The following is a 121,896-nucleotide window of genomic DNA, read 5'->3' as shown; positions in this document are numbered from 1 at the left end:
GTTTTCATGCAGCGTTTCCTCCATCCCAAAAGCTTGAAGGGCCTCTCGTAAAGCTTAGCTACTGGCAGTGAGAGCTTGAAGCTAAAACGCGCTGGCCTTTTTGGTCTTTTGGGCCCCGCCCTTGTGCACTGGTTGAACACCCCCCTGGCCTAAGGTGTAATTAAGCTATGGATCTCTCTGCAGCAAGATGGAGGAGCAGTTGGTCAAAGGCTGCTAGTCAAGAAAGCTATATGCAATTCCAGGTTCGGAGACAAGATCTCACTTAAGATAAGCGGCTGGGAAGCAAAAATAGGGGAGGGCCATTGGGGCTGCCCAGAGGTATCTGGTTGCCTACCCATGGGGGTGGGGGGACCCAGACTGCCCGTCGAGATGGATCTTTGGTCTGATCTAGCAGGGCTGTGCTCAAGTACATAAGAAGAGCCCTGCTGGATCAGTTCAAGGGTCCATCTAGTCCAGCGTTCTGTTCACATAGTGGCCAACCAGCTGTCGATGGGAACAGCACAAGCAGGACATGAGTGCAACAGCACCCTCCTGCCCATGTTCCCCAGCCACTGGTGTACTTAGGCTTACTGCCTCTGATACTAGAGGTTACACACAGTCATCAGGACTAGTAGCTGTTGATAGCCTTCTCCTCCAAGAATTTGTTTAATCCTCCTTAAAGCCATCCACATGGGTGGCCATCACTACATCTTGTGGCAGCGAATTCCATAGTATCACTATGCGCTGTGTGAAGAAGGGCTTCCTTTTGTCTGTCCTGAATCTCCCACCAACCAGCTCCATGGGATGACCCCATTGGGTTCTAGTATTATGGGAGAGGGAGAAAAATGTCTCCACGCCATGTACTCCTCTATCATGCCTCCCTTCGCTCCCCTTTTCTCCAAGCTAAACAATCCCAGCTGTTGTAACCTTCCCTCATAGGGGAGTTGCTCCTTTCTACACCTGTTCCAGCTCTACAATACCTGTTTTTAGATGCGGTGACCAGAGCTGTACCCAGCCTTCCAACAGCGCTTTCATGATGTCGACATTTTATATCAAAATATTTGGGGGATCGGGTTCAGCACCTTGGATAGCTCCTTTAGAGTTCTGGCTAGGTCTGACTGAAGCCCAGAATGGATTCACAGCCTCCACCCAGAAATCAGAGCCACTAGCCTCCACTGCCCTCAGCAGTGAAGAAAATACACTCTCTGCAGGCTCAGAGGCACTCTCCCTCCTCCCAGGACTCAGCCCAGGACACAATCCAGACCTGAGGCCCAATGAGCACTTTTTTGTTTATATCGGTCAGATGTTGGGCAAAACACAGGGACTTAGCTGAGCATCCTTGACCTTGGGACTTCTGTGGTGCCGTCCATGTTGCGCTTCCCCTTGCTGTTTTTATGCCAGGCTGAGGAGGGCTTACCCGATGAGCAAGGGAGGAACATGGCTGCAACGCATGAGCTGCACATGAGAGGAGCCACGTTAATTGCTCTGCCTGAGGTATGGCGGGAATGTTGGTGAGGGAGCCCGTTCGTAAGTAAGAGGCCCATGATCAGTCAAAGGGCGCCCTGGGCGAAGGGCAGATGCGGTCCTGTCTAATGAGCCCCAATTAGTCAGCAAGATTCATTAGGGAGCCTCCGGTCGGTGCATGCAAGAGGCAACGAGCCCTGAGATCCAATCGCTAAGCTACACACGGCTATTTCCCAAACCCCGTGGCGCTGCTTCCATCGTTTACACGCTCCTGCCTGCATTTCCATAACCTGAGCATGGGCAACAGATGATACACGCACCATTTGCTCCACCTGTCTCTGTCTCCTTGTGAACACTCCCCGAAGGTGTCCCTGTTTATCTCTTTGGGAAAGGTGGCTCTGAAATGGTTTGAGAGTTGGCATGTGTACCTGTGCTGCAGTACACTTATGACCCTCTTCCCCAACTTGCTGCCTTCCAAATGTACTGGACTATGACTCCCAGCATCCCCAGCCAGACATGCTGGGAGTTGTCATCCAAAACATCCGGAGGGCACTAGGCTGCAGAAGCCTGACTCGTGATGAAATAGGGAAGGGACAGGGGGTGCGTAGCCTGGAGAAGAGAAGAATGAGGGGTGATGTGATCGCACTCTCTGAATACCTGAAGGGTTGTCATGTAGAAGGAGGCAAAGATGGGTTCTCTCTCTGCTCCTCCAAAGGGCAGGATTAGATCTAATGGGCTTATGGGGGTAGACTGCGGTTGAACATTAGGGAAAACTTCATGGGGATAAGAGCAGTTCAGTCAATGGAAGCAGTTACCTAGAGGTGGCAGGATTTCCCAGGTAGTGGGTTTTCCTGGTGGGCTTTTCCAGGCGGGATATCTTCAAGCCGAGGCTGAACGGCCATCCCATCCCAAGGCTGATTGGTGGGAGCTGCAGGTTCCGTACCGCATGGTGCATTAGTGTTGACATGCACGTGCAATAAAGACAAGATGCATCCACCCCCAGCACCGCCATCTCTCATGCGCTCGGACAGTTAACTTCTAGAGATCCTGGAAAGGGGGCAGAGAGCTGGAGAAAGACAACGCTAGCAAATTGCAGGGGTTCAAGTGTTTAATGTGGCATCCCCTCTCAAAAGGAAGGGGCCGTGGCTCAGTGGCAGAGCCCCTGCTTCGCATGCACAAGGTCCCAGGTTCAATCCCCGGCATCTCCAGGCTGGGCTGGGAAAATGTCTGCCTGATACCCTGAAGCAGTGGTGGCCGGTAGCTCTGATTTGGTGGGGCTGTGCATCCCTTCTGGGTTTCAGTCAGAACCAGCCAGAACTCTAATGGAGCTACCCAAGGCACTGACTTTATTTGGGTTAATATGATGGATTGGGGCTTAGGAGACCCAGGTTCTAGTCCCCACTCGGCCATGAAGCTCACCGAATGACTTTGGGCCACTCAGCCTAACTAACCTCACAGGGTTGTGGTTGAGCAAGATCCCCTGCTGGTCTGTGTCGCATTTTCAGGAGGCTGGAGGGGTGCTGTGAGTTGAAGAGGGCGAGGAAGTCTCCCTCTGGCATCAGCCTAGTTTGTTGTTGTTGTTGTTGTTCAGTCGTTCAGTCGTGTCCGACTCTTCGTGACCCCATGGACCATAGCACGCCAGGCCTTCCTGTCCTGCGCTGTCTCCCGGAGCGTGCTCAAGTTCATATTCATTGCATCCGTGATGCTATCTAGCCATCTCATCCTCTGCCGTCCCCTTCTCCTTTTGCCTTCAGTCTTTCCCAGCATCAGGGTCTTTTCCAGGGAGTTTTCTCTTCGCATTAGGTGGCCAAAATATTGGAGCTTCAGCTTCATTATCTGTCCTTCCAATGAGCACTCAGGGTTGATTTCCTTTAGGATGGACTGATTTGACCTCCTTGAAGTCCAGGGGACTCGTAAGAGTCTTCTCCAGCACCACAGTTCGAAAGCATCAATTCTTCGGCGCTCAGCCTTCCTTATAGTCCAGCTCTCACAGCCATACATTACTACTGGGAAAACCATAGCTTTGATTAGACGGACCTTTGTCGGCAAGGTGATGTCTCTGCTTCTTACTATGCTGTCTAGGTTTGCCATAGCTTTCCTCCCAAGGAGCAAGCGTCTTTTAATTTCATGGCTACAGTCACCGTCTGCGGTGATCTTGGAGCCCAAGAAAGTAAAATCTGTCACTGCTTCCATTTCTTCCCCTTCTATATGCCAGGAAGTGATAGGGCCAGATGACATGATCTTAGTTTTTTTAATGTTGAGTTTCAAACCAGCTATTGCACTCTCCTCTTTCACCCTCAACAAGAGGCTCTTGAGATCCTCTTCGCTTTCTGCCATTAGGGTGGTATCGTCTGCATATCGGAGGTTGTTGATAATTCTCCCGGCAATCTTAATTCCGACCTGTGATTCATCCAACCCGGCATTTCTCATGATGTACTCTGCATATAAGTTAAATAAGCAGGGTGACAATATGCAGCCTTGTCGTACTCCTTTCCCAATTTTGAACCACTCGGTTGTTCCATGTCTGGTTCTTACTGTTGCTTCTTGACCCTCGTACAGGTTTCTCAGGAGACGGGTAAGGTGGTCTGGTATTCCCATCACTTTCAGAATTTGCCACAGTTTGTTGTGATCCACACAATCAAAGGCTTTAGCGTAGTCAATGAAGCAGAAATAGACGTTTTTCTGGAATTCTCTTGCTTTCTCCATGATGCAGCGAATGTTGGCGATTTGATCTCTAGTTCCTCTGCCTCTTCTAAACCCAGCTTGTACTTCCGGTAGTTCTCGGTTCGCATACTGCTGAAGCCTAGCTTGTAGGATTTTGAGCATCACCTTGCTGGCATGTGAAATGAGCGCAATTGTGCGGTAGTTTGAACACTCTTTGGCGTTGCCCTTCTTTGGAATTGGAATGTAAACTGACCTTTTCCAGTCTTGTGGCCACTGTTGAGTGTTCCAGATTTGTTGGCATATTGAATGCAGCACTTTAACAGCATCATCTTTTAGGATTTTAAATAGCTCAGCTGGAATACTGTCATCTCCGCTAGCTTTGTTGTTACTAATGCTTCCTAAGGCCCACTTGACTTCACTCTCTAGGATGTCCGGCTCAAGTTCAGTGACCGCACTATCATGGCTATCAGGGACATTCAGATCTTTCCTGTATAGTTCTTCTGTGTATTCTTGCCACCTCTTCTTAATCTCATCTGCTTCTGTTAGGTCCCTGCCTTCTTTGTCCTTTATCATGCCCGTCTTTGCACAAAACGTTCCCTTGAGATCTCCAATTTTCTTGAAGAGATCTCTAGTCTTCCCCATTCTGTTGTTTTCCTCGATTTCTTTGCATTGTTCATTGAAGAAGGCCTTCTTGTCTCTCCTTGCTATTCTCTGGAACTCTGCATTCAGTTGGGTATATCTTCCCCTTTCTCCCTTGCTTTTCGCTTCCCTTCTTTTGTGAGCTACTTGTAAAGCCTCATCAGACAGCCACTTGGCTTTCTTGCATTTCTTTTTCTTTGGGACGGATTTCGTTGCTGCCTCCTGAACAATGTTACGGACCTCCGTCCATAGTTCCTCAGGCACTCTGTCTATCAGGTCTAATCCCTGAAATCTATTCCTCACCTCCACTGTATATTCAGAAGGGATATGACTGAGGTCATACCTGAACGGTTTAGTGGTTTTCCCGACGTTCTTCAATTTAAGCCGAAATTTTGCAAGAAGCAGCTCATGATCTGAGCCACAGTCAGCTCCAGGTCTTGTTTTTACTGACTGTATGGAGCTTCTCCATCTTTGGCTGCAAAGGACATAATCAATCTGATTTCGATATTGACCATCTGGTGACGTCCATGTGTAGAGTCGCCTCTTGTGCTGTTGGAAAAGAGTGTTTGCTATGATCAGCATGTTCTCTTGGCAAAACTCTATTAGCTTTTGTCCTGCTTCATTTTGTACACCAAGGCCATGCCTGCCTGTTATCCCGGTGATTTCTTGCCTTCCTACTTTAGCATTCCAATCCCCTATGATGAAGAGGACATCTTTTTTTGGTGTTAGTTCTAGAAGGTGTTGTAGGTCTTCATAGAACCGATCAACCTCAGCTTCTTCGGCCTCAGTGGTTGGGGCATAGACTTGAATTACTGTGATGTTGAATGGTTTGCCTTGGATTCGTACTGAGATCATTCTATCATTTTTCAGATTGTACCCCAGTACTGCTTTTCCCACCCTTTTGTTGACTATGAGTGCTACTCCATTTCTTCTAAGGGATTCTTGCCCACAATAGTAGATATGATGGTCACCTGAATTAAATTCGCCCATGCCTGTCCATTTTAGTTCGCTGATTCCCAAGATGTCGATGTTCAATCTTGCCATCTCATGTTTGACCACCTCCAGCTTACCTTGATTCATTGATCTGACATTCCAGGTTCCTAAACAATATTGTTCTTTACAGCATCGGATTTTCTTTTCACCGCCAGACACATCCACAGCTGAGTGTCCTTTCGGGTTTGGCCCAGCCGCTTCACTCTTTCTGGCGCTACTTGGAAATACCCTCTGCTCTTCCCCAGTAGCATATTGGACACCTTCCGACCTGAGGGGCTCATCTTCCGGCGTCATATCTTTTAGCCTTGTGATACGTTCCATGGGGTTTTCTTGGCAAGAATACTGGAGTGGGTTGCCATTTCCTTCTCCAGTGGACCACATTTTGTCAGAACCCTCTGCCATGACCTGTCCGTCTTGGGTGGCCCTGCACGGCATAGCTTATGGCTTCACTGAGTTACGCAAGCCCCTTCGCCACAACAAGGCAGTGATCCATGAAGGGGATCAGCCTAGTTCCACGTGCCTAAATCTGGACCCAGCCCTTGTTGGTTGGTTGTGTATTTTATTTACAAAATGTATAAGCAGCGTTATCTCTAAAAAGGTTCTTGAGCAGTGAACAATATAGGGGAAAAGAATAAATAAAGATATTTATAGACGACGCATGCCAATAAAAACATGGCTGGCTGTTCAGGAAAAGCTTGCTTAAATAAACCTGTTATTTCTTTATCTCACACCTTTCTTTGAAGGAGCTCAAGGGAGCACATATGGTGTGTGTGTGTGTGTATGTGTGACAACCAGCCCAGTGAAGTAGGTTAGGCTAAGAACTGACAACTAGTCCAAGGTTGCCCAGTGAGTGCCATCAGTGAAGCAGGATTTGAACCCAGGTCTTCTTGGCCCTAGTCTAACAATCTAAGCCAGCTTTCCCCAACCGGCCGCCTGGCAGGTGTGTTGGACTGCAACTCCCATCATCCCCAGCTGGCTGGGGATGATGGGGGTTGCAGTCCAACACACCTGCCAGGCGGCCGGTTGGGGAAGCTGATCAAACCAGTGCGCCATACTGTCTTTCTCAGAAATTGTAAACAGCAGAATTTCCCGCTCTCACACTTATATCCATTTTGTAGCCTTTGGACCCAACTTTTTACATGTGTTTCCTTAATACTATGTGTTTGTGTGTGATATAATCTGTCAATTGAAGATAACACTTCATAAGCTCCTTTCGACAATAACTGAAACCATATTTCTCGAGGCAAAGCTTTTTAATGTGCGATTGATTCACTTTGCTAGGCCTCCGTGTTTTTCTTCGCCGCTTATTACATTGTTATGGATCTCCGATCAGATTTCTGTCAGTAGTTTTCTGAATGGGCTAGGAAACAGCCGAAAGAGAGGCAGCCTCCCCACAGCTAAGCACATTGTAATCTAGGAGTTTCTGGGTGGAGAGAGTGAAATTGGAGAGAAATGCTATGTGCACTTTCGGATGAGGCTTTTATTGTGCCCTGCCTCGTTCATGAAATTTTACGTTGTTGTCTTCCACGTTTAACCTCCTCGTGCTTTCCCACTGCTTCTTCCGTTGTTTCTCTTGCCATGAAAAGATCTGCCAGGAAGATAAAGGCAGAATACGTGCACAATGCCTTTTGACGGGTAGCGCTACCAGCACCCTCATAGAGTTGTCTTTGGGCTCTGTAAGCGCCTTAGGGCGCTGGCTGAAATCTGATGTAGAAGCAATGGACTTTGGCTGCCTTTTGGAGCGTATTGATTTAGGGATTCCTTATTACATTTATATCCTGCCTTTTTTCCTCTTGCAAGGAACCTAAGGTGGCGTACCTGGTCCTCCTCATCCTCTCCATTTCATCCTCACAACAACCCTGTGAGGTAGGTTAGGCTTGTTGGGAATATTGCAACCTTGTCTGCAAGTTACTGGAGGGGGGCAGTGTTGCAGCTAGTTAATTCATGGGAATTTTGCCCACAGCTAGCCTTAGGATCTCTATAGCCTACAGCGTGGTTTCCTGTGATTTCTTCCTTGTGCTCCTCCCCTTCCTCCCCCCCCCCGACCTCCTCCATTGCTGGCATAACAGAACACAAAATGGACCGAACAAACTTCTTCTGAACACTCTATGCTGTACCTGCATTGTATATGCAAGACTATTTGTGAGGAAAACTATTTTACCTTTTCTTCACTAAGGAAAGGTGTGGTCTCTTATTATCCTAAGATAGCCCTGTGTGCATGTGGGACTGGTAAACACTCATTCTGTTTTGCCTTTTTGTTTTTTCTGTCTAATTGCCTTTCTAATAGGAGGCATCATTACTAAATAATCCTGTCAAGTTTCCCCTTATGACCTGGACCCCTTGAGCAACTCCTTAAGGATCTCTAGCCTCCTTAAGAGTCCCACCTTCCTTCTTTTGAACTTCCCCTTCCCAGAAACATGGGGTTTAGGCTGCAAGCATGGGGAGACTGACACTCTAGACACAGGTTTAACCACAACAGTTTACTAGTAGATTTAAAGCTAACAAATTTCAACTAAAGGTATTTATACAATAGAGCTAAGTGATACAAAAGGTTTAAAAAGAAAAGAAAATTTGCAAAATGCAGTTCCTTTACCACAGGCTGTTTCTTCTTGCTCCCTCTTCAGACTCTGCTCTCACTTCAGGCTCTGGCTGTCTCTGCTCTTACTGGCTCTCTCACTCTCTTCATATACCCTCCTCCTTCAAAACCAAAAGTACTGCTTCAAACCTGAAGAAATTAAACTTAAGTGGAGAAATGAAACTAACACTTAAGCAGAGAAATGAAACTACGCTTCTCAGGGTTACCTCCTCCCAACAGAAAACTCCAGGCCTCTAAACCTGACCCTTTTTCCTTTGCCCCTGCAGGCCTCAAACCTTCACAAATCCAAGCAAAGCTGAGAGTTGGTGGCCGGCCCAAAGTCACCAGTGAGCTTCGATGACCAAGTGGGGACGTGAACCCTGGCCTCCCGAGTCCCAGTCCAACACTCTAACCACTGCACCACAGTGGTGTATAACCTATGGATGAGAAATTTGTTTCAGTTTGTTTTGGACCAGAATTCACTAGTTTGCACACCTCCTGGAACCAAATGAGAAACTGAATGCAGTGTGTGTTCAAAGCCCATCCATTTCCAAGCTTGCAATGCAATTCGAGGAACGAGCAAAAATGTGTTCAAAACATGCACACATTTGAGAGATGCTCATGAAATGTTTCCTTTTGAAAAATGCCCATGGGGAAAAATATGTAGTTTTGAAAAATCCAGAAAAATATGCCTTCCAGCTTTGGACTACACCTCCCATCATTCCCCAGTTAACCAGTTTGCTGAAAGCCATTTGAATCAATGGGAGAAAAATGTGTACATTTCAAAAATGTACACGACCGATACATATATTTGGGGAAACACACACAAAAATACGTGTGCATATTCATGTAAAAAGAAAAAAAGTTTGCAAGCTGACATGGACACGGGTCAGAATGAGCTTCGGGGTGGAATTCAGAGAACTTCGGCATGAGTGAGTTTTGCTGATTCCTGGTTTTAAGCCAGCTTTCCCCATCTGGTTGCCCTCCAGATGTGTTGGACTCAGGACCAGCATCATGGGTAGGCATGGTCAGGCACCTGCCATGGCCCACATGAGGTTGGGCACTGCATTCCAAAACGTCCTGAAGATTTCCGATTCTTCCCTAAATCTGTTTAGTGAGATTTTCCTGTATTATGTCTGAGTAATTTTATTCATAACTGCAAGGCCAGTGTCAAGGGTAGGCATGGTTGGGCATTTGCTGAGGGCCCACATCCCAGCAGGGGCCACTGACAAGAGCCCCCTGGAATTGTTCCTTCTCTTCACCACTGTAACCTGCTTGTCCCCCTGCCTCTCGCTCTGGACCAGACAATGGCGGTGGTGAGAAGGAGGAGATGCCACGGCCTACTTTCTCCCTGGCTCTCTGCCCATCAAGCAAGCGAGTGGAAGCCATGATGGGAAAGAGGAGGAGGAGCCAGAGCGGCTGATGACCATGGCGATGAGAAGGGAGACTCAATGAGGGAGGGGACTAGTGAAGGTGTCTTGTTCAAGGGCCATCAATAACCTGGAGTCAACATCTGGAGGACACCAGGGTGCAAACAGCTGGTATAAGCTAATGCTGTGCTGAAACTTTCTCCCACATGTTTTTTGACCATTCTCATTCAATTTGATAGAAGATAAATTGCTTTTTAAAAGAAATTCAGTGGTGAAGAAATTTTGGAGAAATTCTCATGGGTTGGGTTTCTTGGGCTTAGCTTACTTAGGGGATGGCCAAGGAGTGAGCACAAGTATCTTGTTTTTCACTGTACAATCATCTCTCCAGCCACCTAGCCTCCCCAGCTTCCTACGCTTCAATTAAAGCCCAGTTTAAGGCACCGTGGGTAATTCCTCCCACAGGGCTTTTTCAGATCAGGATGTGCAGGCAGCCTGGGAGGCTGGCTGGGATTAGGTAAGCTCAAAAACACCACAAAAACACATTATAAAACATCCGGAATGAGGCAGGACAATGGAAGCCTCTTTCATGGGGGGAGAAAACTTTCAGGAAATTGGAGGACAGATTTTGGCAGAGCACTAACTCCAACTCATCCCTGGAGCTGGACACCACACCGCCCCCACCTGCACCACAGTGGACGCAAACTGGGGGCCGGCCTGCCAAGACAGTTGATGCTGTTGCAGCATGAAACCCCGCAGAATCCTTACTTCCAAAGAAAGCAGCTGTGCTACAAGCCCTGCCAATGGGGAGCCCTACCGGGGAGAAACTGTGGAGAATTTCTCCACCTCTTGAAGAAATTCAGGGAAATAGTCTCCCCAGTTTCTCTGCCCACAAGTAAGGTGGAGAATTTCAAGAGGCCGTTTGCACACAGCTATAGTATAAGCTTGTTTGCCTCCACCTGTATATTTATAAATAAATGCAAATATTCTTTGACACCCATAAACCTCCAGAGCCCCCCAAAGAGAACCAACCTGGGCATGCATCGCAGCCCTGGAACCTCTCCTCTCGTCGTTCCAATAAGTGGGGTGAGCCAGGTTCTTTTCTTCCTTGCCCTCTGCTCCGTGCTTTGCTTTGCATCCCACCTGTTCTAGTGATCTGAAAGGTGTGCTCAGTATTTTGTGATGTGTGATCATAACAAGGTCTTCATGAATGTGGATTTTTTTCTTTGTCTTATGGACCAACATGGCTCCATAAAGGAGGGCTGTAGCTCAGTGGTAGAGCTACTTGCTTGCAGAAGGTCCCAGGTTTGATTCCTGACATCTCCAGGTAGGCTAGGAAAGAATCTTGCCTGAAACCCTGGAGAGCTGTTGCTGCCAGTCAGTGTTAGCCAGGAGTTTGAAGCTCTTTCAGGGCAAGGGACCAGAGAAGCTCTCATGGGCCGCATTCCAAAGGTGGATGGAGTCAAAGACAAAGGGGGCAGGGCCAAAGGCAAAAGGGGTGGAGCCAAAAAATGCCAGCATATTTTTACCAGTAACTGAAAGCTGTTACTACCAGGAACTAAACAGTAGGACAAAGATTTCAACTTTTTAACATCGGGAAAAAAACTGCACAAAAGCCAGGAAGCCACCAAATTATTGGCTGTTGGGGGAAACGGGGGGGGGGGGCTATGGACAGGGGTGGGGCCCTCTTGGGAAATCTGGGTGGCTGGATTGTGACCCCAAGAGGGCCAGAACTGGTCTCCAGGCCTGAGGTTCACCATTCCTGATGTTGACGATACTGTTGCTAGATGAACGAATGGTCTGACTCAGTAGAAGGCAGCTTCCTAACAATTCCTATGTTTCTATGGCTTCCTTTCCTTTTTGCACACATGGGATTCTTCTTAAAGGTTTCGCTGGGATCCTGACCTTGGTTGCCTTATGCACCTTTAACCTACTTTCCTCTCTCTGCACTTAAGGACTCCTGGTTCCAGATGGAACATGATCAAACCACACTAGTCTGCGGGGTTTTCTGGTATGGTTTTGTTTGTTTCTTCACTGGAAATGGCTGGATTTTAAAATATATATATCCAGTCTAAACTTAACCAGGGCCCATTACGTAAAGGAGGCCCTTATCTCTCTTCAGCCAAGCCCTCTGGCACAAGAACTCACTCTTGCCCCAAAGTAGACCGTATATCTCTCCCTTATACAAATACAACTACTATCTCTGACAGCTCAATTCCTGGAGGCACAGCTATAAACCTGTTTGCGAGGAGGAGGAGGAAGAGGAGGAGGAAAGAAAACACACACACACACACACACACACAAAAGCTTGAGAAAATTGATCTGTGGGGAGCAGTCACGGCTCTGCACAAACGAGGCTGAATTGTCTCCATGATTAGAAACGTCTATTTGTCACCAAGCGCACCTCTTAGCATGAATGCCCAAGGTGCATTTCCCTTGCCAGAAGAGTTGGATTCAATTAAACTTGGCTAAATGGTTGAGAATGCCAGCTGCCATATTAGTATCTCTTTCCCAACACCTCACTGCCACTTCATATTTACGCATTTTTTCTTTGACACCTGGGGCCGGCCCTACCATTAGTTAGGGTGAAGCAGTCGCTTCAGGCGGCAGATGCTCCGAGGTGGCAGTGAGGTGTTGGGGGAGGCACCTGTGTACCTCATGGCCTGCCCCCTGCTCCATAAGTCAGCCTGCTGCCTTCAGAGTCAAGGGAGGTTGCTGTTCCATCAACAGTGTTGGAGAAAGCATCTGGTCAGCTTTTGTACATGAAATGGGAGAGGATGCCATCTTGTTCTTCACCTCAGGCAGCTAAAAGTCTCGGGCCAGAACTGCTGACGCCCCCAGTGTGCACGGTGCTTTAGAGAGTACAAGACATCAGTACTCTGCCCCAATCAGCTTACAATTTAGAATTTGGTATGGGGTGGGGACAAGAAAGAGAGAAGAGGCAAGAGTAAATAGGGAAAATGTACACGGTTGTTTCAGCTGCATTTGCATAGGCCTAGTTATAGTATGGCAGAAGTGAGAAACCTTCAGCCCGTGGGCCAAATCTGGCCCTCCCGACTTTCCACAGGCCCCACCCCTGCTCTCCAGGCCATGCCCCTTCACTGGCCTCACTCTGGGTTATTGATATCCCCTTTTAATTAAGATTGGATATCAGGAGCTCCCTTCCACCATACAGAATAAAATGTACTGATCCAAAAGTGCCGGAGTAATTGCTTTAGCAAGGTAAAATAATTTCCCCTCTGCAGTTACGTCAGGACAGTTCAGAGGGACTCCTATGCAGAACTTTGTGTCTTTGTGGACAACCTGGAGCGGAAACCGAGGGAGAGAATAATGTTGCTGTGCAGTTTATATAGTTCCCCTAGAGAGAAAAATATAGAGAAGTGGGGGTGGGGGAAGGGATTGAGTAGGATGTATTGCTTTTCTTGCTGAGAGATCAGGCTGCTAGGATTATATTTGATCTAGCGAGTTTTTTAATTGCAATTCTACCTATTAAAAAAGGAATGGGTGGAATCGTATATGATTGGCTGCCAGTACGATTCAGAACAATAACAGAGGAATCATGGGTAGAGTTTTGTGCTTCGTTTTTCTGCTAATGTTTTTGATATCAGAGCTATTTTTGTTAATGTAGATTGATTGAAATTAGGGATGTCCATTGCTGGGAATTCAGGCCCTTCTGGGCTCGCTGGAGTTCCACGGCGCGCCTGAATTGGCTTGCATTTGCGAGCCCAGCTGCGGGTTTTTCCGAAATCTGGAAACTTTTCCTGTATTTTTTTTATGTGTGGAAATAGACATTCGCACAAATTGCGGCCAACGTCTGTGCAAATTACACAAATCGTGCCTGCAATTTGTGCAAATGTCTATTTCTGCGAATGAAAAAAAAATACGGAAAATCTGCTAGCTGGCCTGATTCACGGCAGGATGAGTTGGGCCAGCTAGCAGAAGATGTGCCAAAGTTTGGGAGGCTGAACCAATGAAAGCTTGTCAGGTTCCATGCCCCAACTGGATTCCTCCAACGTCCCTAACTGAAATATTAGTGGCGTAGTGGAGGCAGGGCGCACAGGGAGGCAACACTGGAACTTTTTTATTAGCAGGGATGCTGATGTCATTTGCTGCCTGCCTCACGCTTCCCTGTCCCCTCTGGGATTAGCTGCGATCCTCAGAGCAGCTGCAGAAGAATGGATTTTCGCAACAATATATTGTTCCCTGTCGTCATGCAAAGTATTTTGGGTTAGTGTGGAATGGGCAGTCAAGGCCTGTTTGCTTCACAAAAGACTTGCTCCTGGTGGAGATGAGAACTGCTAGAACTGGTTTGTTGATACAGATTAACAAAGCAGCCTGAATTTTTGGCCTCCCATTGGGGCCGTGGCTATGGGGGCTCCCATGATGAGCACCTGCTCATCAAGCTTTACCGCTACACCAGCGCTCCCAATGGTGGGATGCAGAGGACAGTCCCCTTGGTGGATCTGTGTTTCCCACAGGGGCCAAACAGATGCCCAGATGCACGACCTGAGGGTTACACACAAGGGTAGTGTCAAGAGTAGGCATGGTTGGGCACCTGCCCACAACCCAGCAGGGGCCCACTGACACCATTGCAGCCTGCTTGTTCCCCTGCCTCTTGCTCTGGCCCAGACAATGGAGGTCCAGCAAGCAAGAGGTAGCAATGAAGAGGAAGAGGAGAGGAGCAAGAGCGGCTGGTGAGAATGGCGGTGAGAAGGTCGACCCACTGAGGAGGGGGCCCATGGAGGGTCTCTTGCCCAAGGGCCCTCCAAAACCTGGAGCCGCCACTGGTAACTCACCTCTTCCTTTGTTGTCCCTTGGTGTAAAAATAGTGTTCCAAATAAAAAGAGTGCAATTTTAATGAACAATAATATTATTACAAGCCAAATGGATTTTTTTTTAAAAAAGTCATTAAAAGTTTAACCATCAAAATGAAAGCGCGCCAGCCATCTTATGGGAATTAAAATACAGCCTGTAATAAGATCTCTTAATATGTTAATCAATCGGGGGGAATGATAAAACATTAATAAGACAATAAATATGATGAATATATCAGAGTGCAATGAGTATCATGAATAAATAACATTATTAAAGAAGGCGGTGTGAGAGGAGTCTGAGAGGCAATAACTGATGGAGTACGTTGGGTAATGAAGTACCAAAGCGGGAAAGAAGATTGTAAACAGCTCAGCGTGTTGCCTACAGATAACGCTGGGCTTTGCGTTCCAAAAGTTCCTTAAGATTTCCCATTCTTTCCAAAATCTGTTTAGCAAGATTTTCCTATTTCTGTAGGCGTAATTTTATTCATCGCTCTGGGGCTGGCATCAAGGTCAGGAATGGTTAGGCAGCCGCTGAGGGCCCACACCCCAGCAGGGGCTGACTGAGAAAAGCCCCCTGGAGTTGCTCCTGCTCTTCTCCATTGCAACCTGCTTGTTCCTCCGCCTCTCGCTCTGGCCAGACGACGGAGGTGGTGAGAAGGAGGAGCAGGAGATGCCACGGCCTGCTTGCTCCCTGGCTCTCTGCCTGCCAAGCCAGCAAGCGGGAGCCATGATGAGGAAGAGGAGAAGGAACAAGAGCAGCTGGTGACAAGGGTGGTGGTGAGAAGGTAGGCACACTGAGGGAGGGGGCCCACGGAGGGTGCTTTTCCCAAAGGCCCTCAAAAGCCTGGAGCTGGCACTGGGAGAAAGGCAGCTTCCTATGATCCCAAGTTCCCAGCCCATTCCCAATTAGGATAATTCAAATGGCTGGTTATGACATTTAAAGCTCTGAGTGGCTTGGGATCCATCTACGCAAAGGGCCTTCTTTTCCCACATGACCTCCCCGAGCGTGACGATCATCCTCAGAGGCCCTTACCCAAGCCACTCTGCCCTTGGTTGTGACGAAGGCCTCTTCTGTTGTGGCACCCTGGTTCTCTTCTATTTCTGATGCTCGGCGGTAAGTGCCGATGCTCATGTAGCCAAAACAGCACTACCCAAGTGGGAGGTATCAGCATTGTTGGGGGCATCCCAAGGTTTGCGGAAGTACAAAACAATCTTGGGGGGGGGGCTCTAAGGATGGGGAACCCGAAAACAAGTGCAATGAGGATTGAGTATGCTCAGTGCCCACAGAAAGCTGAGTGATGGTTGCAGGAGGAGGGGGAATAGAGTATTGTAGAGTTGGGCATGGCTGGCTGGCAGGCTGGCTGGCTGGCTGGCTGGGTAACTAAACAGAAAAACTCCTCACGGCAATTTGTTGTAGGTGCCGCTGATAGTCTAGAACAGTCTTCTCCAACCTAGTGCCCTCCAGATGTTTCAGAATACAACTCCCAGAATTCCTGGCCATTAGTTGTGCTGGCTGGAGCTGATGGGAGTTGAAGTCCAAAACAACGGAGGGCACCAGGCTGAGGAAGGCTGGTCTAGATTTTTCATTCTTCCATCATTTTTACTTTTTCTTCCCCCCCACCCCACCCCTTTGGTGCTGTCATTTTGAATAATTCTTACCTAATTTCCTCTTGGTGCTATGTTTTCATGTCTTAAGCCACTTTGAGAATCTTGCAAGCAATCAAGCAGGTTATGACTTTTTGTTGTTGTTGCTGCAATAAATAAACAAACAAACAGTGTGAATTCACGGCTAGATTCGAATGCGTCCCTTCCTCCCTCACCACAATCCACGCACCGCCGCTATGATGCGCCCGCTCCAGTAGCGCAGCTGCGACATTCCCTTCTTGCTGAGTTCTGAAGCCAGTATCAATAGCTCAATCCCCCTTTTTTCGTCAACCACTCTCTTGAACTCTGCCGCCGTGAGCCGCTTTTTCTTTTAGAGGGGAACATTCCCCCCACCCCCCCAGAGTGGCAATTTTTATACAGAACAGCGCTTATCTACCAAGCGGCCAGGCAAGCCGGCTTTCCCTTATCGCATCCCATACTTAGCAGCTCAGCCGCTCCTTGAGATGCTGAGGGGAAATTAATGTCGCCCGCACTAACTGCTGCTCCTCACAAGAGATGCCGCCTCAGCCTTCGTAAGGCGTCTGTTGAAAAAGCTCTGATACTGGGAGACACATGAACACTTCTCTTTCAAGGTGAAAGGTAGAGAAGAACAATGAAGCAGAAGAGAACTTAAGAACGGAAGGATTGCCTTTCCTGGGATAGGCCAAAGGCCTTCCCAGTCTCTTTCCAAGTGTGGACATCTAGGTAGGAAGCTCCAAAGAAGGTACAGTGACTAGGGTGGTGGCCGCTTATGTATCGCCCCAAAAGAGGAAACGTATGACCAAAAGCAAACAAAAAGGAGGACAGTGAATTGCATATACTTTGCATAAATTAGAAATACTTTTCATAATTTAAATACAGTCCATCTCACTATTGTGGGGAAGGCTGACCAGGAGATCTGTGTGACTGCCTGTTCAGTCTGCTTCCCAGGTGCTACCTGTTGATGATCAACAGTTCTCTTGGTCAGGGAAGGCCCGAGACATTCTTCTGCCTGAGGCAAAGATCGAGATGGCGTCCCTTTCTATCCCATGTACAAAAGCCGACCGGACTGGCAAGTTAATGTGTCTTCAGCACTGATGGGACAACATCCTCCACTACACCTGAAGGCAGCGGGCTAACTGAGGGAACACAGAGCAGGCCGCATGGTCCACTTCTCTCTCCCCCAAACCTTGCTGCCAGCTCCCAGCTTCTGCTGTCTGAGGGGACTGCTCTATTCTCCCTAACGGTAGGGCCGGCTCTGCTTATGGTTCTTTCTCTTGAAACCAGATTTGGACAAGGCAGCTCTTCAAATCGAGGACACCTTCAGAAACAGGACTGTCCTTTGTAAAAGAGGTCACATGGCCACTCTGTCATTGATGGCTATGTACCATACTTTGGTGAGGGCTCTCCTCTATTTGAACGGCTGTCGGAGGCTGTTTGAAGGCATCCTCTGTTTGAATTTCGAAGGGCTCCAGTTGCATAAGAACATCCATGAGAACGTATGAAGAGCCATCCTGGATCAGACCAAAGACCTGTGTAGTCCAGCATTCTGTTCCTGGAGCGGCCAACCAATGGGAAGGGAAGTCCACAAGGAGGGCATGAGTGCAACAGCACCCTCCCGCCCAAGTTCTCCAGCAACTGGTACTGAGAGGCAAACGGCTCCTGATACTATAGCCATCATGACTAGTAGCCACTGACAGCCTTCTCCTCCAAGGATTTGTCTAATCTCCTTTTAAAGCCATCCAAGCTGGTGGCCATCACCACATCCTGTGATAGCAAATTCCATATTTTAAGAGTGTGCTCTGTGCAGACGTCCTTCCTTTTGTCTGTCCTGCATCTCCCACCATCTATCTCAGGGGTGGGTGGCCCACAGGCCACGTTAATTAATGAATTAAATTTCTGTACCATCCAATAGCCGGAGCTCACATGTGTGACCTTTCCTCCTAAGGCAGTTGCTCCAGCCCCCTGATCATTCTGGCTGCTTTTTTCTGCACCAATTCCATGATGTTCTTTATTTCAGCGTCAAGAACCTGCAGAAAGGAGATCCAACTGAAGTTGCCCCATCTTCTGATAGCACCTGGACAGCAGACCCTCTCAGCTCTCCTGATCACAGTGACTATTTCTAAACTTGCATCTATTCTTATAAATTTGCAGGGAACATTTTTATATACATCTTCGTGCTCTGTGTCCTCTTCTTTGAGTGGTGCATAAATGGCTGCCCTAAAACCAGGGCAAGATGGAGCCCCTCTGCTCTGTGTCAACGCCATCTTATGATCAGGGTACACCGCCTCTGAAGATGGAGGCTCCATTTCTAGCTATTGCGACTAGTAATGTAACCATTGAGAGGTCTTTCCTCTGTGGACACATCTGGTGGAGGCTGGTGGCTCCAATTTCAGTGGGGCTGCGAATGCATTCTGGGTTTTAGTCAGACCCAGCCAGAATTCTAATGGAGCCATTCAAGGTGCTGAACCCATTTGGGGGATAGGGTTCAGCACTTTGGATAGCTTTTTTTAGACTTCTGGCTGGTTCTGACTAAAACCCAGAATGGATTTAGAGCCCCATCGAAATCGGATCCGCCAGCCTCCACTGGACACATCTAATCCTTTGACAATGTCACCACACACCTTGCAAAATGAAAAGAGAGACCCAGAGTGGCTAAACGCTGGGATCTTGCAGTCATGCAGTTCCAAGCTCCAAGGTTTTGAAGACCCTTGGGCAAGACACCCTCAGTGGGCCCCCGTCCTCACCACCATTGTCCCCAGCTGCTCTCCCTCCTCCCCCTCCTCCCCATCATGGCTCCCACTTGCTTGCTGGACAGGCAGAGAGCAAGGAGGCCGTGGCATCTGCTACTCTTCCTTCTCATCACCGCCCTTGTCTGGGCTGGAGCAAGAAGCAGGTGAACAAACAGGTTGCAACGGTGAACAGCGGGAGCGACTCCAGGGCGCTTCTGTCAGTGGGCCCCTGCTGGGGTGTGGGCCCTGGGCAAGTGCCTGACATGCCTACCCTTGCCACTAGCCCTGCTTTCTCCATTTAGCCCAACGTTGTCTACTCTAGCCAACTGTGGCTCTCCAGGATCTCAGGCAGAGAAAGGTCCCTCCCATCACGTGGTTTGCAGGCCTCTTCACTGTAGATGTCTGGGACTGAACCTGCAACCTTTGAGACGCAAAGCAGGTGATCTGCCGCTCAGCTGTTGTCCCTCTCTCGCTTCAAAATATTAGTCAGAGCTGAAAACAATGAAAACGTTGCAGGGCAAAACGGTGGTTGTGTTATGGCTAAAACTCATGAATCCTTCTGTTGCTCCAGCAACCAAAATGTTTCCAACTAGCTCTGGGCAATAAAGATGAGATGATGCAAGGGAGGGAGGCAGTGTGAGCAAGCTTGAATATTTCCAACCCTCAAACAATAACTGGTCCTTTTAGGATGCTATGTTTGGTTGATTTACAGGCTTTTACCATTCCGCCTTGGTTCAAGCCTCCTGGATGAAACCAAAGGTCCCTCTAGTCCAGCGTCTTGCTTCCAACAGGGGACAGCCCGATGATGGCAAACAGCAGACGAAGATGGTGTCCTGTCCCTGTTTGTCCATTTGCAGATGTGTGCTTCCAAGCAGATTTCATGATGTCCATTGCACAAACCACTAATGTATCTGGAAGGAGAGAGGCAGGCAGAGACCCCAAGTCCTGCCCCAGCTGTCTTCTGCACTCACCCCAAGAGGGCCATTTACCAGAGGAGTTGCTAGGTATTGAAAAAATTGGGGACCCAGGGACCATAGGACACAAATCTGCTTAAAATCTGCATATGCTAATTTATAGTTATATATGCACGTTTAGAAATAATTACTAGGATTTAAATTTCACAGGAGGCAAAGGCAGCCAATTAATTTCTGATCCAAATCGTCCCAAATAAAAGAAACACTTTAAGTAATTTGCACTGTGACTGAGATCATCTCAAACCAATGGAAAACGTGTCACACCGCCTCCCCTAAAGCTTAATTGCCCTCCTCCAGGGGAAGACTGAAGAGGGTGGCATTGCTGTATCTCCCAGCTGCAATCCCCCTCGAAAATGTTGGAAAGTCTGGTGTGATTTACAGCAGAGTTGCTTTATTTAAAGAAAGTATGGCAATACAGCATTTAGTATTGGAGGTAATAAACACAGGCTAGACCCAGTTTAGAAGAAGTTCCAATCAACTTTTTTTATTAGTGCTTTTATACACATCGTCAGAGAATGCTATCTAACCTGGTTTAACTAGAAGCTGAGTGTGTGGCTAGAAGCGAGCAAAAGCATGCAATATGGTTACTTGCTTCCTTCAGGGAGAGACCATGTGGTACTTCTGCAGAGTCAGAGGAAGGGGAGGGAGCAGGAAATAGAAACTGTCAGACAACAAGGCCATTCTCTATCGCCCCTTAGTGTCTGATAGCATGCAGAGTTGTTCCTATTATACAACAGAAAATTGCCCCCTGTGTAGCAATTCAGCTGAGGGGAAAAAAACCCCTTCCATTAGTACTAAAGGACACTCAGGACTCTGTGGAATAGATCTCCAGGGCCTTCTCAATCAATGGGACCTTCTCAAACTGGGGAGAGGTAACAAGTGGGGTACCGCAGGGCTCAGTCCTGAGCCCAGTGCTCTTCAACATTTTTATGAATGACTTGGAGAAGGAGGTGCAGGGAATGCTGATAAAATTCGCAGATGACACAAAATTGGGCGGGATAGCTAATACTTTGGAAGACAGAAACACAATTCAAAGTGATCTTGATAAGCTGGAGCGCTGGGCAGAAAACAGCAGAATGACATTTAATAGGGATAAATGCCAAGTTCTGCACCTAGGAAAAAGAAACCAAATGCACAGTTATAAGATGGGGGATAAGTGACTCAGCAACACTACAAGTGAGAAGGATCTTGGAATTGTGGTAGATCACAAGCTGAATATGAGCCAACAATGTGATGTGGCTGCAAAAAAGGCCAATGCCATTTTGGCCTGCATTAATCGAAGGATAGCTTCCAAATCCCAGAAAGTACTAGTTCCCCTCTACTCAGCACTGGTTAGGCCTCATCTGGAGTACGGTGTCCTGTTCTGGGCACCACATTTTAAGAAGGATGCAGACAAGCTGGAGAGGGTTCAGAGGAGGGCAATGAAGATGATCAGGGGACTGGAAACAAAGCCCTATGAGGAGAGACTGAAAGAACTGGGCATGTTTAGCCTTGAGAAGAGAAGACTGAGGGGAGGTAGGATAGCGCTCTTCAAGTACTTGAAAGGTTGGCACAGGGAGGAAGGCCAGGATCTCTTCTCGATCATCCTGGAGTGCAGGACACGGAATCATGGGCTCAAGTGACAGGAAACCAGATTCCAGCTTAACATCAGGAAAAACCTCCTGTTAGAGCAATACGACAATGGAACCAGTTACCTAGGGAGGTGGTGGGCTCTCCCACACTGGAGGCGTTCAAGACAAGGCTGGACAGCCATCTGTCAGGGCTGCTCTGACTTGGATTCCTGCATTGAGCAGGGGGTTGGACTTGATGGCCTTGTAGGCTCCTTCCAACCCTACTATTCTATGATTCTATGAGGGCCCTGGGAAATAAATTTGGGGCGCAGGCCCCAGGAGCCCAGGCCTAGCACCGCCCCTGCCATCTACCATTAACAGCTCCATGGGAAGGACTCCAGGAGAGAGAGGGAGGGAGATGAGGAAAACATCAGACCCCTGCTCCTGTTCCAGCTGGATTCTCCTCGCCTCCACCAATGCCCTGTGGGAAGGATCTGGATGTGTGTGTGTTAATTTGTTATTGTTTGTAATTTTATTATTTTTATGTTACTTGTAAGCCACCTTGCTAGGATATGTATCCTGAATGGCAGCATATAAATAATTGTAATAAATCAAAAACCTAAATAAATGCAGAGCAAACCCATGATGACCACCGTATAAGCTCTTAAATGTCATTGGAATTAGGGACAAGAGCCTAGGAGCAAGTGTGGGCACAACCACCCCAGGCCATAGCCCCAGAAGCATGACGCATGGAGCGTCTCAGCAAATCTGTGCTCAGAGGCCTCGAACAGACTTCCCCTCTGCTGTTCACTCCACATGCAAGTTCTCCGAAAGGTGGAGGCAGGTGACGTCAGTACAGGCGATAAAATGCCTTTATGGAGATGTATAAAACACATTACAAGGGGCAAAAGAGCCAGGGCAAAAGAGGTTTATAATGGGCACTTCCAACTCTTACGATTCTATGATTCTGAGGATTCCACAGCCTTTCCTGGGATCTTTAGAAGGATAACAATTGGATCAATGCCAGGGGAAGAGCTTGCCAGGGGAAGAGCTTGCCATGGGTGCCCAAGAAAGCAATCTCTCTCTCTCTCTCTCTCTCTCTCTCTCACACACACACACTCTTGCACACACTAACTCTCTTGCATGCGCGCGCACACACACACACACTAATTCTCACTCTCTCTCACACACACAATCTCTCGCACATGCACACACCTCTCTCTCACTCAAACTCTCCCCCCCCCCCCCAGTCAGGATCACTGGGGAAAGGCTAGGTTAAAGCCTTTCCCACCCTACAGTCCTGATCAGGATCATGGGGTGGGGACAGGGTTTAATCTGCCCCCGCATCCCGATTTCCTTGCTGCTAGGCATCAGCTAGATGGTGAGGAAGAGTTCACGAGCAGCAGTGAACATCAGTGGAGATTGGTGCGGTGGGGATGCTTTGATCGCAAACCCGCCCCCCAGTGATCCAAATCAGGATCACTGTTTCCCCACCGTTGGTAGCAGCAGCAAAACCTCAACCTGTTCCCAGCCAGCCAGCTGATGATGGGCGATTAGCCGGGCAGCGGGGGGAAGCAGGCAGCACACTCTGGGACTAGCAGCCTGCATGCGGCCCGCAGGTTGCCCCTATGCGCACTACCCCTTCAGGCATGCTGGCTCCCTGAACAGCAAATGCTAACGTCCAAAGGGAAAACTCCGCTATCTAGAACATCCCCTCCCTGCTCTCCCCCCACCCCCCAGCGCCAAAACGGCTTCAGACACAGAGGAGCTCACGGCCCATCAGTACCGTGGGAGGGAGCCCTTCACAGAGACATATTTAGAGTCATCTCTGCTGCGTCGCCTGTATAGCCCTTCAGCTGCACATCTGGCCCAACCTTTTTCTGAAAAGCCACACTGAATCATCACATCAGACAAGCTGTCGTGCAATTATCCTTCGCATGCTTATTAGGTAAGTCAGAGTAAAGCCTGGAGCACGTACAGAGAAATTGTCAGGGTTATTAAGCTTGATTTTATATGCAATCCTTTGTGAGGATTTCTTTCTAATGGAGGCATGTGGCTCTTTGCGTACCATTACTAGGAATGAGTGAGTTGTCATAACACCCCCACCCCCACCATCACCAAGCAGTCTCTTTTTTAAAAAAATCTTCTTTCTGGTTTGTTCTTCCCAAATTCCACTACTATTGATTTTGGATTGAACTGGGAAGCTGCTTTATATCAAGACAGACCATTGGTCCACCTTGTTCGGTATTGTCCTCCGCAGGAGTCTTGAACTTCAGGCCAGCATGGGGGCCACATCTGGCCCTCCAGGATTCCCCACAGGGTCAGGCCCCTCCTCTGTCTCCACCCCATTTCCCCAACCACTAATCATGTGGGGGTTTCCCAGCTTTTACATGGGGTTTCCCACCCCCCATTTGAAAAAGTTGTAATGCCTCTCCTAAAGTTAAATAATAATAATAATAATAATAATAATAATTTCTATACCACCCCATAATAACCAAAGTTCTCTGGGTGGTTTACAAAAGGGAAAACATTAAAATACAATATACAAAGTTTAGAAACCATTTACATATGGACAATATATACAACAACATATACTAAAAACAACTTTGAACTAAAAACTTTAAAAAAAATAATAATCCAACAATAAAAACACAGCTTAAAGCAACACTGCTTAAAACAGTATACAAAAGTCAGCAGAAGGAATAAGAGTTCTAAGCGGGGAAAGCCTGCCGGAATAATGGCGTCTTTAACGCCTGCTTAAAAACCTTCAATGAGGTCTGCGGGCACCTTTCAATCGGCATGTTGGTTGAATGGTATATGCAGCATTTTCGCCCCACCCATTTTGCCTTTAGCTCTGCCCACCACTGGAATGTGGCCCCGGAGAGCTTCTCCAAAATTGAATTTGGCCCCCAGGGTGGAAAGCAGAAGTTCAACAGCCTTGGTCTACACTGACTGGCAGGAACCCCCCAGCATTTCAGACAGGTGCCTTTCCCCAGCTCTAGTGAGAGATGCCAGCAATTGAAACTAGGAGCAAAGCAAGGGCTCTTCTATCTGTCTAAAATACTGGAGTTGAAGCACGTTCAGTTTACAATAGCTTTCAGTTCCTCTCTCCCTGATGTGCTAGCTTTCTACATGCAGTGATTAAAAATGGGAGAATTAATAAAAAAACAGGTGGGAGAACATGGAAATATACATAACAATTTCTTCTCTCTTCGCGGAAGTCTGAAATGATACACTCCCAAATTTGACTACTTCCTTCAGCGTAAACACATATATTAGATTTTACTCGAGAGCCAGTGTAGTGTAGTGCTTAGAGTGTTGGACTGGGACTCGAGAGACCCGGGTGCTTGTCCCCCACGCGGCCGTGAAGCTCACTGGGTGTCTTGGGGCCAGTTACTCTCAGCGTAGCCTACCTCACAGGGTTGTTGTAAAGTTAAAATGGAGAGGACCATATGAGCCACCTTGGGTTCCTTGGAGGAAAAAAGGTGGGATATAAATGTAATAATAAGTAATATACATAAATATGTTCCACATTTTTATTGCTTGATATTCTTGATATTCTGACGACCTTTGCATCTTCAGCAAAGTCTCTTTCCCCAAGACTTGACATTTCTATGAAGCCATTTTACTTGATTGAGCCAAGATGGTGCCCTACCCTTGTTATTAATAATTAACTCATTTCCAGAGACAGGATGTGGATGCAAATTGACCTATACGTTTATCGCATAATATGGAAAAGGGCTTGCCGCATCAGAATCTCCTTTTCTTCTCTTTTTTACACACACTCACTCCAAAATACAGGCATTACCATGATAACAGATATCAAACACATTGTGTAGCACGTCAAATGACTGATGGAACATAATTCACATCATGTGAGCCTTTGACAGGGCTTCAAATTGCCTAGCGATGTGAAATCAGAAATCCCAGAAACGATTCTCTCACCTCTCTAAGGCCTAGTACTGTTCAACCTGTGGTTAGGCTGTACCACTTCACACGGCATGACTGAATGCTTACAAATGAACAAGTAAATAAATAAATCCCCCAAACTAGAAAACTAGGATGTCAAGGAGAGATGCTGAGCTAAAACCAGGGGAGGCTGGTGGCTCCAATTTCAGCGGGGCTGTTAATCCACTCTGGGTTTCAGTCAGAACTCTAAGGGAGTTATCCAAGTTGCTGAACCCAATCCCCAAAATGGCTTCAGCACCTTGGTACCTCCTTTAGAGTTCTGACTGAAACCCAGAGAGGATTCAGAGCCCCACTGAAATTGAAGCCACCAGCCTCCACTGGCTAAAATCCTTCTTCTTGACAGTCTAGTTTCCTTTATACGGGGAATCTCTTTATATGGAGGACCATTTGGAGCATTCCCCCATCTGCATTCTGATGTGGCACACATTTTATTTCTTTAAATTGATCATCTGCCCAATAACAAGAGTTCTCTGGGTGATGTACAAAGTAAAAGCAGATTTTTTTAAAAAAATCAGAATAAGCAGCAAACAAATTGCTATAAAGCAAATCACTTTAAAAGAGAGATCAAGAGATTAAAACATTGCAGGAAATTATCAACTGAAATGGATAGTTGAAAAAAATGTATAAAAAATGTCACAGAGCTGAACAACCATGATAAAAACACAGCATTATCTAAAATGTCTGAGAAAATAAAAAAGCCTTTGCCTGGGGACAAAAAAAATCAAAGTAGGTGCTGGACTCCAAACCCTAAAGTACAATACTGTACAAGTCTACTCAGTAGTAAGTCCCATTGAGTTCAATGGGGCTTAACCACTATGTCAGTGGATAAAGTAGGCTGAAATAACTTCCAGCCCCTTACGTTTAGGGCAGGTGAAGGCAAACTTTTGGGGTCATAGGTACATTTGGAAATTTGAGAAACTGTCCTGGGCACCACCACAAAATGGCTGCCATGGAAGGCATGGCAAAGGACAATTAGCCTGCCCAAAAGACTGCGTACGAGGCAGAGGTGGGGGTCTGATGCCCAAGATGGTAAACAACTCCTTTGAACCCAGTTTTCAGGTTCTAGGGACACAGAAGATGTGGGACATTTTGCCTCTAGCTGAAAATTTAGGACTGACTCAGTTTTTTGTAATTTTGTAGACATTCAGATTTTAGTTCTGAAATCCAACTTTGGAGGAATATTAACAGGCAGACATGTTCAGTGGGCAAAGAATGCCCATTGACTGTTGGGGTGGGGGTAAATGGAAAGCTGGGGGCAGGTGGATGGATAAACGGAATGGAGTAATGTAGAGAAGGGTTTAGCTGACTGGCTTGCTAGCTGGAACCCTGAACAAGAACACCCTACATTCCAGCACCTTGTTGCAGCTCCCACGTGCAATTATTTATTATTAATTATACTGTTAAACTGCCCAATAACCCTAGTTCTTTGCACGGTGCACAATACATTCAAAACCTAAAATACGAACAGTAAAACAGTGAATGAAAACAGCACATCATAAAACCAAAATAAAAGCAGCAGGACAAAGTAAAAAAATCCCAACGTGTAAAAAAAAAAAAAAAAAAGGTAATACCAGCAACAGAATAAAAGTGCAGTGATCTAAAATCACGAAAAGCAGTTCTGAACATGCCTGGGAGAAGTTCTTCCCCTGGCACCGAAAAGACCATAATATAGGTGGCCAGGCGAGCCTTTTGCGGGAGGGTATTTCACAATCAGGGAAAGGCCCTTCATTTGGTGGGAGAACTTGAAGGAGGGCCTTGGGTGATGTGCTTCGTGTCGGGATACATAAATATGGGAAGCGGTAATCCTTCAGGTCATCACATTGTAATCATCATGTGCAAAGAAAAAATAAAGGCAGGAAGCCAAAACACGTAACACAATACAAAGTTCATATTTTCCTTGAGCAAATTCCTGCTAGGAGATAAATAATCAGTCAGGATCCAGTAAACTGCAAAACGATTTCCACACAGCTAGTTCGTTCTTTCGTTCGTTCGTTCTCTCTCTTTTTTCTGAATTTGCTCAGCCTCCATTAGAAGCAGATCCTATGCATAACAATTTCACCATCCTGTGAGCCATACGGTTGCAAAACGGAGGACATTGCAGCCGAATGATGGATGGGAGACTTGAGCAGCTGGTTGCGGCCAAGTGATCTATTTATGAAACAATTTCTATTATTATAGTGAGTGGGCAATGAGTTGACAGTATCATCCTCCATTCCTCTTTGATTAAACAGTTTTGAAACAAACTGTAGCAACCTGAATAGCAAAGACAGGGCTGTTGCCTTTGCAGGGGTCTTAAACCTCAGGGCCAAATTGGCTTTCTAGGGCTTCCACAGACGACCATGGCCCTTTCTTTTTTCCCTCCCGACTGCTGCTTCTTTAGTGGTTTCCTGGCTTCTGTGCAGTTTCCCCCCATTCTAACCTCTCCTAAGGCTTAGTTACTAGCAGGAAGAGCTTGAAGCTACAATATGCTGCTATTTTTGCTCTGCCCCCTTTTTGCTCTGGCTCCACCCACCATGGGAACGCAGCCCCTGAGAGCTTCTCCGAAATGCAATTTGGCCCTTGGGTCGGAAGAGGTTCTGCACCATGGCCTACAGTGTAGGATTAAACTGAAAGGGAGCAATTGCAGGTGCTTAATAAATATAATCCCCATCCCTGTTGTATCTACCCATTTTGCGGAGAGCAGGAAAGACATCATACTGTGAGACCAGGGCCTTTTTGGTGGTGGCTCACTAACTGTGAAATGGTCTCCCCAAGGAGGAATATGTTTGGCACCTTCACTGTCCATCTTTGATGCATGTGCTGAAACCCATGCAATTACCTTCTTAAGCTCTCCTAAGGCTGCAACCCGACACACACTTACCTGGGAGTAAGCCCCACTGAACTCAATGGGGATCACTGCTGACTAAACATGCATATTTGCACTACAGCAGTGCACTCTTATGTTTTATCCTCATATCTCCAATGAGGCTTAGTCCCAGTTAAGCATGTACAGAATTTCAATTTGGCAGTACAATCCTATACAGAAATAAACCCCACTGAGTTTGATGGGTCTCACTCCTAAGCTGCGTGTGCATAAGACTGCAGCATACATGTGCTTTACCTTCTTGCTCAGGGGTGGGCAACTTGTGGCCCTCGGATGTTTTGGCCTACATCTCCCATCATCCCTCACCATTGGCTATGCTGGCTAGGGATGATGGGAGCTGTGGGCCAATCCCCCCCCCCAAAGGCAAAAGAGGATACAGATTTGCATAAAAATTGCACATACTAATTTATAGGTCTGGATAACTGATGCCACCGAATTTCATAATTAGTCAGCTCACTGACCGAACGTCACCCATTTGCAACACCTTTTTAACGAGCCTGGACTAGGGTTTACCAATTTGCTATTCAGTTTGGAATGGATCACAAGCTTCTGAGCATGTGCAGTCTGGATCTAAACAATGCTTTTTCTGTGCTTGTACTCAGTTAGTTGGACTAAGCCTTTTCTTGCTTCTGGTAAACAGTGTGATGTCACTTTACCCCACAACCAATCACGTTGGAAGAAACAGCCAGGTAGGTGTATATAACCCCTTTTCTCTGTTTCGCTCTTACATGCAGCACGGTTTCCTGTTCAGGTAGTCAAACTCAGCACACTCTCCCTTACTCCCGTCGGATCAGATTTGGGTCAACGTTGTTGCTACAGTATTCCTTTTAGTTTGTGCAGTAAGTAAACATGTACTTTGATTACCAAGGATGGTGGGTGAGGTGTTTCTGTGAGAGGCCATGCGAAAACAACCAATCAGGAAGGGGGTCCATAACAGAGTGACGCAAGACGTCATGACACACGACCCATTTCCGAACTACAGCTCCCAAGGTGTACTTTGATATTGCGCAAGCACAAAAGCTCATTTACGGGGACGAGAGTTTGTTTTAAGGGAGAACGCTCACCTGAGCTTACATGGGTGAGTTCGTTATTATCCGAGGAAATAATGAATTCACCCAGCGCAAGTTCGCCCATCGCTAGTCTAGATGTACATTTAGAAATCATGACTTTAAACAGAAGTGCGATGTCAGCATAGTGAAGAGTGGGACCAGTTACTTGTGCACCAGCACGATCTGCTGTTGGTCCAGGTGCTAACTCTGGAGCCTCCAAGGTGGACACCTCCTTTGGCGCCCAGCAGGCTCTCCTGATTTTTATTTTATTTCTTAAGGTTTTTAAAATTATGATTTTTTTAAAAAACGGGGAAGCTAGCTTGCTGCAAAGCAAAGTGCTGCCCTCCAGAGCTGCCTTTATTTGGGCTTGAATGAGTGGTTTTGTATTTTGGAGCTCAGCCCTCACCTCTGCCTTGGTCTTGGGTTCTTGGGCAAGTTGCGCTCCTTTTAGTGTTACCAGTTGCCTTCTGGGAAATGAGTGTGTTGTGCCTGGCCACGGCCACCATAGGAGCCATTTATGAATAGTCAAGCCCCCCAATGGCAGCCATTTTCTGAGAGAGCCCACGACACTCTCTCAAAATTCTGAATGTGCCCACTGACTCCAAAAGCTCTGGGACTGCTGTGACTTAAAGGCCTTTCTTAGCATTGTGTCAGGGTGGACACTGAGCCCATAGAATCCCAGAGTATTTCTGATTCTGAGGAAGAGGAGTCGCTCCTGGGAGAGGAGCGCGCTCCTCTTTCCCAGGGCCAACAGCTGACGGAGATTCCTCCCACCAGCATTCCTAGCTTAGATAGCAGTCCTGGGAGTGACAGAGCGCGGGAAGCAGACTTGATGGACGCGCGACGCCGATGCAGAGAGACGCCAAATGGAGGGCGCAGAAAGGAGGTGTAGTGCCCGGTTGGCACGCAAACAATGGCTGCGCCCAGCGGATCCAAGGGAAAAGGGGAGGGACTCTCCCTAGTCCTTAAGTTCAGGGGTCTGCCAGTAATTCCCTTTCAAACGGGGACCAACTGTTCCAACTTAGGGCATAGGTACTCTGCTGCTCAGATCTAGTTGCTAACAGTAGAGTTGTTAAGTTGTAAAAGAGGAATAAAGCTTTGAAAAGAGTCCATTTGTCTGTGTCTGGACTTGGCTACTGGATTAGACTGAGAGAGGCCTCCAAGGAGCCCTTGACACATTGTTTATCTTTAAACCAGACTTGGCCTGGGCAGCTCTTCACATGGACTCTTTCCAATAGAGAACTGTCTTTGGTAAAGTAGGACACATGGCCACCCTGCTTTTGAAACTGGGATGGGGAGAGCCACTGCCTTTCAAAATCAGATTGCTAGCTAATGTAAGCCACTTGGGAGGCCATTTTTAGGGCCAGAAAGCAGTCTAGGGACAGACAAATTAGTCTCTTTCCTGTCCATTTCACTTTCAGTTGTGATCTCTCATCAGCCCATTCTGTCCTTTTCCACATTCATCTGAGATTATTGTTCTTGTCGTTTTAAAGGCCAGTAAAAACACGCATTTAAAGGAGTGTTTTCTATGTATTTTCTCTCAACATATTGATATGTGTTTTTGAGCTGAGAACTCCATTGGAATGTTTGGGAAATGCCAATGGGTAACTCAGGTCCAACCTGCACAATTAGTCCAGAAGGGTTAGATCAGGTCAGTTCATATGGGAATTCTCAAAGATCGAATTCACCCAGCCTCTCTAATGAATACTCCAATAAACAAAACAAATGAATATGGCACAGGGGATCAGGTGTTCAGGCACAAATAAAAAAAGTCACTGGACATCCCCAAATGGATCGTAGCCCCTGCCAAGTCCAATCTTCCTCGAACGTGGCAAAAGTGGATGACAAAAGTCTGCAAATGCATTGGATCCTGTGCCTCCAAGGGGAAGATCTGCCCTAGAAATCTCCCCACAACACTTCCTCCTTCACACACAGTCAATTCCCCCTTCAAGGCGACTTCCTTATGACCTTGAGCTTTGGGCCCAGGAGGAAATACTCAGATTTGGCCAAGACCCAGCACTCCCCAGCCATGCTCCTCACAAGTTCCAGGAAACCTTCTCTAGAGCCAAGATCCAAGGAAATCATTAAGTGCAACAACATGTTGAAAAATAGTTCCCAGAAAAACTGTCCAGGCTGGCGTTTCGGCCAAGTTGTTCATTGCACACAAGCTTCTGTGCAGGAGGAAAAGGGTCTGAGCCTCACCAATGCAAGAATGGACCCCCACCCCAATACTCTGTTAAGATTGGCTGGAGAGCCATTCCTCTGCATTCCAACCTTCAAGGAGGCAAGAATTATGGATTGTTGGAGCAGGAGGTATTCAGGGCTGGCCCTATCATTAGACAGAGAAGCAGCTGCCTTAGGTGGCAGATGCTGGGGGATGGGCAACAGCAAGGTGTTGGAGTACCGGTAAGCAACCTAGTGGCCCACCAGATGCTTTGAACTATAACTCCCATCGCTCCTAGCCAGCATATCTGGGGGTCAGAGATGATGGGCACTGTAGTCCAAAATATCTGGAGGGCACCAGGTTATCACTGAGAATGTGGGTAGGGATGTGCCAATAAGCAAAACTCAAGCTTGCCAAAGCTCACCGAATTCTGTCTCGAAGCTTTTTCAGACTCAAGACCGTATCATATGGCGAGCTCTGTTTTTTTTCTTTTTACATGAAAAACCACCTGTATTTTCGTGCATTTTTCCCAAATGTATACATCAATTGTGCACATTGTCAAAACGCACACCCTCTTCTCCCCTTGATTAAAGTGTATTTGTGCACATTTCCCAAAAGTATGCATTTTTTCAGGTGCATTCTTCAAATGTATGTTTGCTGTCAAATGCATTTTGAGGGGGGGGGGGTTATGACTCACATCGCAAGCTTGGAAATGTATGGAGTTCAACCACAGATTGAGACTGAGTTTGTGTTCGGTCTAGAAGGTGCCAACTGGGTAAATGCAGTTCAAAAATGAACTGAAAACGAATTTCTCATACATTGCTAGATGTGGGGTTGCCACTGGCCCACCTGATGCCCTCTTACGCAGTGGAAGCTTTGATGTAAGATACAACTACCAATCCAGTTGGCTTACATGACTCCATGGGAAGCAGGGGCATTGATCCATCTGGGCCCATCCGTGCATTGAACCTATTTCTCGGGGCCCCAGATCTATTCCGCAGAGCACCGGTGCCCATCGGTGTCAATGGAAGTGCTCCTCCCCCAGCTTAATTGACATGCACAGGGTGATTTGCACAGGGAATTGCAGCTAGCAAGAGTTAACTCTCCATTTCACACCTGCTGCAACAAACCCCTGCCCCAACAAAAACATCTCTCCCTTGGCAATTAAGCTTAGGAAAAAAATCCAGTTGGTTCCGGCGCAAAGTAATTGAATTTATTTTATCTGAGATTAATCAGTTAGCTTTGCCACTTGTGAAATTTACATCTAGAAATTATTTCTAAATTTGCATGTATAGGTATAAATTAGCATATGCGGAATTTATGCAGAGTGGTGCCCTATGGGCCTGGGCCCCAAATCTTTTAAGTGCCTAGCAACACCCCTGATGAGAGGGAGTCACATAATGGGAGGAAAGAGGAGGGGGGCATGGGCGTCTCCTTCACCTCCAGCAGCAAAAGTATCTTGGGCTGGCCTTGGGTCTGCTTGGCAGCAACTCAAACCTGACAGGGTCGATGCCAGGGCCATATTTGGCCGTGTTCCATGCTGCAGGCTGCCCAAGAGAGGCCACCACCTTACTCCAATGCCGCCGACTTTTGCTTATGGGATTAAAACAAAGATAGGGAGTCTCTTTCAGCTGAAGACCTGAATCCCATTTCAGAGAAGCTCTTGAGAGGGAGGGGGGGTGCATTCCAGTCGTGGGGAGGGCCAAAGGCAAAGGGGGGCATGACCAAGGTACCAGAATATTTTACTTTAAAGCTCTTACTGCCAGGTATTAAGCCTTAGGAGAGGCATTTCAGCCTTTTCCAATGGGGGGAAAAACTGCACAAAAGCAAAGAAACCACAGAACGATCAGTAGTCTGGGGAAAGGCTACCACTGCCTCTTGTGAAATTTAAACCTAGAAATTATTTCTAAATGTCTCTAAGGGAAGCTGAGGGCCAGATTTGGCCCCTGATTTCGGAGTTTCAGGGAGGAGGCTTGGCTTATTGGCATAGTACTTGCTTTGCATGCAGAAAGTCCTAGGTTTAATCCCAAGCATCTCTAGTTCAAAAAAAAATAAATTCCAGTATTAAGGGAAAATAGCCTCTGGCCGAGATTGTGAAGAGTGACTGCAAGTCAGTGTAGTTTCCAGGTCCGCATGAGCCAATGGTCCTGACATTAGCTTCACATGTAATGTGAGAAACACCCATCTGGGTTTGTATTTAATTAGAATTCTTCCAGCAAAGGCTTTTGCCTCCTGAGGGACATTCTTTAAAAGGACGCTTCCCTTTTTGACAACAGCTGTGTCATTTTGTTCTCGAGTTGCTTTTCGCAAGGGCTAGTGAGAACTCTCACTGCAAAGCCGTGCAGACCCGCCTGGTTATTTGATGCACGCGCTGTTGTTTTTCTCCCTGCTTTGCTTTATCAGAGTGTCAGGATGCTGGCAGGGAAGATTTTTGAAGAGAGCATAATTGGGCGTCAGCCTTCCAGCATGCACGGCGGCTTTACAACTTATTGTTTTAAAGCAATTTTCCCCATCACATTCTCTCCGAGGCGCTGCGCGGGTCTCTGCCAGCTCATGTCACAGCTGTTTTTCTTAGAAACAAGACAACTTCTTTCAGGTATGTAGAATAATACGCCACGGGCCCCATCACCCATGTGCTACCCTCGCTGTTTGATTCCTGTTCTTTCAAGCAGATGCCTAACGGCTGGGATTTTGCGCTTGTCAACTTGACGAAGGTCATTACATTTCGGTCAGAGGCTGGTTAACTGACAAATTTGCCTGCAGGTTCTTTTCTCCCCTCCTTCGTTCTTTTTCAATGTCACTTCACTTTGAGAGCTGTGCTATCATCTTCTGCTTTGACAACACCGTTTAGTGTAGTTTTCACAGTGGGCGCACCCCCCCCCCCAAGCTTCCAGGGCTAACCGTTTACAGTGAGCCAGATCTCGCAGAGAAAAAAAGGGAGATTTCTACAATAGAGTGGAGGAGGGAGGGGAAAACAGGTACTTTCAACTTCTTTCCTGCTAACTTTGGAGGCTAAAAAAGCTCCGAACAATAATTGGTTTTATTTAACCATTGTGTAACGCAAGCGGCCTGGCTGTGTGTCAAAAAATATGTTATTTTGGGGTGGGGAGAAGTGGTTTGTTCAACTTTCATTACACTTCTGCACACGTTTTATGAAGAAGCTAGAAGAATGACAGACTCTGCAAGCGTTATTCCCCCAAATGCTTTTCTTTTCTGTTCTAGAAATGAATGGGAGCTATTTCCAAGGCAGAAGACAGCAGTGAGAGAGCTCCCTCTAGACGACAGGAAGGTACACGGCAGGAGAACAGCTGCCAGCACCACTGCTTGAGCCAGATTTTGTCAGGATTGATCCTGAGCATATGGAGATAGAAGTTCAGATTCAGAAGGGGAACAGCCAGAACCGGGGGAGGCATCTTCCCGAGCGAGTTCAGATATGGACAGGCGTGCTTCTCAGGAGGCTAGCACCCAGATGGCAGGGCCTGAAGCCCCCCACCCCGCTTTCCCTCCTCCGTGAGAGCCCAGGAGGAGGAGGAGCGCTTGGGGGGGGGTGACCTGAGGGATGCTAGACTGCGGCACAGAGCGAAGCGGGAAAAGTTAGAGGCGGAGCTCAGGCCGTCAACCCAGTTGGCCATGCATGAGGGTCGACCTAGAGGCACATCCCTGGAAGGGAGGGGCTTCCCTCCCCAAGTTATTCTAGCCAGCAAGTCCTTCTTTCAAACTGTTGGCAACGTTGTGGCTCCCATTTGGATCCCCTGTTGTCATTCGTAAATGAAGCAGCTGCATTCCTTTGTAGCCTGAGAGTCTTCGAAGATCTGTAAGGAACCTGTCGAGAGTGAATTAAAGGTGTGAGACTGAAGCCTCCCTTCTTGTGTGTGTGCATGAGGAAGGTGGGGGCCAAGGGAACGTGGCAGCTTTATGCATGAGACACACGAAGAGCTGTTATGAGAAGGCAGCCCAGGCCAACATCCTACATCTGTACTTCAGCACAGGCTCTTCTTGAACCATACCAACACCTGCTTGCAGATCTGCAGTTGATGCATTGCTCCCTCCTGTTAGAGAACTTCTGGGATGCATTCGCTTAACCCTGGTATGCTGGGGCTTACACAGACAGACTTCTCTGTTCGCCATGGGAATGTTCACTTAGACCCAAGATGCCAAAGGCATCTGTCTCTCTAGAGGAAGAATCTCTTCGCATCTGATCTACACCTCTGCTGCACTGAGCCCCAAGTTTGTTAATACATCAAAGAAGTCAGCTTTTAAAAGTAAATACACTGGACCCAGAACATGGTGTGCTTTATTAAAGCCAGTGAAGGATGGTGGTGAAAGAGCAGGGAGTAGGGAAAATAAAATGTACACGTATAAACACCCATTTTGTATTTGACGTAACAGTGCAAGGGGTAAAAACAATTAAAGCAGCTTCAAGTATCCCAGCTTTTCCCAACCTGGTGCCCTCCAGATGAGCTGGACTACAACTCCCAGCATCCCACACTGGCTGGGGGATGCTGGGAGTTGTAACCCAACACATCTGGAGAGTGCTAGGATGGAGAAAGGCTGATCTCTCGATCAAATGGCCCAACATGGGACGGTTCAAAAATCCCCACATGCTACACTGGCAATAAGAAGAGTTTTCCCTGCTTTGAATGGTGCAATAGCACACGCACACAAACACGCACTCATTAAAATAAAACCAAACCCTCCACCTCAGGGTTAACAAAAACACAGCTCTTCTGCTATCTATGGGAAGTGCTAGGCACGAGCTTCGGGGTCAAGGGCATCAGACGGCATAGCAGGAACAAAAGCCTTTGCCATAAGTTATACCAGGGGCGTGGGAAATCCCTAGTCTAAACTGAGCCACAAATGCACAAGGAAGGAAGAACATTGGCTCGTGTCTATAAAGGGGGTCACATAGGATCGTTGCATAGTACCATGGCCAACTCATACAGAAAGGAAAAAAAAGGAGTTCTCGAACCTCCCTTGGCCTCTTTCCCCAGTTACATGCCTACCTGTGAGGAATCTGAGCAACCTGAGGAGATCCCAAGAGAAGAATCTAAACAAAAGAGCCACCCAACTCCAGTAGGAAGAAATGGCATTTACGTTAAAAGAAGGGAAGTGAGAGATCCATAGAAAGCAAGGTTCTCATTTACACATAGAACCGGTTGACTTCAGGGAGAAGGTTTGTGATACCTGAAAAGCCTTCCTTGAGGAGTGGAGATGCCTCCTTAGGAAGCTCTGTTCCAAGACTGGGTATCAACATTTGGCACGGGGTGTCTACGGCAGAGCAGGGATGGGGAACGTGTGGCCCTCCAGATGGGGTTGGACTGCAACACACACCATCCCTCACAGTTGGCTGTGCTAGCTAGGGCTGATGGGAGTTGCAGTCCACCAATGTGTGGAAGGCCACACTTTCCCCATCCCTACCGTAGACACCCCATGTCTGGCCTACAGACTCAGGGACAAGAACATCTCTCAATATCCCTTCCCCATCTCTTTCTGTCCCTTCCTGATCTGGATCAAAATCATTTTTGTTAATTAAAATAAAGAGAATATGAGGACATTCCCAGCTCAGAAGAAGGAACTTCAAAATGATTTCAAGCTACATTTTAAGTCATTAAAAACAGGAACCACATTAACCCCCCCCCACACACACACACACACACTAAAATATCTCTGCATTATCTTGACAACATTCCATATTCTCCTTGGGTTAGGTAGGAATGACCCTTTCACTGTGAGGAAGAGGTCAAAGAATGAACCTGGGTTGTGAAATCTGTGCAGGATGTGGGCCCAAGGGAAGTGAGTTTATCAGTGCTTGAGGCAACACACACACCTCTAAATATCTATCTCCACACACTGCCAGGTACTTAAAAGGTATTGGACTTGGTCTAAAGGAAGCAGAGCAGGGGCGGGCGACCTGAGGCCCTCCAGCTCTTCTGGACTTCAGCTCCCATCATACCACATCATTTGCTATGCTGGCTAGGGAAGACGGGAGTAGTAGGCCAAAACAGCATGCCTGATGCAGAGCAACTGTTTAGGGAGTCGCAAGTGAGTGCAAAATGAGAGGAAAAGGGTCCATTTTAAACGTCTGAAGATTCCCCATGCATCCTCCCCTCATGTTTGGGGAACAGAGGCCCTTTGGGAGGTGTCACAGCTTGCCACAGCTGGTTTCTCACTCACAATGGTTTGGCCAAGGAGTGGAACACTCTTCGCCTCTCTGAGCTGGCAAGCACACAAGTTTTGCAGGCGCTCACCCAGAGAACTAGCAGAGCTGCCCAGGGGTCAGGGCACTCGTCTAACCTAAGAAAATTTAACCGAAGAAAGTTCAACCTTGCTTCATGGAGGACGACGAGCTCTGCTGCTAACCCTGACAAAATGCAAAGGTAACGGAGAGAAGGAAACAAAACAGCCTTTAACACCTCTGTGCTGGCGATGCTGCAAAATGCACTTAAGGCCTCGTTCACTACCCACTAAAGAGCAACAGAAAGAGAGACTTGCACAGGACACAGGAAGAGCAGTCTCCGGCTAGGAGTCTACCCTGACTCTGAGAAGAATACCGCCTGAAGGCAGGCTGGAGAATTTTGCATCAGGAGATGCCAAATGCTTCCCACCAACATCAAAAACATGGCACTTGTGTTAACATCGAGAAGTGGGTGCTGCAAGCCAGCCCACCTCTGCAAGCAGCCTGGCACTGGGGCTCCCTGGCTGCAACGAGGCCTCCGTTCTGCCGAGGAACATCGCACACGGAGCTTGCCACGTCTCAAGGGGAGCAGAGCCTTTTAGCGGACTGCTACAGTTCAAACAGGAAAAAGAGAGACTCAGCAGCCTGCCCAAGAACAGTGAGCGGAACCGACGCTCTCCTCACGCTGAACGCCGAGTTCACATTTCTTTGCTCCGTGCATGTTGGCACAAACCCACTTGCCGCAGGATTGCTGGCTTTCCCCCACACGCCTCCCATCTTGTTACTCCTGTCGTTTTCTTGGCACTTTGTGCGGGAGACAGAGCACCCGCTTTCTCAGCTGTGCTGGTATTTACAAATCATCAGGGCTGCCGCCGCTGCCGCTCTTACACATTGCTGACCCTGGTCTCTGCGGAAATGGTTGTGCTGGTACCGGAGGACATGAGCGACCTCTCCCGTCTGACGTAGCGGGGTTTCCGGACTGCAAATGAGAGAGACACTGTTACCTCCATGTACTCTTGAGAAAGGTGCCGGGAGCTGGGTTTCAGGTTAAATTGCTTACAGCAGCCTTCTGCAACCTGATGTGTTGGATGACAACTCCCATGGCCATGCTGGCTGGGGATGATGGGAGAAGTAGTCCAGAGACATCTGGAACATCCCAAGGCTGGGAAAATCCAGAGACAACGTGCACTCCGAACACTAAAAGTACAAAAATGCCTGGGAATCCAAAATTGTTGCCACTTGACACTGAAAAGATATCAGTGTGGGTAGCAGGGAACCTTCCCTGGGGGAGGCAATGCACATATCCTTAATTTTTCAGAGAGTATTCCAAGCGCAGCAATCACAGACATAGGTTAGGGAAGGCTGGGTTACAGGAGGGCAACAGGTTAGGGAACGCCAGGTTACAGAGTTCGCTGAGGCCTAGGAAACGGTGCAGGAAGTGCATTTCCACCCCATCGAGAATCAGGAACGGGGCTTTCTTCTCTCCCTTCACCCCTCCAGGCCCAAATGGGTAGTGACTAGAAGCGTCTTTTTCCTCTCTCCCAGCTTGGCTTGCTCACTCGGCACCTGCAGAGTAAAAAGCTCCGGAGGTGTCTTAGCCTGTTACTTTGGCTTCTCTGCACCTCAGAGAATATGGGTTGATCCTGGGGGTGGGGGAGAGATGGAGGAGAAGAGAGAGAAGCAATGTACCTGCTCTGTGACAGGACATTTGGCAAGATCTCAGGGTCACCAGCTAGTTCTCCTAGAACATGGTCACCTCCAGTAACAACTGAGAAGGGGCCCCCAATGTGGCGCCCATGGGCACCTGCAAAACCTTTTAATTTTTATTTTATTTCCCCGTTTTTTTAATATACGTTCATGGATTAGGATGTATCCATAGCAATGAATACATATGAAATGCATACAACTTTCTAGCAACTATACATAGGCTTCAACAAAAGCAGACCAAACATCCAAGTAAGTATCCATTTGAAGGTGGTGTCTACAGGCCACCCGCTCAAATACTGAAAGCGTTCTAAGGTCCTCAATTCATTACATTATAGGAGGTGAGCATTTATCCTTCCAGTGTTGTAACATCAGTCCTTTATCTGTCAGAAGGGTGCGGAGAATCCATTTACACTGACCGTTTATTAATTCCCATGAAGCAGGTAACTAATTTAGAAGAGCGTGTACACCAGTGAACACTAGAGACTGTTCCAGTACAAACTATCCATGTATTAACCTCCTCCCCAGAAGAAGCAACTACTGGATGTGGCCAAAACATATGTTTAAAAGACACATTAGCTGTATTGCACCGCCAGCAATTAGCCAAATTAAACAATCCCTTATTAAAGAGACGTTGTGGTGTCCAATAGACATGCAACAAAGGTTTTTGCTGAATAAGATCCAGTCTAAGATCTATTGATGCAACAGATAGATGCCAAAGCAGTGATCCACTGATTAGGCATTTCACGGTGGTGCCCACCACAGTTTCTCAAGTTCTCCAGTGTGCCCATAGGTCCAAAAAGGTTGGGGACCCCAGGCCCAGAGGAATACTGGCCTACCTCATCGAAATGGTCAACCAATGCTTGGGCTGTACCTTTTCAGACTGCATGGGAGGGTTCAAATAACTGTATGTTCCCTCATGCATGATTCCCCCACCTCCATACATAGAAAATGATAGAAAATAAGCAGGGTGGGGGGATTTCCATGTACAGGGTGTTTTCTGTATGGAGGGGTGTTCAATCACCCCACTTGCAGCAGTATAACCCAGACACAGGCTGACTACCTCAGAGAGAACTAGGCCACTGTAAGAACGTAACTTCAAAAGTGCCAATGCTGGATCAGACCCAGGGTCCATCTAGTCCAGCATTCTGTTGACATTCAGCTGGCCAACCAGCTGCCCACAGGAAACCCACAAGCAGGACATGAGTGCAACAGCACCCTCCCACCCATGTTCCCCAGCAGCTGGTGTACAGAGGCAGACTGCCTCTGATCCATAGAGCCATCAGAACTAGGAGCCATTGATCGCTTTCTCCTCCATGAATTTGTCCAATCCCCTTTTAAAGCCATCCAAACTGGTGGCCATCGCTACGTCTTGTGGCAGCAAATTCCATAGTTTAAACCCACGTTGTGTGAAGAAAGACTTCCTTTTGCCTTTCCTGAATCTCCCACCATTCAGCTTTATGGGATGAGACCATTGGGTTCTTCTATTAGGAGCGATTCCCACCATGCATCACTGTGTACACTTACCCTTACCTGCCTTTTTCTGAGCTAAACGTTCCCAAAGAAGCTACGAAGAGTGATACCCCCCGCTTCCCCACCTTTCTGGATGAAGAACATCACACCTCCAGACTGATTTCTTTTTTTCTTTTTTTTAAAGATATACAAGCGCTTCTTGTAAGAAGAAAAATATCTTGATTTGACAACAAGCACTTCTCTGGGGAACATTCTTGAGCTTCATGTGCTGATTAAAATTATTTTGTTGGAAAAAAGGGGGAGGGGGAAAAAATCAAGCTGGTCTATAATTTGTCATGTTCCATCTGTCATCCCTTCCACGTAGCACAGCACGTTTTTAATCCGGTGAGACCAAAAGCGAGCCACCTGGGGATCCTCGAAAGAGTCCAAGCCACAAGCAGCCCCCCCTCCGAACCCACCTCAGTCATTTTCTTTCTCAAGCACCTCTACAACCTCCCCCCATTGCCTGAAATCCATCTGTTTTTAAAGTGTGCCTCCTTAAATGCCAAATATTCCATTAAGGGGGAAAAAAGAACATTTTCACAAGGCACCATAACTTTTCATTTATGACCGGGGAGAGGCCTGATTAGCAGTATTAATGCTGTAGGTGCCATCGAGAGAGGTTTTCTATTGTTTTGGCTGTTTAGAGACTGGCATTTTGATTTGTGGGGAATTTCTTACAGGAAATAAAGATGGTACTCCAAACAGCATCCTGGGGATGGATGGATGGATGAATATCAGTGAGTTTTTGAAAAATGGTATTGCTGCTACTTGACAACAACAGAACATGCAGCTTAGTGCAAAAAGCGAAGCAAAAAAGATCTGTACCTGAAGAAGGTGGAGATAACATTGATGCCTGTAAAAACAAAGATGAAGTTTAGGGTTTCTCAAAGTTCCTTGATTAGGAGAGGTTCACTAAGCCATGCGTGTGGAACCTCAGGCCCAGGGGCCAAATCCGGCCCTCCAGAGTTCCCCAGAAGGGCCCACCCCTTCTCCTGGCCCCACCCTCTTTCCCCCAACTACTGATTGTTTGGTGGCTTCTCAGCTTTTGTGCAGGTTTCCACCCTTCTAAAAGGCTGAAATGCCTTCCCTAAGTTCTATCCTTAGTTCTAGCCTGTGCCTAGAAATTCAGACTCAATGGCACTCCTGCTAAGAGATAGCAATGGGAAAATGTATGTTTTACTTACTGATTCAGCAGACTGTACAACGGACCCTAAAGGGGTGGGGATGAAGAAAAAAGGAATATATTAGTGGCCAAAGGTGTCCGTTTCAGTTGCATGCATTTTAAACAAAACCGCCTGGTGACTGATGCTTGTTCCTAGACAAACTAGGAAGGAGTTCTGGTCTGCTCAAATCCCCAAGGAAGCATTCTCTCTCTCTTAAATTTATATACTGCCCAACTAGCATATGCCCTTGGGACAGTTGATAATACTGCCCACCAAACAATAAAGCCACTATCAAAACGATAAATACAACAATGAAAACATAAAAATATTAGAAAATTTAAAATATGAACGAGCCAGTAGTGAAGTTAATAATCAGGGCAACAGATTAAAGACTAAATGCCTGCTGGAAGAGGAAGTTTTTAAAGACCCAACATCAAAACGTATACAGTGAAGAAGCCACGCAGATCTACCTGGGAAGGGCTTTGCACAGATGGGGGCCACTACAGAGAAGGCTCTTTCACTACAGTGGTGCAGTGGGTGGCCCACCAGGGATTCCCAGCAGGAAATCTGGCAGTTTTCTTAAAAGCAGGAGAACCAGAAGCAATATACCTTTGCTTCTTCTATAGAAGAGATTTGGAAGTTTATTGGCCCGTTTGAGGTAGAAGAATGAAGCAACACACAGTATGAGGAAGAGGCTGATAACGAATGTCCCAAAGATGAGAGAAGCAGCTACTTCTGGTCCCCCTGCGAAGTCAAAATAGAAAGTCTCAACAAGAAGAGGAAAGAACGGATTTCCTTTCCTAGCATTATGACAGACAAAACTGTTCAAGTCCTGGGTGTTACGTATGGGATGGCCCCCAAGCAGTCATTCACATGTTGACTGATAGGCCAGACAAAACCATCAGTTTTTCTTTTGGGACAGCACCCTGCTTATCACAGTGGGAAAGATATTTTTGTTGGAAGATCAGCAATTTCACATTTAAATTTACGGACTCTCAGATGGATGCTATGTGGGCTTGGAGGTTTGTTAATTTTCAATAACTGATTTGATTAAGAGGGACCATGTCCCGTTCCCCAAGCAAAATAGGCAAACATTTTCAAAATCCATCCCTCTCCCTGCCCAGAAACACTAAACAAAAGCTTTGAATGCTACACAGCTGGGGTTGGAATTCTAGCTCAAACCTACTCATGACAAAAGTTAGTGGCAAAAAGGTAGTCATGCTATGGGAGTTTTGTGGTATCTAAACATAAACTTAGGGGGCAAAGCAGTTTGATACTGCTCCTTGAGCATTACTCACCTACGCCAACCGTAACTGGGGTTACAGTAGTAAAATTTGTTTGGGAATTCATTCCTCTGGCAGCATCTACAAAGGAGAAAAAGGATATTTAAGGAGCATTACCCAAGTTACAGCCAGCCTTTGTGTTTTCAGGAATGGAGATCAGCTATTGCTCCTCTACCCCAAAATGCATTGCTCAGTGTAATCTGATAGCTCCAACACCTACCACCGACTTAATTCAGACTGCAAATCTCTATTTTGAGACTGGGTCTATGTAAACTGCAGACCTCATGGCCACACCTTCTGGCCACATTTTTTGACTTTTTGGTTGCTTCCCCTATCCCCTTGCTTTTTGTACCACCTAACCTGATGAAACATTCTGGAGAATTCAAAAGCTTCCACCTTTCACTGGAGTTTTGGTTAGTCCTAATAAAGCTAATGCTCATTTGTGGACCACTAACTTACATAGGTTCTAAAAGAGAAACTCTGTCTAGTTTCCCATTTACTCCCCTCTTGCTCTGCTTTAGCATTTGTATTTATGCATAGTGCAATGGGCTGGGGAAAAACAAACATGCACCACACAGTGAATGCTACATTTTGCATTTTTTAAACATTATTTGCAAATACAACAGCAACAGGGTTGGAATCACGAAGAAGAAGAAAGGAAAAAAGAAACATATAACACATATCCATGCACAATAATCATTTACTTCACCCTCAATATAAAACAAAAAAGAGGAAAAAAGGAGCTAAGTTCAAATGTAGCAAGAGCAGTAAGATCTTTGGTCCGCTGAATGATAGATGGTGGGTGCTTATCCTTCCAAGCTTGAAGTATAAGGGCACAATCCTATGTATATTTAGAAAGAAAAAGTCCTACAACTCCCAGCATTCCCCAGCCACCTATGCTGGGAGTTGAAGTGCTTTTTCTGTCTAAAAATGCATAGGATTGTGCCCTAAGTCTTTTGTAATTGTAAGGGCTCTCAGTGTCCACTTTTTGCATTAATAGTATAAATTAGGTATTTACAAAAAGTACCAGTCTTACATTTTGTAACATGGCTTGCCTTTCTGGGCCAATGCTCAAAGGTAAATGCTTAGAAATGTATGTGACACTCGAGAACAGCCTTCTTCAACTTGGTACTCTCCAGATGTATTGGACTGCAAAGGCCATGCTGCCTGGGATTCATGGGAGTTGTAGTCCAGAACGTCTGGAGGGTGGCCGTCAGGTTGGGAAGGCTGATCTAGAATGCGGAAAGTGCTTCACTTCGCCTCATTCATTTCATGCCTTTATTATATTTCTATACTGCCCCGTAGCTGAACCTTGCTGGGCAGTTCCCCCCAAATTAAAAACCATTAAAAATACATTACAAAAAGCGCAAAACCATTTACATAAAATTATATAAACAGACAGCACACACACAGACAAGGTACATCTAAAAACAAATTTTAAACAGTCAACCAAAGACAATCTAGGACCAGATTAAAACTCGTTATATGCTGCCAAATGCCTGAGAGAAGAGGGCAGTTTTAACCTGGCACTGAAAAGGTAACAATATTGGCACCTGGCGGGCTTCTCCCAGTCATCTTGACAACAGCCCTGTAAGGTAGTTCAGTATTTCCATCTCCATCGCTGCAAATGTGGAGGGAGGGAGGGAGAGGATTGAGGCCGAAGGTTGCTTACCGAAGACCCCCTAGAGAAGTCACAACCAAGATTGGATGTGAACCTTGGAGGGTCTAAGATTACGCTCAGTCAATTCGCTACCCTGTCTTGGGATCGCTCTCTAGCCCACACGATGACGGCTAGGACACCTCCATCTCAGGCCGTTAAGCCTTGAAATTGCTTTGCGGCGGCCTCTATGGGGTGGCTGCAGGGTGGTGGGGATAACAAGGGCAGGAGATAGGAGTTCCAGTACCAGGAGAATCCCAGGGTGTCAGAAAAGGAAACTTCAGGGGGCCTCCTTACAGATGGGACTCTAAAGTGGGAAGAGGGCATTAGGGAAGACCGTAACGAACAGGCACCTAGCCTAGCAGCAACTCACCGTTTCGGCAGTCGGTCAGATTGTAAACTGGTGCGGCAGTGACCGTTTCGTTCTCACATTTAACGCAGCTGCTGCTGCCATCTTCGTTCCACCGCCGGTAGCAGCCTGTGCAAGAGGGGGGAAATGGAGGCTGAGCTGAGAAGGGCAAGAGAAGCATTGAAGGTACCCTTCACACACAATCGAGCATCGGATGAAGCCGGCTTCGCTTAGTTTGCCTGACCGCCCTGGAGGCCCCTTTCCTTACGGCTCCTCCAGTGCCTTCATTGCGTTGCACCCGGGAGAGTGACAGGACACCAGAGTGTGGGAGAATGCAAGTGGCTTTCGTGCACACAAGGTCCAGAGGACGCCGAGAAGCTTAAAACGCACATTGGGATGTTTTGCTTTGTTTTTCATTTCCTTCTTTAAAAAACAACAAAGCAGATCATTCCTACCAGAATACCACCTACCAGATTTCAAACGGTAGGTGGGCAAATCTGCCACCCACCAGATTTTGGAAGTGGTGTGCTACCTGTTATGGGGGAAAGGGGCCCTGCTGTTTTGAGAAACACAAGTCCATCACATTGCTTGAGTACACCAAGCCGCATGATTCTTTAGGTCCTGGCCAAGGGCTTTCCTGCACAATGATTTATCAGGAACTGCTGGGGCTAGAACCCCAGGGACTTGTGCGTTGATGCTCTGTGTACCAAACCATAGGTCAGAATGGTTCCTGGGGAAACGAAGAGCTCCGGGCTGTAGAGTAGCGGTGCTGAACCTTAGGCCTGTGGACCAAACCTGGCCCTTTGGAGTTCCCCAGCTGCCCATCATTAGGTGGTTTCCTGGCTTTTGCTATGGTCCCCACCCCCGCACTTTTAAAAGGTTGAAATACCCCTCCTAAGGCTTAGTGACTGGCAGTAAGAGCTTTAAGCTACTATATGCTGGTATTTTGGCCCCTCCCCTTTTGCCTTTGGCCCCGCCCACCATTGGAATGCGGCCCCTGAGGGCTTCTCGGAAATGGAATTTGGCCTACAGGCTGAAGGAGGTTCTGCACCCCTGATGTAAACAAATCAGAATGCATTCAGAGGAGTGCAATGAAGATGGCTAGCGGTATGGAAACCAAGCCCTAAGAGGAAAAGGACAAAGGAACTCTAGGAATGTTTCGCCTGGGCCAAGAGCTGTGGACAAGCTTCTCCTCCCTTCTCATCCTCCACGAACACATCTAATCCCCTTCTAAGGGCATGTCAGCCAGGGGCGATGACCACATCATGTGGTTGTGGCATTTCCTTTCACCTGTCCTGTATCTGCTGCCAATCAACTTCCACAAGGACTGGGAGGTTGGGGGAGAAAGACAGACAACACCTCTTTTAAACATACCCCAGGCTGAAAGAGGTTCAACGCCCCTGCTCTAGAGGGACTTTGCCCACCCTTGCTTTGCTTGCACCCACCCCTCGTTAGACTTGCCTCTCCCTCCCTTGTCTTCCTTTGCAAGGGACAAACATTACTGCACACAACCCTTGCTTGTAAATCTTCACAGAGGCACTTGGCTGGCCACTGGTGGAAGGAGACAGCTGGACTGAACAGGCCTTTGGTTTAATCCAGCTAAGCAGTTATGAAGCCCCCTGCCTCTAGAATTTACTTTGTAAGCTCCTCAGGGCAAGGATCTGCCCTGGTTACTTTGTAAAGTGCTGCAAAGAGAATGTAAGAGAATAAAGCTAGTGTTTTTTGACTTGGCCTCTGTCTGTACAGGTGACTGAAGTGGACCAACCATACAAGGCTACCACTTTGATTTTAACAGGCCAAACGGGCCATATGTAACCTCCACCCCCAAAAGCTAGCCCTGTCTAGAGCCCTGAGCAAAAGACAGGGATCAATGATTCCATAAAGCACAAGATGAGCAAGGTGCTGACTCGGAAACAGAATACCACTGTTCTGTTTTCCTCAGTAGGAAGCTGTGTATTGGATACCCTTGGCGATAAATTACATCTGACATTTAATCTAAACATAAAAAGGGACCTACTGGGAAGGCAAAGCTTTTTGACACTATAAAAAAAAGAAAGAGAGGAAGAAGAGAACAGACAACCAAAGATTGCGATAGATTAACCTTTTTTAAAAGATATGAAAAATTAAAATTCAGAATTCATTGGCAACTGTTCCCCCTACGCCATCTCTTGATAAGATCACTTTGAACGAGAAGACATTCATTTTATTAGCAGCGCTAACATAACTTGCTTCCTTCCCCCTTTCTGTTATTAGCCTTTTAGGCCAGTAATCTGCCGATTTGAACATTTCAACACACTCTTCAATTGCTTGCCGAAAGGACCCTATGACACCCGATCCCCCACCCCCCATCAACCCCCCCAAAGTTAGGCATTTACTTCACTTTTGGCTCGCCCAAGGTAGGCATGGTTGGGCACCTGCCGAGGGCCCACACCTCAGCAGGGGCCCACTGACAAGAGCCTCCTGGAGTTGTTCCTCCTCTTCGCCATTGCAACCTGCTTGTTTGCCCACCTCTCACTCTGGCCCAGACAACGGAGGTGGTGAGGAGGAGGAGCAGCAGATGCCATGGCCAACTTGCTCCCTGGCTCTCTACCTGCCAAGCAAACAAGTGGCAGCAATGAGAAGAAAGAGGATGAGGAGCAAGAGCAGCTGGTGAGCATGGCAGCGAGAAGGCAGCCTCGCTGTGGGAGTGGAGGCCCTGCCTTGCTCATGGGACCTCCAAAAACTGGAGCATCATGGCACTAGCCCTTTGGAGATTTCTGGGTAACAAGGAGGAGGCAACTAGCCTCTCGCAGAGTGAGACGCTCAAAAGCACATGGATAATATCACTGGCGTGAAATACTAAACACGTTATTAGTGCAACAAGTCACCTGGCCACCTGGAGGTTTCGTTTCTACCCTGCTCCCCAGCAATTGAGAAACGAAGACACTTGAGGTCAACGATTCGGCTGGTTCTTGCAAATCAATGCGGGGGTCACCACGGAATGTAGGAATGGACACGGCCAGAGGTGGCTTAAAAAGGGGGTTAGACAAATCCATGGCAGGAAAGGTCTATCAAAGGTAGCGCTGGTTCTAGGCTTTTGAGGGCCTGGGGCAAGACACCCTCCATGGGGCCCCTCCTTGAGTGAGTCTCCCTTCGCACCACCATTGTCACCAGGTGCTCTTGCTTGCCTGCCAGGCAGAGAGCCAAGGAGCAAGTAGGTGATGGCAGCAGACTACCTGCTCCTCTTTCTCACCACCACCGTTGTCTGGACCAGAGAGAGAGAGAGAGAGAGAGAGAGAGAGAGAGAGAGAGAGAGAGAGAGAGAGAGGCAGGTGAACAAATGGGTTGCAATGATGGAAAGGAGGAGTAAGTCCAGGGGACTCTTGTCAGTGGGCCCCTGCTGAAGTGTGGACCCTCAAGCAGGGGCTCAAACATGCCTATCCTTGATGCTGGCCCTGATAAAGGGCTATTGGCTATGATAGCTAAATAGAACTTCTGGGCTCAGAGGCAGTATATTCTCTAAATTCCTGCTGTTGGCGGGGGGTGGGGTGGGGTGGGGTGGGGACAAACAGAGGACAGCAACGGCCCTTGTGCTCAGCTTGTGGGCTTCTGCAAAGGTTCTGGCTGGCCACTCTGGGAAAACAGAATGATGAAAGCTACTTTGCCAGGATATTCATCAGTGCAGGGGGGGCACTGAACCTGAGGACTGCAGGCCAAATCTGCAGGCCCACCTGGGTTTCCAAGATGGCTAGGCCCCCTTCCCCTGACCTCAAGTCCTTTCCCCAGAACTGATGGTTTGATGGTTTCCTGGCTTTGGTGTGGTCAACCATCACCCCCCCTGCCCTGCCCCAGCCCCAGCCATTCTGAAAGGTTGAAATGCCTCTTCTAAAACTTAGTTCAGGGGTGCAGAACTGCAGGCCCGGAAGCCAGATCCAGTATTCTGGGGTTCCCCAAATGGCCATGCCCCCTTCCCCATGCCCCGCCCCCTTCCCCATGCCCCATCCCCTGATCTTTTGGTGCTTTCCCGGGTTTTGTGCAGTTTTTTCTCCATTCTAAAAGGTTGGAATGCCCCTCCTAAGGCTTAGTTACTGACAGGGCCAGCCCTACCATTAGGCAGGATCAGACGGTTGCTTCAGGAGGCAGACGGTATTCAAAGATCCATTTCTTTTAAAATGTTTTGTTTTAAAATGGTGTTTTATTCTTTCATCTTGTCCTCCATTCCAAAATCTTTGATATGGAGCGGTATATAAATATTGTAAATAAATAAATAAATAATGCGGGGGGCAGCAGCAAAGTGATGGATGGGAGAGCGGTGTGTATCACATGGCCTGACCTGTGACTCCTAAATTAGTTTGCTGCCTTCAGCTGCAGTGAAGGATCCTGTCTCACCCCCGGTGCTGAAGTAAGATTCAACCGCCAGTCCACTCAGCTTTTATTTATTGTATTGTATTCATTTATTACATTTCTATAGTGCCCAATAGCCGAAGCTTTTGTGCATGGAACGGGACGGGGCGCCAGCTTGTTCTTTGCTGCAGGCAGGAAATTGTCTTGGGCTGGCCCTGGTAACTGGCGGTAGGAACATTAAGCTTAAATATGCTGAGGGTTTTCTGGTACTTCTGGCCCTGCCTCTTTTGCCTTCAGGTCCACCCACTGCTGGAAAGCGGCCCCTGAAAGCTTCTCCAAAAAGGAATTTGGCTCTCGGGCTGAGAAGTTCAACACCCCTGTCTGAGCGCATAGCAGCCATGGATAGCCTACCTGGACTGCACTGGTCATTGGCAAGACAGGTGGTATTTGCCTCCATCGCATCCATGCAACATTCTAGCTCAGATTCCTAAATGAGGGAGAGGAAGAAATCATAATCAATTATAAATAATAGCAACACCACATTTCCCTGCCGTTCTCAGTTGAGCTGAACTGTGCTTTCCATTCCATTTACACCAGCGGAACATGGAGCAAACTATAGATGAGCGCCAGTAATTAGGCCTTAGCCTAATTAGAAAACAATCACACGCCCAAGAATCCATGGATGTGGCACACAGGTGTCATTTTTAGAATCCTGTTCACCTACAGTGCCCTCTGCTGGCGATATAGAGGCTCTGGTGCCAAGTATCGCAACACTACCCAAAAACACTTGGTTATGGAAAATGCTACACTGCAACAGCAGCGGCCAAATGTTTTGTAAATATGCCACAAATCAAGGAGGAGTGCACATTATAGTACACAACCTAGTGTAGTGGACAGTGTGTTGGACTTCGGGTGCTTCCCGATGAGGCTTTTATCATGCCATTGGCCTGCCTCATTCACAGAATTTTTCCAGGGGTCCAGATGACATCATCTTCCGTTCGTAACCTTCCCATGTTTTCCTACCGCTTCTTCCGCCTTTTCCCCTTATTGTGGAAAATCCGTTACGGAAGAAAAGAAGGAACACTGCACGATGGCTTCTAATGATTAGTGCCAGGGCCTCCGTTGGAAGCATCCTTAGTCCAAGATGATCCGGGTTCACATCTCCATCCAGGGACAAAGCTCTCTGGGTACTTTTGGGCTGGGACAATCTCTCTCTCTCTCTCTCTGTCTTTCTCTCTCTCTCTCTGTCTTTCTCTCTCTCTCAGCTTAACCTAATTCACAGGGCTGTTGTGAGGATAACTGGGTAGAAATTTAAATAACTACGAATACCACCTCAAGATCCGTGGAGGAAAGGTGGGCTAAAAATGTAAACAAATCCAGGCAGCGACACATACAGCCCCTTGGGCTTTGGGGTGGCTTGACCTCTAGTTCAGCTGCGGGTAAAAGCTCAGGCTTGCAGGTTCTACTCTGTTTTTGACTAGAAAACCCATGTCCACCAACTGGAGCCAGGCACACACATGCGTGTATGCAACACTGGGGGAGCGTGGGGAGAAGCACACACTTTGAATGAAGGATCGGGGTGCAGCTGAGCACAAGCTCAGCTCAGGAATTGTTTTTCATTCTAGAACCAAGCTGACAACCCCTCTGCACAAAAATCCACACGTAGCTGTCCTCGCCCACAGCCTTATTTATTTTAGCAGCCTAATTTAGAGGAGTGGGGGGAAGAGGAGAGAATAAGAGAGCCTTTTTGGTTGTTGCTATTGGGAATCAAACCCCCCAATCTGAGAATATTGCGCACTCTCTCTCTCGAACTGCCATCAGAGGGAGAGGAGACAGCAGTCAGGGACTCCTCCCTCGTGCTTGGATACAACTCTAGCTGAGAGCACACCTCCCTCCTGCTACCACCTGTCACTGCTGAGGAGGTCTACATCAAAGGGAGAAGATGGAGCAGCCCTTCCACTGAGCCCATGATCTGCTGAACTTTGCAGCTAAGAATGTAGAGCCCAATTCATGTCTTTTAGATTGTAAATCTACAGGCAGAGAATGTCATATTTCTGATCTTTGTAAGCCACCTTGGGAGCCTTCTTTTGGTTAAAGGGTGGGGAAAATGCTATAAATATATAGACATATAGAGCAACAACACACAAGCACATGACGCGGTATACCGCTCACCTTAACCGCAACAGAAAAAAACACAGTAACCTTTTCAGCAACTACAGAGATGATGTCGGATAAACACGTAAGATACATAGAACAGATTGTCTCTGTCAGGCAATTTGGATAATAGAGATGCAATCAGTTCTCTCCTAATATCCCAACAGAAATCACAGTGTAGCAAGACATGCACTGCAGTCTCTAAATCTCCTGACCCACAAGGACAATAAGACTGGAATGAAGAAACCTGGCTGAATCCCCTCTCTTTGCATGGCAGATGTTAGAAAATCCATACGGGCCAATTTAAGTGCAACCTGTGGCACACGTAGTTCTTAAATCATTAGCCCCTTTACTCGCAATTGGGAACTGAATGCCAAGAATAGAAGAACAACATTTAGCTGCCAAGGATGTCAGGATTTTGCCGTTTATTTATTTGACTTGTACCCCACCTTTCTACCAAAAATGACACCCAAGTTATTCACTATCATTTGATCTTAACAATAGAACCTCCTCTGCATTTCCTCACCCAGAGAAAAAACTTAAAGTGGATAAACACCCATTTCCATTATTTCACAGCAGGGGAGGGCTACTTGTGAATCTCCAGATGTTTTGGCCTTCAACTCCCATCAGCCCTAGCCAGCACAGCTAATGGTGAGGGACCATGGGAGATGCAGGCCAAAGATTTGGAGGGCTACAAGTTGCCCGCCCGTTTTACACCGTGCAGCCTTCACTCAGGTATTTCTACAGGAATCTTGCTAGATCATAGCAAGAGTTCTTACTCCATCCCTGCTCTAGTCTATAGAGTGTGGAGCAGGCAGGAGTCTAACCTGGACGGTGTGCCAGAAACTCAACTCACTTCTTGGGCGACTTTTAGCCTCTGCATCCCAGTCGGCTTTCCTTATGTTCATTGGCCCATTCATGATGCCAACTCATTCACCACTTGGCCCTGCCAGAGGAAGCAGGGAAGGAGGAGTGAGGGTTCAACGGATATCCCATCTTCTTCAAAACCACACTGTGAATTTAGGCTTATAGAATCGGAGAATATACAAGCCAAGCTCAAGAGCAACGTATTACGCTTTTAAAACTGCTCATTTGGTGCCTGTGCATGCTAGACAGGGCATCTCTCTCTCTCTCTCTCACACACACCTTCCTTCAGGCATGGATGCTGTGCAGAGAACACACACTCCAAATATTTCTTGTCAACACCATGTGTGACATTTTGAAACAAGGGATGAGGCTGTGGAGGAGGGTGTGTGCATGTGTACATCTCTGCACAGACACACACGTAGTTCTGAGCTGCTCCTTCATGGAAAACACAGAGATGTTCCCAGATCTAGTAACATATGCATCCTTTTCACAATTTGTCAGGAAGTTGGCCTGAGATCTCTCCACAAAATCCTTTGCAGAAAAGTATCAAGAAAAGCAATGCTTCAAACTTAAAAAGGCCTGCTTCCAATTAGTAATCAGAATGTTTTTAGCGGTTTTGTGAGAGCAGGGCTCAGCGTGCCGTTAATGATGTGAGTGAGCTATAGCAGAAAGGCCCTTGCTTCTCTTTCAGGTCTTCAGGGGGATTCACAAGGCATAAGTTGGGGGAAAGGCCTGCTTCACTTGCCCATGAGGTGCCTGGGCACTGGGGAAGGTGACATGGCTCAGTGGTAGAGCATCTGCAGTGCGTGCAACATGTCTTAACGTCAGTGCCAGCACCTCAAGGGTGGCTCTGACAGGTGGACAGCATCAGGCCCATCTCTTCTTGTTCCTTTCTTCAGTCACTGGTTCTGGGCGGTTGGCAAGGCAGTAGAGGGCTGCAGCTAGATCTTATACAGATGTACCCAGGTGTAAGTCCAATTGAACTCAGTGCGGCTTACTTCTGAGTAGAAACGCACAAGATCGCACTGCAAGGGATCTCACTGCTAGGCTGAAGCAAAACGGAACAATAGCTTGCTTTCGGGCTAAAAGGCAGCATTTACTACGGGCAAAACACCTCCAGGCAAGAACAAGATACAGAAGCATATTGGTAGAGGGCTGAGCGGGCGAGGGGAAGGATGCTCTGGCTTTGCCAAAGGGCCCTGGGAGGTTGCAACCCCGCCCCTCCCGCCCCAGGAAGAATACAGCAGCAAGGGGAGGGCCTGCCTAGACCCAGCTGCCAGCTGGGGAAGGGGCAGCTGAAGCAGTTAGCTTCCCTTACTCCCTGCAAAGAAGCACCCCGCTCAAAACCTTCCATTGCCTTGTCACTGCAGTTGCTGACACTCTCCCCTCCGTCACCAGCACCAGCTAAAGGACCGACGGCCCCTGGTAGTTGCCCCACCTCCATCCTGGCAGGAGCACCAGCAAGAAAGGAGCAGCCTGGCCCCAGCTGGATGCAAATGCCTGTTTTAATAGAGAACAACAACAACACACTGCTTGGTTCTGGCCTTGTCCAACTGATCTCCTTTTCCCTTCCCATGCTTGGCCTGAGAGTTTTGAAGCCCGAGTTTTATTTACCTCTAAAGCGCTTTACAGTCTGCGCCCAGGACCCTTGGGAGAATGCCTTGTTCCTTCCCGCTCTTTGAGATCGTAGGAACAAAAACCTCTTGGCAGTCTCACCATTTATCAGGCTGATGGCTGGCAAACTGTCTTTTTTGGAGGTGGACCCTCGAGCTCTGGAAGCAGTTACCAAGTTCTGTGTGACAGGTCTGGGAAATTGGCCCTTTGAAACAAGCTGTCAGGACCTCTCTTTTAAGCCTTTTATGACTATGTTGTCTTCCTGCCAGCCTCCCAGTTTCCCTCTGTCCCTGTTACTATATTTTATTGCTATTGCTGTAACTTTAGTGGTATTTTATTTTTCTTTTAATTGTAGCCCGCTGCAAGAACAATTGTTGAAAAGCAGGCAATAAAATTCGCTGAACAAACAAAGAAACAATAATTCAATTTAGGAGCAGAGCACCTGCCACCAGCACTGTGTATTGGATTTTAAACTGGAGGGGAAGCTGCGTTGGCAGACAATTTATTCTCCTTTATAGACCAAAAAAATATAAAATGAAAATGTTACTACCCAAACTCCTATGATTACAGAAGTGGCCAAGTCAGTGCGGATGGAGGACTTGTATTGGGCAAGGACTTGTATTGGGCAAGGGCTTATCTTAGGTTTTATTTCTTGGTCATGATAGACTAGATCTTGAGAGCTGGCATTTAACACATACATTTAGATCACAACTTAGCCAAAGAATTGCCCCCCCCCCCCCGTGGCTAACAACTAATTGAAAACAAAATTCATAACAAATTTAAGAAGCACAATGACAATAATTAAAAAAACAGATAAAATGAAATCGAAAGAGAGTATCTAAAGGCGGCATTCCGCAAACTCAAATAGTGCCAGTGGAGCTCCGCTGAATCAATCCGGTGCTCAAGTGGTTGCTCATTACATTTGTGCAACTGGTTATGGAAGGAGTCGCATAATGCACAACCGCTTGCATAGCCATGCTTGCACAATCATAACTTCAGCTGGATTCTTCTCTTGCGCATAATACCTTTTAGAATGGGGGAAACCCCGCACAAAAGCCAGGAAACCACCCAACCATCAGTGGTCTGGGAAAGTTTGTTGGCATCTAGGGGAACCCGAGGGCCAGTTTTGGCCCCGGGTTTCAGGGAGAGGCCTCGGCTCATTGGCAGAGTACTTGCTTTGCATGCAGACGGTCCTAGGTTCAATCCTAAGTGACTCTAGTTAAAAAAAGGCTCAGGTAGTAGGTAAGGGAGCGGCGGTCGAGGCAAAGGGGGTAAGACGAGGGTAAGAGGCATGGCTATCTGGGATCCCCGAGGGCTAGATTGGGACCCCAGGCCCTGAGGTTCTGTACCCCTAATCCGTCCTGTGGGCAGAGAACCTGTGGCCCTCCAGATGTTGTTGGACTCCAGTGCCTATAAGCCCTAGGCAGCATGGACAATGGTCAAAGGTAACAGGATAATAGTGGTCCAATAGCGGAGGGTGACAACCTCCTGCACTGAGCAGGGGGTTGGACTCGATGGTGTTATAGGCCCCTTCCAACCCTACTATTCTATGATTCTATGACAGGCTGACCAGCCCTGATCTAGCCCAAGCCTGTCTGCTTTGTCTGGTAGTGGCTCTCCAGGGTCTCAGACCGGCTTATTTGACCCTTTGAACTGCAGTTGCCGGGGATCAAACCTGGGACCTCCTGCATGGAAGGCAGGTGCTCTACCACTGAGCTATGACCCTTCCGTTAAGACAAACCTAGGAAGCGGCCTTATCCCAAGTGGGGCCCATCTGTGCCAGTGCTGTCTGCTCTAACTGGCAGCAGCCCTCCCGGGTTCCAGACATTCCCAAGCCTTATCTGGAGATGGCAGGGACTGAACCTGGAATCTTCTGTGTGCAAAGCAGGTGTTCTGCCACTCAGCTATGGCTATTCTCCAAGGGGTGAGGGCCTCTGCAGAAGATCTCAACACACAGCCCGATTCTCTGGTTCCACGTAGTTTAGGGAAGTGTTCTCCAACCTGGCGCCTCCCAACATTTTGGATGCCAACTCCCTTCAGCCTCAGTTAGGACGGCCAATGGTCAGGAACACTGGGAGTTGTAGTCCAAAACTTCTGGAGTGCACAAGGCTGGGGAAGGTTTGCTGAGGGCACTGAAGATCAAAACTGGCATTTTGAATGGAAACGACTTAGTAGCCAGCACACACACGTATATTATATGACATACTGGAGAATTGGACAGAGGGCTGTCAGGCGTTGCTAGAGACAGTTACACTGTTAGAGGGAAGAGAATTTTCTTCAAGATGAGGGAAGCTTCTTCTAAAATTAGATTGCAAGCTTCCGGCTCAGGGAATTCTTGTCATATTGTACAATACAAGTAACCCACCCTGATCCTTTGAGGCTCTAAATCAAGATAAGCATGATGAGTCATTCCCCCCCCCCCCACACACACACACGTATACCAGGTAAAGGAGATTAAAAACACACATGGGGGAAAGAGTTTATCACTCAGCCTTGATCGGCTTTGTAAATCAAACTCGTAATGATTGGGGCAGGCTTCATCCATTTGGTAGAAAGACAGAAGGGGAGGACACAGAGCACGCTCACATACACAGCATAATATGGATTACTTTAAATGTGTGTGGGCTGTTTTGCTCTTGCAGAGGAAGACTCTCCATTTTGTCTGTTCAGTTTATAAGTTGAGCTTGTGCAAGCACTGTCCTAGAAAACAATCGCAAACAAATTCCATGCTAAGGAAATCAGAATCCCAAGACTGGCATAAATCAGTGGATTTGCACAGATCTCATACAAAATAATTTATTTTGTTTCTAACCAGTGACCGGGCAGACTGGCGAGTGACATGACACTAAAACCCCTAATCACCAATCCTGGAAGTCATGATTAGCCCACATACGGCTTCTGAGATCTCTCCAGGCCGTGCCCACATACACTTTCAGCTGTATCTAAAAATCCTCAGACCAGGATATCGAAAGGCTCATCTCCTCCGATATGATCTCATACTTACAAATCCAGGCACCTTCTCAGAATTCCTCCTTCGTTAACACGCGGGATAGAATGTTCTTCTAAGATGGTGCCTACTGTGGCCCATATGGGCATCACTGTCTAAAAAAATAGGGCAGTATCCAGTTCAACAGTAGCCCTATTCATGCATTACAGTGAGTGGTGATTCTGAATCGTGTAGACGCCTACTTGTGTACAACTGTATGCATGAAGACCTCCTTGCTGCAGGCATCTGTGCTGTACGCATGGACGCCTGTGGGTGGGGCTATGTTACAGCATGACATCAGGGGCAGGGTTACTCAGCTAGGGATGTCAGAGAATTCCGCCATGGATCTCGGTGAGGCCGGATGCCAGTGCATTCGGCCCCCCGAACTCTGTGGCGGAATGGCCTGCCACCCCCCCGCGGATCCCCCCCCCCCGGGACGAGACTTACCTGGGGCAGATGTTCCGGGCGGCGGAGGCTCCAGCAGCGGCTGGTCTTCCGACCGGCCGCTGCCATTTGCAGTCTTGTCGTTTGTTTTTTTTTACAAGACATGATAGGCTACATAAAGATTTATGTAGCCTATCATGGCTGGGTAAAAAAACCCCAAACAACCGCGTACGCAAATAGCGGCGGCTACGGCCACCGCCATTTGCGTTCCTTATTTTTGGCTGTCTTAGTCTACGTAAATATTTACGTAGACTATGACAGCGAAAATAAAGGGGAACGCAAATAGCGTAGCGGGCGCTATTTGCGTCCCTTTTTGATTCGCCGTTTTAGCCTACGTAAAGATTTACGTAGGCTAAAATGGTAAATCAAAAAGGGACGCAAATAGCACCCGCTACGCTATTTGCGTTCCCCTTTATTTTCGCCGTCATAGTCTACGTAAATGTTTACGTAGACTAAGACGGCCAAAAATAAGGAACGCCGTAGCCGCCGCCATTTGCGTATGCAGTTTGTTTTTTACCCAGAGCCCTCCGCAGCCAGAAATCCGGCTGCGGACGGCTCTGGCCTGGGCCTGGCCAGCTGCTCCGCAGAGCTGCTGCGGAGCACAGCCGGCCGTGGAGGATTCCGGGGGGGAGGAACGGATCGCCTCCCCCCCCCCCGTCGAGGATTCCGGGGGGGGGGAGGGACAGAACACCTCCCCCCCCACCATCAACATAATCCGCGGAAAGGTAAGTGACTTTCGTACATCCCTATACTTAGCGCTGCCCCATTCCTGTTCATGTGGTGAGTTTCACCACTTACCGTACTGCGTGAATATGGCTACTATTACTAACGTAAAATATGTTGCACTGGCATAAGCAACCTCCAGCATGTGGCTAGGCAACGTGGTGCCCACAGGGACCACTGTTCCTCCAGGTACCTTTCTTGGCATCTGCCAAGGTGCCCCCCTCCCTCCCAAATTAAGACATTTTCTTACCCGCACATGGGATTGCTGCGAAATAAGTTTCTTTTGGTGCTGAAAATGGCGGCTTCAAAAGAGACATTTAGTGTGTTGAGGCTCAGAAGCCACCTCTGCCTTGTACTCAGTCTTTTGGGCAGGTTACTTGTCCTTAGCCGCACCTCACATGGCAGCCATTTTGTGGTGGTGCCCAGGACAGTTCCTCAAATTACCAAATGTACTGACAGCCCCAAAACGCTGCCTACCCTTGCTCTAGTGCAACTGCATTAGTGTTTGCTGGAGCGAAGGGGTTTTCTGGGGAAACCCGTTGTGCCAACAACACTATTGGCATTGAGGTAGAGGCAAGCAACATGCAGCCCACAGCCCACATAGGGCCCCATGGGGAGTTTTGTGGCCCCCACTGGGTTTCCTACCTCCACAGCATGGCTCCCCACCGCTGGTTCTGCAGAGACACAGGGGGCACAAGGATTGCATGCTTTGTTTCTCTGCAGAATTACACTCACCCCAGCCTGCCTAACAGCTGTTTCCCAGCAGAATCACTGAGAATGCAGCTACGCAGCCATTTCCGGTTGCAGCTGCAGTGGGGGAGAGATGTGGCCCCCAGAGGGTTCGGGGGGGGGCAATGTGGCACCTCAACCCTCCAAAGTTTCCTACCTGAGCTAGCGCAATGTAATTTACGTTGGTGGTAGTGTCGAATTGGATACTGCTGACAGCCCTGCACTTAGAAGCACTGTTTTATTCATATCCACATTTATGCAGATTCAAATCCATCAAAACTCAGACTATTCATCGACTATTATTTTATTTATTTTATAAGATTTATAAGATAAATCTAATCTAAATCATTTATAAGGAGTCATTATGATAAACACAACTATTATGATACTGACATCTTGCACGGCCATGAGGTGCAGGTTAAGAGACTGGGGCCTGGTGGGCATTTCGCTCTCAGGGCTGCTTCTCATGGGATGGCACTGACCAGCAGTGGTGCAGTGGAGCCACGGTTTGCAGAGATGTGGCACTGGCACTTTCTTATTAGCTCGGATGCTGAGGTCATCCCCCGCCCCCCAGCTTAGCTGCAATTCTGATAAAACGGGGAGAGGGGGAGATGAATTTTCCCCAACAATAATATATTGTTCCATGTTGTAATGCAAAGTATTTTGGAGGGGCTTTGCAATGAATGGGCAATTAAGGCCCATGAGCTTTACAAAAGACCTGCTCCTGGTGGAGATGAAAACTGCTAGAACTGCATTGTAGATATGCATCAACACAGCTGTCTGCAATTTCTGGACTCTTTTTATAGGTGCTGCTATGGGGACTGTAATGATGAGTGCCTTGCACTTCAAAACTCACCTCTGCACCACTGCTGACCAGCAGAACAGCCATCAATGCCATCATTGCAGGACTTCTCTACCACCAGGCAAGATTTAGCCTAGACTTGCCCAGGTGGAAAAATGGCACCATGCATGCATACCAATGTGTGAGCAGATGAATGGACAGGTAAGAGGTCACTGCATTCCTAAAAATTCTGGGTGTGCAACAGGATTCAGCAGCTAAAGCCGGCCCGTTACTATACATTTGCAAAACAGAAATGCACAAATACATACCAAACTGTCAGAGGATTTGCTGGCTACTTCCACTCCAAGTATAGTTAGGAGGAGGACACATGGCACTGCCATGCCCAGGAAGGAGCAAAGTCTAAAAAGAGAAATAATTCAGCGCTCAACTGCAGAGAATGTACATTGGGTTCTATCATCCCCATTTCACCGCAAAAACATGTAATGTGAACAGCGTGTCATGGATCCAGTATCTTTGTGGTGGTGGTGGTGGGGATGGGGAAAGGAGGCACCTTACCTTGCATCAAAAATGGTGCTAATTTGGAGACTTCAGGATTGTCACTGCTACAGCAGCAGGGCAAGTTTCTGCTCATGTAGACGTGTGTGTGTGTGTGTGTGTGTGTGTGTGTGTGGTGGGGGCGTTGCTAAGAAACCAGCAACCTTATCAGTTGGCTCAAAGCAGAGCCTCTCCCACACCCAGAATCCGAGAGAGATGGAAATCAATGAGATTGCAGATGGGAACAGTAACTGCCTGACACCATCACCTCACTGATAAAGGCTCCCTGGAAACAAAAAGCAACTGGGTGCAGCGCTTAGCGATGCAGGATCAATATGAGACAGGGGGAGGTGGAGCGAGAATGTGAGCAAAGTGCAAATGACGTTGTAGACAACACACACAGCCCTGCTTGTTCTCCCTAGCACATATGGGATTGAAGACTTCACAGAAGTTTGCACTGAGTTTTCGGATGGCAAGCTGCAGAACCTTCGCTCTGCCTTGCAAAGTAGCTTCACCAATATCACAAGGGCACAACAGATTTTAAAGCTGCCTTATATATTTGTCCATCTACCCCAGTATTGCCTGCTCTGACTGGGAATGGCCAGGGTTTCAAGCAGGTCCCCGCCCCATCATGTGCTACTACATCCTTTTAAAAAGTAGAGATTCCAGAGATTGAACATGGGACCTTCTCAATACAAAGCAGGTGTGCTCCAGCCACATTGCTGTCCCAGTATAAAAGAGCCAAGTATCGTCCAGTTCATAAATACACCCCAGCCTGGTTATCAGGATCAAGAAGGAAAATTTTACCTGCCAAACCAAGCTGGCAAATAGCTGTTTACAAGGCTCAAGCATCTCCCTTTTCACAGGCACTACCAATTTAACAGCAATAACACTTGGGGGGCTTAAGACAGAAGGGTCCCCCTTGACACTGTTAATTGTATGTTTTTCCTCCCAGTTTAATCTCTGCAATTTAGACCCGCAGTTCCCTCTTTCACAAGAAAACTTTCAACTTTCAATACTAGAGAAGTATGCGAAAATAGTTCCAATTCATTTTTGACCAGAATTTACCCAGTTCATACCTCCTGGAACCGAATACAGAACTGAACGGAACCTGCAGTCAAAGTCTGAGCTTCTGACGCAATTCACAGAACAAAAAATGTGTTTGAAAAATGCTTAACTGGAAATATTTGAAAAATGCATTCAAACACGCTTTAATCGAAGGGAGAAAAATGCGTACATTTAAAATATGCGCACAACTTATGTTTACATTTGGAAAACGCGCACAAAAATATGCACAGATTTTCATGTGAAAAGAAACAAACAAAGCTTGCAAACTGATACAGACCCAAGTCAGAACAAGCTTTGAGGAAGAATTCAGAGAACCTCAACAAGCTCAAATTCTGCTGATTTGCACATCAGTAATTTGGGAAACACGAGAATCCCATCAAGTCAAGGTTACAGGAAGGATAAAGAAACAGATTGAATCGGAAGTTTTTACACTGTCAATATTAATAACATTAATTCCACAATGTAGTGTGCCACGCTTATTCTTTCCTGTTCAGCTCTTAATGTTTTCTTTCATTTTATGAAGGAAAGACATTAAAAAGATGAAGTTTTCAGAGCTGGTTAAATATCACTAGAGAGGAGAGACCTGGGTTCAAATTCCTATTCAACCAGGTGGCTAGCTCATGGTTTCTTTGCCAGTCACCCTCTCTCAGCTTAACCTACCTCACAGGTGAGGATAATATTGGCGGGTGGGTGCGTGGTGGGGAGAAAAACCATCCTGACCTGGACTTTTTGGAAGATGAGTGGGATAAAGATAATCAACATTCAGTAATGAAGCCCTAATGTTCCAGGTAGACACTCAAGTATTATTTTAAAACACCAAGTTAGATTTTAATTCAGAAAAATACTGCTTCACAAACAATATCCAGGGAGTGTATTAACTAGGGATGTACAGACTGTGTAAAATCTGCTCCGTCTGTGTTTTGCAGATTGTCAGGTGCCTTTCGTTCCATCATCTGCCCATAGATGGATGCAGAATTTTTTTGTCGTGCGGAAAAAATACGGAAATATTTACGTAAATATTTACATAAGTATTTACATAGTTTATCTCAGTACATAACATTTAGTGTATTGTCCCCCATTCCATTCAACGTTTCCTCAGCAGAAATTTACATATTTTTCTACGGATTTATATGCATAAATTTTGGGAAAGTAAAAAAATCATCCTAAAGTCCATGGACTCTGCACGGCCTGAGGAGGGCGCTTCGCAGTAGATTCTGCAGGTTGGATTCTTAGAAATCTGAGCTCATTTTAATCTATCTCGAATTTCTCCAGCATCCCTAGTATTAACTTAGGGACAGTGACCACCATTCACCTGGGGTGAATAGAAACCTTCTCCAGGTGAACAGAGAGGGAAGATTTACCAAAACTCATTCATCCCCTCCCAGCCCTGTTTAGGCCACAAGTAAGCAACATAAAATGGGTTATGTCTAGTAAAATTTTAGTTTGCTAATAACTTTTGTGAACCTATTTCGCAAGGCTGTATTACATTCTAATTTCATATGCACAAATTGAGATGCTCCCAGTAACATAAAAGCACTCTTGGCCAAATTAAAAAGGGAGAAAAAAGCTAAAAGGAATCCATACCAACTACACAGAACAAATTGGGTTTTTGATAAACCAAGATTAGAAAAATATATGCCTCTCTCAAGTGATAATTGGATATCCACCCCGTCCCCCTGCCTTAAAAGATGAAGTATTCTCTTATCTCCAAAACCTAAACTAATGTAGCTTGCAGAGCTCAAAGAAGAAATAAACATTCCACATCCATCATCTTCCTCGCAACCAGTTCTGCCCACTCACTCCTACGAGTTTTGTCACATCAAGGGATGTTCGAGGCTTATTAAAAGAGGGAACTGGAGAGACCTGGGAAAAAGTGCACAACTACTGTTCCTGTGCTTAAACCAGAGATATCAAATCTTGGGCACTGTCAGAGTCCAACGCTTTTCATGCCTTTTGACATTTTGTGTGTCAGATTGAGACGTATACAAGTTTTAGATTGTAGGCTCTTTGGAGGTTGGTTCCTTTTACCCAAGACAAAAAAGAAACAGTCCTTGCCCAACATAGCCAACTACTTGGGGTTAAGACAAATCTATAAACCAAAATAAAATGGTATATCCCAAGGGCAGTCTTTGTGACAGTTTCACCACATTCTTTTAAGTTAGAAGACACTGGCCATTAAAGCTTATAGGACAAATACCTGGTTTAGAATGTTTGCTTTAATTCTGACATGTGTTTTCTCCACTAGTGTTCAGGGGTCAGCAGAGCATGCATCAGAGAAAAGGGTGCTTCTATGAGCTGACATCTTTACTACCAGCACCCCCTCCTCTTGCAGCTCTTTTTCCCTTGGAGGGTAGAGCCTGGAATCTGGTCAATGGTACCAAGCGTCAGGGGCTAAAAGAGAGACTGCCATCCATAAACCCATGATTTGCACTGTTGTGCTGGATTTTAACAGTCGTAAGCCAACCTTGGCTGAAAAGTGAGGTATAACTATGATACAATCACAACTTCAGCCTTGTATTTAAGTGGTAGCCTGGTCGCTGTATACGAGAAGGAATTGCGCTCAGGTGTCTCAATGGGCTGGGAGACATGGGGTGATCCATTCCAACTGTGCCCAGCATCAAAACCAAATGAGCTACCAGGGGAGGAAAGCTCCTTCATCTGTGTCCAGCTACTGGAGGAGGGACGGAGAGCTCTGTCCCTCTTCTTCCAGACCCCAGCAGGCTAGTATCTTTTGCAGGCTTATTTACAAGGGGGCCTAACTGATTGGCTGCGTCAGACCCATGCTGCTGCTGCTGACATGACTGGCTGCTGGAGGCCACCATTTCCTTATGATACCCAACAGGCTCTAAAGAAGCTGTGAAAGAAGTGGCCAGGACAACGGGAAGATGAGAGTTCAGGAAGAGGCTTGGCAAGATAGCAGGCGTTCATGAGACACCTCTTGCGAACGGTGGACAAGATTCCCTTCCCCAGAAGGTGCATGAAGTGGCTTTATCATTTTAAAATACATTTGTTTATCTTTAAAAAACCGAAGTACTGCAGCCTGACCTCAAACCCTTGGGATGGAAAAAAGTTCATTATTATTATTACATTTCTATACCGCCCCATAGCCAACGCTCTCTGGGCGGTTTACAAAAGTTAAAACATTAAAATACAATATACAAACGTTAAAAACCATTTACATAAAAACATACGGACAAACAACATATAACTAAAAAACAACTTTGAACTAAAACCTTTTTTTTAAAAAAAAACAACTAACAATAAAACATGGATTAAAACAACACTGCTTAAAACAAGTATACAAGAGTCAGAGAAAGGAACAAGAGTTCTCAAAAGGGAAGGCCTGCCGGAAAAATAGTCTTTAATGCCTGCTTACAAACCTTCAACGAGGTCAGCAGGCGCATTTCAACTGGCAGGTCATTCCACAACTGAGGGGCCGCAAAGGAAAAGGTCCTCTTGAGTGTGGCTGCCAATCTCACATTAGGCAGCCACAGAGCTCTCAGAGGACCTTAGGTGGTGGACTGGGACATAGGGGAGAAGGTGCTCTGCCCAGTCCACCACCTTTAAAACAGGGGTGCAGAACCTCTTCTGGCCTGAGAGCTGCATTCCATTTTGGAGACGCTTTGGGGGGCTGCATTCCAGTGGGGCTGAAGGCAAGAGGGGCGGGGCCAAAAATACAACCCCCCTCCACAGTATATTTCAGCATAAAGCTCTTCCTGCCAGTAACTAAGCCTTAGGAGAGGCATTCCAAGCTTTTAAAATGGGAGAAAAGCTGCACAAAAGCTGGGGAAACACCAGACAATGGGTGGGTAGGGGAAAGGGGGAGGGGACAAGGGAAGGGGTATGGCTACCTGGGGAACCCCAGAGGGTGAAATTTCAACCCCAGGAGAGCCAGATATGGCCCACAAGCCTCAGGTTCTGTACCTTTGTTTTAAGAAGAAGGTATGCAGGCAGTCCTCCTCTAAGGATGTGAACAAGAATACGTATCATGTTCCTCCATCCTCTTCCTTTGCACTCAACACACTCCAAGAAACAAAGCTCCAGGCTAACACTACTTTATTGTTTAATGACTAGCTTCATTACAAATGCAAATTCTAGCAAACTCTCAGACTGCAATGAACCAGCTAATCCACACATCTATGAATATCAATAGAGGAGACGAAGCAGAAGTTAGAGAAGTTGCCAGCAGTCTGGGCATGAGCGTCACGGCCAGACTAGCTTTGTAGGGATGCCCCTCCCTTAGGGTGGCTCCCTCCTATGTTGGCTATCACAAGTAACCAACCTGGCAGAGCATTTTAGCTCTGCCTCTAACTTTTCCCGCTTCGCTCTGCGATGGACTCTCACATCCCTCAAGTCACACCCTTGGACCCCCTCCTCCTCCTCCTCAACCAGCATTCTCATGGTGGAGGAATGGGGGAGCCATTCAGCCTGTGCCATCTGTGTGTCAACATCTTGGGAAGAAAGTCTTGCTGTACCTGAGCTCACTGGGGAGGTTGCTGCCCTCTGAATCTGAGCTGCCAGACATCTCCACACACTCAAGATTCATTCCTGACAGTATGAAATACAAAATAGGGGAGGAACTATAGTTCAGTGGTCAACCACACACTTTGGTTGTGTAAGGACTCAGATTCAGTCTTTGGAATCTCCTATTGAAAATGGTCAGGTGGTAGGTGACGCAAAACACCTCTCTGCCAAAGACCCTGAAGAGATACGGCCAGAGTAAAATGCACTAGATGGACAATAGTTTGACCCAGTATAAGACAGCTTTCCACGGTCTCATGTTTTGTTAATGTGTTTTGTCAACGAAACAGCTTCTGTACTTTAAACTAGCCACCATTCATTCAACAGCAGTGATCTCTTTGGAAAACGGGTCGATGCATTGCATTCAAAACCTTCAACCAATCACACAGCCAACGCTACACACATTCTTACTTTCCACGACAAAGTATATTAAATTGCATCAGTTTCTTTCTTCTTTTTTAAAAGGAAATCACACAGGTTTTCCTAAAAATGTGAATATTGTCTCCTTGAGACAGAAAGGATCCCCAAAGAGGGCAGAGGGCTCTCTTTACAGTCAGTTGCTGACACATCCATCAGCACTGTGGCCACTTTGCGCAAGCTGCAGTTGATACTCATTTACGGCAGAGAAACAGAAGAGGCTTGTTTGAACAAGTGTGCTTCCCATTCATCTAAAAACATCTATCTTCATGGAAAGAAGAAAGGGGGAAAAGAAATTAAAGCCCTGGCTACACAAGGAAGAAACCTTGTCACTAGCTGCTGTTGGAACCACCAATGCAGCATCAACGCTGGGGCTCACAGGTTTGAGGTGTAGGCCTCCATTTCCCAGCTGTGACAGTTATTAAAACTACTTATCAACCAGACAATTGTGTCTATGGACAGATACTTCTTCATAGCTGCAAATTATACTAAAATTAGAACATCTGCCCTGCAGCTGCTCCAGCAAGAACAGGGCGTTGGATTTATCTGCCTTTACAGCAAAATTGATCTGTCTTCCTCTCAGACTGTACTGTTGATATTTTTATTCTGTCTGAGCCAATATTTTTTTCTGCTAAAGGAGATCAGCACACACAATGAAATTGCTTCATGCAAGCTTGGCCTCAGATTCCCTTCTCAGCATCAGGATTGGATAAATCCTATAATAGGCTACTTAGAATGTATACAATGCTTCAGAGTGTTCCAGGGCTTCCACATACATTATCATCCTTAATTCAAACCTATGAAGTGAGCCATATCCCGGTCAGCCCCCAGGAAAGCTGTGCCTGAGGGGGCAGAATCCCCTTTAAGGCTTGTCTCCCACTGCTCCTGAGGTCCAGACCACAGTCTTTCTTTTGCATCTTGAACAGCTTGTAGCTGTTCTGATAGGGACCCACAGCCTTCTCTTCTAACCCCTGGTATCTAGACAAGAGAACGGAGCCACCACTTCATCTGTTCCTTCCCTTCTTATAACCACCACCTGGCAGGTAGCCCGGATGCTCTGCAAGACTGACAGGGTTTATGCCAAGTGGCTGTTCGTTCCTTCTTGGCATTTGCAACTGAGGTGCGGCTGCCCAATACTCCAGGCAGTTTCTTCCCAGCCATCCCCTCCCTCCAATGACCACTTCATCCACTTGCCCTCTTATCAGTTATCATCTTGGTTCTATCTGCCAACTTTCCAGGCTACAAATGTGGTTACTGGCAAGTTTATTTTCCCAGGAGAGGCCAGGAACCAGATAATCCTCACGTTACACAAACCAAGCAATAGCAGGTGGCCTAAGGCCAACCTGTGAGTTTATGGCAGAGGTTAAGATTTGAACTGGGGACCTGCTGGTCTACTGCTCGGCCTCTTAGCCACTACACTAGCTCCAAGCATCATGCAGACAGATAACATACCATACCGGACTGGACGTTCCAGCCATAAATTGTTTTTGACTGTTCCAGTTAAGCCATCTCCAGGCTGTACAGAGGGAGAGCAGGGCCATTCCTATATCCTTGCTGAAGACCTCCCTCATAAAGGTTTCCCCTCCCTCAACAGTCACTACCAGCAGCCATTCCTGCAGGTTGAATGGAGAAAGATGAGAGGGGGAAGCAGGGCTGTTCCACCAGCCCTGCTGAAAGAATTTTTCCTCTCTTCCCACCCCGTTTCTTTTTCCTTGTGTGCTGTGTCTTTTTAGATCGCAAGACTGAGGGCAGGGACCATCTTATTTAATTGAGGGAGGGTTGGAAGGTGGCAACAAGGGAGAGGGCCTTCTTGACACTGAGGAACAATCTCCCCACCGAGGCTTGCCTGGTGTCAACACTGTCATCTTTTTGACGCCAGGTTAATCCTGTCCTCTACTCCCAGGCATTTAATGGCATATGATGGGGCATTTATGTCAACTGTTTTTATCAGGTCTAGCATTTTTTTGAAGTCATTTTAGCTGCTTTAATTTTTTTAAATTTTGTATGTTAAAAACATTATGCTATGTTTTATTATCTTGTATTTATGGTTTCTAATTTTTGTGAACTGCACAGAGAGCTTTGGCTAATGGGTGATATAGAAAATAATGACGATGATGATGTAAGCTGCTCTGGGAAGCCTTTTTGGCTAAGGAGTGGTTTAAAAATATTTCAGATAAATAAAATAATCTCCAGGGGTCTTTTGTAATACATAGATAATGAAAGCTGGAAAAATTATTCCTAACCGAGTTTCTGTAGAAAACCCCAGACAAACATCGCCTTTAGTCCAACACAACACACACAAGGCTTATTCTGCTATGCTAAGCAATTCTTCCCAGCCCGATAGGGTTGAGCAACGGTGATGGGAAAGATTTCCAATGCTTCAATATTTAAGCTGATTAAATAAAGAGACGACTGTCAAAGCAGGATGTTAACTAGGACTGTGGCTCAAACAATGGTCTTTGAAGGCTCATCTATTAAGAGCAGATGGAAAGTATAATTCATTTGACTTGAAAAATAGCTGTTGTTAACACCCAATTTTAAAACTTGTATTTAACTGTAACTAAACTGAAACTGAGTTCTTTGAACATATAGCCTCACACTTCAGACTATCAGGAACATGACAGGTTTACACGCCCCCTCCTCACACACTCCTAATTCTGGGCAGCTCTAGCTAATGTTTGCCGGGACCTCTGAAATAGACAAGCGTGGTTAGTCTGCCCTATTTGGACATCACGGCAAGCTATGTCAACAGCAACACAGAAATGAGGAAAGGATATATGAGAGGGGAGGGGAAGCATGGTTTCCTCCCAATGCTCTAAGCCATAGGTAGTTCCTCACTGGCACTATTAAGCAGCAAATACTTCATAACAGCTAACTTCACTGTAGAATTGCTGCTACAAGCTGAGGGGAAGTTGCTCCCTTCATTTTGTGATACAAACAGTAGGAAAGCTAATCCTGCCTGTCCGCAAGTATGTCCAACTGCAGCATTAGTTCCTCAAGCTAAGTCGGTGCACAAAAAACTCCACAGGCCATACAAAGGAAGGGGGCAAGCAAGTGGCAAGTAGTATTTGTTGTTTATTTTATTTGTACCCCACCTTTCTACCAAAAAATGGCACTCAAGGTGGCTTACAGAAACAATTGAAATTGTTTAAAGCAATAAAACAAGAGAATAAAAACATAATTACAGAAAAAATATTACTAAGAACAGCAACAGACCCACTTATAGGCTAAACGCCTTCTTAAATAAAGCAGTCTTTGCCTGCCAGCGGAAGGACAACAGAGAGGGAGCAAACCTGGCCTCCCTTGGGAAGGGGTTCCATAGCCTGGAAGTGGACACCAAAAAGGCTCTACCTTGGGCTGCGACCAATTATGCCTCTGAAAGCAGCAGTCTCAAAAGAAGGGCCTCTCTATTAGATCTTAAGAACCGGGCAGGCTCGTATGGGAGAAGACGGTCTTTCAGAGAGCCTGGTCCCAAACCGTAGCGTTTCTCAAACTTTCAAATTGGGGTGAGACCTTCTAAACTTACTCTACATTGTGCCCTCGCCCTGCTGCTTCAGCGCAGTCCCACCATCTTGTTCCACAAGAAACAGTGCAGCGGTTCTGGCACACAGCCCTATCTGTACAGCCAGCTGCTGCATGCCAGGACCAGTGGCCTGGATCATGAACCTCAATACTGGCATTAGGAGAGAAGGTTTCTGATCTCGTCCTAAAGCTATGCACAGAAACACATGCAGATACTCTCGTCTCCATCATCCCAGAGTACAGGACACAGAATAATGGGCTCAAGTTACAGGAAGCCAGATTCCGGCTGAACATCAGGAAAAAACTTCCTGACTATTAGAGCAATACGATAAAGGAACCAATTATCTAAGGAGGTGGTGGGCTCTCCCACACTGGAGGCATTCAAGATGGGGATGGACAGTCATCTGTCAGGGCTGCTGTGACTTGGATTCCTGCATTGAGCAGGGGGTTGGACTCAATGGCCTTGTAGGCCCCTTCCAACCCTACTATTATATAATTCTATAAAGCAATACATCTCACAGAACTCTGTACCCTCACTGCCACATCTTCCAAAAAGAGCAATCAGAGCTCCAAGTCCAGAGTGGTTCTTCCAAGGGGTATTAACCCACCTATGTCTTGGCAGGGTGGGGTGGGGTGGGGTGGGGTGGGGTGGGGAAGGAGGAAATTTCTACCTGCCTGAGGGTCTTATTTTGCCCTGGAACTTAATTCACACATACTTTTTGTGGTATTCTATGTCCTCTCTCCCCAAGTTAAGCCTTCCCGAAGTGTTTTGAGAACCACCGTACAATATTTCATGAATAGCATACAGCCCTTCCTCTCTGCCCCACTCTGATCATATCCCACCCAAACGTCTTCTCTCAGACCTTTTGTTTTCATGACACATCCTTCACCCTTCTACCCTGAACTCCATCACCAAAATCATTCACTTCGACATTTAGGCCAACTGTCACCTCATCATAAATCTCAACACTGCCTTCCTCTCCCCTTACAAATCCAGCACAGACTTCTTGTAATTACTTTCAAAGCCATTCAAGGTGTTGCTGCCACCACCAGGCCACAGCCTGTCCAAGGATCTCTTTTGACAGCTCTCTCTTCTTCATTCAGTTCATTTATTATATTTCTATACTGCCCCATAGTCAAAGCTCTCTGGGCAGTTTCCCCAAATTAAAAACCATTAAAAATACATTATACAAAGTGCAAAACCATTTATATAAAAACATATAGACTGATAGCACACACAGAGACAACATATATCTAAAAACAATTTTTAAACTATCAACCAAAGACAATCCAGGACCTGATTAAAAATTCATTATATGCTGCCAAATGCCTGAGAGAAGAGGGCAGTTTTAACCTGGTGCTGAAAAGACAGTGAAATCCCTCCTCAAAATTCAGCTTTTCTGTGAAGTCTTTCACACAACCCCTTCATCCTCATCCTTTACTGAAACTAAGCCTACATGTATGTCACTGAACTGAATGCATATATTTTCCCAATCTTCCTTCCTGTGCTGGATTTTAGATTTTAAGCTCCTTGAGGCAGGGATATTTTGTGTGTGTTGGGTACTCTGTAAAGTGCCATGCACTTGATGGCATAATAACGATGGGCAGTTTGCACGGCAGGGGTCTCAAAATGGCTGCATGAAGGCTTAGTGTCTATGCCTGTGAAAACCGGCAAGGGGTTCCTCTTGTGATCACATTTTAATGCCCACACACACTCAGAGAAGGGGGAAATAAGTAGGAAAAAAGATATAAATTGAGGTCACTGATAGAGTGGTAAATAGACCATCAATGTGCGTGTGTGTTTTTAAATAGAAGTTCAGAAGTTGTCACATTTTTCTTACAAGAGACATTAAACCAATAAGAAGAATGTACAGGTCCATGCCATTATCAATGAGTGTGACCACAGTAATTTGGTTTCTGGTGTGCTGGAGAAAGCATTGTGGCTGATAATAGAAGCCCAAGGCTTATTAATACTGTCCCAATAGTCAAATGCCATCATCACTTGCCTACAGAAACTGGTGTATTGTGTGTGAAATAAAGATTCTAACTAACAGGAAGAAAAAAGGTCCCAATGTAGGGCACTGAAGTTTTCCTCAAAACCTTTTCAGTTTCTGAGCTTGCAAAGACATGCAGCCAACGTGTTCTCAAACTTCTGTGCTGGCTTCAAAAACAGTTCCTAACCTCAAGGAAGAGGTCAAACACACACACTATTACTTTCTGCTCTGTGTATTCTTAAAAAAAAAAAAAAAGTGACACAGACAGGATTTGAGACAGGAAAGTGAAACTTCCTGCAGAATGTTCCCTGAAGCAACTGCTATGGCCTGCTCTGAAATTCTCTCTGGCCTGGTTCACACATAACACTAACCCATGGTACAGGTTGTTGAATTCTGGGTTTGGGGATGTGTGAACTTGACTGTGCTACCATGGTTTGTTAGCCACAAACAACCCAGAAAGAGAACCCATGGTTTGCTGGTGGGTTGTGAACTCTGGGTAGTTTAAGGTATGGGTTATTGTTATGTGTGAATCCAGAACCGTGGATTGTTCGTAGGTTATTTCACGAGGCTACACAGGTGGCAGGAAAGAGTGATTACCCCCCCTCCCACTTAGATGCTCTACATGCCAGTACTACAGTGCCACAAAGGCATTTGGGATACAGTGGAGGAGGGAGTGGTTGAAGGAGGAGGGAAACAAACAACCCAGAGATTGAGAAAACAGGCTACTGTTTGTTCGATCATCTGCCGGACAAGCCAGTAAGACAACAAACCATGGGTTAAATAAATCTTGGGTTAGCATTATCTGCAAACCAGGCCTCTACTTTGCCAAGCTTCTAATCCTCAGGGTAATTAAAAGTACAAAATTTTGGTAATGCTGTGTTGAGCATCCCAAACTAGCTACTGTTGGTGATTTGGACACTACATACTAGGTGTGTCCAGCAAGACTGCTCTTCCGACCCCAGTGGAGTCAATAAGACAGCTCTGCCATTGGTTCAGAGGAACGAGGTCTATCATCTAAAGCTTTAGACAAGAAACAACCAGCGCTGATGGGAGCTGAGATGAGTCAGCCATAGATGTTTTGGAAACTTTTAACCAACTCAAAAAAGGGGTCTTTTCCTTTTATGGTTTGGCAACAGTTGCATAACCTGCTCTGCTCGTAGTTCTGCCCAAGTTTTACTCATCACAGTTCTTGTGTAACTACAGGAATTAGTATAAACTACAAACGCTACCTAGTCATTTTTTAACAATAAAGCCCAACAAAATCCAAGACTGTGCTGGACTACATGAAATATGCAAAAGTTGTAAAAACTGAGAAAATACCATACCAGAAATTTACCTAGAAATTGAAAATCAAGAGGGTAGATATTTTCCTTGAAATATGCTTGGCTAGGACTCATTTGACACAACAGGATACCAAGGAGAAGGAAAGGCTTGGAATATGGAGAAGCCAAGGAAATGTAAACTGTTGCAGCCTCTCCCTAACTCAAAGTCTGGAATCTTTTCCCTTGCCAGGAATGTATGTTCTCCACCCAGTTCTCTATTATTAATAGGGCTTGCATTGTTTGCTAAATATACGAACAACTTCTCCATCAACACTTTTGAATGACATTCCCTGCCCATTCCAGGACTCTCATTAACTCTTCCAGCAAAGGCAGATTTTAGCTGGGAGAAAGATATTAAGGCAGGCAGCAGCATGGCATTTTGGACAGCTTTACTTCCAGGAATAAGGTTCCATATTTCAGTTTGGTATATTATACAGCTGCCTTGTTTAAGATTTTTTTTTTTTAAATCTACCTGCCACTGTTCTGTGAAACTCTTGCTAAAGGACAACTGCAATGTAAAGCTTATTATCCATCTTCCACAAGCACAAGCAGCAAGGAAGCAGAATTAAGGCACAAACCTCAGGATCATATTCATTTATTTGGAGAATTAATGAACTTCCTTTTGATCAGTAAGAACTGGAGGGAGCAATCCTATGGTTGCTAGCCAGTGTCTAGATGGCCATAGGATATGCCGGGTTCCAGGAGCCAGCCTCGGAGCCTGTTCCCGGAGAACCAACCTTCACCCCCCTCCCGTGTTGCCTCGCAGGCAGCATGGAACGGCTCCGTGCTCGGAAGAGGAGCGCCGAGTGGCAAAAACAGGGCATTCCAGGGCAGCAAAGGCGGAAATGCTGGCACAACACATCCTATGTATCTTCTGGCAGCTGCTTCCCCTGCTTTGTCTAGCCGCAAATGCAGGGCAGCTGAAGCATGGAGGGGACGATCCCCTCTGCGCTTCTTCTGCTCTGCATTGGATAAGCGGTAGCCTCCAGGTTTGGAGGCGGCCACCTATCCCCATAGGATTGCACCCTTCGTTGCTCGTCCTCATGGGTACATGGGACAAGCCTGAAATGACAAATGCTGCCACTCACCTATGTAAGATGCCTGGGCCACACTCCCTGACAGCAGTATCAAAAATTAAGGTACTTTCGCAGCAGACACGGCTGAAGTTTTAGAACCATGAGGCATAACACACCCTACTAACAGGAAAAGTTTCTTTTTTAAAACCTCTCTTCCTCAGAGCATGAGAGCTGCCCCAGAACAGCAACCACCCAAAAGCTGTGGGAGTTCCCATGACACACACCTGAAGCAGTTTTGAACTGAAGGCCTGTGGGGATTTGCAACAACAGCCAGTAACCGACACACAGAGTACAGTCTGTATCTTCTAGAATTTACACACATCATATTTTTTGTCTACTTCATGCACCAGATGTACTAGTCTTTTCTTTTTTTTTTTCTCTTTTTCTTCCACAAAGAGTCAAGCTAATCTTTAAGATGCAACATGTTGCTTTTCTTTTTAAACTGCAACAAGAAAGTAGGAAGTAGCCCCACACCACTGCTTGTCTATCTAGCCCAGTATGGCCTGCTTCGGCAGAGTTTCCCCCCATCCCCATCTCCTGCCATCTGATCCTTTTTTAGTGAACCTGGGACCATCTCCATGCAAGACATGCACACCAGAAAGAACCCCCCTACACATGTGCAAGATTACTACCACAAGATTGCTTTAAAGGGGAATTCTAAAGGGTGGGTCTATCAATGGACACCCCAGATACAGAGGCAGCATGTCTCTGAATGCCAGTTGCCAGGGGACAAAAACCAGGGTTGAGTGGTAGCTTCTATGCCCTGCTTGACTATTTGCCAATCTAGCCTAGTATTGTTTACTCTCACTGGCAGCAGTTCTCAGGATGTCAGGCTGAGGTCTTTCTCATTCTTTGCTATCTCACCTCTTTAACTGCGGATGCCAGGGTTTGAATTTGGGACCTTCCACATGGAAAGCAGGTGCTGTACTGCTGAGCTATGGCCCTCCCTTTCAGGCATGAGGAAGCTCGGGACACTTAGTGGGTGGGGGGAGACACACACACACATACACATCACAAGCAGGGTCCCAACTGCTTTCCGAGTCTGTTATTCCCTTCCCTCCCACCTAACAGAAATGTGGCAGACACAAACTCCTTTGCCAGAGAAAGCATATGAAGTCAGGACACTCCTCCCTGGCACAGATGTTAGTGTGCCAGTCTAGGTCCTGAGAAATTTGGGTTCCAGTCACAATACCCACTGACTGACTTCGGGCCAGTCACTCCTTAACCAATCTGCCATCACAGGGCAGTTGGTATAATAGTTGGGAAGAAGAGAACCATATACACCACTCCATACATTAAACTGAATAATGGAGCCCAAGGATAATCCCAAATAATATATAGGAGCCCAAACAAGCCACCACATTAATTATCCACATTTTGGGAGACCTCATCCCTTTTAGCTAGATGGGAGAGACTATCAAGGGCTACTAGTCATGATGGGTGTTTATTACCTCCAACATCAGAGGCAGCATGCCTCTGAACACCAGTTACTGGGGATCTATAGTGGAATAAGGCTGTTGCCCCCATGCCTTGGTTGTGGGCTTCCCATAGGCTACCAGTTGGCCACCATTGTGGGGGAAAAAAAGATGCAGAACTAGATAAGCCTTTGATCTGATCCAGCAGGGCTCTGCTTATGTCCACCCAAAAGCACTCTGCAAGACCTCTCACAAATGGTGACCTTGGGCCAAGCACAATCTCTCGGCCTAATTCTTGGGTTGTTATGAGGATATAAAAAGTGCACAAGAAGAACCACATACGTGAGGGCAGAATGAAATCAGACCAGGGGCTGACCCTAGGCTGCCTACCCCATGGCCTAGTGAAGCTTCCTAGTGAGATAGGGTGTGAGATAGGAATGTAATAGCAAAGCAAATAATATTCTCCCTTGCCTAGCATGTTCCATAGTTTTCCACAAATATGCACACAAATCAGAAATACGTTGGTGTCCAGACTCTCCACTCACAGACTGCATTTTATGGATGCTCTCCCCTTTGGGGGTGAGGAGGTCTTCCTCATTTTCATAGATAGTTATCCATGTGTGGCTACTCTCCCAACTTAATGTACAGCTATTCTCTGTATGAGAATTTCCTAGTTCCCCTCCAGCCACACCAAATACACAGGAGGCCAAACACAACATCACAAGAAGCCCACCTCCTAACTGTCCCCTCCCCAAACGTGTGGGAGCTCAAGACTCCTTCTTTTTATGGATTAACATTGATACCACAATACCACAAATACCACAAAGATTATACAGAGGTGTAAAGCAGCACAACTGCAAAGCAACAAGGAGGCATTGAGTCCACTAAGGGATGCAGTGACACTTAATATAGAACAGTAGAGTAACAGAGTCATAATTTTTGTGAACCGCCCAGAGAGCTTCAGCTATTGGGCAGTATAGAAATAAATAAAATACATAAATAGTCTGCCCTTCGTGTGTGTGCGTGTGTGTGTGTGTGTGTGACTCTCTATATTTATATTTATATATATATACACACACACACACACACACACACACAGTATTGTAAAAATATATACTTTGAGATAAACGTTTTGGCTTCCACCTCCAGCAGGAGTGGCAGTTTGGATTGCCTAGAGATGAAAATTCCTTAGGAGAAAAAACAGAGGTATAACTGGTATACTGCTTACAAACTGTCCTCCAGATTAGGGCCATTTAGACTAAGAGTTTTGAGTCTGTAGTTCCAGAAGTTTTCTCTTTTGTCAAGAATGTCAGTTCCTTTTGTTTGTTGGAAGCAAATGACATGATATTTTAGCATTTAACATTCCAGGTTTTTTTTAGCTCTGCTGTCTTAAACCTGCTACTGCATTTTAAATATCTGCACTGCTTGCTTATTTTACTCCAGTTGTATTTTTATTCTGTAGTTTTAATCTACTGCCTTTTATACTGCATTTTCTGTATTTTTGTGGTTTTAATTTTGTGAACTGCCCAGAGAGCCTTGGCTATTGGGCACTATAAAAATGAAATACATTAATAAATAAACTGTAAATCAGAGAGACTATGTGCAGGCGAGTTGAAATGCCTTGCAGTCTTACCTTAAGACTGACTGTATCCGTGGTGGATCCAAAGTTGTTTTGCTGTTGTGCCCCTTTATGTTTACACCTCTCTCTCTCTCTCTCTCTCTCTCTCTCTGTGTGTGTGTGTGTGTGTGTGTGTGTGTAGGGTACAATCCTATTAATGTTTAGACAGAAAAAAGTCCAACAACTCCCAGCTTGCCCCAGCCACCGTAGCTGGGGCCCAAAACAACCCCACAACTCCCAGCATAGCTGGCTGGGGCATGCTGGGAGTTGTAAGGCGCTTTTTTGGGGGGGGGTGTCTAAACATGTATTCCCCTTCATGGATCACTCCCTTGTTGTGCTGAAGGGGCTTGCGTAACTCAATGAAGCCATAAGCTATGCCTTGCAGGGCCACCCAAGGTGGACAGGTCATGGCAGAGAGTTCTGACAAAATGTGGTCCACTGGAGAAGGAAATGGCAACCCACTCCAGAATTCTTGCCAAGAAAACCCCATGGAACGGATCACAAGGCTAAAAGATATGACGCCGGAAGATGAGCCCCTCAGGTTGGAAGGTGTCCAATATACTACTAGGGAAGAGCAGAGGGCATTTCCAAGTAGCGCCAGAAAGAGTGAAGCGGCTGGGCCAAAGCCGAAAGGACACTCAGCTGTGGATGTGTCTGGTGGTGAAAAGAAAGTCCGATGCTGTAAAGAACAATATTGTTTAGGAACCTGGAATGTAAGGTCAGTGAATCAAGGTAAGCTGGAGGTGGTCAAACATGAGATGGCAAGATTGAACATCCACATCTTGGGAATCAGCGAACTAAAATGGACAGGCATGGGTGAATTTAATTCAGGTTACCATTATATCTACTACTGTGGGCAAGAATCCCTTAGAAAAAATGGAGTAGCACTCATAGTCAACAAAAAGGTGGGAAAAGCAGTACTGGGGTACAATCTCAAAAATGACAGAATGATCTCAGTATGAATCCAAGGCAAACCATTCAACATCACAGTAATTCAAGTCTATGCCCCAACCACTGAGGCCGAAGAAGCTGAGGTTGATGGGTTCTATGAAGACCTACAACACCTTCTAGAACTAACCCGCCCCAAAGATGTCCTTTTCATCATAGGGGATTGGAATGCTAAAGTAGGAAGTCACGAAAAACTGGGATAACAGGCAGGCATGGCCTTGGTGTACCAAATGAAGCAGGACAAAGGCTAATAGAGTTTTGCCAAGAGAACACGCTGATCATAGCAAACACGCTTTTCCAACAGCACAAGAGGCGACTCTACACATGGACATCACCAGATGGTCAATATCGAAATCAGATTGATTATGTCCTTTGCAGCCAAAGATGGAGACGCTCCATACAGTCAGTAAAAACAAGACCTGGAGCTGACTGTGGCTCAGATCATGAGCCTCTTGTTGCAAAATTTCGACTTAAATTGAAGAATGTACAGAAAACCGCTAAACCATTCAGGTATGACCTGAATCATATCCCTTCTGAATATACAGTGGAGGTGAGGAATAGATTTCAGGGATTAGACCTGATAGACAGAGTGCCTGAGGAACTATGGATGGAGGTCCGTAACATTGTTCAGGAGGCAGCAACGAAATCCATCCCAAAGAAAAAGAAATGCAAGAAAGCCAAGTGGCTGTCTGATGAGGCTTTACAAGTAGCTGAGGAAAGAAGGGGAGCGAAAAGCAAGGGAGAAAGGGGAAGATACGGTTTTCCCAGTAGCAACGTACGGCTGTGAGAGCTGGACTGTAAGGAAGGCTGAGCACCGAGGAATTGATGCCTTTGAACTGTGGTGCTGGGGAAGACTCTTGTGAGTCCCCTGGACTGCAAGGAGGTCAAATCAGCCAGTCCTAAAGGAAATCACCCCTGACTGCTCATTGGAAGGACAGATCCTGAAGCTGAAGCTCAAATATTTGGCCACCAAATGCAAAAAGTCCCTGGAAAAGACCCTGATGCTGGGAAGGATCGAAGGCAAAAGGAGAAGGGGACGGCAGAGGATGAGATGGCTAGATAGCATCACCGATGCAACGAATATGGACTTGAGCATGCTCCGGGAGAGAGCGCAGGACAGGAAGGCCTGGCGTGCTGTGGCGCATGGGGTCACGAAGAGTCGGACACGACTGAACAACAACAACAAGTATAGGACTGCACCCTTATAGAATATTTATACCGTCCCCCATGAATTCATATTGATATTATACCCTTCTATTTATGAGGACAGCTTAATAATAATAATAACAACAACAGCAACAGACTCCAAATTGGAAAAAAAAATAGTTGCAATGTATCACTACAAAATGCCGGCACATGCTGGAGCTCCAAAGTAAAATATGCGGGGAGCCCCCCCCCCCCGAAATATGACAGAGCTCAAGGTGAAAGCCCCCTGCCCTCAAATAAAGATCCCCCCAACCGTACTGCACCCACATATGGGGGGTCAAGGCTCTCCTTACCCCCCCCCCCGCTTTCCCACCAGGCCCTTTACGATGCCCGGTGAGGTACAACGGGGTCTCCCCCGCAGCGCCTCAGGGGCTCTACCTGCGAAGGGCGGGCGGCAGGGAGAAGGGGGCAAGCTACGCCCCGCCCACCAGCGCCCCTCCCCCGACCTCACCTGAGCGGACCGACTCAACAGCCGTTGGCGGCGACCGACTGCGACCGACTCCCTTTCGTACCCCCCGCCCTGAGCCGGCGCCCTGCCTCGCTCCTCCCGCTCTTCTCTGGGATTTGTAGTCCCTTCCCCCGCCCTCCGGCCCATCCGCGCCGCTGGAGCCGCCCGCTCCGGGGAAACTACAACCCCCGGCGCCCACCGCGGCTCCGCGCCTCACCTCGCCCAGGTAAACGCGTCCCCGCCTGCCCCACTTCCCTCTTTCTGTCGCGGCGCCTCCTGGGAAATGTAGTCTTCGGGTGGGAATGAGACGCTGGCTTGGATAGAATCAGGAGACTACAATGACCAGAGAGGCTTGCGTGCGCGGAGGCCATCTTGTGCGTTGCTAGGAGACGGAGACGCCCCTAGGAGACGTGGTGGTAGTGGAGGAGGAGGGGATCAGGTGAGAGGGGAGATTGTTGGGTGGGGGGGGCGGCGTCCCATGGGTGTCCTTAGCCCCTGTCCTTGTAGTACAATACACACTTATATTTATTTGATTTGTGCCCTCCCTTTCTACCCCCAAAGAGAGACAGAGAGAATATATATAGAATACTATATATCTATAAAAGGTAAAAGTTGATCTATATCTATATCTATATGTCAACTATCTATATCATGTATATCTATATATCTATATATCACGTCTATCTATCTGTCTATCTATCATGTACATACACACACATAAATATATCTATGTTCCATGTAAACATATATTTATCTATCTAACCCATGTAAATTATGCACCTATATATATTTCATGTAAACATGTAAATATCTTTATATAAGAAAGACAGAAAGACTTACAGCAGAGTATTAGGGTGCAATCCTATGAGGATAGGCGGCCGTCTCCGAACTCGGAGGGGACTGCCTATCCAGTGCAGGGCAGGAGAAGCACGGAGGGGATCGTTCCCTCCGTGCTACTCCTGCCCTGCATTTGCGGCTGTCTAGTTGCGGGAAAGCGGAGCAGGGGAGGAGGCTGCCGGATGACACATAGGATGTGTCGTACCGGCATTTACGCCTTCCCTGCCCCGGAATGCCCCCCCCCCCAGAATGCCCCCATTTTGGCAGCACGGAACGGGGGGGAAGGTCAGTTCTCCGGGACCTGACCTCAGGGTGCAGGCTCTGAGGTCGGTACCCGGAAAACCACATATCCTATTGTCGCCTAGCCACTGACTAGTGGCCATAAGATTGCTCCCTTAAAATACATATTTTGAGCTAAATGTTTCGGCTTCCGCCCTCAACAGTAGCTGTGCTGTTAAATGATATCAGGAGTGGCCATTTGGAATAACTGGAGATGAAAGGCCCTTAGGAGACACCCCCCCCCCCCCGAGGTATGATTGATGAAATACTTACAAATTGTCCTCCAAATTAAGGCCATTTGGACTAAGAGTTCTGAGTCTATAGGTCCAGAAATTCAACTCGCCTGCACATAGTCTCTTGGATTTACAGTTGGTTCCAACAGAACAAAACAAAAGGCCCTGATAGGCTTGACAAAAGGGAAAATTTCTGGACCTATAGACTCAGAACGCAAATCCAAATGGCCTTAATCTGGAAGACAACTCATATGCATTATACCAATCATACCTCTGAGGGCAGAAGCTGAAACATTTAACTTAAACTATATTTTTAAATACTCTCTTATTAGCCCCTCCTTGTTGCTTTGCTGTTGTGCTGCTTTACACCAACCCCCCCTCTGTAATGTGTGTGTGTGTGTGTATAATGTAAATACACACACACACACACATATCATGTAAATATATATATATATATATATATATGCACACACATATTGTGTGTGTGTGTGTGTCTGTATATATATATATATATATATATGCATATGCTGTTCAATTGCTATAAATATTTATTGTATGCTAAGCAATTATGCTCAGTAATTGCATCATTGATATAAAAGGCAACATTCTATTTTGAACAATTACGCACACAAAAATGGCATTATATTAAATTATTTTTATTTGCTAGGCAATTCTGCAAGGATAAATTGTATAATTTATTCCAGATCACACACACACACACACACACCCCGATAATTTATTCCAATCATAAAAGTTTGTTCTGCTTTCTTTTCTCAGAGGCCTGGGGGGTGGGGTTGTTGTGAAAAAGGAGTGTGATGAAACACAGTTCTACTTTTCCTTTAAGTGTACATTGTGTAATGGGATGGGGCGAAATCAAGAGAGAAAAGACAATCAGGCTCACAGGTACCTGAAAATCAACAGATCTCTGATCAGTGGTTGATGTCAAGTCCGCTCTGGAGGAATTCCTCTTTGGATGATGGCCTGGAGCCCCTTACTCAAATATTGGGAAGGAACTCCCTGTGTCTAGGGATCCTGAGGCAGACTGGGGGAAACGGCTGTCGACTGTACCCCTTAGGATGGAGTTACCCCCCACTTGGACTCAGAGGCAGATGCTGAGCAGCCACCTACCCCAGGGAGTGCAGGCACCTAGAGGTTCAGGCTCGGCCAGCTGCAGAAGTGCCTGCTTGAGGAATAAGGATTCCTCATGAGTAAACTCATGAGCAAGGCTCTACTCACAGGTAGGCTGTTCCTGAGGTGGCTTTTATGGCCTGCAGCTGTGCTCTGGGTGGGGTTCTAAAGACTTGAGGCATAAAAGCCTTCAGTTCTAGGCACAGAGTGCTAGAACAAAGCCAGTGCACCAGTTTCTAGAGGCCTGTATGTCCTTGATGATGTAACTCTTCTCTGGAATGGACTGTCCACTGACCTTGTCTTTGGTGCTGATCCTGACTAATTCCCTCAAGCTCTGTTCCTGCATCACTGTAATTAGGATAGTTGATGTTTGCTGTGTAGATTTTTCATCTCTGTAAACTGCTATCAAAACAAAGAAAAACAAGCAGGGTCTTGCCAGCTTCCAAGAATTCACAATCAAGTTATTCTGATAGATCTCCCAGACTTGGGGTGCTACCACAAAGGAGGTCCTGCACCTTGTTATTACCCAAAGTATCTTAGACAGTGGTGGCACCTGAGACAGACCCATCTGATGACTTTAGACATCATGGGGGAACATGCAGGCGATGCACCTTAACATGCAGGACGGTCCCAGGGTATCCCAGTTTATCTGAAGCATATATTGTATTCATGTCTTCAACCATGCTTTATTTATTTATTACATTTCTATACTGCCCAATAGCCGAAGCTCTCTAGGTGGTCCACAACTACGTAAACCATAAAATACAGCACGATTAAACACAATATAAATGTTTAAAACTGCAGTATAAATCAACTAAAAACTAAAATAAAAACTAACAGCCATGCAAAGGTTTAACAGTTTCAGAAACAACAGATACTGAAAGACGAAAATGCCTGGGAAAGTAAGAGCACAAAGTAGAGGCCAGGCGATCCTCTCCGGGATGCTCATTCCACAGCCGGGTTGCCACAACGGAAAAGACCCCCTTCTTAGTAGCCACCTGCCTCACTTCATTGGGAGGGTCTCCCGCAAAAGGACGGCTGAAGGGGACGTTGCTTCACATGAGTCCTAGATATCCCTCTTAGGATCTTAAGAACACCACCTTTTCTCTTTAAAACAAAGGAAATGTTTCTAGCCCTGATGGCTTGGGGACAAGTTACCTGGAGGATCATCTCTTCTCATATATACCTGCCTGGACCTGAAGATCGAGGAGACCGTCCTTCAGGTAACCTGGCCCCAAGTTATCAGGGCTAGAAACTTTTCTTTTTTTAAAGAGAAAAGATTGTGTTCTTAGGATTCTAAGAGGGATATCTAGGCCTCATGTAAAGCAAACATTAGTATGGATTTCATACAGGGTTCCTTGCAAACACATGGCTGTGATCATTTAGAGAGGGGGTTGTAGCTTGAGTATCTGAATGCAGAAAGTCCCTGGTATCTCATTCTCCAGTTAAAAGGCTCAGGTAGCAAGTGATGTGAAAGACTTCTTTCTGCCAGAGATTCTCAAGAGCTGCTGCTAAGGAGAATACAACAATACTGGACTAGATGGATGAATAATTGTACCTGGTGTAAGGCAGCTTCCTCTGTTCGTTGCCCCATTAAGGCTGCAATCCCATGGATGCTTAGTTGGGAGTAAGCCAGGCTGTAAGGCTACAATGCTGTGCACATTTACTTGGTGTGAAGTTCACTGAATTAAGCGTAAATTGTATCTGAGAAAATGCGGAAACAAGCATAGGAGCACCCTATAAAACACACAAGGAATAACCTTTTTTTCTAGGCATCCTATCAACACACAAAATTCTGCCGAACCATTGACTTTGCCTTTGGGGTTTTTTTTGCGGGTGGTGGTGGTTGTAATGCTAAAAAGACAACCCAACATGAAAACCCAATTCTTGTTATCCAGAAAGGGAAAAGAAAGCCGCGACTGCTTTTGATGCCTCCAAAGAATCAAAGGCAGCTTTGATTTGAAAGGTATCTTTGATTTTTGTATGGGGGGGTCAGGAGAGGAGGAGGGTGGGGGAATAAAGAGACTAAATAGCAGCTGAGAGAGAGTAGGGAATCTCCTTGCTGCTGTGGTTTATTCTGACAAAAAAAAAATGTGACTTCTCTTGAAGGCAAAAAAGATTTCAGGCGTTCAATTGCCATTTAACATGGAGCTCTTTACGCTGTTGTTATCTGTGCCAGCTGTTTTCAGCATCTTCATTCTTTTGGATGCAAATTGAAGGTGACAGGGTGGGGTGGGGTGAGAATGGGCACTCACAGGTGACCTGAAAGGACCTGTTGGGAGGCAGCCATGTTTTCGAATGGATTCCTCTATTTTTATTTTTTAAAAAGAGAACACCCCTTCTTCCACAATGGAGACGCTCTATAGTCCATACAGCATCCCCCCCCCAAACCTGGTGCCCTCAAGATGTGTCAGACTACAACTCCTATCATCCCCAGCCAGCATGGCCAATGCCCTTCATGCCCATACTGCCACTGTTGGAAGAAGCAGAATCTCTTCATTGTGTTCATTTTCATATCAAAGAAAGCAGTCTTCTCTTATAGTTGATTGGCCCATGCTCTCCCCCAATTTGAGCTAGACATCCCTATTGTTAAGAAGTCTGTTGTTTCTCCTGTTTTGCCGTCTCCTCTCTGTGCTGCCTTTTTCTCCTTGGTTAGCTTTGTCATCACAGACAACACTTGATTTAAAAAACAAACAAACCCCATTTCAAATGCCAAGCTTGCTAGATCCCACAGCAAGCATCCCTCTCAATGGCTGCTAGGACCATCCTTTAACATTTGGCTGTACTTCATAGTCCAAGAGAGAGCTGTGCCCCAGGATGTGTTGAGATATTTCGGGAGGATGCGGCAACACAACTAGCTCACACACGCCTCAAATTATACTAATGGCACATTCTTCAGGTTGCCATCTAGCACTATTTATTTATTTATTTATTGCATTTATACCCCGCCTTTCTCCCTCTCGCAAGGAACTCAAGGCGGCTTACATTATCCTCCTCCTCACCGTTGTATCCTCACAACAACAACCCTGTGAGGTAGGTTGGGCTGAGAGTCTGTGACTGGCCCAAAGTCACCCAGTGAGCTTCCATGGCCAAGTGGGGACTAGAACCCGGATCTCCCGGCTCCCAGTCCGTCACTCTCACCACTACACTACACTGGCTCTCTATCAATCTGATATATCAATCTGATAAGTAAAAAGATGCTCTCTGGAGTTTTTTGGGCCCTGTGTGGTCAGGAAAATTCTAACTCTGCTTGGTGCCACCCATGATGGCCAGCTCCACCCACAACCTGCTCCTACCCTGCCAGATTTCATTCTGGCTCCACCCCCAAACTGCTGGTGTCCTCCAGGCTCCGCCCCTGACTTGCTAGCTTCGGTCCTAGTTCCGTCTCCATTGACTCGGCCCACAGGGCTGATATAAATCAGAAGGTGACAAGCCAGAAATGTCGTAGCGAGGAGGCTAAAGGCTAACATTGAAAGTGGGAGTGGAGGTGGGGAGTCAATGCAGCGCAGCCAGGATCTGAATACAAACAGCCTCATTTGCTTAAAGTTCTTTAATTGCATGAAATATTACGGGAGCAAAACTTACACAATTTTGTGTGTGCATGCGTGCGTATGGGGGAGTGCCCAGTGCTTGTCAGTTACTCTAGTACATTTGCACCTACCAGCCAGAATGACGGAAGGCAGGTTTACTATTTATTGAGCGATGGGTTCGAATACCATCTGTGTTTTACCTTACATCTCCAAAAATAAAAGGGCCTGAGACTTTATTTTTATAGTAAAAATAAATTAAAAAGTTGACATTTTAGGGGAGCAGCTTGGAATATAACTGAAAGGGACCAGTGCGCCCCCCCCCCCACATCCCTTCCCCCTTCTGCCTACCATACTTTCAGATCGTGCAGCATGCATACCTGTGTACGTGGCTGAATCTTTTCAGAAAGCAGTTAAAATCTACGGAGAATATCCAGCAACAGCCTTACAGATACTTTAATAAACTAGCTTATTGGTCTTGTGTGCTACCAAGCAAAATGTTAATTATCTGTGTAATGAGGCTAGGACAGATTCAAGTGTTTTCCTGCCTGTCTTTTCAAAAACAGTGGTAGATTAGTCCCACACTAAGCAGTAACGTACTCAATTTTTGTACTGATCGCATAGCCATTTCAGTGCAGTTCCTATTGCTGTTCCTTCCCACAGGTGCCTCTGACACCCCACACACAATTAACAGATCTTTGGGGTTGGGGTGTGGGGGGGGGAAGAAGCAGTGGTATTGCAAGGCTGGTCACAGAATTGTCAGTCTTCAGAAATTGCCCTTGTTGTGTGGCCAGTTCTGCCAGGATCCAGCAAAAATGGATCCCTGAAAATGAGCGTCCAGGATGCTTATTATCATTATCAATATTATATATAATACTGTCTTCCCCAGCTTGGTGGCCTCCAGATATCTCGAACTACAACTCCCACCATCCCCAGCCGGCATGGAGCTGTAATCCAACACACCAGGTTGGGGAGGCTGATAAAAAATATTTTATCATAATGTATTTTAATTATTTCTTAAGGTCTTTATATCCAGCCTTTTCTTAAAAAAAAAAAGGTAAAAAGCCAGCTAACAACCTCCCCCGAGCAATAAGAAATACATACCAACATTACAAATATAACAATAAAAACACCGTCCTCAAAAAGTGAAACCAAACAAGAAGCAGATGAAAGCAACAGAAAAAAGCAGAAGTTAGGAACAGCAGTTTTAAGCAGCTTTATTGAAACCACTAAAGACCAAAAGACTTCCTAAAAAGGAAGGTCTTGTTACTTTTTATCCATTAAAGCATTCTTAGAGAGCAATCAGATGGCCCCTAGACAGCATAGGGGTGGGGGGTAGCATAGTTCGGATTCCTGGATCCAAGGTTGGAGACACTGCTCCGACCTTGGACCCAGGAGTCTGAGCGCCCCACCCCTCCCCTTCCCCCTTGCAGGCAGTGCAGGCAAAATCGACTTCGGGGGGGTCATCACTGGGCGTCACTGTGGGCAAGGAGGGGCAGGGACTGGGGAATACAGCTTACAAGGAATCCTCTGGCCTCACCAGCCTCCTTGCCTTTCCTCCCCGTTTCCCAATGCCTCAGCTAGACATTTCTGTCTAGCTGAAATGCAGAGCAGGAGGAGTGGGGAGGCAAAGACTGCCTCTGCTGCTCCCCCGCTCTGCACTGGATGGCTGTAATTCTCCAAGATCGCACCCTTAAGGCACAACCCTATGCAGTTTTAGACCGAAAAACGTCCTACAACTCCCAGCATTCCCCAGTCAGCCATGCTGGCTGAGGAATGCTGGGAGTTGTGGGATTTCTTTCTGTCTAAACCTGCATAGGATTGCGCCCTTAGTTGCTTTTTAGGGATACGGCTCCACGAAGCAACGTACAAACAACGGCCAAGGGAAGAAACAAAAGATTGAATTGCCACATTAACTGGAATTATAGATGTTTGTATATGGTTGTGTTGTATGGGGGACTCATTTGAGTGTTTCACTGATTAGTGTAAAAGGACTCACCTGATACTGTAAGAGGGAAATGTAAGTTTGTATTGTGACTCGCTCAGTAAAAGCTGTCTTTGCAACCTTTTATTTGGAGTGTTTGTTTATGCCTAAGACCACCAAACATTACATGGTGTCAGAACTGCAAGGAAATTGCTGGATCCTGGCAGAACAAAAAATGAGTACTTTACTGCTTAGTGTGGGAATAGTCAGAATTGTTTGCGGAATAAGATCAGATAATCTCCGGGCACGGCTGCTGAGAGAAGCTATCTTTGCAACCTTGTATTTCGAGTGTTCTATTTATGCCTAAGAACACCAAACATTACATTAGCCAGTATATTTCTCAAAAACACAAAAGCTAATCACAGTCTCAGTTAAAAGCAACACTGAAGTTGAAGGTCTTCAAGCCTTGGCTGAATGCCAGTACAGAGGGGGCAAGGCATCAGTCAATAGGAAGAGAGTGCCTTAGTTTGTGGCCATCACTGAGAAGGCCCTGTCTCTTGTGCATGCCAACCTAATCTATCCTAGTGGCGGGCACCCGAGAGGGACCCCAGAGGCAGATCTTAAGGTGCGAGCAGGAACCTATGAATGAAGCCTTCCTTCAAATAACCTTCAGATAACCAGGGCTTTAAATGGCATTTCAGAGTTTAAATGCCAATCTTCACACTGCAATGGAAGGCCGTTGGGGAAGGAGTGAGGTTGACCTCACTGGGTTAGAGGCTTGCTCAGTATTCTTCCGTGGGGGGGGGAGAGGGGGGAAGAGGGGGGAATTATTATTTTTTGCATTTTTGGCCAATGACTGATGGAACTTCTCTGTAATGGAAGGTACAAAAGAAGGATGGAGTTTGGCACGAAGAGCAATTACTGTGCCTTCACAGTGTATCTTGAAGGATCCGACGATGAAGAGAAGGGCAAAAGGGCTGATAGCATGCAGGGAGCCTTTGAGAGATTCAGAAGACGACGGCAGGTAAGGGCGACCGGCGTAGCTGGAGAATTGATTTGGTTGGCTGGGATCGGCCCTCTGAATATTGCTGGCTTTCCAGTAGGAAATGGGAACTGTGTCAACAAGCCAACAAACAGGCAACCTTTAAGGTTTAATATTGGCATAAGACAGGGATGGGGAATCGTCATCATGTGGGCCGAATTTGGCCTGTCAAGCTGTCCCCACCCGGCCTGCAGAGGCCTCATGTCAGGCTCCTCCCCTTCCCTAAAGTCCCGCCCCCACAAGACAGTAGAAGGAGCAGGAGGGTGATTGAGCATTCCAGGCTGCGTTGGTTTCACTTATCCCTTAGCTTTCCTGATCTCAGAAGTAGATTTTTTCTCTGTCCATGGGCTGGATCAAATTATACATTTTACCTGGATCACTCCCACTATGCATGGTGGGAAGCATGAATGCGCTGTCCTTCCCCGTTCACCTGGTGTGCCTTTCAATCCACTAGATGCCCACACTGGGGTATCAGTGTTTGAACAAGACATACTCCCCAAAGAAATTTGTCTGGGCCCTTCCTTGCCCACTTAATGGGCCCTAAAGACCTCCCAATTCCAGTGGTATTTCATAATCCGAGTTTCAGATTATACGTTTTTCGCCTGCTTTTGCTGAGAAGAGTTTGTGATAAAGTTGCATTTTACTGCTGTTGGTTTCTTTTCTTTTCTTTTCTTTTCTTGGGAGGAATGTTTTTAAAATGTTGCCGTGGTTTATGTTTTTATTTCCAACCTGCCTTGCGTTTGATTTTACCAGGGAAAGGCCGGATCTAAATGTTTATGCTAACAAGCATAGATGTTTGTAAATCCCACAAGGGTTGGCTCAGATTGCACAGTAGATATCCCAGATAAAGTTAGGGAATCAGATCTGGGCCTAAACACGTATACCCCGTTTGAATATGTGGACATCCAGTTACATCAGAGGAGGGACAGGCTCATGGGAAGGGTGGGGGGGAGGCGGGGAAGGTGAGAGATTTGTACTTCCCCAAACTAAATTCCATCCCCTTTGCATTCCATTCCATTCTTACCCTATTCTTCCTTCAAGGAGCTCAGAGCTGCACCCACTTTTCCCCTAGGGATGTATGGATTTTGTAAAATCCGTCCCATCAGCGTTTCGTAGATTGCCAGGCGCCTTTCATTCCATTGTCCACTCATTGACAGAATTTGATTTTTCCCCATTTCCCAACCTTCACAAATTCGCACTTGCACAAATGTGGAAATCCCCCCCAAATGTGGAAATCCCCCCTCCCAAATGCATATTTTCCCACTTTAGCCTATGGGCAAAATGCACATTTCGACTGGTTTGTTTTTATTTTATGTATTTTTCTAGGACTAAATTTGCATAAAATTCTGGAAAGTAAAAACAAAAAAACACTTGTCTACAAGTCCATGGAATCCATGTACCTTGGAAAAGCCAGTCCGCTGCAGAATCCGTTGGTTGGATTCGTAGAAATCCAGACTCATTTGATTCCGTTGTAGATTTATCCGATGTCCCTAGTGTCTTCATACCCCATGTTATTCTCAAAACAACCCTGTGAGGTAGGTTAGTTGACAAAGAGTGTCTGGCTTGAGGCCACCTACTGATCTCCATGGCTGAGTGGGGATTTGAACCCAGGTCCTCCATCTGACACACTCACCACAGAGCTGGGGAACTTGTGGCCCTCCAACTGTTGTTGGACTGCGACTCCCATCATCCCTCTTAGCAGTATGCCTCTTTATAGTCGTTGCTGTAGAACACCAGAGGGATGGTGCTGTTGCACTCATATCCTATGTGTGGGCCTCTCACAGGCATCTGGTTGGCCGCTGTGTGAACAGAATGCTGGACTAGATGGACCTTGAATGCTGGACTAGATGGACCCTAGAATGCTGGGCTAGAAGGACCCTAGAATCGTGGGCTAGATTGGTCCTAGAATGCTGGGCTAGATGGAGCATGGCTCTTCTGATGTTCTTATCCCTGACTGTTGGCCATGCTGGCTGGGGCTGATGGGAGTTGGAGTCCAAAGACATCTGGGGGGCACTACAGGTTTCCCATCCCTGCTCTAACCACTCCACTGCATTGGCTGTCATCTCATCTGAGCTGGCTCTGTAGGAGAGTCAGTTCCAAACATTCTGCCACACTCTAATGTGACCAATGAATACATCACCACCACCAGGGCAAGGAGGCAGTACAGTCGTATCCTTTAGCGAAGCCCCCTAATGTTCTACCCTAGAAGTGAATGTGTCCCTGCAAATGGCAGTGCATCTGGGGATGCAGATTTAGAGGAAGCAAAGCCTGCCCATCCACCCCCAGACACCGAGCCCCCATTGTCAGGATCCCACAGACAGAAGTGCAACGCATGTCTGGCATAACATGCCCAGACATATTGCCAGTGTTCTTGCAATATACCGACCTTATGTTCTCTGTCTCACACACGCAAGCTAGTTCATGGACAAGCATGGATGGGCATTTTGTCACGAATGAGCATTTTTCTAGTTCAATAACATTAATGGAGTTAAGAAATTCTTAATAGTTCTTTAGGCAGAATTGGCACTTCCTGTGTGTTTGGGAAGTTATATGTTTTCTTTTTCTTTTTTCTTTTTAATGCATGAATCTTGCTTAACCGGGGTCGGTGACGTTTGCCCGGTTTCTCTAGCGAAGGGCGAAACAAGACAGACAGACGTCAGTTCCGCGAACAAAAGCATGGCTTGCTGCCAATACTCACAGTCCCCCTTGGGAAATAAATAAATAAATAAATAAATAAATAAATAAATAAATCCAAACAGGGTTATCTTAAGCCCGAAATGGCCATGGGTAATCTTCAAATGGACAGGGTTTGAAAAGATGGGTATGTGGAAATAAACCAGTTGATTCCACCGAGAGCGACCTTGCTGCATGCGTGTATGATGTTCCGTTACCTAGTGCTAACATCAGCTGCATTTTAAAAATCCAGAGAAGCTGGTTTTCCCATTCATATTTAAAGGGAGAAGGTTTAATTCTTCTTTGATGTCTCCCAAGAGGTGAAACTGTTGTCTTGATGCCTGAGCATTCTATTCGGCACAGAGTAATTCAAGGCATTATTAAAATTAATGATTGTTTCTCCCCCCCCCTATAGATTTGTGTAGCCTCTTTGCAGATTAAAGCCCTGTGCTCTGCATTGTATGTATGGATTTAATTGTGTGTCTTGGTAACAGCCCAATCTCCTAATTAAGCTTGATGAAGATAATTCCAATATTAGATTTTCCTTTGTGGCAGTTGCTGTTATTATTTATTTTTTAAGGGAGTTAATGGTTTCTATTGTGCCCGGCTTTTGATAGCTGTACATTTCAACCGGGAGGGGCACACTAGGTATTGTAGTTAAGAGGGATATGACGGAGGCATGTTGACATTATCAGGGCTGGATTTTGAGCAGGAGGAGGAATCCGGTAGTGGGAAGCAGTGGGTGGGCTGTCTGGTAACAGGTTGCAGGTAGCAAGGGGAAGCTGTGAAGGAAGGTGTAGACACCTCTCAGGGGAAGCATATATTGATCCAGAGAGCTCCAAAGCTGTGGGAAATCTGCACAGATTTCTTAGCAATTTGTGCAAATGATGGCCAAATTTCTGCAAATTGCTCAGAAATTTGTGCAGATTGCAGAACCTGCAAAAAAATGTGCAAAATGCCCAGAAAATTAACAAACTGGCTTGACTTGCTGCAGATTGAGTCAGGTGCCACAGTGAGAACCAAAACAAAGTCCAGGGGGCTGAACCTAGGAAAACTTGTAGAACTCCACCCCCAGAAATGGTTTTCTCAGACATCCCTAACTCTAACACTGGCAACTGGATAGCATCCTCCACCACACCTGAGGGCAGCAGGCTTAGTTTTGGGGGTCCAGGACAAGCCATGTGGCACACACAGCTCTGTGCTTTAAGGCAGAGGAATGATGGTGGTGGTGGGGCCCTCAGGAAGAATGGCTGGCATGCTGCCACTGCCACCCCCCAGAATTAGCCGCCAGAAGCGATTGCCTCACTCTGCCTAATAGGGGGGCTGGCCCTGCTGGAAGGAATCATGATTAGAAAGGCTGCCTTAGGATGAAGGATAGGTAAAAATATACTTTTAATAAATAATGAAGAATATAATAAAGGAATAATATCCCCAGTCAGAACCTATTGACCAGGCCTGGCATCAGCACCCAGCACCCTTGGGCAGCCATCATAGCTCCATGTCAGGGTGGAAACTGAGCCGATAGAACCACAGAGCAGTTCTGATTCTGAGGAGGAACAGCAATCCGTGGGAGAGGAGCCAGCTCATCCCTCACAGGCACAGCAGCTGGCAGAGATTCCTCCTGCTGGCATTCCTGAGATAGATAGTGATCCTAGCAGTGAGAAGGTGTGGGAACGAGGCTTGCTAGACGCTTGACACAGACACAGGGAGCGACGAGCGATGGAGGGCGCAGAAAGGAGGCTTAGCGCCTGTTTGGCACGCAAGCAACGGCCGCCTCCCGTGGACCCAAGGGAAAGAAGGAGGATCTCTCCCTAGACCATAAGTTCAGGGTCTTCAAGTGATTCTCCTTCAAACGGGGACCAACTGCCTACCCAGAGCATAGGCTACTCTGCTGTCCATTGCTTAGTCGCTGGTGATTAGCATCTGAAAGAGACATTAAGTTGTAAAAGGATTAAAGCCTTGAAAAGAATCCTTTCGTCTGTGTCTTGAGTTAGCTATTGGAGTGTACTGAGAGAGGCCGCTAGGGCGCTCCTGATAGCCCAGCACCCAGGAAGGGCACTCACCAGTCTTGACACTTGGCCTGGTGACTACAAGATGCTGTTTTAAAATTCTCACAATATCCCAGAGCAACACTACCGTCGGGTGCTCTGGGGCACTGAGGACAGTGATGTGGGTTTTCCAGAAAACTTGGAACAGGAAAAGTTTCCTTTGCAAAGTAGGTTCATTTGCATAGGTTCATTTGCACTGGAAAAAAATTCAGTTTGTACCAGTAAATGTTCTAATGCCCTAGAGAGTGTTCTAATTTAGCATGTTTATTTACTTGTATTTAGTAAACAGCAAAGCTAAAGAACTACCCCATGTTATTTTTTTTTGCCCTGACACACCACAAGTATTTGACCTGAAATACCTGAGGAAAAAAGTTAAAGCACACCTAATGTAATTTAAATGTTATATTAGGTATAAATATTTCATCATCATGGCAATCACTTGTGACCGAGTAAGATTGTCTTCCAAAGATAAAGTCTATATAGATAACTCTTTGAAAGGATTAGACAGATTAATAGAAGATAGGTCAATCAACACATTAATCTCTAGCAGTGGGTCTGCAGGTGGCTGTAAAGGCCAATTCTGGATCCACACAGCCTCCCACAGCAAGGGCATAGGTTTCCAGGTGGAAGGCGGTCATGGTGAGGGTTTGCTTGACGTGTCTTCCGCTGAGCTCGTTTCTCCCTTTCGCTCTGTACTTGTGCTTCTTCAAAGTCCATAGCGCCTTTAATATAGGCTGACCTCCAGTTGGAGCGCTCATGAGTTAGAGCTTCCCAGTTCTCAATCCTTACGTTACATTTTTTTAGATTAGCTTTAAGAACATCTTTAAATATCTTTTGCTATCCACCAATATTCTGTTTTCCATTCATAAGTTGGGAACAGAGTAACTGCTTTGGAAGACGATAATCAGGCGTTCGAACAACATGGCCAATCCAGCGAAGTTGATTTGGAGAATCATTGTTTCAATGCTGGTGGTCTTTGCTTCTTCCAGTACGCTCACATTAGTCCGTCTGTCTTCCCAAGTAATTTGCAGAATTTTTCAGAGGCAGCGTTGGTGGAATTTTTCGAGAAGTTGGGAGTGGCGTTTATAGATGGTCCATGTTTCACAGGCGTGCAGTAAGCCTGGTAGTACAATGGCTTTGTAAACAAGCATTTTGGTCTCCCTGCGAATGTCCCGATCCTCGAACACTCTACGCTTCATTCAGGAGAACGCTACAGTCGCAGAGCTCAGGCGATGCTGAATTTCAGCATCAATATCGGCTTTTGTGGAGAGATGGCTGCCAAGATAAGAAAAGTGATCGACATTTCCCAGCATCACATCGTTAAGCTGGATATATATAAATATTTATTGGAATACTTGTAAAAATTTAAAGGCCATGGCATGTACTTTCCCCTTACATTGTTTAAATGTGAGAAAAAAACAAAGGTACTGAAAAGTGTTGACACACTAATTTGGCCTTCCCCAGCTTGGTGCCCGCCAGATGTGTTGGACTACAACTCCCAGCATGCCCAGCCAGCATGACGTATGCTTTACCCAATGCACGTTCATATTGGTGCATAACAAGTGGCTGGTTTTACAGTATTGGTTATATGTACACATGTATATGGGCCTCTTAGGGTGGGGGCTTGATTGAGAGCCTATAGCCGTTAGATAGTGTTTAGACAGCCATAGGATTGGTGGGCTTCCAAGCTATTATCCAAGGTGCCTGAAAAGCAAACTTTGTTAGCTAGGCTTGAGATACAGCTACTGTAAAAAATCCTCACCGCGGTGGGGTTAATTATTTCTGGGTTGTGGTTAATTTGCCAGAAAACGGCGGCACCATGTGTGAGGTGGGGAGCGTGCTGTTCTCCGTGGAGAGCGGTGCGGGGGAGCAGTGTGGGGCTTGGTGGGTGACTGCAATTCCTGTTTCATTAAGCAGGGACCAAAGCGAGGTGTCAGGAGGCTGTTGGTCAGAAAACCAGAGAGATTACACTAATATCACGGTCCCACCTGAAGGCCTAAATGGATTTAGGATGCCCAGCGGGAGCTGATTCCCTCCCGCTGAGTGCATTTTTCTTATCTCTGCTCTGTGCCTTGTAGTCGGAGGCCGACACACAACTTCACCCTCCGATAGGGAGAGCGGCCTGTTTAGCTACATCTCGGCGTGAAATCTAAGCTGCCAGAAAAGGGCTTGTGATCTGTCTCTCTCTCTCCCTTGCTGTAACTCAGGCTTGTGCAGTTACTTCTGTTTGCTTAAAATATTCTGTGTTTCGGCTCCTGTGCCATTTGCATTGAGAGAGAGGCATTAACGTGCCTTGGGAGCAAGAATACAGTCTCTCTTTTTTCAGCAGAACAATGACTGGAGTTGGGGTCCCTCCACCTACTGGTGCAAACTTTTGATTTTACAAATGCTGGTTCACTTGGGTCCAAGATAGGGCAGAGCTTGGGCAGAATCTGGTGGTTCAGAGGCGTGGCCAGGGGTGTTGCTAGGCAGTTACAAGATTTGGGGCCCACCAGGCCCGTAAGAGACAAATCTCATTAAGTCTGCATATGCTAATTTATATCTCTGTATAATTTCACAGGAGGCAAATCATCTCAACTAAAATAATGTCTTCCATTAATTTGCACCCTAGCCTAGATCATCCCAAACCAATGGAAAAAAGGTCCGTCCCCCCCGACCCCGAGCTTAATTGCCACGCAGGGGAAGAATGTGGGTGGTGGTGATGTTGCAGCGTGTGGGAAGAGAATGAACCCTTGAAAGTCTGCAACCCCCCTTGAAAATTGCCCCCTGCATTGCAATTAAGCTGAGAAAAAAACCCTTCCATTGGGACTAGTAGACACTCAGGGTTCTGAGGAATAGATCTAGGGTCCTAGAAAATAGTTTGGGGGCTAGTGCCCCATGGGCTCAGGCCTAGCAAAACCCCTAGTGGCCAGACAGAGCTGGGGTGGGGCTTGGGGAGAATCCAGTGGTTCAGAGGCCTGGCCAGACAGAGCTATGGCAAAGCTTAGGCAGAACCTGGACATTCATAGGCATGGCTAGACAGAGTTAGGGCAGAACTTGGACAGAATCTGGTGGCTCAGGATATATCCATCTGGAACCCATCCGGTTAGGGGTGGAGCCCATCTGAAATGTAGAGTTAGTGACTCTTTCGGCCCCAGTGCTATTTACTTGACAGATCTGGAAACAGAGACTCTCTCTCTTTTTTAAGAGCATCTATTTATTATATAATTTCTATTTATTATGTAATTTTCCCCTGTATTATGTACAGAGGGAAAAAAGAACCTCAGCTCCTCATGGCTTTTTACATTTACTTACGGAAATGCCGTCGAGTTCCAGCCTCCCTGATCTCTGAGCATTCACTGCGGGTGTATTGTGAAGGAGAGCCTGTTAGATTTCAGAGAGATGGGATAACAATGCAGGAGATCCACTTCCATTGTAGGCGGAAGAGACGCCCGAAGGAAAAATACTGCTTTAGTTTTGCAACTGTTTTTCATTGCTTCTTTTTCAAGGGTTCCACCCATACAGTCAGTCTAAAGAATAATATGAAATGCATAAACAAAAATAAATGCAGTAGGGGAGAGCTGATTGCCCCTGGCTGGGGGCTTGGGGAGGCACTATTACACGGTGAATTTTCATGTCCTGATCCATTTCAACCTGGTTCCAGGTCTGGATTTATCATCAGGTCACCCTGGTGGGTGATCTCTGATCATATTACCCCAGTGGTGAAAGTGCTTCATCGCCTCCCAGTAGGGACAGACGGATCTGTCAATCTGTGGCCTAGTTCACTTTTGCGTGGGCTCTGCCATAAGTCAATTTCTTCCATAAGTCAATTTCGTCCTGTTGCTGCTCTGAGATTCTTGTTCTAAAAAATCAACACAACTGTCCACATTTAAGTATGTATTTCTGAACTCTCTCCCTCTCTCTCCCTCTCTCTCTCTCTCTCTCTCAAAAGGCATTTCTAAACACATTTTCTCTCCAAGACACGCATTCAAAATGCATTTTGCTATGTTCATTGAGATGACAACTGCAATGCAAAATTCAGAGACGCTGAAATCCAAAGGTTATTTGTTTATTTATTTCTTACATTTATATCTCACCTTTTTCCCTCCAAGGAGCCCAAAGCAGCTTACATGATCCTTCCCCTCTCCATGTTATTCTCACAACAACCCTGTGAGGTAGGCTAAGCTGAGAGTCTGTGACTGGCCTAAAGTCAACCAGTAAGTGTCATGGCCAACTGGGGACTAGAACCCGGGTCTCCCAAGTCCCAGTCCAACACTACACCACACTGGCTCACTAACTGCGTTCTGATCCGTACATTTGTCCAGGAGGTGCAGATCAGTTCAGTTCATATCGGAACTCACAAAGGCCAAATTCTTCAAGTGTCCCTCACTGTCAATGTATTTCTGAATGTGTTTTTGACCTTTAAAGCCTTGTACGTCGTGGAAAGACCTCTGGCCCCAAGAAACCTGCCAAGAATATGAACTTCTACATTGGAGGCACTTATCACTTTGTCATTTAGTTCAGGACCTTTCTATTCTCCGTGGCTTTGAATGGGTGCTGAGCAGTAGCAGTGGCGGCTGCTTTTATTCCGCTTTCGTTGTCTTGCTCTCTCAGTTTTATAAGATTTTAGAGTGCATTGGCAGCAGCTGCTACAGGTTTAAGAAATTGCTTTTCTTTCTTGTGGTTGTTATGGTTGATTGACAGACGTGTCTTTGTACATGGGAGTTCCTGTCCTAATTACTGCGGCTAACAAGCACATAAGAATTGCTCTGCTGGAGCAGAGCAAAGATCCATACAATCCACCATCCTCATCTTGTTGTGAGTCCCATTTGTTCACCTGTTAACTCACATTGCATGCTCTCTCTCCATCGACGCCATTTGCCCTCAGCAATGTAGCCACACAGCCAAATCTGGCTGGCCTTGTAGCACTGTGACACCATCCTGCCGACTTCACGGCCCCTAGTTCGGCTGGGATCCTCACGTGACTGATTCAAGCTGTCCTTGCTCTCAATTGACTTTGTTTGCCCTTGCTGACATGACCTTATTGGCTGGATTGGGTATGATTAATCCAGGAAACAGCTGTAATTAGAAGGGAGGGAATGGTACCGAAGCAGCAGCAGCAGCAAAGACGGGAAGCAATAGCAGTGAACAGCGGGAGAAAAAAAGAAGAGGTGATTACATTTAGACGGAACTGTATAGAGCACCCTTTGAGTGTTTACACCGCACTCATGGCAGCTAACCACGATTAAAAACCATAAGCACCTAAGAAGAGCATAACAACATCAGAACATCAGAAAAGCCCTGCGGGATCAGAGGAAGAATCCATCCAGTCCAGCATTCTGTTCACACAGTGGCCAACCAGCTGCCTGTGGGAAACCCACAAAGAGCCCTTGAGTGCAATACGACCGGCTCATGCTTCTCAGCGACATAGGCGTATTGCCCCTGATTCTGGAAGTAGCGTATAGCCATCAGGACTACATGCTACCTCCCATATCAGAGGCAGTGAGCCAATGTAGACCAGTTGCTGGGGAACATGGGCAGGAGGGTGCTGTTGCACTCGTACCCTGCTTGTGGGTTTCCCATGGGCAGCTGGTTGGCCACTGTGTGAACAAAATGCTGGACTAGATGGACCCTTCGTCTGATCCCGCAGGGCTTTTCTGATGTTCTGATGTTGTTATGCTCTTACTTAAAACGGTCAGATTCCAGAGTACTGCATTAATGGCCAAGCATTATCAGAAGATTGAGTTGGATTCACACTACGTTAGCTGGGCAGTGGTTGGCCACTGGGTGAACAGAATGCTGGACTAGATGCACCCTTGGTCTGATCCAGCAGGGAGCTTCTTATGTTCTTCTGAACCATTTTGAAAGGCAGCTGTCTGTCTGATGCATAACACCAATTCAAATGGGAGGTTAGCAGAGCATGGCTGGCCGAAGTCTGCATGGGTCCCCTGGATGGCAAGTTGCCTGGTCCAACCCTAGTCTACACTGACTGGCAGCAATGGTTCTCCAGAGTTTCAGGTGGGAGTTTTTTTTGCCCTGCCTGGAGATGCTGGGGATTGAACCTGCGACCTTCTGCATGCAAAGCAGAGGCTCTACCACTGAGCTAGGGCCCCTCCTTTGATAATAAAGTAAGATTCTAGTCCTGATGGTTCTGAATCAAGGGCTGATTTTAAATAGGAACATTGGAAGCTGCCTTATGTTGAGTCAGACCTTGGTCCATCTAGCCCAGTATTGCCGACACTGCCTGGCAGCAACGGGTCTCCAGGGTTTCGGGCAAGATTTCTTTCCTAGCCCTTCCTGGAAATGCTGGGGAACTGGGGAACTTCTGCATGTAAAACAGGTGCTCTATCACTGAGTCACAGCCTTTCCCTTAAGACATAGGAGCATAGGAAGCTATGGAATAGGAGCTATGCCATAGGAAGCTCCTACACTGAGCTCACTGGGCCAGACCCTTGGTCCATCTAACTCAGTATTGTCTACACCAGCCTTGTGGTGCCCTCCAGATGTTTTGGCCAACAACTCCCAGGACTCCTGACCATTGGCCATGCTGGCTGGGGCTGATAGGAGTTGAAGTTCCCAACATCTTGAGGGCACTAGGTTGGGGATGACTGGTCTATGCTGACTGGCAGTGGGTCTCAAGGCCCTCAGGTAGAGAGTTTTGTCTGGTTTTACCTGGAGATGCTGGGGATGGAAGCTGGGATGTTCCACATACAAAACAGGCGCACTTCTGCTGGAGCTATGGCACTTCCCTTCTCCCTCTCTTCCCTTCCTGAATGTGGTCCAGCGGAAGTCTTCTCCTTCTCCTTCTCCTTCTCCTTCTCCTTCTCCTTCTCCTTCTCCCCTCTTCCTCCTCCTCCCCTCCTCCTCCTCCTCCTCCTCCACCTTCTTCTTCCTCTCCTTCTCCTCCTTTCTTCTGGGCCTTGTCATCAGCTCAGCATTGTGACTTGGCTCCTGCTTCCAAGGAGAAGATGAAATGTCAAGCAGGAAATATGGGTGGAATGAGGGCCTTGTATACAATTTGTCTCGCTGCAAGAATATGCCTCATAAACTTGAAATATGTGGACAGCCCGGCTGACAGTAAAAACCAAAGGCTCGTTACATTGCTTTTTGCTGTTGAATTCTCAATTACAGAAGCTGACAAGGCAGAAAGGAATCAGGGAAGAGGGTGGGTGGGGGGCACGTTTTCTTGCCGTGTAGACAGCCAAAATAATAATCTTTGCATGCTTAATGCTGGTGGGGCGCCTAGATTTGTGCTGAAGAAACAAGGTGCACTCGAAGGTGCGTGCTGCCATATGAGTAGCATTATACCTGGATGTTAAAACTGGAGTCAGCACCTTTTTTCATGGCAGGAGTATTGTGCTTTTGTCAGCAGTGTTCACGTGACATTTAATTAATGCATGGAACCCTCTGCCACGAGTTGCGGTTATGGCCACTGAAAGAGGGGATGAGGCACATGCTTGGAGGAGAAGGGCACAATCCTATGCATGTTTAAACAGAAAAAGGTCCTACAGCTCCCAGCTTTCCCCAGACAGCCCTGCTGGCTGGGGCATGCTGGGAATTGTAGGGCTTTTTTCTGTCTAAACATGCATAGGATAGCACCCTAAGGGAACAATCCTCTGGAGATAGTTGGCCGCCTCTGAACTCAGAGGCGACTGTCTATCGAATGCAGGGCAGGAGGAGCACGGACGGGATCGTCTCCTCTGTGCTCCAGCCGCCCTGCATTTGCAGCTAGATGGCCAATTTTCGGCTGTTTAGCCACGGGACATTGGAGCGTGGGGTGGGGAGGCTGGATGACATATAGGAAGTGTCGTACCGGCACATACAAACCTCCCTTCCCACCCCTGGGAACGCCGCCTTTTGCCCTATTCTGCACTGCTCTTACGAGCGCGGAGTGCAGGGATGATCTGCTCCACCTATGAGGCGGTGGGGGAGGGGGTAGGGAGGCAGTTCTCTGGGAGCCCACCAATCCTATGGCTGTCTAGCCACTGTCTAACGGCTATAGGATTGCACTCTAAGGGAGCAATCCTATGGCCTCTAGTCAGTGGCTAGACGACCATAGGATATGTGGTTTTCCGGGAACTGACCTCGGAGCCCATGCTCCGAGGTTGGTTCCTGAAGAACCGTCCTTCCCCCCCTTCTGTGCTGCCTTGCAGGCAGTGTAGAATGGCCTCGTGCTCTGTGCTCGGAAGAGGAGCATGGAGCGGCCAAAACGGGGCATTCTGGGGGGCGTTCCGGGGCAGGGAAGGTGGAAATGCAGGTACGACACATCCTATGTGTCATCCGGCAGCCTCCTCCCCCGCTTCGCCTTCCTGCGGCTAGACAGTCGAAATCGGCTGTCTAGCTGCAAATGCAGGGCAGGAGAAGCACAGAGGGAACAATCTCCTCTGTGCTTCTCGTGCCCTGCATTGGATAGGCGGTCGCCTCCGAGTTCGGAGGCGGCCGCCTATCCCCATAGGAATGCACCCTTAGTCTACTAGTCATGACGGCTGAATGGAGCATCCAGGTGCAGGTTTTATCTGTTTTTATATTATGCATAATAATATATTATCTTTTATTGTAAATTTCAACAGAACAAAGCAAAACAAAACCATAAACAAACAAAAAAAGAAAAAAGTCACCATGAGTGAATGTATCAATTTGACTTAATACATGTGAAATGTACATATGTGTTGTGTGCATGTATGTATATGTGTGTGTGCGCGCGTGTATACACACACACACACACACACACACAACTTTCTAAAAATAAGAGACATACATAAACGTCAAGAAAGACAGAGCAAATATCTCTGTATATGTATCCATTCTCAGGTGGTGCCTGTATACCACCCATTCAAATGTTGAAAGCGTTATTAAATCTCCAGTCCTTTGTGTTATAGGGGGTGAAGGTCCTTCCAGTGCTGTAATATCAGTCTTTTAGCTGTCAAAAGAGCACAGAGAAACGCTGTATTAAGGTTTTTAATCTTTTGTAAACCGGCCAGAGGGCTTTGGCAATTGGGCGGAATAGAAAGGTAATAAGTGAAACAAAATGGAATGAAATTAACTGTGACCGCTTACATGTCACTGAAATAGAGGAAATGAACCACCTCCCACCCCCACCCCAAAGAAGAGGACACAGATTTGAATAAAATGTGAATATGCTCATTTATTTCTAAAATGTTTAAACCACCCTTCTTTCACAAGGGATACCAGGGCCAAGTATGCAGCATTAAAAGTAAGCAAGCAAAAAACCCAATATAAAAACAGTTCGATGTCACATTAAAAGTGGGGATGTATGAGAATTTCGTTTTAGTTCACACCTCACTCATAAATGTCCCGTTTGCAACCCTGTGAATGCAAATGGGAACGGGAGTCCATGTTCTCCGTAAATGTTCTCAAAATCCTGAATTTGTGTTCGCAAAACACACCACTTTTGAAAAAGTGCACACCTTTTGAGAAATGCACAACTTTATGAGTTATGACTTTGTCTGATTTGTGTGTGGTCGTTCAAGGCCTCTGCGGACTTGTGTCAAGGTGGGATTTGAGCTCACAGTCCCAAGGGCACCAACTTAGCATAATAGAGTTGGAAGGGACATTGGGGGTCCTCTAGTGTGGCCTTCCCCAATCTGCTTCCCCTCCTCCCAGATGGTTTTGACTTCAACTCCCATGATCTCTCTCCATTGGCTATGTCATCTGGGACTGATGGGAACTGCAGTCCAAAGCAGCTGGCGGGCACCAGGTTGGAGAAGGCTGATCTAGTCCCACCCCTTGCTCCGTGCAGGATGCATCTGCCAGGGTTACTGTAGCTGCAAGATTTCTTCACTGAGCAGGAGCGGTTGGATTAGATGACCTCTAAGTTTCCTTTAAACAAAGGGTGCAGAACCTCTTTTGGCCTGAGGGCAATTTCCATTTTGGAGAAGCTCTCAGAGGCCACATTCCACTGGTGGGCGGGGCCTAAAGGCAAAAGGGGCAGGGCCAAAAATAGAAAAATACATTTTAACTTAAAGCTTTTACTGCCAGGAGCTAAGCCTTTGGAGAGGCATTCCAACTGTCTAGAATGGGGGGAAAAACTCACAAAAGCCAGGAAACCACCAAATGATTGGTGGCTGGGGAAAAGGGTGTGTGGCCATCATCCGGAGAGCTGGATTGGGAGCCTAGAAGGACCAGATTCGACCCTAGGATCTGAGGTTCCTCACCCTTCCTTTAGTGTGCAATTTCATGCCTGTTTAGACAGAAAATCCTACAACTCCCAGCATCCCCCAACCAGCATAGCTGGCTGGGGAATGCTGGGAGTTGTAGGACTTTTTTTCTGTCTAAACAGGCATAGGATCGCACACTTCAACTCTTAAAAGTCACTGATTCTCATTTACCCCCTTTCCCTCCTTCCTTTGTCTGTGTCGGTGGTCCAAACCCATGAAGATGTTCCTTGCCGCCTCCCTGATGTTGACGCTCTCCTACCATGTCCCGATGCTCCCATCAAATGGCTGATATACCTCCTGGTTTGGTCCCTGTCGAGGCCTGCCATGTTCAATATTTATTTTCCCAGAAGCGGGCTGAGCTAAGCTTGGCTCAGCCCGCTTGCAGCTCTAGGAACAGATGAAGTGCCGTCGCTGGATATAAGAGAGACCGAGGGAGGGGAGTGGGAAATTGGGATCTTGGGAGACCAAATGCTGATTGAAGCTTCTCAGAGGGAAATAGCTTGTTTATCGCAAACATCACGGATCATTAGCAGAAGTGGCAGGGATGATTTGTGGGGGGGCGGAGGGGGACCTTGATTATTTATTGAATGCCAACTACGAGCTCTGCATCTTACGAAGGCGGAAGCCTGCTGTGTAGGGAAAGCTGGGAGAAGCTGAATTGGTTTCGCTTCCCATCAGGAAAATGTATGATGCTTACGAGAAGGGTGTTGGATTAGGGCCAAAGGCATCCTGCGTTGTAGATCTTGCATTGGGAATGGCTGTGGCTCAGTGGTAGGGCCCCTGCTTTGCATGCAGAAGGCCCCGGGTTTGATCCCAGGCATCTCCAGGCAGGGCTGGGAAAGACCCCTGCCTGAGACCCCGGAGAGCTGCTGCCAATTCAAGCAGACAATATTGGGCTAGATCAGGAGTAGGGGACCATTTCTCGGTTGATGGCTGCATTCCCTCTGGGTTATCTATTGGGTGCTGCATGCTGGCAGTGGGTGGGGCTGGAGTTAGCAGCTCCCCCTTTCTCTCTTTGACCCCCCCTTTATCTTTCTCTCCCTCTCTTCTTCTTTCTCCTACCCAATGGGCTGCCTGAAGAGAGGTCAGATCACTCTCACAAGAGGTCTGAACTGGCCACTTTCAAATGCTTTTGAAATTAGGCCAAGGGCTGCATGGAATTAGGTTGAGGTTCAAAATGCCCTAGGTTGCCCAACCCTGGGCTAATTAACCAATGGTCCTACTCAGTATAAGGCAGTTATAGTACAAAAAAAAAATCTTTGTTACCCTAATAACCCCAAAGAGGCCAATCAGTTTACTCAGGGCCAGGAGAGGGAGTAGATATCGCTGCCGTCGCTCCAGACACTTCTTCTCCCGTTGTCTCGTTAATCGAATGGATGATTCTTGGCACCTGGGCAAACCTTTCTTCCAAAGGAGATGTGTGTGTCAGAAAACGTTTGCGGGCAGAGCCCGACTTCCAAGATGAAGTTTTAAATTAAGCTTTTATGAAGGCACAGAAAAGCCTCCTGATGTCCTTTTTATAGCTACATATCTGGGTAATGGCAATAAATTAGCTGGCATGCGCCCAAGGACAGCTTACCTTTGTGCCACCATTGATTGCTTGGTTATATAGGCTGGGGTTTTTTGCAGTGTCTTGTTGGAACAGAATTTATCATGGTGAAGTCCTTAATATGTTTGTGATGTGCCTAGATTAGGATGCCACAATTTTCCGCCACTTGGGCAAATTCTAGAAAATGGAGGCAACGCATGCCCCCACGCATGCACAGATATCACCAGTGTTTCTTCCATTACCGCAGCAAGACCTCCGTTGGGTAGGGGTGCAGGAGAAATGTGTTTGATTCGCATTCTAAAATCCGATGCTGTAAAGAACAATATTGTTTAGGAACCTGGAATGTAAGATCAATGAATCAAGGTAAGCTGGAGGTGGTCAAACATGAGATGGCAAGATTGAACATCGACATCTTGGGAATCAGCGAACTAAAATGGACAGGCATGGGCGAATTTAACTCAGGTGACCATCATATCTACTACTGTGGGCAAGAATCCCTTAGAAGAAATGGAGTTGCACTCATAGTCAACAAAAGGGTGGGAAAAGCAGTACTGAGGTACAATCTTAAAAACGATAGAATGATCTCAGTATGAATCCAAGGCAAACCATTCAACATCATAGTAATTCAAGTCTATGCCCCAACCACTGAGGCCGAAGAAGCTGAGGTTGATCGGTTCTATGAAGACCTACAACACCTTCTAGAACTAATACCAAAAAAAGATGTCCTCTTCATCATAGGGGATTGGAATGCTAAAGTAGGAAGTCAAGAAATCACTGGGATAACAGGCAGGCATGGCCTTGGTGTACAAAATGAAGCAGGACAAAAGCTAATAGAGTTTTGCCAAGAGAACACGCTGCTCATAGCAAAGACTCTTTTCCAACAGCACAAGAGGCGACTCTACACATGGACATCACCAGATGGTCAATATCGAAATCAGATTGATTATGTCCTTTGCAGCCAAAGATGGAGAAGCTCTATACAGTCAGTAAAAACAAGACCTGGAGCTGACTGTGGCTCAGATCATGAGCTGCTTCTTGCAAAATTTCGGCTTAAATTGAAGAACGTAGGGAAAACCACTAAACCATTCAGGTATGACCTAAATCATATTCCTTCTGAATATACAGTGGAGGTGAGGAATAGATTTAAGGGATTAGACCTGATAGAAAGAGTGCCTGAGGAACTATGGACGGAGGTCCGTAACATTGTTCAGGAGGCAGCAACTCAATCCATCCCAAAGAAAAAGAAATGCCAGAACGCCAAGTGGCTGTCTGATGAGGCTTTACAAGTAGCTGAGGAAAGAAGGGAAGCGAAAAGCAAGGGAGAAAGGGGAAGATATATCCAACTGAATGCAGAGTTCCAGAGAATAGCAAGGAGAGACAAGAAGGCCTTCTTAAATGAACAATGCAAAGAAATGGAGGAAAACAACAGAATGGGAAAGACTAGAGATCTCTTCAAGAAAATTGGAGATCTCAAGGGAACGTTTTGTGCGAAGACGGGCATGATAAAAGACAAAGAAGGCAGGGACCTAACAGAAGCAGATGAGATTCAGAAGAGGTGGAAAGAATACACAGAAGAACTATACAGGAAAGATCTGAATGTCCCTGATAGCCATGATAGTGCGGTCACTGAACTTGAGCCGGACATCCTCGAGAGTGAAGTCAAGTGGGCCTTAGGAAGCATTACTAACAACAAAGCTAGTGGAGATGACAGTATTCCAGCTGAGCTATTTAAAATCCTAAAAGATGATGCTGTTAAAGTGCTGCACTCAATATGCCAACAAATTTGGAACACTCAACAGTAGCCACAAGACTGGAAAAGGTCAGTTTATATTCCAATTCCAAAGAAGGGCAATGCCAAAGAGTGTTCAAACTACTGCACAATTGCGCTCATTTCACATGCTGGCAAGGTGATGCTCAAAATCCTACAAGCTAGGCTTCAGCAGTATGCGAACCGAGAACTACCGGAAGTACAAGCTGGGTTTCGAAGAGGCAGAGGAACTAGAGATCAAATCGCCAACTTTCTCTGGATCATGGAGAAAGCAAGAGAATTCCAGAAAAACATCTATTTCTGCTTCATTGACTACGCTAAAGCCTTTGATTGCGTGGATCACAACAAACTGTGGCAAATTCTTAAAGTGATGGGAATACCAGACCACCTTACCTGTCTCCTGAGAAACCTGTACGAGGGTCAAGAAGCAACAGTAAGAACCAGACATGGAACAACTGAGTGGTTCCAAATTGGGAAAGGAGTACGACAAGGCTGCATATTGTCACCCTGCTTATTCAACTTATATGCAGAGTACATCATGAGAAACGCCGGGTTAGATGAATCACAGGTCGGAATTAAGATTGCCGGGAGAATTATCAACAACCTCCGATATGCAGACGATACCACCCTAATGGCAGAAAGTGAAGAGGATCTAAAGAGCCTCTTGTTGAGGGTGAAAGAGGAGAGTGCAAAAGCTGGTTTGAAACTCAACATTAAAAAAACGAAGATCATGGCATCTGGCCCCATCACTTCCTGGCATATAGAAGGGGAAGAAATGGAAGCAGTGACAGATTTTACTTTCTTGGGCTCCAAGATCACCACAGGCGGTGACTGTAGCCCTGAAATTAAAAGACGCTTGCTCCTTGGGAGGAAAGCTATGGCAAACCTAGACAGCATAGTAAGAAGCAGAGACATCATCTTGCCGACAAAGGTCCGCATAACTGAAGCTATGGTTTTCCCAGTAGTAATGTATGGCTGTGAGAACTGGACTATAAGGAAGGCTGAGCGCCGAAGAATTGATGCTTTCGAACTGTGGTGCTGGAGAAGACTCTTACGAGTCCCCTGGACTGCAAGGAGGTCAAATCAGTCCATCCTAAAGGAAATCAACCCTGAGTGCTCATTGGAAGGACAGATACTGAAGCTGAAGCTCAAATATTTTGACCACCTAATGCGAAGAGAAAACTCTCTGGAAAAGACCCTGATGCTGGGAAAGACTGAAGGCAAAAGGAGAAGGGGACGGCAGAGGATGAGATGGCTAGATAGCATCACCGATGCAATGAATATGAACTTGAGCACACTCCGGGAGAGAGCGCAGGACAGGAAGGCCTCGCGTGCTATGGTCCATGGGGTCACGAAGAGTCGGGCACGACTGAACAACAACAACAAAAATGAATTCCCACTCCCTGGACCAATATGCAAACCGAAACGCAGTTAAGCTTTGATATTTCAGAATTCACACTTTCCCAAATTTTGCCATGCAGTTCTCCAATCAAACAATGCATACAAAAATAGGGATGTCAGAGAAATCCGCAGAGGATTCAAATGAGGCTGGATTCTTTGGAATCTGGCCTCAGGAATCCGCAGGGACCACTTACCTCCGCTCCAGGAGGACTGGAGGCGGAAAGGCACTAGGCTGCTTCTTGCCAGCCAGAGCCGTTCGCCTTCTCCCTGCCTATCACCATGTCTTTAAAAAAAAAGGCGAATGGCAGGATGTGCCCATAGACTTATATGCAAAATAGAGCCGTGAATCTTGCATATAAGCCTATGGACACATAGACTTAGACACAAGATTCATCGCTCTATTTGCGTCTAAGCCTATGGGCACATCCTGCTGATCGCCTTTTTCTATTTTTAGGGAGGAGGCGATGGATCTGGCCGGCAGGAGGAAAGATAAGTGGGGGAGGGGAGGAAGAATGGATCGCCTCCCCCTCCACGGATTCCCCACCGGAACGGATGGTGGGGAATCCGTACACCCCTATACAAAAATACCTATATCACGGAATGGTATGCACAGAAATGTGCATACTAGTGAAAATGCCATACAAAAACACACATTAAGAAAAAATGCGTGCAAAAATGTGAATGTTAGGCAAAATTGCATACACAAATGTGTATGAATTTTCATGCAGATTTTTTTTTTTTTAATCTCAGACAGATGCAAAAATGAGATGAGATGAACTTAAGTTTGGAAAAAATTAGAAACTGAAAGATACCAAACCTGACAGATTAGTCCATCTCTACCACTGGCTTTTGGCATATGAAGAGAGAAGCACTTCTAGCTTCCTTCTTAGGTTATAGTGAAAAGCTTCCTTTGTCATTCCCAGTTGGTTGGCTGGAAGGTGCTTACTTAAGTGAAATTTGAATGCTTTTGATGGCTGATCTGCTAGCTATTGGACACCCCCAACTTCCTTGAGCGGGGAGATGGTATTTGACAACTACCGCGCAGTCACAAATACCCCTTTCTAAGGAAAACACTTGAGAGGGTCATGGCGGAACAACTGCAGGCTCTCTTGGAGGATACTGATTATCTAGACCCATTCCAGTCTGGGTTTTGAACTGGTTACAGGACCAAATCAGCCTTGGTCACCCTGATGGATGGCCTTTATTGGGAGAGGGACAGGGGGAGCGCCACCCTGTCAATGCTGCTTGATCTCTCCTTGGCTTCCAATACAATTGACCCCATTATCCACTCTGTGGGCTTGGCATTGGAGGCACTGTGTTACTCTGGTTCCAGTCTTAGCTGCGGGGTTGATTTCATGAAGTAACATTGGGTGACCATTCCTTGGCCCCTTGGCAACTGAGCTACGGGGTGCCACAGGGTACCATCTTCTCCCCAGTGTTGTTCAACATGTATATGAAGCCGCTGGGAGTGGTCATTAGGGGACTTGCAGCCAAGTGCCATCAGTTTGCTGATGACACACAGCTCTGTCTCCCTGTGACATCTGAATCAGGTGAGGCTATGCAAGTCCTGGATCAGTGTCTGGACTTAGTGATGGGCTGGATGAGGGCCAATAAACTGAAAATGAAACCTGGCAAGACAGAAGCCCTGTGGGTGAGTGGTTCCTGAGTCCAGGAGATAGGCTCATTGCCTGTTTTGGATGGGGTTGCACCCCCTTTGAAAAGGAAGCTTGCCCTCCACACACACCCCTTCAGAAGGGGAGTGTGAAGGAGGACTCTTCTGTAAAGCCAGTCTAAACCATAACTGACAGTATTACTGGCTAATAAAACCAGTATAATGGAAGGCTGCAAGTGTAATTGCTGGAAGACGGAGGTGTGAATTCGTTTGAGTTATGGGCCGGCCATAAGCCAAAATGTCACTTGTGAAATAGCTTCCACCCTCTTGGACCACTGAAGATCTTCTCGAGTGGTATTTCAGAAATTGCAGGGCCACAAAACAAATACGCCAGGCGTATATAGTGGCCCATAAAACCACCAGAGGGGGGTGTATACTTTGAGGATTTCTGCTCCATCCAACATCTCCACCGAGCAGAGCCTTGGAGCAATGATATAAACAGGGGGAAAGAGGAGCAAGAATGCCATTTAAAAATAAATAAATCCAGGGGGTTGGGGGAGAAGGACAAAGCAGCAGCCACTGGCTTTCTATTGTGGCAAAGTTGCGGTGGTTTGATCAAGGTGTGTCGCATCCAGAGCTGGCTCAAGACATTCTGGGTGGCTCCGTGGAAACACCCAAGCAACAGCAGGACAACCACTGCCACCATCACCACGGCCACCTTCCCTCACCCCACTTGCTCCTCCTCTAATTAACTTGGGGGCATAATCCACTGGTGGGTTAGAACATAAGAGCCCTCCTGGATCAGACCAGGGGTCTATCCCATCCAGCACTCTGTTCACACAGTGGCCAACCAGCTGCCCACGGGAAACCCTCAAGTGGGACATAAATGCAGTAGGGCCCCATTCATGTTCCCCAACAACTGGCATACATAGGCAAACTGCCTCTGAGACTAGTGGTACCATATAGCTATCAGGACGAGTAGCCACGGATAGCCTTCTCCTCCAGGAATTTGTCCAATAGCCTTTTAAAGCCATCCAAATGGGTGGCCATCACTCCATCTTGTGGTAGTGAATTCCACAGTTTAACTATGTGCTCTGTGAAGGTTCTTCCTTTTATCTGTCCTGAATCTCCTACCAGTCAGCTTCATAGGATGACCCCACTGGGTTATAGTATTTTGAGAGAGGGAGAAAAATGTCTCCCTATCCACATTCTCCACACCAGGCATAATTCTGTTAATAACCTCTATCCTGTCTCCCCTTACCCTCCTTTTTTCCAAGCTTAACTATCCCAGCTGTTGTAACCTTCTCTCACAGGGGAGATGCTCCAGCCCCTGGATCATTCTAGTTGCCCTTTTCTGCCCTTTTTCCAGCTCTACAATATCTTTTTTTTTAGGTGCGGCTGCTTTGCTTGCCTTCTGAACAGGTGTCACAAATTAGTACTAGTCCCATTAAAAACTGTTCCCCAAATGAATGACTTGCACTCCCCTGTGGACCCCCCCAGAATCCCCTCCTCCCATATTTGCTACCTCTAGATGGGCCAGCAAACATGTGGGTTCTGTTTTGGCTCATTCCTAGAATTCCAGAGTGGCAGCTGGGTTCACATATTGCAACAAACACAATAAAGGGCCTTGCAGCCCCTCAAAGACGAACAATGTTATTGTGGCATAAGTGTTCTTGGACACGAGTGCACGAAAGCTTATGCCGTAATAAGTCTGTTAAGCCTGGCAGGGGCCACAGGACTCTTCCTTGTTTTCACAGTATCCCTCGGGCATGGCTCTTGGCTTCCAGGTTGTGATACTCGGCTTCTGATGACTCCCGGCTCTTGCTCCGTGGCTGCATAAAATCCTGACACAGCATTTTCCTTTTTCAGGGCACTTTCAGAAAAACAGCCCGCCCCCCCACTCCACCCATCATCTCTTTCCAGCCCAAGCAGTTCCCAGAATGCTTCGTCTGAGTCAGATACTGCACCGTTTGCAGATGGAGTCCCTCCCGCTTCCCCCGAGAAGACAATCCCTGTGGGTGAATAGCGCCCATTGTAAAGAACATTCCTCCTTTGTGAACGGACGGCTAGTCTGTTGGCTCAGCTGTAACCCTGTGGCTCTTACCCAACTGTGTCAGTGCTGGAGAGCCATAATGACATCAGGAAGAGCTCGTCTCGAACCCGCGGCTGCATCCTCGTCCGCTCCTTGTTGCCTTTCCCCACCAACCGCATTCATTGCTGCTGCCCCCCACCCAATGAAGGGCCATGTTGCGTTGCCACTGTTGGTCAGGTCGGGTTGCTCTGGCACTCCACTTCCTAGCTCTGAAACACTCTGATTGTCCTCGACATCGCGCCCCTTCCAGCTCTGTGTGCAGCACAAAGGGAAGGACGCCCAAAGCCAAGGCAACCTGTACAGTCTCCCCTCAAGTGCTGGTGACAGGGTTTTGAAAGCAAGGCCCCGTTAATCTGTAAGAAGTAGGGCATGCAGACCTGAGCAGCTTCCCCACCCCTCTCTGATTTCCCTGGGTGGTCTTGGCAAAAGCGAAAATGGCAGCGGTGCTGGGGTAGCTGCACCCGTTTTGTCGGTCTTAGTTCAAATCCCCATCCACCCATGAGGTTTACTGGGTGATCTTGGGCCAATCCCTATCTCCCAGCCTAACCTACCTCATAGGGGAAAATGGGTGGGGGGACATGTATACCTTGTAGAAAGGGAGGGATTTAAAAAAACGCAATAAAATAAATCCTTCATAGCTCCAGTATTTTATAGGTGAAATAAGGTGTGTGTGTGTGTGTGTGTGTGTGTCTGCTTATCACACACAGGGGTGGAATTTGGGGGTTGGGTGGGCCCCCCAGCTTACAAAGTTATTCTTTTGAGGACACAACAAATGCGAACACCCAGAAAGCATCCACTAGAAAACCATCAAAAAACGAGAGACCATGTCCCACGATGCTAATTTTTCTTATTTTAAGCCCAACACATTTCAGCCCCCCCCCCCCCCAGGTCTTCTTCCAGGGTTAAAAAACCAACATATTATTAATTTTGTAAATGTATTATTTGTCCTTTAGCCCCTGAAGAAGGCTCTGATGTAGGCTGAAATGCATTGGGCTTTAAAAAAAAAAACCTATTTCCCAGCATCCTGAGAGATGGTCTCTTCTTTTTTTTGATGGTTATTGTCTTGGGGCAAACTTTCCCAGATGAACTGGACTACAATTCCCATCTTCCCCAGCCCACATGCCCATTGGCTTAGGCTAGATGACTTCCCGGCCCCTTTTGATTCCCTTGTCATTGATTTTGCTTGGATGTAAAAAAACTACATGATCAGTGTGCAGTTTACAACAGGGAAAACAACAAACAGAATGGATTCCAACGTAATGCATGTTCGGAACAAAAATGGCAAGGAGGAAAAAAAAAGTATTCTTAGGCTTCACGTGCACTTGAGAGTAAGCCCCGTTGAACTTGTATTTACTTCTGAGTAAACATGTACTCAATTGCAAGGTAAGACTGTCCAAAGTTTGTCCTACAGCCCTCTATCTAGGGTGATCCATCCTGCTGCAGGGGTGACTGGAGCAGGAAGCAGAGACAGAGTGCCACCTAGCGGTCGTTTTCCAATTGACCCGCCTTAACAAGTCACACCAAACACAGCTTCTTAGATTTCTCCTCCAAGAAATCCCTTAAAATTATCCAGGTGCTGGGTCTTGTCAGGCCTCTCCCCCTCACCCACAACCTGTATTTTGGAATAAATACCTTCCATGCCAATGGATTGCTGTGTGTATTGTGAAAAAGAAGGAGCTGAGGGGGGCGGGGAGAGCGAGAAAAAGAGATGAACTTGCTCTATTTATTTATTTTTCCTTTTGTGCTGATGTGAATCACAAAAAATGGATTTCAGTGGTTTTTAAAATTGCATTGAAAAGGCAAATCAAGCTCTTTGATATGGGAGACGCTTCACATAAACATTCAGTTTCTGAATCTGGGTTCCTTTACATCCCGTGGCGTGCGTCCTCAACTTGTGAGGTATCTGCCATCAAAACAGGGAGGAAAAACCCTCCAGTCTTTTGATTAGGTGCCTGCGACTCCTGGTTTTCGAGCTGATCAAGAATTAATTCGTCACAAGCAAGCATTTGAAATGTTAATTGGCTAGGTTTCTGAATAATTTTAATAAGGATTCCCCCACCATCCAGATGTAACAAATAAGCAATCTTTGCTGTCATCTGTCTGCCTACCCGCCCCCCCCCCAAGCAGCCCCCCCCCCCCGCAACTCCTTACAGATGGTCCACAATGCAATTTTAACAGAGGGGACTTTATCCACAATGCAATTTTAACAGAGGAGATTTATTTCTGGGTGATCGCAAGTGTCATAAATAGAAACCTGTTATCTGCAGCCATGGTGGGAGCAGGGTCTTGTTTTTTAGAATAATCAGGGATGAGAAGAGGAATAGACCTAATGTGGCAATTAACTCAGGCTTGCAGCCCAAGCCACAAACCTCCTGATTCTGTTTCAGGAAGAGATAAAGACGCAGGTGGAGAGGTGGATGTGCAGAGAGAACGAGGCTGGAATATTATTTGAGAATCTAATTGAATGCACCTGCTACCCTCCGATAACGCAGTCAGAGATAATCTAGTGCTACAGGTAAATACCCTTTCAGAGGTGCGGCGCGATGAAGATGAATGGCTCATGTAATTTCCTGCATTATCCACATTTCCGCTCCGGAGCGGGGACAAAAAGCCCACATTCTTCTGATTGCTGTCAATGAAAGGGAAAATGTCGGTGAACTTTTATGGCCAAGACGATCCTTCATTGTATACACTTACTGTGGGTGTCCCCCCCTTCCTTTTCTCAAGCTTATGCAAATGGATCGCCAAGGATCTTCCTCATGCAGATAGACTGGATCTTTCTTATGCATGGATCTTTCTTTCTAATGCATGGATCTTATGCAGATCTTTCTTATGAACTTAGGCAGATCATTATGATCTTATGCAGATCTTTCTCAGATCTTTCTTTCTTATGCAGATCTTTCTTTCTTATGCACATCTTTCTTATGCATGGATCTTTCTTATGCAGATGGATTGCCAAGGCTATACGATGGGGTTCTTTCATTTCATTTGATTGCAGGGAGCTTAAGGGGAGGCGTGTTGGAATTAGCTGCTCTCTCTTACTTCTCACCAGATAGCGGTTCATGAGCACAGCCCTCAGTTCACCAGTGGCCACCATAAACTCAATTTATGTATTTAATTTTATTTATTTAAAATTAGTTTTAGGCTGCCTTTAAGGGTAGAACCTTCTCAAGGCAGCATACAGGATTTTTTTTTTTAAAAAAAACCCATATAAGAGTATACAAATTGGGAATAGATAAATATACAATAAAATATTTGAAAATACCACAAAAACAAATTACACTAGTAAAACCTGCAGCCCACATGTAATGGGAAGGCCAGTGAAAACTGGTGGGTCTTCATAGTCTTCCTGAAGACCTGCAAAGAAGGAGCCTGATGAACCCGTGAGGGAAGCAGTTTCCAGAGTTGCAGGGCCACCACTGAAAAGGCCCTCTCCCTTGTACATGCCTGGCGGAGGGCAAGTGAGAAAGGCCTCTGTTGATGACCTCAAAGTTTGGGCAGGCCGGTTTGAGAGAAGGAGGTCTTTCAAGTAGCTTGGGCCCAAATAATTTAAGGCTTTTAGAGTTAAAATACAGCACTTTAAAGACTGTGCCTCTTGGCCCAATCCTAATATCATGGGCCAACCTGGCCTCACCTCCGACCTCAGTGTATTAGGAGGAGGTCTGAAGGGGGCACCAAGTATACTTGGATAAACTCCTCCATACAACTGTGGTTTTCAAGTTCAGAGGAGTCTACACAAAGATAGCTTCTCTTTCAGGCAGTGAGGCAGAGCCAGAGAGGTGGGCATTTTGTCAGAAATAGAGGGAGCAGTGCAGTCCTGTTCCCCCTTGTTCATGTCTCAGTTTTTCTTTTGACTACCATGTGAATAGGGATGTTCTGTTTCAGCCAACAAGCCCTGCTGCAGTTAGGGTGTAGCATCATGGGCCCCTATGAGGTCCAGTTCACAGAAAGGACTTGGGACAAGTCAGGTCCAGAGGGTTCTGCCCAAGTAGGAATCAGGTTTCTGAGAAAGACAGGAAATAGAGCAGTAGCACCACGGAGATCTCCAACTAATGCTGGGGCTGGAACAAGCTCCATGTTGTTCCAACAAGCAGCAGATTGTGACTGAGCCTTAAGTATGGTTTTGGCTTCCTTTATGCCTAAGCCCTAAGGAGATGGATACCCTTCTGTAACCAAAATCTCTCCCTGATCCATTAAGTTGGGAGTGTTGTATTCTGAGGACGAGAAATCAGGATCCTGTACCATGGCGAGGGCTTAAGTTTACCATGAATGCCAAGCATTGTGGGATATGCACGGCTCTGGCGGCCCATGCCTCTTTATGGTATCAGAGACTTAGTTGTGCTGTGACCTTATTCCTCGCAAAAAGATACATCTTCCCTCGTGAATTGAGAAATAGGACACAGAGTTATTGAGGAGGCTAAATGGAAATTAGAGAACCATTTGGTTAATGGCTAGTAAAGTTTCTTGCTCCTCAAACGTTGGCTGCCGGCAAAGGAAAATATAAAAAGCTGACAGTGCTGCCGCCACAGCCGTATAAGATGCAGATAGACTTGAAATTAGCTCCCCATATGCAGGGCCAGCAGTAATTACTTTTTTATGAGAGAGTGAATGTTTAATGTCATTCTTTAATAGTGCCTCTGGGCCAGGCAACACACAGCCTCGAAGCCCGTGCATTGGATGCCGTCTCGTCTCTTGGCGACAATCCGTGACATGTGATCTTTGCATCAGGCCAGTTCACCCTTGACCCGTTTGTCAGATCGTTTTTTCAGTGCAGACCCAAAGCCGGAGCGCCACGTCGTTGGTTTATTATATTCATATCACGCTTTCCAGTCCAGAAAAGCATGACAGAACTATGGGAATGCAGTATTCCAAATGTGGCCAGACCACAGATTTGTATAAAGGCATTACAGTATTGGCCACCAGGTTTGGACCGAGCTCAAGCAGCACACCTGTGCAAGGAACGCGAGAGAGGAACGACGTGGACTCAGGTGGTGCCTCGAAGTGCGGGCTGAGTGCGCAGTGGTGTTGCTGCACAGGGAAGCCAAAGGAGTGGCAAAGCAATGGAGCTACGTAGGTTGCCCTCCCACCCTCTCTCCCTTTTGAGGGGCTGGGGCTTTGGCGAGCGGGAGGATGGTAAGCCAAATGGGCCAGCGGTTCCCCATCCCTGACGATTTGGGGACTTGCAATCCTTTAATCATATGCTGGTATTTTTTGTTTAGGAACCCTCCTAGCCTTGAAGATTTGAGAGGTCCATTGTAGGAGGGCATTTTTAAAGCTTTATTATTGCTTTAGTATTTTGGTTCTGATAAGAACTTCAGTTATAAACCAATGGGCAAGTTCTTGCTGAATAAAAATACTCATTCCATTTGGTAACCTTATCTTCCTAACCAACATTTTTATTTATATTCACAAGTATATTTCTGTTCAGTATTTGTTTTATTGTGTGTATAAAAATGTTGGTAGTTTGACCACCGAGGAAGACCTGTGTTGAAACATGTTTGGTCATTTTATATTATTTCTTGTTGCGGTTGTACTGATCATTTTAATCTGTGTTTTTCTAGAAAATAATTTTAGTATAAGGATTCCAACAACAAAAATTTATTTGGAGTTTTTAATTGCTAATATGTGGTGCATCCCAATTCATTGTTTGGTGTGTTTTGAGTAGTTGGGATACATATCTCCTGTATGTTTGCGTTAGACGCACATTCCAACATGCATTTGGCCTTGCACACGAAGCCTCTGAGCTGTGCTGTATGGGAGCGCTACCTAAAAGGGCCTCCCAGTTGTTTAGCCTCGATATTTGGAAGGCCCGGATGACAGCTGCCAGGTCCGCATCCTTGGGAGAAGGCCTCGACCTTGTCGCAAAGTGAAGGTGATAGGAAGCACTCCCAAGCCACGGCCGCAACGCACGCTGAGGACAGGAGCCTTAAGTAATCAGGGTCCATCTGGCAGCCGAAGCAAATGGTCTGCCCACTAGAGAAGAGTGATGGAAAAAAAGGAGACATCCGTAGCGTTGGAAGCTCCTAGAAGACCAGTTAATGAACAGGCGAGGGGATAAACGTGCTCTCCTCAAATCAGCTCCAGCGATGACTTTGGGGCTTCATGTTTCTGGCTCAGAGGAGGGGCAGAGGGCGGCAAAATCACGACTCATCCGGAGCAATTAGCTGCCTGCAATTAAAGACGAGCGCCTTAATTGTCATGTTTACGTTTGGTAACCTCCAGGCTAAGATCAAATGATGCCTTCCCTTGCATACCAAGTCGGGTGTAAACATATTTGGCTTCCCATTCCCGATTCCCCTGCCATATGCTAATATACGGACGGTTTGTGTTTTCTTTTTTGTTTGGTGTTTGGCATATGGAGGATGGGATGCTTGTTTGGGTCAGTGGGATTATTAAAGGAAAAGAAGAACGGTGCCAGAATTGGTGAGGAGGGCAAAAATCCAGATGGCAAAGAACCCTCCTTTGATAAAGACCCAAGCTGCAAATCGTCGACGCTCAGTTTGGGCTCATTTGAAGTGCTGGCTCTAGGTTTTTGAGGGCCTTTGGATGAGACATCGTCAATGGCCCCCTCCCTCAGTGAGTCTGCTTCCTCACGGCTGTTGTCCCCAGCCGCTCTTGCTCCTCCTCCTCTTCCTCATCATGGCTTCCGTGCTCTTGCTTGACCGGCAGAGAGCCAGGGAGCAAGGAGGCTGCGGCATCTCCTGCTCCTCCTCCTTACTGCCACCCTTGTCTGGGCCAGAGTGAGAGGCAGGTGATCAAGCAGGCTGCAATGGGGAACGGGAGGAGCAAGTCCAAGGTGCTCTTGTTAGTGGGCCCCTGCTGGGGTGTGGGCCCCTGGCAGGAGCCCAGCCATGCCTACCCTTTTTGGTATTTTTGTGTGCAAATTGTTGTGAACCGCCGAGAGAGCTTCGGCTTTTGGGCAGTATAGAAATGAAATAAATAACAGCAATTTATAAATTATTATAAATTTATTATAAATTATTGTTTTAAATCATCATCATCATCATACCCTTGAGGCGCCCTGCTTATTCAGACCATGCCTTCTGTTCCAAAGGTTCAGTGAAGAACACCCTTCATCGTTAAGGAGACTGGATCCATCTAACTCTAAGCCCAAAGATCTGTTTCCGCCATCTCCCAGCCATCACGTGCTTCCGGGAAGCCCACAAAGAGAACGTGAAGGCAGCCTCCCTCCTTTGCTGTTGGTCCTCAGCACCTGCCTCTGAACATGGAGACTTTGTTGAGCTCCCCTATATGCTAATAGTGAACTCATTCTCCAAATGGGGGTCCTGACGTAGCCGAAATGGCACCTTCGGAGTATCGTGAGGGTCAGGGGAGCCCCAAGGTTTGCAGAAGAATATATATATATATATAAGCCCTCCTTTTCCTCACAGCAGCCAGCCAAAAACTTCTAGGAAGCCCCGCTTTGTCCCCAGCATCTGCTCTTCAGAGGTAGAGTCCCCTTGAACATGGAGGAGCCATAGCTCAGTGTGATAGAGCGCATGTTTGGCAGGCAGAAGGTCCCAGGTTCGATCCCCGGCTTCTCCAGGTAGGGTGAGGACAGAATCCTGCCTGAAACCCTGGAGAGCCGTTGCCAGTCAGTGTCAGCAGTTCTGAGCTAGGCAGACCAAGGGTCTGACTCAATATAAGGCAGCTTCCGATGTTCCTGCGAGGTCCTATCCTTAGCTCTTGTGGCCGATTGCTGTTGGCAGAATTTACACCCCAAGGATTCCTCCTTTCCATTTAGGCTCAAGCCAATTCTGCCAGTGGCCAGCAGCGTAGCAGTCAATGCTGAAGGGCAGGCGCTCATCCTGACAGTCCCCCTAGCCACGCTCCCAAGGAGAGCCCCAAAATGCAGGCGGCTGTGTTGCTCCATAGCAACAAACCAGCTCTGTCAGGTTTCATCCCTATCGGGAGCAGGCCCTTTGTAAAGCTGACGCACCCTTATTGTCCATTCCAGACCAATCCACTCCCAGGAATATTTTGCATTACAACAGGGAACATTGTATTGCTGCTAGGAAAATTGATGTCCCCGCAGTGACAATGAGGATTGCAGCTAAGCTCCAAGGGAGCAGGGAAGTCTGCAGGGGATGGCAGACAGTGTCAGTGTCCCTGCTAATAAAATGTTCCGGAGCTTTGAGCCTGCAAGGCCTGGCTCCACAACACCACCGGCCGTCACATCTCACTGGGTCAATTCCATAAGTTTACTTGTGCGTCGGGTGTACGAAAGTCACATACCTTTTCGCAGGGGTGATTCGCGGTGGGGGGGAGGCGCTTCGCTTCTCCCCCCAAAGTTCAGGCGAGGGGGGGAGGCGCCCTGCCTCGCCCAGCCGAAATTCAGGCCGGGGAGAAGCGCCCCGTCTCCCCGGCCGCAAAAGAAAAAGTGAAAAAACACACAAAAAACCCCGTGATAGGCTACGTAACGATTAACGTAGCCTATCACGGCTAGATTTCCAAAGTCAGCCGTGATAGGCTACGTTAATCGTCACGTAGCCTATCACGGGTGACTTTGGAAAAAAAAAAAAAAAGCGCGTACGCAAATGGTGGCGGCCCATGGGCGCCGCCATTTGCGTTCCTTATTTTGGCACGTCTAGTCTACGTAAAGATTTACGTAGACTACGGCGAAAATTAGGGAACACTATTTGCGTTGCCCTTATTTTTGCCGTAGTCTACGTAAATCTTTACGTAGACTAGACGTGCCAAAATAAGGAACGCAAATGGTGGTGCCCATGGGCCGCCACCATTTGCGTACGCGCTTTCCCCCCCCCCCCAAAGTCACCCGTGATAGGCTACGTGATGATTTACGTAGCCTATCACAGCTGACTTTGGAAATCTAGCCGTGATAGGCTATGTAAATCGTCACGTAGCCTATTACGGGTGTGTATGTGTGTGTGTTTTTTTACTTTTTTATTTTGTAATGGCGGCAGCAGCAGCCGGTCGGGAGACCGGCCGCCGCCCCCGCCCCCGCCGAAACGCCGCTGAAACGCCGCTGGGACCCGCCGCCGAGAGGGACATTCGGCCATGGTAAGTCCCATCCCAGGGGCGGGGGGGCGGGGGGCCGGCGGAGAATTTCCCCAACACTTTCGGGGGGCCGAATGCCTCGGCACTTGGCCTCCCGAAGATTCGTGGAGAAATTCTCTGCCATCCCTAGCCGTCGGGTGACATGCTTTTACCTGTCCTTCACCTGTTGTCTGCCAGTTTTACTAGGCAGCCCTGAGGTCTTGATTTATTTCAAGGTGGGGACAAAAACTCCCTTTCCTCCATTCACAGTTTTCTATGCCTTTATCATACCCTAAACTGACTCATCTCTTCCACCCTAAACTAACGCCCTGTCCCCAATGCGTCGGTCTTTTAATGTAGAAAAGGTGCTCCAAGCTGTTGGATGCATTTTTTATTTCCCTTTTCTGTCTTTGGCTTCTGTTTTGTTTCAGGCCTTCTTGGAAGCACCCCAAAAGAAAAGGATGTTGAATGCAGCATCATGCAACTCCCCGTGTGCATTGCTTGGGAGGAAGCAGCAAACAAAGAAAACAACCTTAGCTTACCGTTCCCCAACATGGTGCCCTACAAATGTTTTGGAATAAAATTCCGTTCAGCCCAGCTAACATGGCAATGGCTAGGGAAGATAGGCTAGTA

At 46.8% G+C, this 121,896-nt stretch overlaps 1 protein-coding gene across 3 annotated transcripts; it reads right to left on the bottom strand.

Annotated features, from left to right (window-relative positions):
- Positions 1–8,202: 8,202 nt before the first annotated feature.
- Positions 8,203–80,189, bottom strand: C15H1orf159 (chromosome 15 C1orf159 homolog). Of its 3 annotated transcripts, none has more exons than XR_014786086.1 (11): positions 80,000–80,189; positions 60,216–60,306; positions 50,000–50,075; positions 45,290–45,394; positions 43,275–43,340; positions 42,586–42,720; positions 41,998–42,023; positions 41,639–41,666; positions 38,483–38,573; positions 16,155–16,246; positions 8,203–8,464 (listed from the first exon to the last, which is right to left on the bottom strand). XR_014786086.1 is itself a non-coding variant. In XM_084822384.1 (11 exons), exons 2-10 carry the CDS (start codon positions 60,285–60,287, stop codon positions 16,187–16,189), a joined length of 648 nt encoding a protein of 215 aa, XP_084678510.1. In that variant the 5' UTR covers positions 60,288–60,306; positions 80,000–80,189; the 3' UTR covers positions 8,208–8,464; positions 16,155–16,186. The 3 variants fall into 3 exon arrangements, 2 of the variants coding, with proteins under 2 accessions (XP_084678510.1, XP_084678511.1); XM_084822384.1 differs by having other exon boundaries at positions 8,208–8,464; positions 38,494–38,573; XM_084822385.1 differs by lacking the exons at positions 8,203–8,464; positions 16,155–16,246 and having other exon boundaries at positions 38,393–38,573.
- Positions 80,190–121,896: the final 41,707 nt, after the last annotated feature.

The sequence above is a fragment of the Heloderma suspectum genome, chromosome 15, assembly GCF_057233095.1.
Source record: "Heloderma suspectum isolate Gila_16-S chromosome 15, 16-S_ref, whole genome shotgun sequence".
In the NCBI taxonomy this organism is placed as follows: domain Eukaryota; kingdom Metazoa; phylum Chordata; class Lepidosauria; order Squamata; family Helodermatidae; genus Heloderma; species Heloderma suspectum.
The sequence above is the reverse complement of the archived record's forward strand: the minus strand, read 5'-3'. Positions and strand labels throughout refer to the sequence as shown.

Bases quoted from the DNA above. Each gene is read 5' to 3' on its own strand.
- C15H1orf159 (XM_084822384.1), bottom strand. From the start codon at position 60,287: ATGGCAGTGCCATGTGTCCTCCTCCTAACTATACTTGGAGTGGAAGTA. The intron at 42,721-43,274 runs GTGAGTAATGCT...TTGACTTCGCAG, and splicing joins CCCAGTTACGGTTGGCGTAG to GGGGACCAGAAGTAGCTGCT. The intron at 42,024-42,585 runs GTATATTGCTTC...CCACCCCTTTAG, and splicing joins CTTCTATAGAAGAAGCAAAG to GGTCCGTTGTACAGTCTGCT.